This window comes from Zootoca vivipara, chromosome 3 (assembly GCF_965207765.1).
Source record: "Zootoca vivipara chromosome 3, rZooViv2.hap1.1, whole genome shotgun sequence".
NCBI classification, from domain to species: domain Eukaryota; kingdom Metazoa; phylum Chordata; class Lepidosauria; order Squamata; family Lacertidae; genus Zootoca; species Zootoca vivipara.
Window position 1 is genome coordinate 17796664 of NC_142586.1, and position 144179 is coordinate 17940842.

Genomic DNA, 144179 nt, shown 5'->3' on the forward strand with positions numbered 1-144179 from the left:
AGATCAGTAAAACGATCATGAAACAATCAATGCCTCTAAGAAACTGCCTACCTCTAAAATAATGCAAAACTCCAATTGTCCAACAGAAAAACAGCCACTGAATGCAGCATGGTTGGCTAACAAAAGGGCCCTTTAAAGGCTTAGGCAGGAATAACCAGCTGCACAAATATAAAATGGGATACACCTAGCTTGCCAGTAGTGCATGTGAAAAGGATCTGGGGGTCTTTGACCATAAGCTTAACATGAGTCAACAGTTTGATGCAACAGCAAAAAAAGCTAATGCTCTTCCAGGCTGTATCAACAGATGTATAGGATCCTGATCAAGGAAAGTGAAAGTACTGCTCTATTCTGTTTTGGTCAGACCATACCTGGAGTACTGTGTCTAGTTCTGGGCACCACATTTTCAGAATATTAACAAGCTAGAATGTGTGTAGTGACCAAGATGATCAAAGGTCTGGGAACCATGCCTTATGAGGAATGTTTGAGGGACTTGGGTGTGTTTAGCACTGAAAAGAGGAGACTGGGAGGAGAGATGATATCCATTTTCAAATATCTAAAGGGCTATCACATGGAAGATGGAGCAAGCTTTTTTTTTCTCCTGCTCTGGAGGACAGGACCTGAACCAATGGATTCAACTTACAAGAAAGGATATTCCAACTAAACATCAGGAAGAACTTTCTGACAGTGAGCTGTTTCGACAGTGGAATGGACTCCCTCGGGAGGTGATAGACTCTCCTTCCTTGGAGGTTTTTAAGCAGAGGTTGGATGGCCATCTGTATGAATGCTTTAGTTGCGATTCATGCATTGCAGGGGGTTGGACTAAATGACCCTTAGGTCCCTTCTTCTATGATTATGTATCATCTGAAGATTTAAAAAACCAATGATTATGTGAACGAATTCTGATTGCATTCGCTTGACTGACTGTCTGTGGTCAGGAATGGAAATTCCACACAAAGGGCAGCAATTTCCACTTCCGTTTCCGTTGTTGTCGAAATTCTCTCGCAGCCCTAGCTGCAGGTCCAACTTACACGTTCTAAAATAAAGACCACCTGTCAGAGAAACACCTTCAAGAAGAGAGTTCAAGAGATTCCCAAAAGAAGTGCAGATGGACCAGTGGTTTGAGTCTGCATAAGGCAGTTTCCTGATGGTCATAGCTCAGTGACAGAGAATCCGCTTTGCATGCCGGCCTGAGGTCCAGGTGGGACTGGGAATGTCCCCTCTCTGAATCTAGTGTGTCACTGCCAATCAAGACAGAGGATACAATTTGAGATGTGAGCGACTTTGTTGATGATGCCTGTTCTACACAAATGAGCTCTATAATTCTAAAAATGCTACCTGCACATCTGAAGATTTCCAGTGGAAGTCTATTGGTTGCAAAGAAACTAGGGAAACCAGGCAAGTGTCACATGATTACTGCACAGCTAATTTGTTATTGACGAATGGGAAATGTCAGAAAAGAGGCAGTTCTAGGTCATCAACTCTGTTTATAAACAGAGGGGGGAATGTAAAATGTTTAACAAGACAGATATAATGATTAACACACTGCCCTTCATTGCTGAACTTAATCTGAAATTGTATGGGGTTTTAAAAGTAAATGTTCTTATAATGGTAATAGTTTATTTAGGTATTTTGACAGAGAATAAGAGCTATTCTGTTTCAAGGCATTCCAAAATAATAAAAAATGGATTTGATAAGTGGCAATTATCAGACAATGTGTTGTTTTCAGTTCTGATATATTTTGTATTTGTGATTTCAGATCATTTCCTTGATTCATTCTTTTGTCACATTCTAGCATAACCAAGAGCTAGAACCTAGGGTGGAGCTTAGCAGATGAAGCACATGTGACTACAGCAATGCAGGAATTAGTTACTTTGGTTCTCAGTGGCTCCTCCCTTGAGTTCTGAGGGACAAAGTAAATAAAGGAGTTGCAGCCTAGGACGATGGTTTTGAATTCTGCTCTGCAGTTGGGAAAACTGGTCTGGAAACCACAACCAAAGACGGGAAAAGATAGCCTTCTTAGCAAGCAAGCATCTTTAAAAGCCGTAGCAAGTTCGAGGAGCCATGCATGTTTTTCCTAATAGCAGGTGGCAGATATATATCCAATTGATTACATTTAAAAGACTAACAAAGGTTTGGCAAGAACTGCAATACGCACGCCCAGGTGATTTGGGATTCTTTCAGAATACTGTATCTAACTCTTCAGGTGGGGGCTAAATATAAGGAATAAATAAAAAGTGGCTCCATGCTCTTCACATTTACTATCCTATTGATCCTTGTAGTTTGAATTATGATTCCTTCATCACAGATAAGCACTGAGGCTTAGAGAAATAACGTTATCTAAGGCCACCATTGAATTCATGGCTGAGCTAAAGTTTGAACCTAGGACTTCCAGGCTTGTAGCCTGTGGTTTATACTTCTGCATGCACAACCACTCTACCATATTCAATCAAACTGTCATTTTAAAATCCACAATGACAAAAGTTCAGTTGTGGTATCAGTTCACTGATAGCGCTGTCGTGTAGCTCAAGGGAGCACACAGAAATATAATGACTGTTATTAAATTGCAAATCTTCTAGTGCCACTGACTCCCAGGGATAAGTCACTTAACTTCTCTGGATTTAATGGAATGGGAATGCAAGTAATTCCTTACTTCATAGGGCTGATATAAGGTGGTAACTGACATTTACAATGTGGCACACAGTTGTAAAAGCTTTTCCTTGCTTTCATTTCACAGCAGTAGTTCTCAATGTTCTGTAATGTGAAAGCATCATGCAGATTTCTGAACGTGTTGCCGACATTCAGGCTAAACGCTTCCCAGATGAGATGCGAGAAGGCACGGCACTTCAGAAGCGCTTCATATTGGGTTGAGTAGGACTAGAATTGGCTACAACCCATTTTATCAGAATCCATTAGTGTTGGGTGGGACCTAAGGATTTATCTAGTCCAAACCCCTGCTCAGTGTAGGAATGGCAGTGTAGGAGGATGCATCCCTGACGGATGGCTGTCCACCTTCTGCTTTAACAGCTCAGGTGAAGGAGCAGCCACCACCTCTCAATAGTCTCTTACTTTTTGGAAGCTTCTCTTAGTGTTGAGTTGAAATCTGCTTCCTTATTTTCACCCATTGGCTCTGATAATGGTTGGCTGATTCTGTGTGATGATGAGTCTGGAATGTTCAATCAAAATGTAATACATGAAAAAACTGCTCTCTAATTCTCTTAGCAGAAGTTTTTTCTAAATATTTGTCTGCCATCTAGTGGCTCTAAAAAGTAGTTTTGATTAACACTTTTGTCGCTGAAGAAACACACGTTTATTTCAATGTGATTGTTCCCTCGATAACCTGTCCTAAAGGGAAAATGCTTTTAAAAAATCTTTGAAAATGTGGCAACAATCTTGGTTTCATAAAATGTCCTCCTAATAAAGGTCTGTGTGGTGAATTGCCATTAGATATGCTGAGTGTTTGCAACTAATACAGTATTCCATCTTTGTATTTTCCCTTTTATTCCTACAGCAGCTTGATTCAATGGGTAGTATCATAGCTGCCAAGTTATCCCTTTTTTAAAGGGATTTTCCCTTATGCTGAATAGGCTTCCTCGCGAGAAAAGGGAAAACTTGGCAGGTATGGGTAGTATGTCAGCTATAGGTCACATCCACTCTAGGCAATTAAAGTGCATGGCTTCAAGTATGCTGGGAGCTGTCGTTTGTTAAGGGTGCTGGGAATTGTGAGGGGCAAACTACAGTTCCAGGATTCTTTGGGGGAAAGCCATTGCTTTGCATGTATGGTGTTTGGAAGCCATGGCACATGTGCAACATGTGACAGGCAGCATGAGATTCTGGCATTCTTGGATTGAAGAGAAAATGCACCCAACACCTTATCTGCACCTTTCCTCCAAGCAGCCACATTTTGGCACTCTACCCAAATTGGCTGGTTCAGTTTTAGCATAATAAGACATTTTTAATCACAGTCATTCCGGATGAGGCTAAACTGACGCAGGATTGAAAAACACATTTAAAAAATTGCAAATTAAGTACACGAAAGAAAAACAGTGCAAGTAAGAAACAAACAGAGCCCATTTATTTTACAAGCAAGAGGCTCACTTTGTGCACAGTGCTTCTCACTTACACAAAAAGGCGCGGGAGGGCAGCGGGGGAGAAGCAAACAGCAAGGCTTTCCAGGGAACAAGCACAATCCTAAAGGCTGGCTGGCTAGGTGTGGCCATCAGCTCAGAGCATGCTCAGAACGAATATATGATTCTGATATATGGGGCTGTTCTTGAAGTGGTACATGTCTCCTCCCCAGTGTTTTTTTTCTGGGGGTATGCAGGGGTTCGCATAGCCCTAAACATTTTGTGAATCTAAGTTTGGCCTCATTGAGGGGTAGTATTTCAATATGAGTAGGAAAAAGAGTAAAGGTAAAGGGACCCCTGACCATTAGGTCCAGTCGTGACCGACTCTGGGGTTGCGGCGCTCAACTCGCTTTACTGGCTGAGGGAGCCGGCGTACAGCTTCTGGGTCATTTGGACAGCATGACTAAGCCGCTTCTGGCAAACCAGAGCAGCACACGGAAACGCCGTTTACCTTCCCGCTGGAGTGGTACCTATTCATCTACTTGCACTTGACGTGCTTTTGAACTGCTAGGTCAGCAGGAGCTGGGACAGAGCAACGGGCGCTCACCCCGTCGTGCTAACCTTCTGATCACCAAGCCCTAGGCTCTGTGGTTTGACCCACAGCGCCACTCGCATCCCGGAAAAAGAGTACTGTACCTGTACTCCTAAACATTTTTTAAAAAGTGATTGTGCTGGATAGGCTTCAGAACGTGCTATGGAGTGTAGTAGGGCTGAATTTCAGGCAGGAGAATAAGTCACATGGTTTCCAGTTTAGAGACACATGGGAAGGATCTCTTTGCCATAGCTGTACTTTTCAGTTGGAGGGTATGATATAGGTCAGCGTTTCTCAACCGGTGTTCCGCGGCACACTACTGTGCCGCGAGACGCTGGCTGGTGTGCCGCGACGAGAAGGGCGATTTGCATTGTCACGTCGCTGACCCGCCGGAAAGGAAGTTGGCTGGGTACGACGCGGCCGCCAGGCACGTGACAATGCAAATCGCCCTTCTCGTCGCCGCACGTCGCGGCAAAATTTAGAGTCGGCATCCAGCCAGAGGCCAGAGAGGGCGCCACCGCCGCCTGGGGAGGAGGAGGCAGGCGGGGAAGGCTGCGCAGGGCTTCCCTTCGCCGGGCCAGAGCGGCGATGGCTGCCTGGGGCGGCTGGGAGGGAGGCGGCGGCAGCTGCGCGCCCATGTCTGCCCGCCTGGGGTCTGTGCGTGCCGTCGTGTCCCCGCTCGCTCCGCAGGCTCTGCGCCTGGTGGGTCCGCCTGGCTACCGCGCAGCAGTTCTTCAGTGGCATGCTTTACGTCTCCCCTCCAAACTAAACTAAATATAGGGCGGCACAGAGTTGGTGTGCCGCGGGATTTTTTTTCATAGAAGTGTGCCGTGGCCCAAAAAAGGTTGAGAAACACTGATATAGGTCGTAGGATGTCCCTATTTTCACTGGGGAAATGTTGGAGGGTATGACAGGACGTCCCTATTTTCATCGGAGAAACGTTGGAAGGTACGCCCCTATCCGACCCCAGAGCCGTCTGAAGGCAACCCTGCATAGGGAAGTGTTTTGTTGTTGTTGTTTTTTGTAAAGTTTCAGGTTTTATTATGTTTTTATATATGTCGGGAGCCGCCCAGACTGACCCACCAGTCAGACGGGTGGGAATATAAATCGTGGGGGAAAACACCATGGCGGAAGGGGACGCGTCCTTCTTTCCATCGGAGAAAACGTGGCGACGTGGCTTGCTTGCTTGCTTGGAAGCCCCACCACTTCAGCACCAGGTGAAAACGTTAAAGCCGCCCCCCCCCCAAACAACCCCACCCCAAACCAAGGTGCCAACCCTGGGGAGGGGGCGCCCTCCTTAACCCGCCCTCCCCCAAAGTCAACCGTTCCGGAAAGAGCAGAGCCAACGGCTCCCTTGGGCCTAACCTCCCCTTCCTTTGCCGTTGACGCGCCTCTTAGCCTTCCTTCGGAGTCAACGCGGCGGCGGCGGCGGCGGCGGCGCTTGGTCCCACAGGCCCGCTTCCTCCGGCGCCGTTTAACGACTCCCCGCCTCGCGCCCGGCTGCCTTCGGGCGTGGGAGACGCGGCTTCCTCCTCGCGAGGCGCACGCGGCCCTTGGGCGGCACTGGCGCGCTTTCCCCTCAGGCCTCCTCGCGGGGGCCCTTCTTCCCACTCAGTGTAACTCGGCGCTTCTTGTTTCTTCTCCCCGGGGAAGCGGGCGGCCGTGGGCGTCGCGTTTCCCCCTCAGAAAACGCCGTCGAGCCGCTTCCTCCTCCTCGCTCAGGGCCGCTTTTCCCTGGGCTGCTGCCGCCCTCACCTTCCCAACCTGGCCCCGAAGCCGGCGGCTGTAGTTGGAAAGGCCGCCCCGTCTTCGTGCCTCTCCTCAAGGGGGAAGCCCCCACCCTCGGATTCAGTCCCAGGTAAACGGGATTGTGGGGTTGCACCCCGAAACCGGGGGGGGGAGAGAAACTGCGAAATTAAAAACGGGCCAAAGGAAAGGTTTCGCCCCAATTCCTATCCTGCTTTCGAAGAGCTTCGGGGAGGCGAGGTTTGAAATAAGCCTCCTCTCGCTTCTCTCCCCCCCCCCTAAAAATATACGGTATTGGCTTGTTTCCTCATCTTTTATTATGCTCCGCTTGACTTTCCAAGAAAGTCGGTATTTTAACTACCCGGAAGAGAAAGGAGCTGCCATGTTCTGCAGCCTCCACCCCCCCCCCCAACCATCCTATGTGTGTATGTATGTATGTATGTATGTATGTATGTATATGCGCATACTGATGGGTCTTTGGGGCCCCAATAAAATACTGGAGAGGGCCGGGCCTCCCCACAGTTGATGGGTGTTTTAAAGAAGGTTGGAAAACGTTTATGGAATACAGTATATGGGAAATAATTGTGTACAGCTGAAAACGCAGGCAGCATTAAGATAAATTCAACAGTGTAAATAAGTTTTGATGGATGCAATAATCATGGAATACTGAATGGTAATAGTTTTTGTAAAATATGCAGGGATTTATGATACATAAAATGAACCATGGAAAGCGAAAAGGGGACGTCATTGATATCTTAAGGATATAAAATTTGTATTTTAAATTGTTAAACAGAAAATTTAATAAAAAATCAAATATACACAGATACATATATAAAAATAAAGTTGATGGGCATTGCCATTCAAATGGTGTGTGTTGCACACCACATCATGTGACTGATTATGCGGAGTGGGAATTACCTCCCCCCCCCGTATTTTATTCCAAGTTGACATCCCTCTATCTATCTATCTATCTATCTATCATCTATCTATCTATGAAATACCAGAGTGGTAGCCCCGTTTATCTGTTGCAGCAAAATAACCTCCATGTGGCACCTTAAAGAGCAAACAAATAAGCTTTCGTTAGTCTACCCCGGTACATGCGTGCAATGTTATCTGCAGTTTAGTATTCATAAGCAGGGTAGATGGGTTTAAAATGTGGCCATTTGCATCCTGATTTATGCTCAGCTTGATCTCAGTCTGGTTTCCCAGTGGTGCTGCTTTGCACATTTCCTGGAAGCAGTCATGCAAATGTGACCCCAGAATCACAACGTAGTAGAGTTGGAAGGGACCACAAGGTTCATCTAGTCCAACAATGCAGGAATCTTTTGCCCAATGTGGTACTTGAACCCGTGATCCTGAGGTTAAGAGTCTCAGGCTCTGCCGCATGTTAGTTACCGGTAGTACGATTATTGTTTACATTTCCTCGTTTTTACAAGCAAGCTTTGTATCTCTACAAGGAAGCTTTGTATCTCTATTTTTTGCTTGCTATCCTTTTATCTATACAGTAGATGGAATGTATTTAAAGGAGCCTATAGAGAGCCTTTCTTAGGACCAGCATCTTTACTGTTTGTGAGGCTAATAGTCCAGTCCTGAACAGGTCTACTCAGAAGTAAGCTCCATTGAATTCAAGTGGGACTTTTGCAAGTGAGTGGAGGTCTTTAGCAGAAACAAGGAACATAGGAATATGCACACTAGACAGTTCTCTTCCTTCCTGTGTTGTTCATTTCTACTTCACTCTGCCTTCACCCAGCTGCACCTTCACAAAAACAAAATATGCCCATTGTCCAGGTTGGTCAGATTTAAAAAAGAAAAGAGGATAGTGTTCCTGCATCTTTAATAATGGTGCAGTAGGGGGATTTTGAGCCCTATATTGGGCAAAAGATTCCTTTATTTGCAGGGGGTTGGACTAGATGACTCTCATGGTCCCTACCAACTCTACAATTCTATGATTCTGTTAAATGTACGGAAGCACTGTCCTCTTTTTTGAAAACCTGGCTATTTTACAAGAGGTTGAAACAAGGTTTGATAGTTCCTGGGTAGACTATAGCACAGGCATAGGCAAACTTGGCCCTCCAGTGCTGGTCCTGCTAGCTAGGGATGGTGGGAGTTGTAGTCCCAAAACATCTGGAGGGCCGAGTTTGCCTATTCCTGTTATAGCAGTTTATTTTTATAAAGTGAAAGTGAAAGACCTGCTTTCAGTGCAAGTATTCATATCTGAAACATATTAAAATGTTCTTCAATTACACAGAAAAACCTTTTACTTGATGGATCTGGTAAAAGCACTGATTCAGTTGAGAGATGAACTGTAGGGCTATTTAGATTATTTAATATTTGCCTAGATGTTGTTTAGTCATTTAAAAGAAACTTTGTGTTTGAATTTTAAACTTAATAGAAACAGTACAGTTTCTATTTTTAATTGTTTTTCTCCACCCTGATAAATGAGTGCAGGGGGAGAGAGGGAAAAGATGGTTTGGTCAAGTGTTCATGGGATGGAAAAAAAATATCGATTAAAGCACAAAAACGCACACACTTAAGATTTTAAACTACATGACTTTTCCATGTTTTCTTCAATGCTTTACAGATTTTTTTGACTCCTCTTCCCCCAGCTGTTGCTGGACAGATGAAAAGCTTCTGTAAACATTTTGAGATATGGCAGGTGAGATAAGATTTTTGAAAAATGTTTTGAAGAGAAGATGAAGCAAGAACAGCCGTTTACTGGTCTTTCTGCACTTTGCATACATCTTGTCCCTTTAGTTTGTTTACATATTATTCTACTTTTGGGTGATGTTAAAAAAAAAGTCATTATACAGCACTGTCTCATGTGATTTGCATGCAGTTGAGATCTTCCTTTTTAATGCTAACTGCAACATGTAGGGATGACTTTCCAAAACATTGTGAATTCATCTCTCATGTCTTATTACTTCTTGTTAATTTCATAAATTGTAGCTCTCTGTCCATTTCCCCCCTAAATTGCTTAACTTTTTTAGTCTCCTTCCAGTTTTCTCTAGTTTCCTTACCTGTACTAGAACTGAAGAATGCATTCCCCCCATGTGATAAAAGAAATCATTTGATTATTTAGATGACTCAGAACATTGGATTGTTAGTTATGTGTAGAAATAGGCACTGTCTGAATAATCTTTTGAGGCTCAGCCATTTAGGCTTAGGGTATCACTTAAAATTACAGTATAGATTTGATTATATTTATATTTATATATTAGAAAGATTTAGAGACGGCTTAATCAAAAAACTATTTTAATTAGTCTACATAAAAATAAATAGTTACATAATTTCCAGTAATATATAAAGAGAAGCATGGTATTCAAATATGATATTTCATTTGATGTATTAGATAAATATATTATACTTGAGACTTTGAGTTGGTGTGCCCTATTGGCAGGGAAATCTGAAAACTGGAATGGTATCATCAAACTTGGCGGCAGAACTGTTAGTTAAAGTCATTTATTACCTGATTATGTTGAACTTTATTTTGGTTTTCCAGGTAGGAGAGTTTCATCTTTGTCGACAAAATTTCTAGATGTAGACCTGAAGATTACTGACGTAAACTACCATCCAAAAGAAGTTCTTGTGAAATTTCAAGGCAGATATAACACAGATTGTGAGTTTGACTACCATATATTGCAAAATGAAATACAGCAGGTATCTAAAGTGAAAGACAGTGTTGGGATTGGTGAGTTTTGTTTAGTAGAAGACTCTGCTTGTGGAGAATGGTACAGAGGAAGAGTAGTACAAAAGAAGAACTACATCTATGAAGTATTTCTTATGGATAGTGGGAAAATCCTGGCAGTTGATGAGACACATATTGCTTCTGCTATTGATGAGTTGTTTCAACTTCCTCCCAAGATGGTTTGTGGGATTTTTGGAAATATACTGCCAATTGAAGAAAAATGGACTCCAAAAGCCCTGAATTACTTTTCATCATTAATAGACTTGCAGATTAAAGGCCAAATACAAGCCATTCTACCACACCAAACATTTCTGCTTGATGTGCCAAAAATCACTAGTGATGTGGTTGAATTAAAATTAGGCAAACTTGTTGATGGAGATACATTCTGTCTTATTGTAGAAATGTTAACTGAATTGCCACAAGAGCTGCTTTGTAAACAGATGCCAGATCTCCTGCAACAAAAATATACAAGGCTGGATTCTGTATTATGTAATGATCAAATTCAATCGGAAGTTCAACCAATTATGAATAACCTTCAGCCACTTTTATCTGTTGGTGGGATAGAGAAAGTAAAAATATCAGTGGCGGTCAGTCCAAGTAAATTTTATTGTCAACTGCTGCAACACCAGGTGGAGATGGATGAGTTGACAGCAAACATGTCTTCGTGTTATGAAACTAGTACAGAAAATGTTCCATCCTGTGAGAATCTAGGAGTCCTCTGTGCAGCAAGACGGAGAAATGGCCAGTGGCATAGAGGAGTGATACAACAGCTGCTTTCTGATAACAAAGTGAATATTTGGTTTATGGATTTTGGCAGCTATGAAGCTGTGCCTTCCAGTTGTGTTTTAAAGCTTCAACCAGAATTCATGTCAGTACCTAGGTTTTCAGTTCCTTGTGCACTTTCCTGTCTTAGTTCTCAGGATGAAACTGTAAGAAACGACCAACTAAAAGAATTCAAGGAGGCCTTGTTAAGACAAAGTGTTGTTCATGCCCGCATTGATTTATTCAATGCTGATGAACATTTGTATTATGTTACACTTCTTAAACAAGAGTCTGCAATGCATTTTGAACATCTACCACAGGGGAGTGAAGTGATTCCAAAACCTGACCCATCCTTTAAGACCAAAAAACTCTGTACAGGTGAGGATATAAAAATCTCTGATACAGATCCTGTTTATGCTGACTCTGTTCATAGGAATACTGTACAATCAGGAGATTCTTCAGATGCAAAAGGCACTCATTTAATCTGTTCTCCTTTAACAATTCCTTGCAAAAGAGCAGAAATACAAATCGGTTCTGTCTGTGTTGCTTTTGTAGTATATGTCTTGAATCCATCAAATTTTTGGGTTCAAACTATTGATTGTCGAGATGAGTTTGAAGCCTTGATGAAGAAAATTGCAGCTGTGTATGATACAAGTGAAACAGTTGATAAGATTCTAGAAAATCCAGAACCTGGAAAACTATGCTGTGCCCGGTATAGTAAGGATATGCATTACTACAGAGCTGTTATCAGGGAAGTGATGGACAATAGTATTGATGTTTGTTTTTTAGATTTTGGCAATACTGAAACTGTACCACTCTTCAATGTGAGAGTTTTGCTTCCAGAGTTTCTAGAATTACCAGCTTTAGCTGTTTGTTGTTCACTTGCTAATGCATTTCCAATCGAGGACATATGGATTAAAAAAGAAACTGACTTCTTTAAAAGCATTGTGTTTGACAAACCGCTCACACTGCATGCAATTGCACAAAAAAACAATAAGTATATTGTCAGTGTGCAGTATATGAATGACTCAGAACAAACTGACGTCGTTTTGTCCATGGTTCAGGCTGGATATGCGGAATATTGGGAAGTAAAGCCAGACCCCTTCCAGAACGTCGTGGGAAATTCTAAAATGCAATGCTCAAAACAAAAGATATATAAAAAGAGTGGGCAGAAGAAGAATAAATTGCGGAGTCCTCTGACAAAAGAGCGTGCTGTTACCTTCCCGCGGTGGGAAAACACTCTTTCAGATAAATTGGGAAACACATCTGGGAAAGGTGATACGCCGAACCCTTATAAGGAGTATCGGTTTAAACCAGGAAGTGTATTTGATGTCGTATGTTGTCGTAGTACTTCACCAGGTAACTTTTTCTGTCAGATACGATCTAAACTGCCAGAGCTATTTAACTTGATGCTACAAATTCAATTTTATTACAACAATCATAAAAGCCCATATGAACTTGGACAGTATGCCTGTGTTGTGAAACATTCTAAGGATGGGAAGTGGTACAGAGCTGCTGTACAGCAACATGTGTCTGAGACAGAAGTTGATGTAGTATTTGTAGACTATGGTAACCAGGAAAGAGTTTTGTCAAAAGACCTCCAAGCTATTCTTCCAGAATATCTGGTCTTGGAATGTCAAACATTCAGATGTTGTCTTAATACGGTCACTGAATCCTTAATGTTTGACCCGTACAGTTGGACTGCAGAGGCATGTAGAGATTTTGAGCGCTTTGTTTCATCTTCTAATGATCTGCTGACCTGTACGATTTCTGCCCTAATTCTTCGGAGCTCCAACTATTTATATAATATTGTTGACTTACAGACTCCATTCACTACTTCACAGCAGTTTCTCTTAGAATGTGGTCATGCTCAGTCTCGCTCTTTTGAATTCGCAAGGTCCCTTGTGCCACCATTCTCTCTGTACACATTTTACTATTCATCTTTTAACATGAAAATTGGAAATGAAGAAGGGGTGTGTATAACACATATATACAGCCCTACAAAATTCTATTGCCAACTAAATAGAAATGCAGATGCTATAGATAAACTGTTTGAAAAGATTGCAGAGGTTAGTCAAATGACAGGCTATACAGACCAGATAAACACTTGCAATTTATACTTAGCAAAATATTTTGAAGATGGCCTCTTCTACAGAGCTTTAGCATCTCCTATGGGCTCATCCGATTACTTGCAGGTATACTTTGTAGACTTTGGGAATAAACAATCAGTAGCAAAAAGAGAAATGATTCCTATTCCAAATCATGTTTCAGAATTATTATTTACTCCTATGCAAGCTATCAAGTGTTACCTTTCAGATCTAAAAGATGTTGAAATCACAACTGAAATAAATACATGGTTTGAGAAGAACTACTTGGGGAAAGAAATGAAGGCAGTAATCGTATCTAAGGAATCTGATGGGCAGCTTGGTGTGGAGTTGTACGATGGAGATCTACAGATAAATAGGAAGATTAAAGAATTATTGAAGCACACACAAAAAAATGGCGCTGACCCAAAAATTATAAACACACCTGCAGAAAAGACTGTTGGAGACAAAAACATGTTGCATAAAGTAAAGTCAGAAGCAGTTAAAAGAAAAATTAAATATGAAGTATTTGGTTGCAAGAGAGAAGCAGAAAATGAAGCAAATCCTGGCAAACAGAGAGCTGAAAAAGGAATTGCAGTTGATCTGCAGAAACCGTGTACAAGGTTTGTAAAGCTCCCAGCAGCCTCAGATAATACAGAATTGGCCTTACAAAGCAATCTGAGACAGAGATGCAAAGATACAGATTGCGAATCTTGGAGTGACTGTGATAGCCCTCCTCAGGGTTTGAAGGAGATGCCTCCAGATAAAGAGTTGCAGATCTTTAAACAAAAATATTTTGGAGAAGAAAGGAGTAGTGGTACCAGGCAAAAGTACACAAACCTTCCACAGCATCATATTCAGGCAAATTCCAAAATGTTAGTTTATATTTCTTCTATAACTAGCATGTCAAGTTTCTATATTCATCGTGCTGAGGATGAGAATGAAATTGTGCAGCTTGCTGAGAAGCTGAATGGAGGCTCACTGGTTCTAGAGCTAGAAACACATGCTGAACTCGAAGAAGGTGACATGGTTTTAGCAGAGTACGAAGCTGATTATTGCACATATAGAGCTGTCATTAGAGGTATTAAATCAGAAAAATCTTTTGAAGTAGAGTTCATTGACTATGGTAACTCATCAACTGTGAATGCATCAAAAATATACAAGATGGAAAAGGTTTTCTTAAATTTTCCAAGACTCAGCGTACACTGTTTTCTTAGCAAAGCAAGATATGCATTTCCAGATGAAAGTTGCAGTAGTGATATGACTGCCTGGATTGCCAGTAAAGTAAATAATCAACTATTAGCGTTAGAGTTTTTACAACAGCATGGTGAACAGTGGGAGGTTGATGTATTCTGCCATGGAATGCCTATGATCAATGAGTTAGGTTTACAGAATATGAGTCTGTTAAATCTTGATGAAGTCGTAAAACATCTTCTAATAACAGATGTAGATACTGATGGTAATGACCAAAGTAAAAAATCAGAAAGCCGAAATGTGTCTGAAGTATTAAAAGCTGGACATCCTTGGGAGAGCCACCCTAAGATTCCCTGTCAAAAAATAAAGCCTGGACAGCTAGAATTGGCTGAAATAGGTCACATTTCAAGAGATGGACATTTCTATATAAAATTGAAGAAGGATTCACAAATATTTTTTGATTTAAATGTGATGACTACCCAAGAAGCTGAGAAGAACTCCTTGCTTGCGGTGGAAAATATTCAAGAAGGGTTAGAATGTTTGGCAAAATCAAAAGAGACCTTGAAATGGTATCGATCTGAAGTTATTAAAAAGTATGTGAATGAGGGTCACATGTTAGTTTTTTTCATGGACTTGGGAGAATATGAAATGGTGTCATTTCATGACGCACAGATACTTAGTCACAAGTTCAGGAGTATTCCCAGGAATGCAATGCCTTGTAAATGGGTTTGGGCTGAAAACATAGTGGACATGTCTCTTCAAAGCGTGTTGAAGATTATAAAATACCAGGAGATCAAGATCTTGTTTCTGAGATACCTAGAATCTACTTTCATGTGGGAAGTAGATATTTTAATAGATGGGAGTCTGCTTTTGGAATACTGGAATCAAAGATCTTGCCAAAGGGTGCTGGAGAAATGTAACTTACCAGAAAATATAAAAATGGGCAAAACAATGCCTAAATTGTCATTCAGACCAAATTCTGTTTCCTGGGCACCATTCCAGAATGATCAGTACTATCCTGGGTTTGTGACGTCTGTCACTGATCCTTCAAACTTCTGTATCCAGTTAGAAGACTCGTTTAAGTCTCTAAATGCTTTGTTCAAGTTACTCTCTGACCTTCCAGAAAACCTGCCTACAATTCCACAGGAGCTTGTCGTTCCTGGTACCAGTTGTTTGATAAAGATTGGATCTAATGAAAAGTGGAACAGAGTTGAAGTTTCTGAAGTCTCCAAACTTTCTAATCTCTTAATAGTTACTTTTATTGATGATGGGTTATCAGTTCCCATCCCCATTTCTGATACCCACAAGCTGAAAGTTATCCCAGAAGAGCTTGCTAAATTACCCCGATTATCGTATCCTTGCTCTTTGTTTGGAGTGTCACCTGCTGATGGGGAACACTGGAGTGATGAGGCAAAGCTTAAAATTCAAGAATTTCTTAGTAGAGAAGGTCTCACATTTAAGCTGGAACAGTGCCACAGTGGGCAGAAGCTAGAGGCTGTTGTGTTATGTGATAAGAACAATGCAGCAGATATATTGGTTGCTTCCAGATGTGCTGTGTATTCAAAAACTCCATATTCCTTTGGTTCAGTTAATAGTGCAGAGCTTCTTCCATTGAATTCACAGATATTATGTGATTCATCACAAACATGTGGTCAGAAGAATTTGGGTACACAGATAGCTTTGCTGTCAGTTGGGGAAAAGCCACAAAATTCAGGTTTGCAACTCGGTTGTGCTTGTGTTAATGTTTTGAGAGGGAACAGCTCTAAAGGACTGTGTTCAAAGAAAAAAGAGTGGCACAAAGCTTGCTTACACATTAATGGAAGAATGACTGAAACTCGGCTAAAGTATGACAAGAGATTTTGTGAGAGAGAAAGGCGACTCTATGGTACAGGCATACTGTCAGAATCAATCCACGAAATGCATGATCTTATGGGACTGAGCACCAAGATCGATGGGATGCAAATTTATGAAGAGAGCCAATCAAATGAATGCTTCACTAGAAAGGTCAGTTTCAAATATCTTTTAAAACTACCTTTGTTCTTTCCTATGTATTTAATAAGAAATATATCAAATCCAGATGTAAATGCAATGAGGCCTGGGATCCAAAGAATCATGTACTTAGTTTTCCATGCCCAAGGAGGGGGCACTGTGAACTTCCATGAACACTGGGATCAGTTGCCCTATGTAGTAGTAGTAGTAGTGGTAATGTTTATCATTTATACCCTGACCATCTGGCTGGGTTTCACCCAGCTTCTAGCTTCTGGCACATAGAAAAATATGATAAAATGTCAAACATTAAAAACTTCCCAATACAGGGCTGCCTTCAGATGTCTTCTGAAAGTTGTGTAGTTCTTTTTTTTTTTAATTTAAAAAAATACTTTATTGAAACGTTTAAAATCAAAACAGCAGAAAACAAACAAGACATTTCTCCATAATCTTAAAATCACATTTCAACAAAATGATTACATTTCATACACATAAATAATATTACCTTTATAATTTTCTCGCTTTATCTTCAAATAAAAGTAACTTCCAAACTCGCACGCACCACTTTACCATACTTTACTCCAGTTTCTTGCGTTGTTACACCATTACAATTTAAGGACCTGAAAATTTAATTCTTTCCCCTTCAATTTAATTTCTCTAGTCCTCCCCCCCTTACTTTAAGTTAAACAGATCACTAGCTCCGTCTTAATATCCTTTTTCTGGAAATAATCCTCTAAGTATTCCCATTTTTTGCTAATTATTTGCTTGGATTTATTCCTAATTATTGCCGTCATTCTATCCATACTTATAAAGTCTATTAATTTTATCTGCCATTCTTGTATCGTTGGAGCTTCGGCTTTTTTCCACTTTTGCCCTATCAGCAGCCTCGCCGCTGCACACGCATAAAGAAAAATGCTCTCCCTATCCTCGGGGAAATTTTCAGGAATCAGACTTAGCAAAAAATATTCTGGATTCTTCTTAAACGTAAACTTCAACATTTTCTTCAGTTCCTCATACACCTCTCCCCAAAATTTAAATATCTTATCACACCCCCACCAACAATGTAGATAATCTCCCACCTTATTCTTACACTTCCAACAATTCTTATCCTCATTCTTATATATTTTGCCTATTTTTTCCGGAGTCAAGTGCCACCTATATAGCATCTTCATCATATTCTCCTTTATCCCGGTGCAGGCCGTAAATTTTAATGTTCTCTTGCACAATCTGTCCCACTGGACTTTATATATTGGCCTCCCCAGGTCTTGGGCCCATTTGATCATTGTACTCTTTATCTCCTCATCCTTCAACTCCCATTCTAGAAGATATCTGTAAATTTTTGATAATAATTTAGAATCGTTTTCAATTATTAATTCTTGTACTTTCGATTTCCCTTCTGGGAAACCTATCTCCTTGTGTTTTTTAAATAGGCTCTGTAATTGAAGATATTGTAACCAGCTGGTACAGCTGGATTTGATCTGATCATAAGGTTTCGGCCTTAACTCCTCATTTTCTTTAATTACTACATCTTGGTAGGTTAACCAAGTTCCCTTCTTACACCTCCCCCCCATTGCCGTCATTTCTAGAGGGGAGGCCCACCAAGGTGTTTTCGGCTCTATTAGGTCTTTAAATTCCTGCCATGTCTTAAGAATCGTTTTTTTAATTATATGGTCTGAGAATTGTTTGTACCTTCCTCCCTCCTCCTGTAACAAATAGGTATGCCACCCGGTTACATTTCTAAATCCTTCTACCACTAAGGTCTCCTCATCTTCCAATAACAGCCATTCCCTGATCCAACATAGACATGCGGAGGCATGGTAAATTCTGAGGTCCGGGACCCCCCAACCTCCTCTTTCTTTAATGTCAGTGAGTAATCTGTACTGAATTCTTGCTTTTTTGCCTCCCCAAATAAATTGGCTCAAATCCTTTCTCCAATTTTCAAATATTTCTTTTTTCCCCACAATGGGCAACATCTGAAACAAAAATAATATTTTTGGAAGGACCACCATCTTAATTGCGGCCATTCTGCCTGAGAAAGTCAAATCTAAATCATTCCATCTTCCCATCTCCTTTTTTATTTCCCTCCATACTTTCCCATAATTATTTTCAAAAAGTTCTATATTTTTGCCACTAATTTCAATGCCTAAATATTTAATTTTCTTTACTATTTCCCATTTTATAATATTTCCCAATTTTATAATTCCTTCCTTCATTATATTTTTAACTATCACTTTAGTTTTATTCTCATTAATTTTAAGTCCAGATACTGCTTCAAATATTCCCAGTGTTTTCCTCAGATTATAAATGGATTCCTCAGGGTCCTCTATAAACACTAGCATATCGTCGGCAAAAGCGTTAATTTTATATATTTTGTCCCTTACCTTAATTCCTTTTATTTCCTCGTCTTCTTTGATTTCAATTAATAATGATTCTAATGACAAAATGAATAATAGAGGCGAGAGGGGGCACCCCTGCCTCGTTCCTTTATTTATCTCAAATTCTTCCATCACTTCCCCATTTAGAATTAGCTTTGCAAACTGTCTATTATAAATTGAATTGATCCCCTCCAAGAATTTCCCCTTAATTCCAAATTCAATTAACGACTTTTTCATAAATATCCATGAGAGCGAATCAAATGCTTTTTGTATATCCAGAAAGACGAGGGCCGCTTTTTTGCCTGGTGTCCAATCTAAATATTCTATTAGATCTAACAGGATTCTTATATTCCTCGCCATCTTCCTACCCGGGAGAAACCCCTGTTGGTTCTGACCTATAACTCCATTTAAAATCTTCTTCAACCTATTGGCTAAAATATCTGCGAATATTTTATAATCGACATTCAGGAGTGAGATTGGCCTAAAGTTTCCTGGTTGCTTCATCTCATCCTCATCCTTCGGGATTAATGTAATATAGGCTTCCTGCCAAGATCTTGGGACTGCCCCTCCCTCCATGATGCCGTTTACTAATTTCTGATATGTACCTCCTAATTCATCTTTGAAAACTTTATAATGTAAACTGGACAGACCATCTGTCCCTGGTGATTTGCCTATTTTTAACTTTCTAATGGAATCATGGATTTCCTGCATGGATACTGGTCTATTTAGAATTTCATTTTCTTTTCCACTAATCTTTTTCCTTTTTCTTTTGGCAAAGAATTTTCCTAATTCCTCTTCATCAACTTCCCCTTTTTCATATAACTTTTGATAAAAATGTGTGAGACATCTTTGAATATCCTCTCTTTTTGTTAATTTTTTGCCCTTATCCATTATCCCTGTAATCAGCCTCTCCTTCTGTATTTTTCTTAATTTCCAGGCTAAGAGTTTCCCTGCTTTCCCTCCCCATTCAAATGTTCTTTGTCTGGCCCATCTAATTTTGTTTTCTATCTCCTGACCTATTAAGACTGATATCTCTTTTTGTAAAACCTTAATTCTCATTCCCACTTTCTTATCGTTAGGGTTTCTTGCTAATTCCTTTTCTTTCTCTGTAATTTCTTTTTAAATTTTCTCCAAATTATTTTCTCTTTCTCTTTTAATTCTGCTTTTTTGTTGGATATACAGACCCCGAACAAAGGCCTTACCTGCCTCCCACGTCATCGTAAGCTCTACTCCTTCTGTGGTATTATTTCTATAAAACTCCTTCAATAACTCTTTCGTTTTCTTGACAAATACTTCATCATTTAGGATTCTCTCATCCATCCTCCATCTATTGAATCTCCTCCTTGTTCCTCTAATTTTGGTCATTATTGGGTTATGATCAGTAATAGACTTTACCATAATTTCGCTTTTGTCTACTTTCTGTAATAAACCGGGTGTTAACCAAATCATATCAATTCTTGAAGATGTCTTTCTAGCCTCTGAATAATACGTGAATTTTTTCTCCCCTAAATTATCCCTTCTCCAACCATCGGCTAATTCATAATTTCGGGTCAAATTTAAAAAATTTTCCGGTAGCCTCCCTCTTCCTTTCTTCCCCTTTTCTGATCTATCCAATTCCGGTTGTGTTACCCCATTGAAATCTCCAAGTAAAATTATTTCCTCATCACTTATGTGTTCCCCCATTTTCCTTCCTAGTTTTTTAAAAAATTCCCTCTTACACCCATTAGGGGCATATATGTTGATCACCACTACATTCCCTTCTGGCAACTGTAAACGCACCCCCACCATCCTACCCTCGTCATCTTGGAACAATTTTTCTGATTTAATACTCTGTTTAACATAAATGACTACCCCTCCCTTCTTTTTCTTATTCGATGAGATAAATTCCGTCCCTAATCTTTTGTTAACCAATATTTTCTCATGTTTTTGAGCGATATGGGTTTCTTGTAATCCAATAACATTCCATGAATTTTTCTTCAATAGGCGCTCAATCTTATTGCGTTTGCACTTATCATTTAAGCCATTAATGTTCCATGAAATAATGTTAAAATCCATAACTTTATTTAATAATTCCCAAAATTTAACTTTTTAAACCAGCTTCCAAAATAAAAATACCATCCAGGTGGTAGTCGGTAGAGGAGTGGGTAGCACTAAACAATCTGATCCACCACAATTACAGGAAATGGGGGCACCTATAACCGTTCAAATTTTTAAGACTGCTTATTTAAATTAAGAGGGGAGAAGAATCCCCAACTCTCAGAAACCAATTGATCTTAATAGTACCTACAATAATTATTCTAATTCGTCTTTCTTTTCCTCCCTATCTTTAAACAATTCTTTCTTGTTTCTAGTACAGAATTTTTCTGCCTCTTCTGCTGTTCTAAATGTCTTCTTTCTGCCTTTAAATTCAAAGGTGATCCCCTCAGGGTACTCCCAAATGAACCAAATTCCATTCTTTGTCAGGGTCTCCGTCACATTCTTATAGGCCTGCCTTTTAAGTCTAAACCTTCTCGGAATTTCTTTAAAGATTGCTATTGATTTTCCTTCAATTATCAAATTCTCGTGTTTTTTCCTTTGCAGAATCTTGTCCTTCAAAAACAACGAGTTCAAAAACAGCATACAGTCTCCAGGTCCTTTAATATTTTTAGCTCTATCTAGACGAATTCTATAAATTTTGTCCACATCCAATGCCAAGTCCTGCTCCTTAACCTGTAGCCAATCCGCCAAGCCCTTAATTATTTTTTCTTCTATCTGCTCGTTCGCTGTCTCCGGCACGCCGCGCATCCGTAGAACCAGCTCCCTCTGCTTCATTTCGAGAAGGGCTATTTGGTCAGCTAAGTCCTCTTGCATTTTTTTCATCTTTTTCCTCTCTTCATCTTCTTTCTCTTTTGCTGCTTTAATTTCCTTATTTTCTAATGTAATTTTCTTTATTGCATCATCTTGCTTTATCATTTTGGCTCCCAGATCCTTCACTGCCTTGTCCAACTCCTTATTCTTGCCAGCCAATTCTTTCATTTGGCCAGCCAAATCCACAATCATTTTCGAATTCCCTTCTATTTTAGATTCTAAATTTGATTCTACAGAGTCCAGTTTTTCATTTAGGGATTTATTCATTTCTGTAATCAATTCCTTTATGTCGGCTAGAGCGTCATTACCATTAGGAGTTGTTATTGACTGTCTTCTTTGTTGGTTCCCTGCCATTGCTGTTGAATTCCCTTGTTGTTCTCTATACTTCTTTAAAGGCATGCTCTGTTTGAAATCAGACTTTCTCTACCACGACAGAGCCCTGCTTCTTCCTTATGGGAGTCCCCTTCCCCCACCTCTAACCGATCATCTTTGATGTTTTAACCAGCTGCAAAAACCGTACTGCGATATCAAGGACTAACTCAGGAGAGCCTAGGGGGAGGTGCGCCTTTAGAATCTGCTCTGGCTTGCCTTCAGTCAGAGTCCGCTGCAGCAAGCAATTAAGCTACCCAGCAACAAGTTGCTTTGAAGACTCTCTTGCCTGCAACTCAGACGCTGTCCGCTGGTCGATAGTACAGCCTCTTAGCCTCTCAATTGTGCTTATCGTCACGTCGCCTCACTCCCCGTTCTTTACTCCCCCTCCTTTCCACCTCCCAGCCCGTACAGGCTTCAGCGTGTGTTGGCAATGATCCAATTCGCCATCTTTAGACAAAAGTTCCAGTCCCAATTAAATCTTAAAGAAGTCTTTAACGTATACTTTTACCCCTCAGCACTGAGTTCTTTTTATCCATGGTCTGTTTCACCGTGTCGCTTCACTTTCCTCTTTCCCTTTTTAAAAGACGGGGCTGCCGCTCGCAAGTTCCGTAGCGATGCGTTGCGGGTTTCTTCGACTTTGCCACCCGCCCGCGATCTTATTAAGCCCTCTTTAACGTTCCTTATTTTAACTCACGGGTCGGTGTGTCCTTTCCTTTCTCCGTCGAAGAGTTCTGGTGCTTACTAGACGAGTCTTTGGGCGTCGCGTCTGCAGACACTTTGTAGCCGACAGCTGCTACTGTTGCTGTCACCGTGGCGTAGGGCTCCTCTCTGCAGCTCCACCTCGAAGGGTGCCGCCGCCGAGTTCTGCCGTTGAAACGCCGCTTTTTTCCTTTCGGGAAGGGCTCCGTGCACTTGCCTTGTAGTTTGGGGGGGTTTTAGACGCTTATCCCCCCCTTTAATCCACTGCTGTCTGCAGATTAAGCTCCGCGGTGTCCGGAGCCTTCTCTCTCCTGACCCGATCGTTAGCGCACCATTACCGGAAGTAAGTTGTGTAGTTCTTTATATTGACATCTGATGGGAGGGCGTTCCACAGGGAGGGCACCACTTCCGAGAAGCCCTCTGCCTGATTCCCTGTAACATTTCAGTGAGGGAATCACCAAAAGACCCTCAAAGGTGGACCTCAGTGTCCAGGCTGAGCAATGAGGGTGGAGATGCTCCTTCAGGTATATTGGACTGAGGCCGTTCAGTCCAATGTGGTTTCCACCAAACCTCTTTAAGATGTATATGTGTAAATTTAAAGCAGAACATGGATTTGGGAGGGGACATGAATCCTTCCTGCACAGTTGCTTTTCTTTAAATTTCCTTTCAAAGCTGCTTTCTCCCCTACTGGGCTTACTTGCAATCTAATAGGCCCACTAGAAGGAAAAATGTTTTTTTAAGGGAAGGAAATAGGGGCAGGTTTGTTCAGGAGAAGTCTTAGTCTTTGTCATATACATAATAAATCCTTCTCTTTCACACTCACAAATTCCTCTTCATAGGAATTTAAAAGTGATCTAGTCTTGACGTCTGGTTTGGCCCCAATATGCTATCCACATGAATATGACTCTGTGCAGTTCCAGTTTGGCAACAGCCCAGTAGAAACTGCATGTATTCCTGGAAGTGATCATGCGAAGTCCCCATATATGTAAGGCATGTCTTTGAAGCCATGCACATTTCAGGTCAGTTGTTTTTGTCGTGTGTTGGTTTTTTTTTTAATGTGTTAAAAACTAGTTATTCAAAATGTTTCATTTGCTGTCTACATAGAGCATCACTTTACATTAAACCTAGGCAGTTTATTGTGTTTGTTTTGTCCCTAACCATGTATTGATAATTACTTGCTTTCTAGGTTAAAAACTGATTAGAAGAATTTCAACAGTTAGAAACAAGTAATGGATCTGGATGCCAGTCAGCGCATGAACTTTCACGAGATACAATTTAAAAGGAATTACACTTCCATAATCACAAAAATAACAATAATCCATGAACCCGAAACGTTTGTAAAAGGTCTACAAGGTTGACCTTAATTTTCTCTTGATTTAATATTTGCTCTTGTAATGTTCAAAAGGGAGTGGTATCCTTGCCAACAAGTGCACAATGGTCCTCTTACATAGTATAACTTTTCACCACCATTTTATTTTATTATTGAAATTTATACTAATACATAACAGTCATTTGTTAGTTTTTTCTGTGGTTATCAGAAATGACGAGCGTCAACCAACTAGATTCTGAGACATTGCAATAAATGTTCTACATGGTTTGATTGATGTACTCAAGTTGGAATAGCTCGTGTATTGGTTTTCATAAGGGAAAGTAACAGCTTTTTGTTCTGACGATTGCTGAGTTTTGTGGGTGTTTTCTTTAAACACACTGTTATGGGAACTGCGCCTACCAAGGACTGCCAGTCTAATGTTTACCAACCCAAAAAGCTTGATCTGACCTAAACTTCATAAGAAGTTAGTCTTTTGATTTCAGTGGAACTTATTTCCAAGTAAGTGCACACTTGGAACTACCACACATTTTGGCATTTTCAGTGTTGCTTTTTACAATCCTCTGCTTAGTTCACACATTAATTAGGACCCAACACACACACACACGTTTACATGCAAAACAGTGTGGGCAAACTCTGCAATATATTTTATTGTATGTGTGTCATGTTGTAATAGGAAAAGCTGTAATGCGTGAATATTTAGTTATTAAGACATAAGGAAAAGTAGTGCTGAATATTGATTTGTGTTTTAGCTGTCTTTCCTATTTTAATTTTCTTTGTGTATGTTATTTTATTAGTCATAACGCTGATGCTTACATCACACAGGTATAAATGTATGTGTATCAGGTGTCCAGGGAGCCTCATACATGTACCAGGACACACTGAATCTCACATTTCTACTGCTGAAAGTCATGCTGCACTGGATCCCAATTGTGAAGGTTTCCCAACTTAGTGGAGTTCCATTGAGAAGTGGAAGTTCTGCCTGTAGCTCAGTTGATTCTGAGACACATGTACACCACTCCAGTCTGTTAATATACTTGATCTGCAGCATCTCTTATAATCTGCTGATTAATTTCCACAAATGGGTGGTATATTTTAACCAATGAATCCATCTTGTTTGGCCTGTGTGATTTGTTTAACACAATTGACTTTAAAAGTGTTCCCACATTAGACTTTTGACGGGACAAACAGGAGATTGGTTGCTTCTGCATCTTCATCTACAGGAACTAGAATTGTGTGTTGATGTACTATCGTATACATCAGAAATTTCGAAGTAATCCAGTTGCTAGATTTTATTCAGCCACCAATTTAGCTTGTATGTTAGGAAATATGCATGTAGCATTAAAATTATGCACATTCTTATTGAACCTACTAGAAAAAGCAGGCCTTTAAAATTTGTATTTTAATTTTTGCAGGATATATGTAAACCCTGTACATACTTTGTTTACTGAAACGAGAGTGCTCTTTTATTTAAACTGATGGTAACAGCAATAAATCTGTGGTAAAGGTTTAGGTTGTCTATTGCTTTCTAGTAGAACACTGTCCTAGCACTTAGCTTGCTTAGTAGAAACAAATGAAGAAGTAAGTCCTGCTGCAATCAGATAAATGCTACTTTTACATAAGGTATCAGGGACAAGGGTGTTTTCATGCCAAGCAAAGCAATCATAGTATACAGTAAATCTTATAGCTGCTGCTGCTGTTCGGATCATTTGGTGCTGTTTCAGTATTAAAAGCAGGGAGCAGTTGGCATTGCTCCCCCCCCCCCCAAGGGTTTGTTGTGAAGGCATTGCTGTACCTTTTTCTGGGTGAGTATAAGTACCAGCAACCAGTGTAAATCTGCAGTAAACAAGAAACATTTCGTGTCTGCGCATCCGACGCCGCGGAACCCGGATGTAAACACTTCCGGGTTCGCGGCGGTCGCTCGCTGAAGCGGTCGCAAACAGAGGTAGACGTAAACCGAGGTTTGACTGTACTAAATTGACTGCAAAAAAGCGCATCCCCAAAAGGAGGAAATTGCTTTACAAAAAGTTGTTGGAAAGCCAAGTCAGGAGGGCCGTATTTCTCCCAAACGCTTGAGAGATGTTGAAGACCACAGCATTAGAAGCTCAACCTAAGTGTATACCAGAGATTGAGAAAGGTACCGCTAGGGCCAAGAGGATGCCAGCAAACAAAAGAGTCAAATAAGCTGTCGGCTTTCGCCTTGGGTGGCTTTAAAAGAAGGTAAGATAAATTCATGGAGGATAAGTTTATCAGTGGCTACTGAACTTGAGGATATAGTCTTTTTACATTCAGAAATGACACTGAATACCAGTTGCTGAAAACCTCAGCGGTGGAGAGTGGGCTTGCCATCGGCATCTGATTGGCCTATATCACTAACTGACCACTTAATGGGTCCTGAACATCCTTAGATTTTGAGCATAAAGCCTGATACCTCCCCAAACAGCCATTCACTAGGCTATAGTGGCCACTTGGCAGCCTGCTATTCTCCCTTTGATACAATATACCCCTCTAGCTCCAGGGAGGAAGATGAGTCCCTTTTGAGTATGTCATCTTGTTTGAAATGATAAAATGTTTTTAGAATAACCTTTGCCACATAAGGGACATGCTTTCTCTGCGAGCAGTAAGCAGTGGTCTAAATATTTTCTTTAAAAATCCACAACAACGCAGTGGGGTTGGCGAAGAGTCATTTGGTGGCCTGGCCCAAGAAACTTTGAGGACATTCCATATGTGCATCCTTTGCTCAACACCTGCTGCTGAATGAAATTCCAGAGGACCTTGATGTGGCAGTCACAGGATGTGTGCCCCACCCCTAGCATTGATGGAAATAAATTCAAACACATTTTGGGGTTTAAATGGGCCACAGCTTTCTAGGAGTACAACAAGGAAGCAGGGTTGGCATGGCAGCTGGGCAGGGATCAGGTTTCCTATTCTGACAGCCCTTGCTATTGGAATACATGTCCCAACTTGCCATCTGGGAGCTGGCCAGTGTTGGACACCAGTTTTGCACAGGCAATGCTTCGGGGAGGTGGACCTTTGCTTTGGAAACTGCTGCTGTACATTGTAGAAACCAGTCCTGAAGTCATTTGTTTTAGTCGACGGAAGCGGCTGTTGCCCATAGAAGCACACTCCACTACCTGACTTGCTTAACTCCGCTCACTGTTGAGTTGTTCTTTCACAGGAGCTTCCTCCCAGCTTGCTTTTCTAGAAATTGAGACTTTAAATGGGAAGCAAGGTAACAGCAGCCATAGAGGAACTAATTTGAACTGCCCGGTGCTAATGTAACCTTTCTTCTACTTGGCAAGTAATTTTTTTAACTTCTGTGATATTTCCCTCTCTTTACTATTGAGGGCACAGCAAGAGCTTTTGCATTTGAGGGTCTAGTGTGACTGATTCAACTTATTCCCCACAGCAGCAGCCTTTATCGTTCCGGGCTGGAGGGAGCATATCTGAAGGAAGACACGAAGGATGTTCACTCTTTGACAGAACATTTTGGTCCTTAAACAGCACAGAAAATCTCTTGCGTAGTGCTAAACTTGTTTTAAGAGATCACAGTGTGTGATAGGATAATGCTGCTTTTCAATAGGTTATTTCTATAACATGATCATTATTTATCAACCCAATTAATGTTAATATTAGTTATGCCATAGGAGGATACATATAATGAGACTATCATTTGATCATAACCAAAGCCCTGCCCAGGGATTCTTCCTACTACATGATTTCCATTGTATTTGCAGGGTGGGGGGCGTGCAGGGGTATAGCCCCTGTAAAATATACATATGTTTATACATATGTTTAATATACATATGTTTAATGTGCATTAAACACGCTGTGTATAAAATATTATATGGAGGTGTGCATTTGCAGTATGTTTGCAGAGAACTAGCAAGCACAGAAGCTACTTGTGCAGCTGTAGCTGCAAAATGAGGGTGGAGTCTTTGTTTCAGGGTTTATTGATGACATATCTCTGGGAATCTGAGTCTCTCAGAAGCTGACAGCATACTGAGGAAGCAACATGTTGATCTAAATTTGTCTGAGATCAGAGAAACAAGAAAGAGCTAGGAGAAAGCTGGACTACATTGCTAGTTGTTTAAGAGCAATGTGTTGATTTGTATTTACAATGATTTTTTTGGTAACCAGCTTAAAGACAGTTTGCTGTAAAAATTGCTAGTTATTTAAGAGCAATGTGTCGATTTGTATTTACAATGGATTTATTTTGTAACAAGTTTCGAGACAGTTTGCCGTAAAACTTTGGAACAGTTCTCTTGATGTGCAGAGCTTATTGATTCATACTCGGCACAAGGTCCAGGTCAGGGAATTCGGCACACACCACTCTAATAGCCCTTGCTCCCCACTCCACTATTTTTTGTGCCTGTAGCCCTCAGCATTGGGGCTGAGCTTATGCAGCAGGGAGCCTGCTCTGATAATTTAGACTCCCCGTACAATTAGGACCCAGCATTCCAAGTTGCATGGGGAAACTGCATGAGCAGAGCAGGCTCAGGCGGTAACTGTCCCTGGAAAATAGGGACACTTGGAGAGTCTGGGGTTGAAGAGATGGATATGATTCCTATAGCTCAGTGGGCAGAGCATGAGACTCTTAATCTCAAGGTCATGGGTTCGAGCCCCACGTTGGCCAAAAGATTCCTGCATTGCAGGGAGCTGTACTGGATAAACTTAACAATTCTGTGATTCTAGGTGAGCCTAGTTTTCTAGTCTGCGCATAAAATGCTAACAGCTGCATTACTGATGGAGTGAGAGGCCTTTAATATTTGTTCCATCCTTTACTTGTGGAGTGGACATATTTGGCAGTGGCTTCTTATTGAAACGTAGGAACATCGCCATTCTGACAATAGTGTCACTACTATATCAAGAGAAGGACCCTGCTTCTCAATGTAAGCTCCTTGTCATGCTTCTATGAGTCTGCAGATGCATCTTGGCATGTTAAAATGACAACTGTGGCATCAAAGATCAGGGTTGGCTATAGCTGTGGTAGGCTAATGTTGACCTAGTCCTACAGAACTGCCTCTATGATGTAATGGGTAGAGTGTTGGACTTGGACCTGAGAGACCAGGGTTTGAGTTCCCACTCAGCTGTAAAATCCATTGGGTGTCCTTGGGCACTGACTCCCAGCCTAACCTACCTCACAGGGTTGTTGTGAGGGTGAAGTATGGAAGGGAGAACCATGTACACCACCACAAGGTTCTTGGCGGGAAAAGTGGTATATAAACCCACTAAAATAAATGAAAACATTTACTCTGTCCTTCAGCACCCAAGACTAGATTTTGCTAGAGATGCCCGATGAATTTGATATCACCCATTTCCCACACGAAATGTCCTGATGCTCGTGTCTTGATGCCTAGGCTGAACTGTAGACATCCTCTGTATTTCATACTTTTCTGAACATTGCAGTGAAGTTCTTTGACAGTTTAAAAGTATCAAACTTTCCTTTAAAACGTTCGCAGAGGCATTCCTGGCAACCCTGGAATTATTAGGTGTCAAAGTATGTGGCTGATTTACATTTTAAGTTACCCTTTTATTTTATGTTCATAGTTTTGCTTTCTTACTATGTCTGGAATCCTTGGGAAGGATAGAAAATAAATAAATAGATGCCTATTTTAAGAGAAAATGAGGTTTTATTACGGGAGACATGAGAACAGTGGATCTGAAAAAGCCACATCACCATTCAAAAGCTGGTGAAATGTACACATGGCCACCAGGTGGAGACTTTGTATTAGTTTTCATAAACTGAGTGAAAGGGGTGAGTGTGCCATAGATTACTTATTTTGTACAGTGTTGCAGAGCAGTGAATATGTAGGATGTAAAATGAGGGTGGCAGTCATAGGACTCACCCACAACTTCCGCTTGACCCATATTTTGTTTTTGTTTTTTAATAAACATTTTTATTAGATTTTCCAATTTAAATACCTAATCCATCTTCCAATTATACAAATTATAAAAATATCAATTGCTTGACCCATATTTTGATTGTGCACCTGATGAATCAGATCTTACCAGATGCATGGAAAATCAGAAGAGAGGTTTTGCTGAACTGAGCTTCAGTTCAGCAGGTAGAATCAGGTTTTTGCAAGGCACAGGCACGGAACATCAGGAAAAGCTCTTGGACTCAGGGGAATTAATCAGTACACAGTATGGTCAAAATACAGGTGAAGTAAAAGTATGGATGAGCCCTTACTTTTGCTAGCTTCATTGAACATAGGGGTGTCTTATTTCTGAGTGAGCAAATATACAGGCTTTCACTGCCCAAAAAGTTAGAAGTGCCTGATTTGGTTTTCTCTTTCGTTTTTATTACTCTGCAAACTATGCTGTTTTCTAAAGATGCCTTTGGCGTCCTTTCCTGTCGAGTAAACTATCTGTAATTTGAGAATTCATTATTTCCTCCCTCTGTGGAAGCATTCGATTACAAACGGCAGTTTATTTTGGGCCCTCTTCTTCTCCCGCCACCTAAACAAATATAGATATGCTGCTTCTGTTAGCTTGGCTAGGTTATTCTAATGGAACTGCCCGCTCATTCATAAAATGACAGTTTCCAGAGTTTCTTGGAAACCAGCACACTTAAATCATTTTTAGTACAGAAGTGACTTTTGATCTTAGAACTGCCCACCTCATGTTGCTTCTGTGTGCCAAATAAATGACCTTCAGCATGAATCTTCATGAAAATTACAACGTTCTAAACTGTATTTAGCTGTCAGGGTAAGCCTGATGTGGCCACAATCCTCTAAAAAAGGCTACTGATACCAGTGTAAAGAAGGGGAGATAATGGATGATGCAGAGTAGTTCATATATTATTATTGTTGTTGTTGTTGTTGTTGTTGTTGTTGTTGTTGTTATTATTATTATTATTATTATTTGTAAGTAACTAGAAATGTTTCCAATAACCTTTCCTTGATCAATCAATCTAGCTGAGAAATCATTAATCGACTTGTAGAATTTACTGCTTTTGAAGTACCGTAAATAAATCTACAGCTTATAAAATGATGCTTAAATTGTGCTCCAATTTCTGCGACATATAATATCTCATCTTCTCTAAAATGTTGGTCTGTTCTAGAACAGGGGTGGCAACAGGTGGTTTATGGCCTGCCAGCCCTTGAACTGATCAAGAGATAGAACAGGCACCCCCAAACTTCGGCCCTCCAGATGTTTTGGACTACAATTCCCATCATCCCCGACCACTGGTCCTGTTAGCTAGGGATCATGGGAGTTGTAGGCCAAAACATCTGGAGGGCCACAGTTTGGGGATGCCTGAGATAGAACATCCTCCTTGCTCTTTACAGAGTGATCTTTAAAAAAGGAGATAGAGTGCTTTATCTCCTGATCAGGAGGAACCCTAAAGAGCAGGCAGATGACTTTTATCTCCAGTCTTAGCACTAAGCACCATAGTGCTAAAGTTGGAGATAAGGTCCTTTGCCTACTTTCTAAGAGTGAAAGGCAGCATTTCTTCCTCCCACCACCACTCCAGTGATAGAGGGTGTCCATAATTATCTGTTTTGGGGTATGCAGTGTTCCAGCTACCGCAACCCAGCATGGGAGTGGAGAGAGCTGGAAATGCTAGTTGCACTTGTTTGCATATGTCTCTCTGTGTTGGGAGTGTATATATGAGTGTGGGCCTGCATGTTTGTGAGAGTGAGAAAGTGCTGCTTGTGCTGTATGTGCACAACCTCAAACATCTCTTGAGATGAAAATAGGGACATTCTAGTCTACATCAGTGTCCCTCCCACCATGTCATCTGTATATGCACACTGGCGATGGAATACAGGAAGAGAGTGGGGCTGGCTGAGCTGACCCAATGGCTGTTACCAAGAGGAGTATGTAACAATAACATACCAGCAAATGCCTTGGTTATATGCAGGAACCTTAGCTGATATATGCTAAAATCACAAGGCTTCCATCAGCCCACTTCAGATAACAGAGGAGGCATCTGCAGCAACATGGTCTCAATGGTCAGTGGCTATGGCCTTACTTCAATCTTGATTGCCACACCCTCAATTGGCTAGTGGTCCCTCGACTTATGAACTTAATCCGTTCTGAATGCACATTCGTAGGTCGAAATGTTCGGAAGTCGAAATGCGGTTTCCCATAGGGAAAAAAATATTCGGGAAAATTTGTAAGTCGGACGGAAAAACCGCATGTAAAAATTCGTAAGTTGAGGAAACCGCATTAAAAGCCGCCAACGGTTTCCATTCGGATATAGAAAAATTCATAAGCGTGTGGCCATTTGTCCCGTTCGTAATTTGAAACCTACGGATGTTGAGTAATTTGTAAGTCGAGGGAGCACTGTAAATTCCAATTTCAGGGTATCTCATTGACTTAAGTTGGACCGTTCTAGAATTACTTGTGTAAATTTGGTCTGGAAGCAACGGTATCTTATATGGAAACATTTAACATACCTAAGAATAAAGTTTCCCCCTCAACAGACTTAGAGGGCATTGTAACTTTATGTAATGATTGGACAATGAAGTTAAGCCAGAAGACATTAGGTGCACAATAATAATAAGTAATCCCACTGTTGTTATTGAAAACCCAATCTGAGATGTTGAAATTGGAATCATGCATCCAGTTGTTATTTCTATGTGATGAATGTCTGGTCTGCCCTAAGCTGCTGAACTATTAATTCTGAGTGTTTCCACCATTGTTCTTTTGCCTGTAGATACTGCTGCAAAGAAGATTAGAAGCTTTATTGCTTAAACAGAAAACTCTGAAATGGTACAATAGGTGAAAGATAAGTCTGTGTACAACAAAAGGCAAATTTGCATGGACTTATTTTAACCGAACATTTGACCTACAGATTAAACAATTTTTTAAAAAACCCACCAAAAAACCCAAACCAGAACACCATTGAAAACAAGTAATCTAAAAGTTAATATATTGAAAACTACTTTCCCCCCCTGAATCTTAACTCTCAATTATATTTTTTAATTAAAAGTTGATACTTTTAAGACTGTGTTTGGCACTTGTCCACACTATTGGAATTTAATAACCTTTCCCCATCAAACCCCCCCGAAGATCTCAGGGTGTTTTTACGCTATGGTTATCACCACTTTCTTCCACAAACTATATAAATTTAACCTGTCCCATCTCTTCAAGTATTTTCAACACATCCACCTTTATTTTCACCCAGGCTTTATTTTATATAGAGTTGCTGTTGAATTTCACCTACAGCTGGAATCTGCAGGCTTTTCTAGGCCTTTCTAGGACAACCTCAACCCACCATTCTATGAGTGTCATCTTTGTACCGTGTTTCTCATAATATAAGACACGTCTTATATTAATTTTTACTCAAGAAAATAAGCCCGTGGCTTATTTTTGGGGGTGTCTTATTTTTTAAAAAATTACCTCCTCTTCCTGCTGCGGCTCAGCGCCCGGAACTGGCTGCTGCGCACTTTGTTGGCGCTTCAGCAGGGCACACTGCTGGGTCCTGCCGGGTTGGGGCTCTAAGCTGTGCGCGCTGCAGCTCTTGCTGCGTCCCGCCGCCGGCTTAGAGCTTGGCAAAGCGCGCGCTGCTGCCTTTGCTGGCTCCCGCTCCGTTGGGGCTTGGCAAAGTGCGCGCTTTGCCGAGCCCCGACTGAGCGGGAACCAGCAAAGGCAGCAGCCCGCCGCCGGCTTGGAACTCGACCGGCAAACGGTGGGCTCCCCGCCGTGTAGTGCTGCTCCCATCCAGAGGAGGCTGCCATGGGTGCTGAGGCCCCGCCTCCTCTTCCTCCTCCTTCCCCGTGTCCTTGTCTCGGCTCTGGCTGAGCTGGAAGAGACAGCGGGAGAGCAGCACAGCGCGAGCTCAGCGCGCGCCAGGGAAGGAGGAGCCAGGTCGGGCGGAGCTGCCGCGCTGCAGTACACGAGCTGGAACATGCACCGCTTCCTCCTCCTTCCCAGCTCCCACCAGCGTATCCTCTGCCCTGCCACAGCCGCCCGGCCTGCCTGTCTGCCCGCCCTCCGGCTTCCCCACGCCAGAGGCTCCTCCTCGCCCTCCGGCTCCGGCTGCGCTCCCTCTCGCGCTCCCGGCTGCCTCCTTGTCTGGGTCCCTGCTTGCAGCTGCCGCCACCGCCGCTGCCCTCTTCCTCCTCCTGTCTCTCGCCTGGGCATGTCGTCCCGTTTTCCCTCTCGGAAGGTTCTTGCTGTCGGCCGCTGCCTGCTCCTTCCTCGCTTCCCGGAACCGCCCTTTCAGACCTTTGCCGGGTCCCGCTGGGTCGGGACTTGGCGTGGCGTGCCCTGCCATACCAGCATGTCTTATTTTCGGGGTACGCCTTATATTTCGCCAGGTCTTGAAAATCCTGCCATGCCTTATTTTGTAGGGATGTCTTAAAATATGAGAAACACGGTATACATAGATAGTAAGGTATTCATGGACCCGCTTAAGAATTGGCTCTAGAAACATCACCAGCTGTATCACTAGATCTCTAAAGGGTGTTGCTGAGCTTTGTTTTCCTGAAGTAAAGAAGAAATCCAGTATATGGAACATCAAAGAAATCCACTCCTGAGAGAACACTGGACATAACACACGTCTCTAGGGTACCAGTGAAGCAGCCAGCTGCTTTTCTCTAAGTCTAGGGCCACCAACCATTTGCAAGCAGAGAAATTGTCATGGCCACCATTGGCAACCTACAGGAATTTTTGTGTATGCACCGAACCCTTGGAACCAAACACCCGTGTAAGATGCAGTTGTGCTGTACGTATTCATAGCTCAGTCGGTAGAGCATGAGACTCTTAATCTCAGGGTCATGGGTTTGAGCCCCACATTGGGCAAAATATTCCTGCATTGCAGGGGGTTGGGCTAAATGACCCTTGCGTTCCTTTCCAACTTCGCACTTCTATGATAATATCCTATTTTCCTCCCATCATTGAACTGTGTACTTCTAATCTTGGTAGACTTGAAGGTAGTGGAGTAATGCAATTTTGAGGGGGGGGGGCATGTTACCATAAGCCTGCCAAAGCAGTCAATGTAAGGCTTGATTTAAGATTATCTTAATTGTACATGACTTTTTCTCCTATAGAGGTTTGTCAGCTGCTTTCTCCCAGTTTTCCTGCTAGATCTGTGTTGTTGTTGTTGTTTAGTCGTTTAGTCGTGTCCGACTTCGTGACCCCATGGACCATAGCACGCCAGGCACTCCTGTCTTGCACTGCCTCCCGCAGTTTGGTCAAACTCATGTTGGTAGCTTTGAGAACACTGTCCAACCATCTTGTCCTCTGTCGTCCCCTTCTCCTAGTGCCCTCCATCTTTCCCAACATCAAGGTCTTTTCCAAGGATTCTTCTCTTCTCATGAGGTGGCCAAAGTATTGGAGCCTCAGCTTCACGATCTGTCCTTCCAGTGAGCACTCAGGGCTGATTTAGACAGTGAAAGATCATAGAACCTCAACGAGTAAAGCATGGGGAAATTCTTCAGACAATCTCCTAGGCCAGGTGTGGAGTAGCCCAGGGATAGCCAATATGATGTCCTCCAGCTATTTTGAACTCCCATCAGTCCCAGCCAGCATGGTAATAGTAGTAGTAGTAGTAATAATAATAATAATAATAATAATAATAATAATAATAATAATAATATATTTATTATTTATATATCCTGCCCATCTGGCTGGGTTTCCCCAGCCACTCTGGGTGGCTTCCAACAGAAGTATTAAAATACAATAATTTATTAAACATTAAAAGCTTCCCTAAACAGGGCTGCCTTTCCATCCAGGAAAGCTTTAATCCACCAGGATCTGGTAGATCCACAGACTCAGGGCCATATCTGATGAAACAATAATTCAGGTTCTGGGTGATAAATTACTCTTCTGTTTTTCCTGTTTTCAGTGCCTCTGTACTCGTTCACATTGAGGTCCAGATATAGAATTTAAAAATTCTGCTCCCCTCACCCCCCCCCCCGCCCCAAATTCTCATTAACCTCAGCAGGTCACTTGATTTCATGGCATTCGGCTCTCCAAGAAGGCATGCACTTTTGTACCGCTTGTCAGTGGATTTCTATAAAATGGCAGAGCTTTGTGTCAGAACTGTCTTGTTCTTGAACAGCAGATGCCCAGAGACAATTACATTTCCACGCTGACAGCTTGATATCTCAGATTCTTTCTCTCTTGGTCCCCGGAAGGAAATGAGAAGATTTCACAAAGTTGAAATCAGTTTCCAGGAAAGCTGTGTTGTGTGAGCTTCATATTAAATCGGCCCAATGTCACAATGTGCAGGCTTGTGGCTCCTTCGTTGATAGTCAAGGGGAATAGCTACAGGACTGACTGCACAGTGACCTCAGGCTAAGAGCTGCGGAACAATGCCTCAGGGAAGCTCCAAAGATTTATCATAATACTCTTTGTTTATGGGAACTTTCAGGTATAACGGAGACTGACAGATACCCTACCACAAAGGTGATGGAGTTAAAAAAAAATGAGGATGGTGATCTAGAGAGACAGGAAGTCCAGTATGTACACTCACACGGTATACAAAATCTCTTTTAACTGGATAATGTTTACTGCTCCCTAGAGCTATTTCTCTTGATAGGCTGGCGAAAAAGATTAACATGCTGGGCTGACTCTTCACAGCCTCTTGCGTTTGTTATTTCATCCGTATAGTCAGATACTGCGGAGGTGGCACGCTGCTTGGTTCATGTTTGTGCATCTGTTGCTACTGCCAACAAAACTCATATTATAATGTGATAAAGATGTCAGTGAGTATACGGGACATTGTCTTCCTAGAATCATAGAATCATAGAGTTGGAAGAGACCACAAGGGCCATCCAGTCCAACTCCCTGCTGAGCAGGAAACACCATCAAAGCATTCTTGACATATGCTTGTCAAGCCTCTGCTTAAAGACCTCCAAAGAAGGAGACTCCACCACACTGCTTGGTAGCAAATTCCACTGCCGAACAGCTCTTACTGTCAGGAAGTTCTTCCTAATGTTTAGGTAGAATCTTCTTTCTTGTAGTTTGAATCCATTGCTCCGTGTCCGCTTCTCTGGAGCAGCAGAAAACAACCTTTCTCCCTCCTCTATATGACATCCTTTTATATATTTGAACATGGCTATCATATCACCCCTTAACCTTCTCTTCTCCAGGCTAAACATACCCAGCTCCCTAAGCCGTTCCTCATAAGGCATCGTTTCCAGGCCTTTGACCATTTTGGTTGCCCTCTTCTGGACACGTTCCAGCTTGTCAGTATCCTTCTTCAACTGTGGTGCCCAGAACTCCAGGTGAGGTCTGACCAGAGCAGAATACAGTGGTACTATTACTTCCCTTGATCAAGATGCTGTAGGAAGTTGTTGTCATTGAATGAGTTCCTAGGAAGCATCTCTGAGGCTGTGCCATAAACTATGGACCCTCCTTTCAACGCTCCAGATTTTGCTTTGGAGGACATCCAGACGTTGCTAATTACCCTCAAACCTTTTTCACTTATCTTACCTGTTCCACTTCCCTGTTCTACTCCAAACTTCATTCTAATTAAATAAGTCTGAGTCTCCTAACTTAGACTCTAAAAGATAAAAGGTAAAGGATCCCCATGCAGTCGAAGGCGACAGAGGTTGCAGCACTCATCTCGCTTTCAGGCCAAGGGAGCCGGCGTTTGTCCACAGACAGCTTTTTGGGTCATATGTCCAGCATGACTAAACCACTTCTGGTGCAACAGGACACCGTGACGGAAGCCAGAACGGACGGAAACGCCGTTTACCTCCCTGCAGCAGCGGTACCTATTTATCTACTTGCATTGGTGTTCTTTCAAACTGTTAGGTTGGCAGGAGCTGGGACAGAGCAACGGGAGTTCAGCCCGTTGCGGGGATTTGAAGCACCGACCTTCTGATCGGCATGCCTAAGAGGCTCAGTGGCTTAGAAAAGCCTTATAATCTGAAAAAAGGTGGTAGTTCTGATAAAGAATCTGTTGGGTATATGTCCAGGTTTCATGAAAATTACCGATAAACTGATCACTTTATGATTAATTCACAGTTGAACATATTAATTTTTGCAGATGAGGTTTGAAAAAATTGAAACTAGATGCTAATGTTATCTATGTGTGGGTGTGTCCCTTCCGTATACAATTTGCAAAATTTCCTAGAAACAATTATTCTTCATTTTATTTTTATTTTTTACTCCCTCCCCTCTTTAGTTTATTGAATTATCAGATTTCCTTCAGCTGGGCTGTAATCCATAATTGCTTTTTTCATCTATTTTAGCTTGGCTTAAAATGTGTAGAGATGAAAATAAAAAGACATGAGTCAATCTAGAGTAGAATGAAAAGTCTAGCATTTGCTTCTCCCATGAGCAGAATAGTTTTGACTGTTGTGAGTCAAGAAAGGAGATTCTCAGGAAGAACTTTCTGACAGTAAACTTTCGACAGTGGAACAGTCTCCCTCAGGAGGCTGTGGACTCCCCGCCCTTGGAAGTTTTAAAGAGAGATTGGAGGGCCATCTGTCATGGATGCTTTAGCTGAGACTCCTGCATTGCAGGGGGTTGGAATAAATGAACTTTGCGGTCCTTTCCAAATCTACAATTCTATGATTCTATGAAGTGGGACTGCGGAGTAAGATACATATTTAAAAGAGAAACAAGATGATATGCAAGGGGTCAAAAAAAGAAAAGGAATGACAACAGGCAATCCTAATGATCAGCCATCCTGAAAATAACTATGGAATAACAAGACAGGAGAATGGCACTGATACGATACTTTCCCAGCTTAAAGAATAACTATAAGCGTCACACAAATTGGTGGTTACTGGAAGTCTAGACAGAAAACGGTGGTCAGTTGTAAATATCTCAATTGTTGCAAGGAGACGGACTTACGTATCTACTATGGCAGATGTTGACAGATATATATATACCCACAAGCAATAAACACAGCTAACAAGCATTGGGGGTGTTAATGTTCAGGAGTCGGCAAACTGTTATGTAGGTTCTTTTGAATGGCTGTTGCCCTGCCTGTCTGGCTGGTTTGCAAAAGAGAAAAGAATGATGCCCACTAAAGAAGTAGAAGTCTGACGCGTATTCTTCGTTGCAAAAAAATAAAATAAAAACACATGCACTTGACAGATTGCATCCTTTGGAGGAAAACACCGAAGATAATATAATACAGTGCAAAGTTCACCCAGCAACTTCTGAAAAATGAATGAGGGGTTTAAGCACTGCAGTGAAAGGTGGGGTGGGAGAAAACATAGGTGAATGTTTTGTGTGAGGCAACAAACAAAAGAACTGACTGGTGAAAGAAATGTGATGTACTTCTGCAGTCACCCAGAGGGAACATTTGCTACCTTGGTCCTAAACCATTCGAGCTTGTTTGTTGAGTACTTGGTTACTTATAAAGCGTTATGGGTGCTTTTCACCTCTGATACACTTTTAACCAAAAAGGTAAGAAATGTGCCCCTAGAGCTAATTGACTCAGTTTTTGAGCACATTATTAGCAACATAATTTTTAAAATCCCACTTTTTGCTTTTTCGGCAATGTCAGTTTTATGTTCCGATTCATATATTCCTGTCTCCTCTGTATGCCAATAAAGGTTGATTGATTGATTAATTCTTAGGCAAAGACTATCAGACATGCGACACCACAGTAAAAAGAGGCTCGCTATTCAAAATATGATTAAAGCAAGCTAATAGCGGGATCAGTAGCGATTTTTAAAAATGGACGAAGAGTATTAATTTAGAGTTTTAATAAGTGATCTTTCAGTACACCAATAACAGTAACATAAAGGTTAATGGCTGAAGGGAAACTTGTTGACAGCAATGAATGTTTAAACATTTTAATTTGAAGAGATCAATAATAATATTCAATAAAATGACTATGAAAACCCAAAATTAAGAATAAGGTTAAGATTATTGAATGATATGAGAGGAGTTAGTAGAAATAAATTTGGAAGTAGCATTTCTGTAACTGGAATACTTAAAATACAAGATTTAAATATATTGTTTTATGTTGGCCAGAACCACGGCGGGTACGATTGGATAGCCACAACACCCTATTGGTATGTCCCTTGATGCTGGGTCAATCAGGCCAATGGGACACTAGCCAAACCGATCAAAGGACCTATATATGCCCATGCATGACTCAGAGCTTCCTCTTTTGGTGTGTGCATCGGAACACCTGCCCACCTCTCCCTACTTTTAGGGTTTGCACACTTGACCTTGCTATGCTGTCGTGTCTCATCCGTCTTTGGGACAGGGACATGGCAGGATTTTCCCCCACTTGGCAGATTGGCTGGTGCCACTTGGGTTTCGCCTGCTGCATAGCAAATCATCACAATTTGTAAGATTGCGAATAGGCTCTGGTTCAGGTGATAGGGGTAGGGGAACGCTCTCGCCATCCCTATGTGAAGGGTATTCCATTAAAGGAATCCAGGGACTCATGGTTTGGTCAACCCTGCGAGGGGTTGTGCCTGTGCCTGAGTCCAGGGGGACATCTGGGTGGTGGACATAGCATGTCCCCAGCTTTCCACCATTCCAGGTGTTCACCCTTGGCTGACCTGTGCTGGTGCCCTGGGTCAGCGCTACCTGCAAGGGTGCAGGGAGCTAGTCGAACCAGAGCCTAAGCAACCACTCACCTGATGTAATCAATAAAGATGTGACATAAATTCTGCCAAAAACCAAACCAAAATTTGAATCTTGTCTGAATTTATTTATAGGGGGAGGTTTAAAAGTCTAAACACGCAACTGTCTGTCTATTCAACCCTGAATCTTCAACGCTGATTGACAGGTAGCAGCATAATTCCTCAGTCAGTTTTCAGGGAGGTCTGACAAGGTGTGCCAGTGGGAAGTTGTTTTTCCGGGGTGGGGGCAAAGGACTTTTAAAATTTTGGAACATGATCTCTTATAGTTACTCTGAGGCAAGTTGCAATCCAGGACAGAAATAGTTTCTCTCTAAAAGGGAAATGAGAATTCTTATCCTTGGAATGCCTACTAATACTGTAGCTGGGCCAAACCAACTGAATAACTAATTTAGGGCTGCCAGGCGCCTGTAATTTCCCAGACATATCTGGGATTCACCCATCAGAAATAGCGTCTGGGTAAAATTTTCAAAAATTGGTAAAAACCCAGACGTACGGCAACCCATGTCAGAAGTGTTGATTTTGGGGCAAATTACCTTTAAAAAAAGCTCAAAAACTTCATTTTTCACTGGCAACCAATGGCAACCCTATCTAATTCAAATTAGGTTTAGATGAGTTTTAGCATCAAATTTATCACGTGGTCTGCCATTGGGTTCTGGATCAAGTTGCTCACAGTGGCTGCTGTTTGCAAACTCCACTTCACCATGTTTTTATTCCCCGTGCAAATAGCAGGTGCAATGTGGCCCAATCTTATTTAAAATTAAATACTGTTTTGCCCTTCATTTCGGCATCTATGGGTGGGTGCAAGTATTGCTGCCCCCATGGGCAACTATTTTCTTACAGAAATTTCTCATCTGGGAAGTTAAATCATCAGAAATAAATATCACTGCTCTTGAAACCTATTGGAGTTGAGTTTTCATAAGCAAAAGTGACTGGTGATTAGACTTTGAGGAAGAAACTTTTTGTGCTTCCTTACAGCCAAATACCAGCTACACACACACACACACACACACACACACACACACACACACACTGCATATTTGTGTGTCTACCCAGAACTAAAGTGTTCTAAATGCGACAGTCACTGTTTATTGCTCATTTCTGTCACAAATTGCTTCTTTCAAGCTTAAAATTCTGCAATCTAAATAAATATATTAACACATGAAAGTTCCAAATGAAGCCTTGCAGTCACTCCGGAGAGATTGCAGGCTGTTACAGGGGAGGGGGAAAGAGAGAGAAGGTCTGTGCCATTTTAAAGGCAGGTGCCTCAGAGGTAATCATCATCATCATCATCATCATCATCTCCCTTGGATTATTCCAGAACTCATCAGGATGATTGCGTTCTTCCATTTGCCCAGACAGCTGGTCCTATTGATGCCAAGATGACATACAAAAATGCTAAAATGGATGCATTTCATGTGGCTGACAAAAATAAAATAAAATGCTTCCCATTGATACAGATATTTTGATCCAGGAGTTGCCTCGACTTGCATCATATAGGATGAGATGATCACATATTATTAAACCTGAAGAGCAAAACCAGTACCTGACCCATTACATTTTGATTTACACCTTCTAGGTGCTGTTATATATCATGTTGTCTGTCATCACAAAATAGGATCTATTGGATTTTACATCTGTAGACAGAGCTAAAATAGTTAATGCACACACAAGCACACACGTGTATTTTACATATGAGCATAGGAAATAGCCAGCAATACACAGTTCCCCTGAAACAGTTGCTGCAAATATTGGATGGCACCATCCACTTATTTTTGCTTATTCTGATGAACTGACCCACCTCTTAGAGGCTCCCATCAGTATCGGCATTCCACCAGCTCTTGAAGGTACATCCATTTAGCCAAGTGTTCTCCTGAACCTTATCTTATAATCTTACCAATTTAAATATTTTTATTTTATTTTATTTTACGGCTTGATTGTAGGGGGAAAAAACCCCTCCAAGCGGCTTACAAAAAAGATAAAACCATAAAATTATAAGTAACAGAATTGCAACCATAATTTAAAGCACTCTTAACCCATTAAAGCATTTAATTTAAAGTTTAACCCACAACAGAACTCACACAAATTTGTTATGGCATTTAACTTTTATTGTAAATTTCAATTAAGGATGTTATAATACTTTGATGAAACTGTTTATAATTGAGTTTATTATTGTAAACCTCTTAGAAGGCATTTTGGCACATAAGCTGTATATACATTAAAAACAGATTCAAGCTTTGGTTATTTAGGAAGCTAACTGTTTTGGTCTGTATTCTTCTTTCCCTCCAGTCTCTCCCTGCTATGTTGTTTCTGGGTATCTTAGCTACATCTGTTGCTCATGTTGCTGCTACCCTTCCTTGTAGGCCTGCTGCAATTGTGGCTCCCTACTGATGATTTAGAAGATTACTAAAAACTTTTTATTATTATTTCAGTCATCTATCAGTAGATTAGGTATATTTGTTTCTTTTAAACCATTTGTGGGATTTTTATCTGTGTTTTATTTATATTTTTATTATGTACACCCCACAGAGAGTTTAGTGAGAAAGCTACCTGTAAATCTTTCTAAATAAAGATATTACATATTTACTCTTCTCACATTTAAAAAAAGGTAAAGGGATCCCTGAACATTAGGTCCAGTTGTGACCGACTCTGAGGTTGCGGCACTCATCTCGCGTTATTGGCCGAGGGAGCCGGCGTACAGCTTCCAGGTCATGTGGCCAGCATGACAAAGCCGCTTCTGGCGAACCAGAGCAGCACATGGAAACGCCGTTTACCTTCCCGCTGAAGCGGTATCTATTTATCTACTTGCACTTTGACGTGCTTTTGAACTGCTAGGTTGACAAGAGCTGGGACCGAGCAACGGGAGCTCACCCCGCCGCGGGGATTCGTACTGCCGACCTTCTGATTGGCAAGCCCTAGGCTCTGTGGTTTAACCCACAGTGCCACCTGCGTCCTCCTCTCACATTTAGTTCCTCGTAAGAGGCAATAGTACACACTCTCTCTCTTGGTGGAGGATCAAAGTTATTAGGAGAAGCAGTTTCAAAATAGTTTGCCAAATACCAGCGTCCAGCTATCCTGATTTCTGGGTCTCATATCTGTATGTCGGTGCTTATCCAGTTGGGGTATGACGATTGCTAGCTGTAAGTAGTTCCTTGGAATGAATGTTACACATTTATTCAGGCTAAATAGGAGTCAGTTTCCCCATAGCAACCATCTCTGTGGATCAGCTGCTACAAAGGCATGCTTTTCTAGTTCTTTGCATTAAAGAGCACAGTGGTTCTGACCAATCGCTGCTATTGGAAGTTTGCTTTGGGGCTGTATGTAATTATTTGTACTTACGGAGGGAGGCCTTGGGATTCATTTTGGCTCCACTCCGTTGACAGGCCTGTAGTGAATGTAAACAACCACTTTTGGCTCCACTGCTATCCGTTTTAGAATTGTTGCAAAATGATATATAATTTCAGGCAGGGGTGTTAGTCACTAGAAAAGTTGGACGATTTCCCCCTTTCACACAAGTGCTAGCCATCAATTGTGATATACAGACATGTTCCTTTTGTGTACCTGGAAATCTCTCACGCTGTATGATGCCAAATGTGCCCGGAGGTGGATACGAGATGAATCTTTAATTCCCTGTCTTGCATGCAGCTTTGGTGCGTCCTGCTGAAGACTGGATTTGCATCTGATCAAAAGCTATTTAGGACGGTGTGTGAGAAAGCCCAAAGGTCTGTGGTGCTCCCAGTGACATTTTTAGAGAGTGGCTCCTGGAGATTGGCGAACTCACCCAGGCTTGCCTTGGATTATTTTGAAAATTATCTTTGTTCTGGGAAAAACACACACATGGTAATCCAAGAGTTGAAGAAAGGATACAACACCGGCTCTGCCAGTCTTCCCCATCCCCTGAAAACCCCACTGCTGGCAAGTGATGGTGGAAACAGAAGTGGCAGCATGGGGAGGAACCAGAGTTGGGAGAAGACCCTCTTACTTTATCCTACTAGTGTGCTGGTTAGCTAGTGTGCAGGGTGCAAAGCCTGGGGGCCCATAAGAGATACAGGTCAATATCTCCCATTAGTCTTTCCAGTAGCACCTTAGAGACCAACTAAGTTTATAATAGGTATTAGCTTTCATGTGCATGCACTCGAAAGCTCATACCCAGGCATCCCCAAAGTGCGGCCCTCCAGATGTTTTGGCCTACAACTCCCATGATCCCTAGCTAACAGGGCCATTGGTCGGGGAAGATGGGAATTGTAGTCCAAAACATCTGGAGGGCTGAAGTTTGGAGATGCCTGCTCATACCTATGACAAACTTAGTTGGTCTCTAAGGTGCTACTGGAAGGAATTTTTTTTATTTTTTGTTTTGACTACGTCAGACCAACATGGCTACCTACCTGCAACTCCCATTAGTCTGTGAGCTTTGTGTTCTGGCATGTTCATCGTTTGAATTTGTTTTAAGATTAATATCCCACTTTTCACCATGTAGGTCTCAAAGTGGCTTACAACAACAAAATATAAGGTACAGTAGTATCTTGGTTCTTGAACTTAATCCGTTCTGGGAGTCCGTTCGACTCCTGGAACCGTTCGAAAACCAAGGCGCGGCTTCCAATTGGCTGCAGGAGCTTGAAGTGGAAGCTGCATCGGACGTTCAGTTTCTGAAAAACATTCACAAACTGGAGCACTTACTTCCGGGTTTGCGGCGTTCAGGAGCCTATTTGTTTGACAACAAAGCCGTTTGAGAACCAAGGTCCCACTGTACATAAAATGAAAACACATGAAAGCTCCAAAATTTGGAAGGAAGGAAGGAAGGAAGGAAGGAAGGAAGGAAGGAAGGAAGGAAGGAAGGAAGGAAGGAAGGAATACCTCCTGGAATAAAAGCAGGGCTTTTTTTTTCAGCCAGAACTCATCGGAACTCAGTTCCGGCACCATTCAGATGGGTGCCATTGCAATTATAGAAGAACAAGGGAGGTGTTCCTGGTGCGTTGTGGCACCTCTTTTTCTAGAAAATAGCACTGAATAGAAGTGTTTACCAGGTGTCTGAAATTCAGTAGGGATGGTGCCTGTCTTAACTTCTTGTGAGACAAAGTTCCATAGAGTTGGGCCCTCAACACTGACGGCACAACACCTCGTTCTCAAGAGTCGTGCTTCTGGTCGGTACGGAACCACTAATAGTGGTTCCCTTTATGATTGCATGACAGACTTTCTGTGTATAGGCTAAGGTAGTCCTTAAGGTGTCATGGGCCTAAGCTATCCAGGGCTTTGTATGTGACTTCAAGAACCTTGAACTCTGTCCAGAAGCCAGTGCAAGTCTTTTAACATCAGTGTCATGTATTTGTGTGGGGGGGGGAGGGTAATTCGATCCCATTGCCAATCTAGCTGCACTATCTGAAGCTTCTATACTACACCAGAGTGGTGTAGTGGTTAAGGGTGGTAGACTTGTAATCTGGGGAAACGAGTTCGTATTTCCGCTCCTCCACATGCAGCTGCTGGGTGACCTTGGGCTAGTCACACTTCTCTGAAGTCTCTCAGCCTCACTCACCTCACAGAGTGTTTGTTGTGGGGGAGGAAGGAAAAGGAGAATGTTAGCCGCTGTGAGACTCCTTCGGGTAGTGATAAAGCGGGATATCAAATTAAAACTCTTCTTCTTCTTCTTTAGCACAGAGAACAAGCCTAGCCTCTGTGTCTCTTACCAGCTCAGTGTCAGATAAGACTAGCCCCGGACCTATTCTACTTTTACATTTACTGATCTGTAAAAGTAGAATAGGTCTGGGGCTAGTCATCTCCAGGGAAGTGTGGAAGGCCTGCCCACATCAGCCCTCCTTTTGAAGGCATCTCCAGGCAAATACCTTTTGTGACAACCAGTCACCCGTACTGTTCAGGCATGCAAACAGGTATTTAACAGACTTGGCTGGAGCCATTAGCTTAAAAAGAGTTTAGCAGGCCCATTTTTCTAAAGAATTGCATCTTTAAGATGTGAAAAGTACAGTCTTGGAGGAGATGCTAAAAGATAACACCCAGATACCAAAAACTATTCTGAATCTCGATGCATAGTTTACTAGAATAGCGCATCTTTCTAATAATGACTAAACATGCGTTGCTGTCACTGTTAATAATCTGGTCTAAAATGTTGTACAACAGCATGGGCATGAATTAGCTGAAGTTAGTAGTGCTTAAAATCCTGTTGATTGTAATTGAAGAGAGTTGAACATGTGATTTGCCCAACTCTTCTCATTGAAATCAATGGGGCTTACAAATGCATGCATTTGGCTGGATGGTGCCCTGTGTTTGGCAAGCTGTATAACAAAATTTAATAATAACTCTGCTTCTTCGCTCACTATCCTCAAAGCAATGATGCGGATGAGGTACCAGTTATTTAGTGTGACACTAATTGTGTGTGTTGATTTCTCCCAGCCATTTCAAAGCTAATTCTCATTATCTTCAAATAATTATTTGCTACTTAGTAAATGATGGAATGCAAACCAGGCTCTATAATGTGTTTACTAAAAATGAATCTGTTAACATTACCAAATATTAAAGGCTTTGCTCATTAATAGCTTTCATGCCGGTTAATAGATTAGTACATACATTATGTTTCAGAGAGGTTTCTCCTGTCTTGGACTATGTATACAATATTGAAATACACAAAGGAGGTGTTTGCATATTAATTTTCCTGCGGTTGCTCTGGAATCTGTGATATGCCCCCAAAGTATCTTCAAGTGGATAATTTCTTTTCCTGCAGTGTCAAAGGAATAAATTTCAAAAGAAGTCCAGTATTTTATTGTGTTCAGCCAGAGACTGGTTGAGGCACATCTCCTAGACTGCAGCATTCAGAATACAAAAAAGCAGAGGTGTGGAACCTTTCGCTCTCAAGATGTTAAACTGAACGAAACTAAAAACTAAACTAAACTAAACTAAACTTCTATCACCATTGGCAGTCCTTGCTGGGGTTTGTAGTTCAGCAACATCTGGAAGGCCAAAGGTTTCCAACATCTGGAAGGCCAAAGGTTTCCTGTGATAAGTGTTCAGATGTTCCAGTGCAACTTTTCCAGGGCCCTTTTTTTCAAGTATTGCAAACATTTATTTTGAATAGTTTCCAAAGGGTATGTGTGTTGGTCTGTTGCAGCAGAAATGATGAAGAGTCTTACAACACCTTAATAACTAGAAGATTTATGATGGCGTAAACTTTCCATCTAATCACATGTATGAACTGCTATCCCAAATTGTGAGTACACAAGGTTGGTGTTGAAGAATTGTAAACTGGGGGCTCATTGTTTATTTCAAAGCACCTTTTGATTCAAGAGTTCAATTCAAAATACTCATCATGAGCTGAAATGTTTAAAATGTTGCTGTGAGAGGTGGAAATCGTTTTCTGTGACCTGAGATAGCAAATGTCATTCTCCTTGGATTCAAAACAAAGAAAATGCTAAGATGGAGCACAGCAGGGATTGAGAATCTGTGGACACACCAGACATTGCAGAACTTCAGTTCCCATCATCCCTGCCCATTGGCCATGCTGACAGGGGCTGATGGGAACTGGAGTCCAACTTTTGAAGACCTATGATTTCCCCATCTCTGAAGCACTTGTTTATCAATTGGACAGAATGGTGGGAGTGATGCTACATTAATCTTTCCCAAACTTGGGTTTCCAGTTTTTGGACTACAGTTCCTATCATCCCTGACCACTGGTCTTGCTAGCTAGGTATGGTGGGAGTTGTAGTCCCAAAACAGCTGGAGACCCACGTTTGGGAAACATTGTGCTACACCATCTTGTCAAATCATTATGGATCTGTTCTTAGCAAGGTGACATCTAAGGATTTAACATGTACCGAGTTAGAAACAGTAAGCTTGTCTGATCACAGCACTGGCATAACCTTTTCAACCCTCGTTCAAGAAGTGAAGAGTGTCTGAGACAGTAGGGGGTCTTCCTCGCTAGGAAATAATGGCAAGTAGATGGCAAGGCATGTTCTTAAAACAAAGTACAATCAAACAGGATGTGGTGAGCGGGGCGGAATCTAAAATCAAAGCATGAGGTTTTGAGCTTGTCAGAATGTTCAATTCTTTCCCCTCAAACTGCAGATGGTTTGAGTCATCTTATGCCAAAATTAACTTGGTGACAGAGTAACCTTTCAGAAATGTGCTTGCCATATATTATTTATTATTGCACTTTAGATGAACCTTTCCTTTGCATGAATGAGGTCTTTGCAATGCAATGCTCTCTTTGTCCTGGCATGGAGAATATTGGGGTTGGAATTGTGATTCAGGGCATTGCTGTTAATCGGCACATTACAAGTGAATGATAACAAACCAAACTTTTCTATACTTCTTAAACTTCTATTATTTTATCTACACACACACACAACTCAATAAGGCTGACATAGAGCTTCTCCATGAAGTCAGGAAGTTCTTATCTTCAACACACCATGTCTTCTCAGACCATTCAACGGGCACAACGATGACTACCAAAACAGTCTTTATAGCCATGACATATTGGGAATGTATCCTTGTTTTTAACCTTTGAAGGGCACAGCTTTGTTAAATATTGATTTCACTTTGTTAGAGTGGTTTTTTTAAAAAAAAACTAGAACTTTTAATAGCAGAACTAAAGCTCTAGCGACTACAAATTACACTTCCCAAAGTCAAACCAATTTCTTGTATCTTTGAGATGTGAAACTAATAAGCTCTAACTTGTAGCTCATTATAGTGTACACACTTACTGCCACCAGGCTATTAACCTTGTTGCGTTGTAGCTGATGGCCATCGTTCGAGGCTAAGGATAAGGAAATTTGATTCAGTTCGCATTTAAAGGCAAACCTACCTAATCCTCACTTTCTGAAACTATATATATATATATATATATATATATATATATATATATATATATGTATAATATGAATATTTTATAAATGTTTAAATTTCAAAAACAATTTATCGGGGGATTATTAAAGCACCACCATTGCCTAGAGAAGGAAACACAAGGGGTTTGTTTTTATTGCTTCTTGCTAATGTTTCTGAAGGTTTGCTGAATTACAAAAAAAAAAACCAAAACAAAAAAACCACCTTGTTATTTTTTCCTTTGTTCACCACAAATCAATACGAACACAGACCAAGGTTGCTTTTGCCTGTCCGTATTTGCCCAGTTTATGGGTTGTTGAGTTGTCCTAATGTTCCAGCGATCTGGAGCCATCTGGGGGTGGGGTCACACATAGGAAACCCTTCCACTGTAGTGAGAGATTTCGTCAGTTAAAAAAACACCTGAGGAATTTTCTTTTTATGGAAGCTTATGAGTGGAGTTAAGCAATTATGACATATGAGTACAGAATCATCCAGCCTTAACAAAGAATACCTTAATGATTTCATTACTTTTCTCATCTGAGTGGTTATTGTAATTCTGATTAGGGAGGTTGAGGATGAGCAATGGTTACAACTAATAAAAGAAAAGTCTGCTCATACGCCATGAACATCATCAGACTCTCACAGTGAAATTTCATTTCTGAGCTTTTTTTTTTTAAAAAAAAACCACATGAATTGTAACAACGAAGATGGCCTATTTCCCATTTAGTCTGCAAAGTGCCTTTTTGTTCTGCTTAGCACATGGTGATAAATGTCTTAAGACATTATTAAAGGAGTAAATAGAAATGGGTCTTCTGTAAAATAGCACAGCAGATGAATGACAGGCTTTAAAAATAAAAGAATAAGTTTCAACACAATATGTTTTAAAATTTCCCTGGTGTGTTTTTAATCTGGCCACAGCAATACTCTGCTCTTACCTTTTTTTGTAGACATAGTGCAAAACTGTAAATATCTTTGTTTGAAGCACCTCAAAAATAGAGTGAAGAGCTTGGGTTTTTCTCATTTTTGCTGGATTCACCAATAGATGGGGGATATAAACACCTTTTGGAAAATGCTTTAGCTGAGGTGGTTGAATAGACTGTATAATTTCAGACTGCTGACAGGAGGAAATCATATTTGTGGAATGCTTCTTCATGTTAAAAATACTCTGCAGTCAGAAAGCCGGCCCAGCAGGGAGTGAGCTTGAATAGGACTTGTCTACATGTTTTAGCTTTGTTTTTTGTTTTTTTGTTTTAACTTGAATCATGGCAGATGGGGAAGCATTATAAAATCCCCCTGCAATTAGATGTGTCACAGTCCATCTCAACATTGTATTGTCTCATTCTGTGGCAAGTGGTCCAGGCCAGACCTGAGATCTGTTAGTTTAAGGCAAAAGTGCAGGACACAACTAGGGCTGCTGTGACTTCTAAGCAGGTGTAGGTCTTCTTGGCACTGAGCCTAGTACCACAGTCTGTGTCATCAAGAACACAGGAAGCTGCATTCTACCAAGTCAGACAATTGGTTCCTCTACAGTAGTTTAGTTTTGTCAACAGGGACTGCCAACAGCTTTCCCAAGTTACACGCAGACAGTCCCTTTTGGGTGTTGTGTATGCATCACGGAAGTTCAGTCAAGCGGATAGGTGCTTCACAAGAAACAACTATGTAGCAGAGGTGGTTTTTACTTGGCAAACACACACACTGTACACACTATACACAGTTGCTACAAGGACACTGCACTCGCTGAGCCCAGAGAGGGTTCTAGCTTACAAAGTCCCTGCTAAGATAATGTCCACACAGCAAGTGCAAATTCCAGTTGCTAACAAAGTCTGGCAACTGCAAGAGTTCTCCAAGTCCCGAAGTCTTGCAAGTTGTCCAACTTCCCTCAGACAAGCTTTTCACCAAGTTTTCCATGTGTTTGCAGGAGCACCCCAACAGTCTCCAAGCCTCCAACAATAATGGATGCTGTAACATGAGCCCTTATCTACCCAGTGCTACATGCTAATTTGCCCAGCAACTCAGATAAGAGAGTCACGAAATGTTTTCAGCGGTAGGGGGAAGAATTAACCCTTCCCCACTTTTCTTAGCAGTCCCTCCCAGCCCTACCTAGATTGAACCTGGGACCTTCTGCATGCAAGACAGATTCTCTAACTATACCCCTTTCCCAATGTTAGCTCATCATCACTTTGTTATCATTCAGAAACCTTAGTTCCTGGATTTAAAAAATGTTTTCAGGTGTTAGTTTTCAATTGCATGTTTGTAAAGGTGTTACCTCTGCAAGGTTACAGAGGAAACAAATGATTCCCACCACTCAACAAGGTCATGCTAGTTCAACAGCATAGAGGACCCTTCTGTAAATTAGGACTTGTTTTTCTGGAGCTGAAACGTATGACCCTAGGCACCTTCTGCCGCTCTCTTTCTCCCCCTCCCCTGCAACATCAAAATGATTTGTGGCCTTCTTCCATTTCAAGGGCGTAATTAAGAATGCTAATTTAAGTGGATGTAATTCTTGATGATAAAGAGCAGCGGTAGAAGTATGCAATGTGTTTTAAATAACTATTGTCTCATCTATAAATAAAAGCAATTTACAATTTTGGCAAATACTTAAAGGATGAAGTCTCTCTCTTAGCAGGATGTATAATTATACATGGATAATCCTTCAGGTTCAGTGAAGGAAAAGAACCTAAAAACACTTTTCTCCACAGAAAATATTAACAAATGGTTTTGACAAAGGATTGAACTGGACGTTTTGCCAGGGCTATTAGTTTCTCCGCCCACCACCATACATTAATATCCTCTAAAAGTAAGTCATAGTCCTCGTTAATGCCTCCTATGAACTATTAGGACTTTCATCCTTTAGTTTGGTTGCAAGGTTCTTGATTAATGGCTGGCCTGTCTTTAAACAGATAACGTATTTTATTTTGATTGCCAGCTGATAACCTAATACAATTGCTTATCCATAATCTTGCTTTTAACGACTGTGCAACCTCTGGTACTGTATAAAAGGTAATTGGCATACACAGAGTGAATTTAAAAGTTTCCAAGTGCCTCTTGCATCAACTTAAATTCACTCAAAAACCCTGGATGACCCCGTTCAGTGGTTTCATGTTAGATGTTAAACAGCATGGAGGATAAAATAAAATCCTGTGGCATCCCATACAGTGGTACCTCGGGTTAAGAACTTAATTCGTTCTGGAGGTCTGTTCTTAACCTGAAACTGTTCTTCTTAACCTGAGGTACCACTTTAGCTAATGGGGCCTCCCGCTGCCACCGCCATGCAATTTCTGTTCTCATCCTGAAGCAAAGTTCTTAACCTGAGGTACTATTTCTGCGTTAGCGGAATCTGTAACCTGAAGCGTCTGTAACCTGAGGTACCACTGTACTGAAGGCTCCACAGGGCCAAATGTAACCCTCCCCCAGCACCACCCATGGGAGACAGTCATCGAAATAGGATCAAAACCACTGCAAAGGGGTGCCACCCACCCTTAACTCAGACAGTCTCTCCAGAAGAATACCTGTACCATGGTTGGTGGCATCGAAAGTCACTGAGATATAAAGGCAAATTAACAAAGACACATTCCCCCTGTCTTCTGATAGAGGTTATTGTACAGGGCGATCAAATCAGCTTCTGTGCTCAAACTAGATCATGCTTTTAAGAGGTGTTATGGAAACAACAACCTTGTCTACATTGACTGGTAGCTTTCCATGTTTCAGGTGTTAGCATATATAGAGTTTATATGCAGCAGCAGAAATTTGGTTAAATGAATGTTTGCTTGGAACACACCTCTAGCTGAAAGGTATTTAGACTGAGAAGCTTATATACTCTCCAACATTCCTCAGGTGAAAATAGGGACATTTCTTGCTGTCCCCTCACTGAGCCTCCTTGACCCCCCCATTTTTGCTCTGCCCCCCCACAAGCGTTTCTACCACCACTACCCCAATGGGACACAGCACACCCTCCACCCTCTTGAGAAAACCCCTTAATCCCGATTTTATTTTATTTTATTTTTGGGTAGATTTGCAAAAAGAAAAAGCGCACCAGTAAATCAGTTTTAGAAAGGGGCAAGATTAGACACAGAAACACAAAGCATTTTCAAAATAAAAAAATAAAATCAGGGCTCCTTGGGCTCTGCTCTTTCTTTATTCCCTCCCATTGCATCCCTGCCCTCTGTCTGCACCTCAGAGCATCACGTGAGGCTCTCTTCCTGCTTGCCTGCTCTCCAGCCTCTCCAAGCTGCCCAAGGAAGGAGGCTGGCAACCATGGCAACCAAGAAGCCATGGAGGGGCAATGGGCTGCTCCCTTGTTGCCACTGCCCAGGACAAGTGTCGCCTCACCCACTGCCAGATTTACATATAAGCTAAACAAGCTATAGCTTAGGGCCCCACTCTCAGGGGGGGGATTAAAGGAAAAAAACCTGGTTGTACATTTCCAAAATATACGATAAAAAATAAATAAAATAACACCTACTTACAGCAACAGTGTTTTGTAGGCACCTATGATATATAAGTCATGGGCCCCGCCTGCTAGCCTGCTACCTAAAATATCACTGGTAATTATTTCACTGTTAATGTACTTCTTCTTAATTGTATTTCAGCTCAACAATTACTTTGATAAAATACATACAGTGGTCCCTCGACTTACGAAGAACTCTACTTACGAATGTTTCTACTTACGAACGGAGCTCCGTCTGCCATCTTGGATGTGGTTTAGATAGGATTTTTTTCTACTTACGAATTTTTAGATAGGGTTGCTTCGACTTACGAATTTTTTCTCCCAATGCATTCCTATGGGATTTGACTTACAAATTTTTCGTAAGTAGAGGGACCACTGTATTTTGTTATGTGCAAATGGCTTTAGATACCTACTAGGTCCATAAATTGCTATATAGCATATAGTCAGCACAAAAAGCAGCAACAATTTGTTGGTGACAAAGGACAGATGCAAATATAAAGGGCCCCATTACCTTCAGTAGTGTAGGGCACCATCAAACCTAAATCCGGCCCTGGCCTCACCCTCCCCAAGCTTGGCAACAGTGACACTGGTGGGGAATACAGGGACATTCCAGGATCACATCAGAAGTTTTCGTAACTCAGTGACTGTCCTTAGAAAATAGGGGCACTTGGAGGATGTGACTTATGTTTATTAAAGGGTGTTCATTCTTGATAGGAGAGAGTTCTAAACTCCTCACTCACTTTCTAATTGGAGAAACAAAGAAGCCATGCTGCCCCTTTGTTCTCAGAATATTTATACCCACTGGTAAACAAACCCATAGAGGATCCAGAGGCATAGCAAGCCCAGGTGGTACCCAGTGCGGATTCCCCCCTCCCCCCAAACGCGGCTCTGGCTCTGGTGAAAAGTGAAAAACAGGAATTGTAAAAAAAACTAGAGCTTTCAGAACAAAACCGACTTCCGATATGAAATCAGCATTGAAAGAACATATATATATTATTGAAAGAACATATATATATTATTTTTTTTATTTTATTTTTATTAAATTTTCCAAATAAACACATTCAACACATTCAACACATTACACAAAACAAAACATTCAAAAACAAATACAACACACACAATTTTTCTCTTTTAAACAATTATTTCCATATTTCTATTCCCAATGCTCTGCCGAGCTTGACTTCCCTCCCTCCCCTCATTTGGTTTTCTTTCCAACTCTTACCTCGCAGTTCCTTATTCCTATTTAAAGTACTTCGTAGGATTTATTTCAGTCCTGCAAGTGTCTTTAAAATTCTACAGTTCTTTTCCATATCGTCCACAAATTTACTCCAATCTTTTTGGAACCTTGTCTCTCCCTGGTTTCGGATCCTGCTAGTCAGTCTTGCTAATTCCGCATAGTCTATCATTTTTGTCTGCCACTCGCATTGAAAGAACATATAAGAACAGTTGAAAATCAGTTGAAAACAGTTGAAAAATCTCACTTCAGGCTATCACTTCAGGCTGCAGCAGTAAAAACTACAACTTGCTTATGTGTTGCTGAATGAAGAAGAATGTCCTCTTGTTCATTCTGAATGTACTATGCATGATTTTTTATTTAGAGGCCATGAATTCTAGTTTTATATGAGAAGCAGAAACTTTTCTAACACTCAACACTATTCATAATTTCATGTCCCCCTTTCCACCCCACCCCCCTTTAAGCAGAAAGCTCTAAACGGAGAATGATTATGCAAGAGGACGGAAAAATGTTGAAGTTTTCCTGAATCACTTCCATTTTTTATCACCATTATTTTCTCCGCTAAGAAAAACGTTTGAAACATGCCATATATAATCACTTCGAGATGCTTCAGCTGAAAAAGCTCATTAAGGAAGGACACATAATTCTGGTTTTAATAACCTCACAGAAGCATGAGCAGATGCAAGTTTAAATTGATTTTTAAAAATTGTTGGAAAAATTCTAAGATTTGTTGTAAAGAGAAGTACATTTGTTAGAACACCCCTGCATTGAGAGATGCGCTAGGCTAGCTGTATGAACCTTGATGTTAAGCCTGCAATGCAGACAGGTATAGAGTTGCCATGTGTCTGGAATTTTCCAGACATAGCTGGATTTGGCCCTTGTCAATAGTGTTGGTTTTGGTGAATTTCCTAAAAAAAAATAGCTCAAAACCTCTTCTTTTGAAATTTTGTACTTTGACCTTTGAAAGGTTCTCACTATGTTTTATTAATGCATATAATAATTTTAGTTACAGACAGCTCTCTATATTGGACAAACAGGCCAAACCCTATGCCAAAGGATAAATGGACCTAAATCTGACATCAGGAATCACAAGACAGAGAAACCAGTAGGAGAACACTTCAATCTCCCAGGACATTCTATACAAGATCTGAAAACAGCTGTTTTATTACTGAAAAATTTCAGAAACCTGGAAAGAGAAGTTGCTGAATTGCAATTCATTAGCAAGCTTAAAACCATGGAGCCACCTGGAATGAACAGAGACATAGGATTCTTATCTCATTATACATGATTAAGCCTTCCTTAGCACCTCAGCCCTTGCCTTCTCCCCCCCCCCCCGCAAGACCAATTGCAGTCATTAACAGTCGTTAACAGTCATCAACAGGTTTACCACTCCTATCAGCCCATCACCCATTCCCATCACTCCCACCCACACCCTCTGAATATACATAAGGGTCTGGTTACTTCTGTTTCAGTGTATCTGATGAAGTGTGCATGCACACGAAAGCTCATACCAAAATAAAAACTTAGTTGGTCTTTAAGGTGCTACTGAAGGAAATTTTTTTATTTTATAGTAATTTTATTATTTATACCCCGCCCATCTGCCTGGGTTTCCCCAGCCATTCTGGGCGGCTCAACAGCATATCTAAAAACATAATAAAATACATCAAGTGTTAAAAACCTCCTGAAAAATGGCTTGAAGTTATTCCATAGTGATTATTATTGCATCAACATTTATTTTGTTTGTTTGTTTTGAATGCTTGTATCCCACTTTATATATCTGAGAGGATCTCAAAGCCACTGGCAAAAAAAAAAATTATCACAATGAAAAGAATATCCAATAAATGTCCCTTTGGTGATGTGGTAACTCTGCTGGCATTTTCTTCCTTCAAGCTTTGGCTTCTTTGGTATCATAGAATCAGAGAATTGTAGAGTTGGGAGGGATCCGCAAGGGTCATCTAGTCCAACCCCCTGCAATGCAGGAATCTCTACTAAAGCATCCATGACAGAAGGCCACCCAACCTCTGCTAAAAAGCCTCCAAGGAAGTAGAGTCCACCACTTGCTGAGGGAGTCCATTCCACTGTTGAACAGCACTTACTGTCAGAAAGTTCTTCCTGATTTTTAGTCGTAATCTCTTTTCTTGTAAGTTAAATCCATTGGTTCGGGTCCTACCCTGCATAGCAGGAGAAAAGAAGCTTGCTCTATCTTCCATGCAACAGCCCTTTAGATATTTCAAGATGGCTATCATATCTCCTCTCAGTCTCCTCTTTCCCAGGCTAAACATACCCAACTCCCTCAACCGTCCTTCATAAGACTTGGTTTCAAGACCCTTTCGTGTTCTCTGAGGTGAATGAGGAGAGCTGAGCAGCTGGGGATCTCACTCAACCCATGATGGAAGCCACATTTCTGTTGCCAGTGGTCAAACAACAACTTACACTGAAGTCCTCTTAAGCAAGGCAGTGTAATTATTAGAACAATAGTACCGGTATATTTCATTTATACCTGACACTAAGTCAGTGGTGTAACGTTGGAAAATGTTGATCACTTTTCCTATCTAGGAAGTTACCTTTCCACGAGGGCCAACATTGATGCCGAAATCCAGCATTGCCTGAGCTCTGCGAGTGCGGCTTTCTCCCGATTGAAGTGCAGAGTGTTTAGGGACTGGGACATTCGCAGGGAAACCAAAGTGCTTGTTTACAAAGCTATTGTACTACCAACCTTACTATATGCTTGTGAAACATGGACCACTTATAAACGCCATCTCCAACTCCTCGAAAGATTCCATCAATGGTGTCTCCGAAAAATTTTACACATCACTTGGGAAGACAGGCGAACTTATATCAGTGTACTGGAAGAAGCAAAGATCACCAGTGTTGAAGCAATGATTCTTCAACATCAACTTCGTTGGACTGGTCATGTTGTGCTGATGCCTGATTATCGTCTTCCAAAACAACTACTCTATTCTGAACTTAAAAATGGGAAGCACAATGCTGGTGGTCAACAAAAGAGGTTTAAAGACTGTCTCAAGGCAAATCTTAAAAAATGTAGTATAAACACTGACAACTGGGAAACACTAGCCTGCGAGTGCTCCAGTTGGAGAACAGCCTTTACCAAAGGTGTCATAGGCTTTGAAGACACTCGATGCAAGGGAGAAATGTGCTCAGAGGAAGGCACGCTTGGCAAATCCATACCATGATCAACTCCCACCTGGAAACCAATGTCCCCACTGTGGAAGGACATGTGGATCCAGAATTGGCCTCATGTCACTTACGGACCCATTGTTAAAATCATGTTTATGAAAGACAATCTTACTCGGCTACGAGTGATCAAAGAAGAAGAAGAAGAAGAAGAAGAAGAAGAAGAAGAAGAAGAAGAAGAAGAAGAAGAAGAAGAAGAAGAAGACATCCCCACCTGCCATTTTCTCTTCACAGCTGTGTGAAGTTAGGCTGAGAGAGGATGGCTGGCACAATTAACTGCGTGGTTGAGTTGAGATTTGAATCCAGGCCTCCTCAGCTGGGTTTAATGTGACTCTTGAGATGTTTTTGGTCTCCAGGTCCCATCAACCTCTGCCAGGATGGCCAACGGTTGAGGAAAATGTGAGTTGCAGTCCAAAGATATTAGGAAGGCCACAAATTCCTCTTCCCTACTCTACATGCTATACCATACTGACCCTCAATAATGACCATATATTATTTTGGGATAATTTAGTTTTAAACTATTCCTCCTAAGAAAAATAAGAATATAGATAACCAAATCTTTGATTACTTATGAGACCACCTCGCAACCATTACCAAATCCCACCCAATCCCATCCCTTCCTAGTAACTTGGATGCTAAGATTTGTTATTCACAGTATTTCAGTTACAATTGCATAGTTCTCTGCGTATGTGGAATTCACTTATTTGCGCAAGCAGGAATGGCAACAAGCCCATTTTTTGCAATGTGTTGTTAGGCCCTTAGATAATTAGGACTATATCCAGATGCCAGCTGCATGCAGACTAAATCGGCATGTGCTCTAGAATCTTCCTGCTGAGGAAGATCCGTTTGGATAATCCAGATTTAAGGCACCAGTAGCCACCACGTCAACAACTCAAATGAATTTGCAGCAATGTTGTAGTGAGCAGGATGTAATGGTTCATGAGATAAATGAGCAAAGTCTTGCTGTTGATAATTAAGATAAGGTGGCACATTCATTACAGGAAACAGCAGTTAACAAATTTGTGCTGATGAATAACTTGCTACTGGGGAAAATAAATGTCCCAGTTTGGGGCTTATCATTTTTGTTTTGACATTTTATTAAACAAAACATGGTCCCTTTTGTGGGCGAGAACTGCTGTGTTCAGGTGTCACCAACTATTTCATTGCACCAAAATATTTTTGCTAAAACTATTAAAGTAGATCCATTTTTAAAATTTGGCCCATCTTAAAATTCAGCTTAGTTGTTTTTCATTTTCTCATTATTGTATGGTCTAGTTCCCTGGGCTGTTGGGCTCTTTTCTTTTTCACCTGCTGGATTGCAGTTTCTGTTTAATACCTTAGCTATCTCTTTTGCACTCCTCTTAACTTTTTTTTAAAGCTTTGCTGCTGGTCAGATTGAAAAACCATCTCCAATTGTAACTGAAATCAACCAGGAAATGGCTTTATTTTACTTTAAACTGCAAGTGAAACCAAGCAGGACCGCATCATTTTATAAGAAAATGGCACTTCTCTGTGGGCTTGTTTTCCACACCGATACCATGTCTCGTTGACTTTCATTTGTATTTGCCTCAAGAATATTACTTTGAGGTATAGCATATAGTTCCATAGTGGTTTCTAATGCTCCTTCAGACAGAAAAGAAGCTGATGCAAAATTATTATTAGAGTCCCGATTCTACACCTAGGGAGAGGAATTGAGAGTGAAGGCCCTTTAAACAGATCTACCTCGAGTATGGGGAACTGTATCCTCCAGATGTTGTTTGACTCAAACTCCCATAAGCTCCAACTCTTCCACATCCAAGGTGGCATTTTTCCATCTCCACCGCCTTAAGCAGTTGGTCCCCTACCTTTCTCAGCCTGACCTGGCCACAGTGACCCATGCGATGGTCACCTCTAGGCTTGATTATTGTAACTTGCTGTACGCGGGGCTGCCCTTGAAACTGACCCAGAAACTCCAGCGGGTGCAGAATGCCGCGGCGAGACTCCTTACGGGGTCCTCACCATGAGATCACATTCATCCAGTGCTTTACCAGCTGCACTGGCTCCCGGTCTTCATATCAGAAGTGAACTCACTTCAAGTGTCTGCTCATGACTACAAAATCATAACCACCTCATTGTTAATGTTATGGATAGAGCCACAGTTCCCAGATATTATTTTCTTAAACAAACAATTCCTCTTCCCAGGGAACTTTAGCTTTGCAAGAGGGAATAGGGGTTTTCTAACAACTCTCAGCCCCCTTAACAAACTACAGATCCCAGGATTCCTTGTGAGACGCCGTGACAGTTTAAAGTGGTATTAAGTATGGTTATTTTATTTGCAGGAATGACTTGTTGGTGTGTTTAAAGGATGCATGCCTCTTTCACTCTACTACCAAAGCAGGGGTCCCCAAACTACGGCCCCCGGGCCGGATGCGGCCCAATCGGCCTTCCAATCCGGCCCGCGACGACCCCCGCCGCCCGCTGCCGCCGCCCGCTCTCACGGCGCGCGGCGCAGCGACGATCTTAAAAATCGGCAAAAAATCGCCGAAAATCCTTTGTGCGCATGCGTATGGGCCTCTCCCGACCCGGAAGAGGTCATTTTTGGTGCACATCCGGGTCGGGGGAGGCCCATACGCATGCGCACAAGCGATTTTCGGCGATTTTTTCCCCGCCCGTGTGCCTGTGCGCATGCGCACGGGCGCGCACTCCCCTGCCCTCCGGCCCGCCGCGCGGTCGGCGCGGCGGGCACCGGCCCGCTGCGTGGTAAGTCTGGGGACCCCTGTACCAAAGCATTGCCTCTATTTTTGGCTCCACCTACAAAAGGATTGGACTAGCAAACCAACCACATCATCACTTTTTTTTTTTCAGGCCAGGAAAACAATGAACATGTCTTATATGAAATGCTTGAAGAATGGTTGGTCTGCTCAATCTTTCCCTGTAATGTGCTAACACCCTGTAGCTGTGTATTATGACTGCAAATCTAAAATTTAATAGAGTAGCTCTGTGCCACAAGGTTACCACAGGCTGATGGATGGTTGTGCACAAGACTGCTTGTAGCTGCTAATATTTAAAGTGAGAGGGGAAAGAGTTAGAAAAAAAGGGGCGAGGGGGAAGAGTTGGCGCCTTGTATTCTTAATATTTGATTTGATTTTCTTTAAAGCAGTAATAAGGCCAGCATGATAAATTAGTGGCTGAGTGGTTTATTCAATGATTTATAACTGAATCCATCTTTTCCTGCAGAGAAGTAAGAGCAAACTAAAGAAGATTACAGTTCTGGTTTGCATATAAATATGAAATGCCCACATTGGCTAGGTGAGATGATATGTCAACAAGTGACTGACTGAATTGAGAACTGCTCAGTAAATATCTGTTAATGTCAGCTAGGAATAATCACAGCAAGGGTCAAAGAATGAGTGAAACTTCCTAGTTTTGAGGTGTGTGTGAGAGAGATTATTTTAAAATGGAATTAGTTAGAAAGAAACAAGGTTATATCGAGAGCTGAGTAAGGAAACAGGTGTAAATATACTCCTTAGGTTCTCTCAATGGGCTGATCTGTTTTTCGTGGCAACAGCTAATCCCTTTCTTGCCTTTTTTAAACCTTTCATTCTTGTGGAAACTGTCAGATTTTCTTCCAAGTCCTAGGAGGCCTTCCTCTCCTGGTCATCACCCTGTCTCCCCCAAAAAAAATCTGCTGTGGAGGACTGAGAGATTTAGCATTTTGAATTTTGCATGGAAGATGTATCACAAATATAAATATACCTATTTTGATATACCTACATATATGCCTGACCATATCTGCTCCATAACAGGAAGACCGTTGTACCTGAATGGTCTCAACTTAATTATGATAAGGGGGGGGGATTATTTACCACATTTATATGCTGACCTACTAACAGCGTTCTCTATGTGGCCTAAGGTATCGAAAATATTAAAATACAAAAATCAACCAGAAAACAATACTAGAGTAGGGCTATACAAAGTTTTCAAATATTAAAATCTTTGATCTTTAAAAGCCTGGAAAAACAAAAATAGACACAAAAAAACAGACACCAGGTGAGTCTCTCTGAGGAGGATAATACATAGCTGGGGTTGCTGTCTGTAGAAGCCATTCACCATCTTCACAATTTCTCTTTTTCTTTCAGTCTTAAATTCAGTTTTCCATATTTCTGCAGCAATTTGCTATCTTTTTAAAAATACTGTAATAATAATTTTTTTATATACCCCGCCCTCCCCAATCAAAACCAGGCTCAGGGCGGCTAACATCAATAAAATTACAATAAAACATAAAAAGCAATTAATTAAAATACAGATTAAAATACAATATTAAAATTTAAAATGCAGCCTCATTTTAAGTAGTCCATAAATCCAAACCATGAGGGAGGAAAAACACAGGGGTCAGACTAAGTCCAGCCCAAAGGCCAGGCGGAACAGCTCTATCTTGCAGGCCCTGCGGAAAGATGACAAATCCCACAGGGCCCTGGTCTCCTGTGAAAGAGCATTCCACCAAATTGGGGCCAATACTGAAAAGGCCCTTAGTAGAGGCCAATCTAGCCACCTTATGGCTCGGGATCTCCAGAATATTGTTGTTTGTGGACCTTAAGGTCCTCCGCGGGGCATACCAGGAGAGGCGGTCCCGTAAGTAAAGAAAAATAAAATCCTCGTGAATATTCACCTGCATTTTAGTGTGAATCTCTCCTACTTTTACGCAGTTCTGACACATGCACACATCTTTTCAAGCAATTTCCCCTAACACAAGGCATCCTTGTGTGCTATTCCACGAATACATGCATGTTTATGCACACTTTACCCAAATATTTGCATTTTTATGCCTCTTGCTTGCTTGGAGAATTGCATTGCGAAATTCAGAAAACTGAGAATTTGGAAGGGCGGTTGTGGATTTTGTGTACTTTGGTGGTTTGTGTTTTGTTTCAGAAAGCGTGAATTTGGTAAAATACGACCTGAATCAAATACCGTGTTTCTCATATTTTAAGGCATCCACAAAAAATAAGCCATGACAGGATTTCAAAGGGTTGGTGAAAAATAAGACATACCCCGAAAAAAAGCACTATCACAAAGCTGGGCCCCAGGAGGTAGCGCGAGTGGTGGGAGGCCGGCGAGGTAGCGCAAGATCGGGCCCTCGCCGGCTCCGCTACCACCGCAGCTGCGAGCCCTGAATTGCGGCGCGGCGGGGACTTTTCACCGTTTGCCTTCCCCTTGGTTCGAGGAAGGCAACCGTGAAAAGCCCCGCTGCGCCACAATTCGGCTCCTTCCCGCAGGCACTTCGTCTCGGGCAAGCAGGCAGGGAGACGGCAACAGCCGGAGAAGCTGCGGGCTGTTGCCGTCTCCCTGCCTGCTTCCCCGAGCCATAGCGCATCGGGGGACAGAGCCGAAGATCGGCGGGCGCTGTTTGCTGGGCTTGACAAGCCCGGGAAACAGCGCCCGCCGATCTTCGGACCTGTGCTGTGTGACGGGCGGGGTGGGGGGGAAAGCGGAGGTCGTTCTCCGCTCTCCCCCCACCCCCACCTGTCACCGAAGATCGGCGGGTGCTGTTTGCTGGGCTTGACAAGCCCGGCAAACAGCGCCCGCGTGCACTTTATTAAAAAATAAGACATCCCTTGAAAATAAGCCATGTTGTGTTTTTTTGAGGTAAAAATTAGTATAAGACATGTCTTATAATATGAGAAACACAGTATCTTCTCCATCCTTACCCACCACACTTCTCTTGCCAAGGGAGCCCCGAAGTTTTCAAAGATTCTTAATCTCAGGGTCATGTATTCAAGACCCACATTGGGCAAAATATTCATTCAATTCTATGATCAGGCTTAATAGTTCTAATGATCTGGCACCATTTTAACTTTGGTTGGCATGTGACCTTAGATAGTGTGTGTGTGTGTGTGTGTGTGATTTAAAGGGATCAATAACTATACGACCAGAATATGGAATCTCATTTTCCCTTTCCTTCATGAAATAAGTCCCCGTACTTCATTTTGCACAGCCTTCCCAAACATTGCCATCTTTCATTACGGCTTTTAAGCTATTTGAAGGCCCTTCCCATAAAAGTTCCCTCCTGGAATGTACGGAGGTTTTATTTAATGCATTAATTCATGGGCCTTGCAATTCTAGAAATAATGAAAATAGCGCATGTTGGTTTGTTTCCTGCAGCTATGGCGCGGCCCATGGGATCCTGAGCTGCATTATGTCGAGGAAAACAAATGTGAATAGAAACTCAGGCAATAAAGCTAGGAGCTAAGCTCCGTCCAGGGTCACAAATTATTTATGAACTTAACATTTCATATTAGAATGGAGAAGCTTAGCCCCCACCCCACCCAATGTCTACCGACAATGGTTATGCAGGCTGCTACTATGTCTGTTCCTGCTAGATGGTGCTGTGGTATATAAAATTCTCCAAAACTATACGGCTCAACAAACCTGCTTCACTATGCTCCATAAACTCTGCATTTTTCTCTCTCTTATATGATGTCTCTTATACCAGATGAAGAAGTTGGTTTTTGCCCATGTTTTTGATGTCCAAGACTAAGGTCTTGCCTGCTTTCTACCAAACACTAGTTTCACTTGGGTGCGTTTGGGCGGGGAGGGGTGTATTGTTTTCTTCTTTCTGTTTCTGTTTTAACTATTTCTTTGCGCAGCCAGGCGGAGTCCCCCCCCCCCAGTCCCTGGGGCAGCCCTGAGCGGAATAATGACACAGGACAACGTATTTATGGGATTAAAATTGGCCACAACTTTATTAATATTCAGATGTAGGAAGACCTTGGCGCAGGCATTGGGCGTATATCCCTCCCAGCCCCCAGCCGGGGGTGGGGTTATCTTCAGGGTTGTCCAGCATGAATGGGGGTTGGGCTAACTCTGGAGAACATATGTTCAAGCAGATAGCCCGCCCCCCCGATCGCCGCCGCTGGAAGGGGAGGGCAATAATCAGCCAAGTGGCATCACCAAATGCCCCCCCTTGAGGCCCGTTTACGGGAACCCTGTTATCGCCGCCGCAATGGGGCGGGGGGCCACCGCCCCCACGCCCCTCCCCTTTATGTAAATGACTAAAGGATTCCGCCCAAGGCCTGCATCCGCCAAAGTTGTGACGAATTGCTACGGGAAAGGCGAAACCTGCCAATGCAGGGAAAGTCCTTTCCAGCCCTTTAACAGCGACTGGTCGTAGCAGCGCCTGCGTGCGTGTACGCCTGTGGAAGAAAAACCTGAAAAGCAAGAAGCCTGTGGGAGTAAAAAACCTGTAAAGCAAGCATAAAGTTAGGGAGTGGAGGGTGGGAAAGCTCTGAATCCGTCGGCTGCTTCCGAATAATGGCTCCTCCTCTTTGTGTGCAGGTAAGCCTACCTGATCCTACCTGGCCGATCCCCCTGGCACGCCTCCCCTCGGCTGGATTGGTCGGCTGACTGAGTGGGCGGTGACTCCAGCCTCCAGCCTCAGGTAGGCAGTGCCAGCCTCCAAACTTCCAGGTCTGCCTCAGGGATCCCAGGGGGGGGGGCTGCACGCGGCTGCACAAAATGCGCCTCCCCTTTATGTTGGGGAAGCGGTCATTGTGCTTTTATTTTGTATTTTTATCTTGCAAACCACCCTGAGATCTTTTGATGAAGGGCGGTGTTATGTACTGAGCTGAATCATAGAACAATAGGATCCAGAATCAGCAGTCTGATTGGTCCGCAGGAGCCAACCAATCCAACTCCAGGTGGAAGTGAATCCGCAACCTGACTGGCCTGCAGGAACAGCCAATCAGGCGGCTGGCAGAAGTGAATCCGCAACCTGATTGGCCTGCAGGAGCAGCCAATCAGGCTGCTGGCAGAAGTGAATCCACAAACTGATTGGCCCACAGGTGTAACCCTGAAGTAGCCAATCACGCAAAGCCCATTGTGTAAATAATGTATATAAGCAGATGGTTTTGGGAAAAGGGCATTCTTTTTCTCTTCTTCTCCTTGATGACTATGGGCTGAATAAAGAGCATGAAATTCACTCTCGACTCCAAGTATATTTCAGGCGGTATACAAATCTAATAATAATTCTCAGGGCTTTTTCCCCAGCTGGAACTCACCAGTACTCAGTTCTGTGCTGTTTGTTGGAGGAAAACTATGTGAATATGATGTATCATTGGTATCTAGCACCAAGTAAAATTGCAAAAATGTACCAAACTAGTTTAAATCTTTGTTGGAAATGTAAAGGGAAGGAGGGTACTTTTACCATATGTGGTGGACTTGTGCAGTGGTAAAAACTTTCTGGGAAATGATATTCACAAGTTAAAGAAAATGTTTAAAAATACATTTGTTAAAAAACCAGAAGCTTTCTTGTTAGGTATAATTAGGTGAAGAGATACCAAGAGAAGATTAAAGACTTTTTATGTATGCAACGGCGGTGGCAAGAATGCTACTAGCCCAGAGATGAAAGGAAGGAGAAGTACCAACAAAAGAAGAATGGCAGACTAAACCGATGGAGTATGCAGAGATGGCGAAACTGACGGGAAAGATCAGAAACCAGGAAGATCAAGTATTCCTAAAAGACTGGAGTAAATTCTTAATATATTTAAAAGACCACTGTAAACAGTTAAAATCATTGGCAGGGATATACTGACACTTGTAATGTGGAATTAATTATGGTAACTATGAGTATATAATACAGATTGATAAGAGTAAAAGATACAGGATATTTTATTTTAAATATGGAACCCATGGAGGGAGGGAAGGAGGTCCAAAGGTTTGAAGGAACCTTTTATTTCAATGTTTGAAATGGTTAAAGTTAAAAGGTATAAAACTATGTAAAACCAATAAAAAACTTGAGAGAGAGAGAGAGAGAGAGAGAGAGAGAGAACTCAGTTCCAGCACCATTGTTCCGGGTGCCATTGCCGTTATAAGAGAACAAGGGAGGCGTTCCAGGTGAGTTCCAGGACCTCTTTTTCTAGCACTGATAGTAATAGCTGCTCACCTGGTCCAAGGGTGGACGGCGGTTGCGACCTGTCATGGCATCTCCCCTTCCAAGCCATGCCATGTCTCCTGTGGCTGTTGGCTCATTGCCTCCCGCTGCCGCAGAGCATCCTGGGTCCCCACCAGTACCAGTCTGAATTTCAGCCTGTGCATGGCAGCCTGGGGAGCGGGCTTTTGGGAGTGGAGTGGCAATGACTCCAATCACCCCTGACTATTGGCCATGTTGTCACCTGGGCTTGATGGGCATTGGACTCCAACGGCATCAGGAGGTTAGTGGACTGGGGAAGGCTGAGCAAGAGGGTCAATTGGCAAATGTAGCTGAGTGTCCTACGAGCACCGGTCTGCCCCCACCTGCTTATCTTCTTACTTAAAACTAGTCCAGTGGGGTGGCAAAGCGGAAAGTTCTGCAGAACGAAAGCGGCATGCTTTGTAAAACTCAAGATGGGACTCAGCCAAAGTCAAACCCTTTAGAATCTCATTGGTTTCAAAATAAGAGACTTTTATCATATGGTTAACTCTCCCTCTGAAATCAATTAGCCTCAACAGTGCTTAACCTTGACTGAAACATGCCCCATTGCGAATTTTCTCCACTTCTTAACAGCAGACCCTCCAAATGTCCCTATTTTCCAGATTTAGAGAAGCCACCCCGGTTTCTGACTTGATCCCAGAATGTCCCACATTTCATTAGGATGTCCCTATTTTCATTAGAGAAATGTTGGTGGGTATGGAGCTATCCAACTCCCGAGCTGTCTGAAGGCAATCCTGTATAGGGATGGTTTTTTTAAAAAATGTTTAATGTTTTATTATGTTTTGATATGTGTTGGAAGCTGCCCAGCATGGCTGGGGCAACCCAGTAAGATGTGTGGGATATATATGGTAAAATTATCATTATTCAAGGAGACACCCCTATTTTCATTGGAGAAATGTTGGAGTGTATGTAACAGTGGCATTGAGTAACTCGAAAGTGGAGGAGCTCATGACTTTACATGCCTGTTCAGTGTTATCAACTATTAGAGTAATATTTGTACTTTTAGCATTAGGATCTAATCTTCTTATCTGCAAGATACACATTTATTTTTGGTTCATCTTGGTTATTAAATGGACAAATCCTTTCCAAATATCCATATAAGAACTGTATAGTTCTGGATGCAACCCTACAGTTTATCTATAAAAAGCAATTTAGATGTTTCCTTTTAATCTGGCCGTGCTGCTACCAACATCGTTAGTTTGGTACACCTTTTGACAGATTCTCCTTCGGAATGGTCATCAAAATGCCCAAGTGTTCTCGGTCATTTCTATAGAGAAAATGATTGGGTAAAAATAACAATTTGGGCATTTCCAAGGGCATGTTGTCTTGGGCTGCTAAATGCAGCAGTTTGTTCTCACTGTGTCTCTCTTCATAGCTTCTGCCTTTGTCTTTCACCTCTGAGAAAATGGCATATATGCACAATGAGATCATAATATTTGCTCTGGAATATCAAACAGGCGGTAAATGGCGGCTTCGGGGTTATATTGAGTAACACTGTTACATTGAATAGTGTCTTAAGCAAACAATTAATGTGCATGTTAGTGATATTCATGTCTGACTTTATTTATGTTGGGGATTTATGGTTCCTAGCTACACTCTCCATGGTGGAACTGTTGATAGTACAAAGCATGCTGTATCCATATTCAGAGACAGATGGTTTTCTGGCAGTTGTCCTTGTCTGACAGCCTTCCTCACCTCTGTAGCTATTGGGGAGCATTAAAGAAAAATAATGGGTGAAGGAAGCAAAAAAGGTAAAGGGCCCCTGGACGGTTAAGTCCAGTCACAGGTGACTATGGGGTGTGGCACTCATCTTGCTTTTCAGGCCGAAGGAGCTGGTGTTTATCCACAGACAGCTTTCCAGGTCATGTGGCCAGCATGACTAAACCACTTCTGGCGCAACAGAACACTGTGACGGAAACCAGAGTGCATGGAAATGCCGTTTACCTTCCTGCCGGAGTGGTACCTATTTTTCTACTTGCACTGGTGTGCTTTTGAACTGCTAGGTTGATAGGAGCTGGGACAGAGCAATGGGAGCTCACCCTGTCACAGGGATTCGAACTGCTGACCTTCTGATCACCAAGCCCAAGAAAAGAAAATTCTGTTTCATCTGTTGTGCAATGATGCTTACCGCCAGGCTGGGCACCATCACGGAATGATGACAATGTCTCCCCTGGATCCGGCCTTCGTGCTGGAGGCAAGGGGTTTCCCCAGGCTTGGGTGACCCCTTTTCAGCTTCACTCAGGCCCAGGAAGTGGCTTGCAGCTTGCCTGCCTATTTAGCCAATGGCGGGTGGGCTGTGGCACTGACCCCACCCCTGGGACGGATAATAAAATAAAGGAAATTTGCCACTGCATCATTCTGTTTGTTCACTTAAAGAAAGTAGATTTCCAGAAGGGAGTGGTAATTTATTTATTTTTCTGAAAAGGGGGCGGTGGGCCAAGTAAGTCTGGGAACTTCTCTGCCTGAGTCACGTTGACCATCATAAACGTATGTAAAAGGGCATGAAAATCCCCAGAACTGGGAATCCAACAGCGCTAGTGCAGAAATGTGTTCTAACCAAGATTTACATGAGGCATCATAAACTCCAGCAAAGCTTTATTTAGAGTAGGGGATACCTACTGTAGATGGCACAGGTTTCTTGAGCTTTTTCAGGAGGGTAAGCGACCCAATTGACAAAGCAGCAGCCAATAAAAAGCAGCCCTTGCAGCAGACACCATTCACCCACCCAATCACTAGATCCTGCTTGCGGATGCAACCAATCACCCGCCCCGCCCCCTCTGCACTACCCATGTATAAGACAAAACACCACCACCCCATTTTTAACTTTATTTCGGAGTTAAAAAAAACTTCATCTGATGCATGGAAAAGTACGATTTTGTTTTTTTTATAAAAAAAATTAGAACAATTGCTGCGGTGATACTTTGGGGCACAAATGTTTTACGTGGCTCGGCTCCAGTAAGGTCCCTGCTAAGACGCCACTTTCCTTTTCGTAACAATGACAGCTTTGTGAGGAAAGGACTCTACATGTTGCAGGATTATTCATGTTAGAAACATTGGTGAATACTCTGTGGAGAGCAGAAGAGAGAACTGTGGAGATCGTCTTTGGCAGAGGGAGGAGAAATGGGCATGCTTGGTTGGGGCTGGAGGGGTGCCTGATCTACTTCATTTCCTTTTAACACGGTTATCTCTCATATTTTGCATCACATAACATGCTAAAACTCTCGCATGACTTGATTTTTTGAGCTGCCCAAATGTTATTTTTGAACTGCTTATTCCGTCCCCAACCTGTGACTTCCCCTTTTGGATCTGGCGAGTCATATATATATATGAAGCTGTATGACTGTTTCCGGTGGCTGATGCTGATGTTGTAGTTGCAATCCAACAACCTCTGGAGGGCACCAAGTTGGGAAATTTGTTGTGGGGAATGAACTGTGGCGATGACGAAATGGCTTGGTTGACCTAATGTTGCCGTTTCATTGCTGTGCTCTGTAGTTCTCAGATACAAAATGTGCCTGACAACACAAAGTGGATAAAAGAAATAAAGCTCTTTAACTCAGTTTACTAATACAGTGGAACCTCGGTTTATGAACACCTCGGTTTACAAATTTTCGGTTTATGAACGCCGCAGACCCATCTGGAACGGATTAATCCACTTTCCATTACTTTCAATGGGAAAGTTCGCTTCAGTTTATGAATGCTTCAGTTTATGAACAGACTTCCAGAACCAATTGTGTTCATAAACCAAGGTACCACTGTATGCACAATTATTTCTACCACTGCTGGAGTGAAAAGTGCCTAGATTAATTAAATCAGTTTAAGTCCCGATTCTCAAACATGCATTGTGCTGGCTTGGAGGAGTCTTGTAATACGCAGCATCATATTATCTACCACGAGATTTTTTTAAGCAGGAAACCGCTGCTAGACCGCTGCACAATGCATCACTGCTTTTACCTGGGGAAGGAAAAATGGCCTTTAGAACTCAATCAGAGCAAACGACGATTCAGATTTTCTCTGGACTGACGTTTGCTCCGATTTAGCTATAAAGAGCAAGTTTTCGCTGGGAAAGGAGTGGGGCAAGGGGAGGAACTGCTGGCACCTGTGTTTCTAGGCACGGGACAAGTGGAAATGTGGACCAGTGGCATATCGCGGGTTGCCAGTACACAGGGCCGCACTGTGGGTGGGAGGGAAATGGATGGAATACACATGTGCATTCAACTGCCCAACAGCATCCACATCACCCAGGATATTGCAGCCACAGAGATAAGAAAAGAAGAGTCACTCCATTGTCTGGAGAGGTCACTTCCTGGTTTGCACAGAAAAATTGTTTTCAATGGAGTCCAGTGACAGAAGTGCATAGCTGTATTGAGGGGCAGCACCGGGTATCAAAATTTTGCTCCCCTTCACAATTTTGCGTCCAGGGTGTTCTTCCCAAGGAACCATCAAAGTTGTAGTTCTATATATAGACAGGCTAAAGATCGCTGTCATCTTATCAAAGTACTATTCCCTGGATTCTCTGAGAGAATCCATGACTCATTTAATGAATATGAAATTGATATAAGCTTGTAGTATAGAAAGGACTTAACCTTTCACCACAGTATTAATCAGAATTACTGCTTAAGGATTTCAACCCTGTTACGTTAAGGCTGCAATCCTACATCTGCTTTCCTGGGAGGAAGTGCCATTGAACTCGGTGGGACTTACTTCTGAGTAGACATGTGCTGCTACTCTGCCAAACAAATCAAGAATATAGATTATATTGCTATTTAGAATCTTAAAATTACTGGAACATGGGAAAAAAGGAGGTGATCTTGTATTACCTATTGCCATAATTATTAACATTCATTTGGCTACTTGAGGATTGGCACTCTATTCTATTAAAGTAATAATGCAAACACTGTGTCAGATAGAGTAGGGGGGAGGGAGGTTTTGAATATATAATTGGTTTTCATTGTCAATAAGACTTAAAATTCCATTAGCCACAAAAAAAATCTGTATTGTTTTTCTAACGATTTACATAATTGGATTATCAGATTGTTTCCTCTCTTCTCTTTTTCATGTGTGTGTGTGTGTGTGTGTGTGTGTGTGTGTGTGTGTGTATGTAAAAAACCCTGGTTTTTGGTTCTTTAAAGCAATTATTTGTATGGATCTCTCCCCTACATATTTACATTTTCCCCTTCTACATCTGTCAGTTCAAAAGGTCAAAATCCTGGAATGAAATCATATTAACATCTAGTGCTACACTTTCTCACATATTGAAAAAAGAATTTGCTTGTAAAAATGGACTGTTTTTAGAGGGGCCGGTCATCTCTCTCTCCTTTTTAAACAAACAAACAAACAAACAAACACATGCCTCTTAATTGGAAGAACCAATGACTAATGTCAGCAGCAATCCTAAATGCCCTTTCCTGGGAGTAAGGCCCATTGAATTCAATGAGGTTTACTGTTGGGTAGAAATGTACATGGTTGTGCTGATAGGGATGCAGGGATCAGGCACCTACGAGGACTAGAAATTCTGGGGCATCTCTACATCAAGAATGTCCAATGTTTCTTATTCTTGGTTATTATCTGTTAATAACCAGAAGGGAGGGGGGGGGGAAGAGACCAGTTGTCATGAACAGTCTGAATAGTTCTGACTTCTTTTGCAACATTCCTAGCAATCCTGTTTATTCTATTCATGTGTATCACTTTTCCAGCTTTATTTACCGTGTTTCTCATATTATAAGACATGTCTTATATTTATTTTTTCCTCAAAAAAACACACTATGGCTTATTTTCAAGGGATGTCTTATTTTTTTCCTCCTCCTCCTGCCGCGGCCAGCATTGCTGCTGCGCCTATCACTATGTCTTATTTTCGGGGTATGGCTTATATTCCTTGAATGCTTAAAAATCCTGCTATGTCTTATTTTATGGGTATGTCTTAAAATATGAGAAACAGGGTAGCTCCTGTCTTCTACTCGCTGACAGAATCTGAAAAGCATTTAATAAACTCTACAGTGGTACCTCGGACGCTTCAGGTTACAGACGCTTCAGGTTACAGGCTCTGCTAATCCAGAAACAGTACCTCGGGTTAAGCACTTCGCTTCAGGATGAGAAGAGAAATCGCATGACGGCGGCGCAGCAGCAGCGGGAGGCCCCATTAGCTAAAGTGGTACCTCAGGTTAAGAACGGTTTCAGGTTAAGAACGGACTTCCAGAACGAATGAAGTTCTTAACGTAAGGTACTGGGTTTTCTGAAGACCCCAAGCGACTTCAGCAAACAGCATACCTTTATGAGAGATAGGAGTCAAATTTCTCAGTGTGATTTTGAATGTGTGAGGCTGTAATGTGTCGTTCAACTATGAAAATGCCTCTTGCTCATCTGGATGGAAAGAGGGAGCACCTGCTTTGTTATCCTTAGAATGTAGAGTACTGTGCAAACGTGGGTGTGGCGACCTGTTGCCCCACCCCCTTTTTACTTCAAGCCTTGAGTGTCATAGGATGCGGGTGGTGCTGTGGTCTAAACCACTGAGCCTCTTGGGCTTGCCAGTCAGAAGGTTGACGGTTCGAATCCCCGCGACGGAGTGAGCTCCCGTTGCTCTGTCCCAACTCCTGCCAACCTAGCAGTTCGAAAGCAGGCCAAAAGTAGATGAATAGGTACTGCTCCAGTGGGAAGGTTAATGGTGTTTCCGTGCGCTGCTCTGGTTTCGGTGTTCCATTGCACCAGAAGCAGCTTAGTCATGCTGGCCACGTGACCCAGAAAAATGGTCTGCAGACAAACGCCGGCTCCCTTGGCCTGTAAAGCGAGATGAGCGCCGCAACCCCAGAGTAATCTGTGACTGGACTTAACTTTCAGGGGTCCTTTACCTTTTATGAGTGTCATGGATCCCCATAATATTGTCCATGAGGCAGTGAAAAAGGTTCCCCAGCCCTGGATTAATGGATAAGAATAGGTCTGCTCTGTCAAGGATTATAAACCTTGGAGGAAAGACTGTACTTTTCTGTCTATAAGATGCCCCCTATTTGGGGGGGGGCTCACATTTAAGAAAATGGGGGGAGATGGCACAGAGTTGTTTAACTTTTTTGGGGGGGAGAATTGACCAGAGTTGTTGAGCTTTTTTGGGGGGGGGGAATGTGCATGGTAGTTGAGCAATGCTGAATATCACTCACCCAACTGGCAAATGCTAAATCGGGTCCTCCCTAACAAGAGAGCAAGTGTTACGGTGCGGCCTGGCAACCATGTGTTGTGGGTGGGAACATTTGGATGGCTGCAACACCCTATTGGAGGTCCCTCGATCCTGGGTGTAATTGGGCCAATGGGACGTCAGTCAAATTGATCGAGGGACCTCTATTTAAGCCCATGCACGTTTCCCTGAGCTTCCTCTTTTGGGCTCACTGCATGGGAACACCCGCCCACCTCTCCCTATATTTAGGGCTTGCACGCATGACCTTGCTATGCCATCGTGTGTCGTCTGTCATTGGGACAGGGGCACGGCAGGAATTTTCCCCACTTGGCTGATTGGCTGGTGCCATTTGGGTTTCGCCTGCCATGTAGCAAATCGTCACAACTTGTAAGTTTGTGGATAGGCTCTGGTTCAGGTGATAATGGTGTCAGGATGACTAGCCACCCCTATGCATTGGGTATTCTGCTAAAGGAATCCACGGACTCATGGTTGGTCTTCCCCGTGAGGGGTTGTGCCCAGAACCTGAGTCCAGGGGACATCTGGGTGGAGGCCTAGCAGGGTTCCTGCTTGCCACTGTCCCAGGTGTTCACCCAAGGCTGACTTATGGTTGGTGCCCAGGGTCAGCGTTACCTGCAAGGGTGCAGGGAGCTAGTCGAACCAGAGCCCATGCAACCACTCACTTTCTGTAATCAATAAATATGTGGCCTAAATTCTGCCAAAAACCAAACCAAAAATTTGAGTCTTGTCTGAATTTATTTCAGGGGGTGGTTAAAAGGTCTACACACGCAAAAATCACAAGTGAAACAAGCCAAATTGACAAAGCAGCAGCCAATCCAAAGCAGCCCTTTATGCATCCACAAATAACCCACCCAACTGACAAAGCAGCAGCCAATAAAATGCAGCCCTTGCAGCAGACACCTTTCACCCACCCAATCGCTAGATCCTGCTCGCGGATGCAACCAATCTCCCCCCCCCCCGTACTACCCATGTATAAGACAACACCCCCCTTTTTTACTTTCTTTTGGAGTAAAAAACCCTCGTCTAATACATGGAAAAGTACAGTAATTATGGGCAGGAGGAGGCAAAAGGCAACACATACAAGCACACATATACACATCCACAGTCAGCTTTATAAGCTGCTTCTCAGCCTGAGGCTACCGAGGGAGGTTTCACTCTTTCTTTCCCTTTGGAGCCAACTGTGGGATATTTCTGAATTAACTAGACCGGCTAAAACACGGAGCTGCAGTTGATATGTGAACTCTTGCGATGAGGGAATTTTTGGTAGTAATACCTGCAGTAAATATAATTCCTCACTATAGTAAAATAGCAGGGCAATTTTCTTAAGAACAACTTGCTGAACAGGGCTACTACCATCAGGTAGCTCTCTTCCTTCATATTACAGTTTAAGGTTCAAAGTACTGCTGGGGATGTATCCATACCTGCCAAGTCTCCCGCTGAAAAATGCGGGATCAGCAGCGGCGCGGCACCGGAAGTTGCATAGAAGCGGAGCGGCACCGGAAGTCGATTCTACTCATGCCCGATGGCCACCAAAATGGCTGCTGGGCATGCGTAGAAACGACTTCCGGTGCCGCTCTGCCCAATTTCCAGTGCCCACACATGGGAAGAGCGGCACCCAAAATGAAGGCTCCCTGGCAGGTAGGAAATCCAGGGGATTTCTGGGATTTTTCTCCATTCGGGAGAACAGCGGGAAACGGATTAAAATTTGGGGGGTTCCAGCGAAAAACGGGATACTTGGCAGCTATCTATCTATCATCTATCTATCTATCTATCTATCTATCTATCATCTATCTATCTATCTATCTATCTATCATATCTATATATTTACAATCTGTCTGTCTAAACCCTTCATTGAGAGAATATTTAGCTTTTTTTAAAAAAAGATTCCTGTTTGTTTTCATTGTTTCCCCTGAGCCATTTCTTCTTAGGGCTGATTTCTTTTTCCTGCAGCGACCATAGCCAATCAAGTGCCATGTGAGGAATAAGAGGAGCTCACTACATGGTTTAGCTAACCATTATTGATAAGGGGAAGGACCCTAATAGCTCACTGGTAGAGCATCTGTTTGCCCATAAGAGGATCCAGATTCAGTCCCTGGCATTCTAGGTAGGACTGTGAAGGACTCCTGCCTGAAACTGTGGAGAGCCACTGCCAGGCGCTGAGGTAGATCAACCAATGGCTTGATTCACTATAAGGCAGCTTCCCACGTTCTTATTCCTAGCATCACAAGATGCAAATAATTCATGGTGAGGGAAATGCTTGACTCACACAGATGGTCCTAGTTAACCAAACATCATATAGCAGCAGCCTTTCTCAAACTTGCTGTTGTTGGACTACAACTCCCATCATTCTTAGCTACCAGGACCAGTGATGATGGGAATTGTAGTCCAACAACAGCTAGGGACCTAACTTTGAGAATGGCTGTTATATAGCAGAAGGTAAAAGGTAAAGATAAAGGACCCCTGAACGGTTAAGTCCAGTCAAAGGCGACTATGGTGACAGCTTTCCGGGTCATGTGGCCAGCATGACTAAACCACTTCTGGTGCAACAGGACACCATGACAGAAGCCAGAGCACATGGAAATGCCATTTACCTTCCCACCACAGCGGAACCTATTTATCTACTTGCTTTTGAACTGCTAGGTTGGCAGGAGCTGGGACAGAGCAACGGGAGCTCACCCCGTCACGGGGATTCATAGAATCATAGAGTTGGAAGAGACCACAAGGGCCATCCAGTCCAACCCCCTGCCAATCAGGAAACTCCATCAAAGCATTCCTGACAGATGGCTGTCAAGCCTCCGCTTAAAGACCTCCAAAGAAGGAGACTCCACCACACTCCTTGGTAGCAAATTCCACTGTCGAACAGCTCTTACTGTCAGGAAGTTCTTCCTAATGTTTAGGTGGAATCTTCTTTCTTGTAGCTTGAATCCATTGCTCCATGCCCGCTTCTCTGGAGCAGCAGAAAACAACCTTTCATCCTCTTCTATATGACATCCTTTTATATATTTGAACATGGCTATCATATCACCCCTTAACCTTCTCTTCTCCAGGCTAAACATACCCAACTCCCTAAGCTGTTCCTCATAAGGCATTGTTTCCAGGCCTTTGACCATTTTGGTTGCCCTCCTCTGGACATGTTCCAACTTGTCAGTATCTTTCTTGAACTGTAGTGCCCAGAACTGGACACAGTAGTCCAGGTGAGGTCTGACCAGAGCGGAATACAGTGGCACTATTACTTCCCTTGATCTAGATGCTATACTCCTATTGATGCAGCCCAGATTTGCATTGGCTTTTTTAGCTGCTGATTCAAACCACCGACCTTCCGATCGGCAAGTCCAAGAGGCTCAGTGGTCACTACACCTTGTACACATAGGTGTGGCTACATTCTAATGTCTCCAAGGACCTCCCGGAGTGATAACATTGCTTCCTGAACAGGCAATGCATTTTGGCTCCCTTTGAACCAAGAACGCAAAAACATGCTGAGGAAAGGGGTGTGGTTCTGTGCTGACAAAAATAATTGTGAAAACGGGTGTCCGCTTAGGTGAGCTGGGGAGAAAGGTTGTCCCAAGTAGGCTTATTAAAAAGCTTATAATTGCCCGCGATAAAGAGTTTCCTCAAAACGTGTTGGGTACGAAATTCTATTTGCACCGTTCTCCTTGTTGTTGCCTCTGGAAATTGTTCCCTCTTTCGGCTCAGCTGAATCACGTTAATTTAGAATCTAAAATGCAATGCTGAGCTCTGAACTCTATTAAGTTAATAGGAGTTCTGTCATTTACTACAGCGCTTTCAGAATTTCACCACAGGCATCCACAATCACAGCTTTAAGAGTTTATTTCCCCAAAAATTATCTGGCATAATCACGATTATATAACACAGGTCATGTTAATTAGCAAAGCAATTTTTTCTTTTGTTTACATTTGGAATTATCAGGATTTGATCAGAAGGCCAGAAGGATATGGTTTGATATTGCAAATCTTAGCCTTGAAAGTAATCAGGTAAGAAGAATTAATGCCAAGAGAGATTATGGAGTTTCCAGCATTGTTAGCAGAGTTTTCTTTTCTATCTTTTTTAAAGGATTAAATAAATATGTGTTGGTTATATGGCATAAGACCAGATAAAGAAGATAGCTTTAGTGTCGAATTTGTCAACGCGAAAGTTGAAAATGTTAATTTGCGGTAATTAACAAACTAAAACAAACAACAAAAATCCCATGGGACTGTGTGATGGACTGCTTTCCTGCTTGTTGTAGTTTTGCTGTGACACCAGATATTTGTCAGTAATTTGCATGTTGCCAACACTCCATAGCTGCCAAGTTTTCCCTTTTCTCGCGAGGAAGCCTATTCAGCATAAGGGAAAATCCCTTAAAAAAGGGATAACTTGGCAGCTATGCAACACTCTGACCATGGGCGTACCCAGGATCAAAACTAGGGGGGGGGCAAGGGGAGGGGCCAAGGCACGGAAGGGGAGGGGCCACAAAGTGGGCGGGAACAGCGAACTCGCGCTCCGCCGGGTTGTGCCCCTCCCTAGCAGCAGGGCTGGTGGGCGGAGGCGGAGCCCAGCCCAGCGGAGCGCGAGTTCAGCGTTCCTGCCCGCCGCGCCGCGCTCTCTGGTTCCCCGCCGCGCTTGGCCTTGCCAGAGGGCGCGACGGGGAGCTGGAGGGAGGGCGCAGCGCGGCGGGCGGGAACGGCGAACTCGCGCTCCGCCGGGCTGTGCCCCTCCCTAGCAGCAGGGCTGGTGGGCGGAGGCGGAGCCCAGCCCAGCGGAGCGCGAGTTCGGCGTTCCCGCCCACCGCGCCGCGCTCCCTGGGTCCCCGCCGCGCTTGGCCTTGCCTGAGGGTGCGCCGGGGAGCTGGAGGGAGGGTGCGGCGCGGTGCGGCGGGAATGGCGAACTCGCGCTCCGCCGGGCTGTGCTCCGCCTCTGCCCACCAGCCCTGCTTCTAGAGTAGGGCAGCTGCCCTAACTTGCCACATGGTGGGTACGCCCTTGACTCTGACGCAATAGCAGCAGGGATAATTTAGATGACAATTCCCTTTCTACCCTTGCTGAAAGAGGCTCAAAATCGATTCTCATTTACTGTGGGAAGTCCTTGTGATACTATCTGAAAACAAAAAGTTACATTTGGCGGCGGGTGGCCAATCCTACCTCTGTTCCTAACAATCTGTTCTGGGACACCGGCTTCTAAGGACGAAGCATGATTGACTGCCTTCTGTCATGGCTGATCCATTATAGAACAGGCATTCCCCAAACTTCGGCCCTCCAGATGTTTTGGACTACAATTCCCATCGTCCCCAACCACTGGTCCTGTTAGCTAGGTGTCATGGGAGTTGTAGGCCAGAACATCTGGAGGGCCGCAGTTTGGGGATGCCTGATTATAGAACAACTGTCACCCAGCTTTCTTTCCTTATATATCAAGTAGACACACACACAGTAAAATGTTGCAGTGTGCCTTCACCTCCTAGCAGAGATGTCTGCCTATGGTCAGAGTTCCAGCCAGTCAACCATCTCACATTTCTCAGTTGCCCCATCTTGGTTCCATTTCTGCCAACACCCCCGGTTTTGCTATTAGAGGGAGTGATTAAATTGTTACATTTTGGGTTGCCTGTCTAGCTGTCATCTAGAAGTCAAACCGCAGCTATCACTTCAGTATTTAAAGCTCTACATGCCTATTCTAGCATAATCTGTCACGCTGGGAACATCTAAAATTATTGATTGCGAAACGTTCACGCTCTTGAAATATTAAAGTTTAATATTTCAAGGAAAAGACTGTTGGGCAAACAATAGGATTCAAACCTTCATGCTGGCTGGCACTGATGGGAGTTGTAGTCCGGAAACATCCGGATGGCACCCCATTGACTATATCTGTTTAGAGGGTAACAATGTTGGATGTTTGATATTTTGTTGTGTTTTATATATGCTGTAAGATGCCCAGAGTGGCTGGGGAAACCCAGCCAGATGGGTGGGGTACAAATACTAAAATAATTTTAAAAATTACTATTATTAACAACTTAACTCCCAAGGCTTGCACAGCATTTCTCCCTCTTGGGGCCATACTATACAGTACATTAAAAATGTGCTGAGTGGATTTTTAAATACCAGGAAGCAAATAGTGATTATTTATTTTATTATCATTTATTGAATCTGTATACTGCCCTTCGTCCGTAGACCTCAGGGCGGTTCGCAAGATAAAAACCACAAAATACATAATAAACATAAGAACAAAAACACATCAATAATTCCCCTTACCACAGCACATTTATTTTTATTCCCCCCCCAAAATTATTCATTTTATACATACAAATAAAACAAACAACAAACAACACAAAAATACTTCTTATTAATCATAACTTTCCTTAACATCGTTAGGTGACTTCCCTCAGTCCCCTCCATCTGAATTTCATTTCTTTTCATCTTTGGCAATTTCATACAATTTACAAATAAGCCATTTTTGCACTAAAACATTCTATACTTAACCTACATTCTACATTTACACCGAAAGTCTATATTTACACCCCTAAGGGATCTTAAAAATCACAATATTTTTTCGAATATAATTCAAATTTCTTCCAATCTTCTTCCACCGTCTCCTCTTCCTGGTCGCAGAGTCTCCCAGTCAATTCGGCAAGTTCCATAAAGTCTATCATCTTCATCTGCCAATCGTCTATAGTTGGTATATCTTTCACAGCACATTTAAAGGGGCATTGGATGTTAGTTGAAGAAGAACGTTTTCACCTGGTGTCAAAAGGTGTATGATGAAGGCGACAGCCGGACTTCCCTGGGGAGAGCATTCCACAAATGGGGAGCCACTGCAGAGAAGGCCTGTTCTTGTCTTGCTACCCTCCAGGCCATGGGTAGGCAAAATAAGGCCTGGGGCCCGGATCCGGCCCAATTGCCTTCTGAATCCGGCCCGCAGACAGTCCGGGAATCAGCGTATTTTTACATAAGTAGAATGTGTCCTTTTATTTAAAATGCATCTCTGGGTTATTTGTGCGGCATAGGAATTCGTTCATCCCCCCCCCCCCAAAAAAATGGTCCGGCCCCCTTCTGAAAAAGTTTGCTGACCCCTGCTCCAGACCTCTCTGTGGTGATCAGCACCACAGCATGGGCAGGGGGATCTGCAATCTTGGTTATTTAAAAAAAAAACAACCACAAAACACCCCCCCCCATATGGCTAGTGGCTCCCCGCCAATGCTGATTGCTGAGTGGGGAGAGGTCTAACTAAATCAAGTCTAACTAAATCACAACTGGGGAATAAATTCATCTGGTGCTGTGCCAAGCACATCCCCCCTTCATCCATTATGCCTCATACCTTTTATATATATATATATATATATATATATATATATATATATATATATATATATATATATGAGAGACTTACAACCATTGCAGATCCTTTTCTTCACATAATGTAGATATGCCCTGGATTAATGGGAGAAGAAAAACTGGAAGATTGGTAATAAATATCTGGAAAGTTTAGGGGGCGAATGAAATAGCTGCATCTTTGGCAACAGAGTCCAGAATGTTGATAATGAGGTGATAATGATTTTTTTGACACAATTATAGCTGTACTGCTTCATAGATGGCCGATGGATTTAGGAACATGGCTCCCAACTTGAGTTTCTGGTGAAAGCCGTTCCATACTGATTGATTACCGCAATAATAAAATCTCAAATCCTCTGTCCTTGTTTGAACCCAGCCCGTTGGTCTCCACAACGCGGAATTTATGTCTGCTGATAACACTTGAGAGAATAAGGCATTTGAGGGCTTTCAGAAAGACAGATTGCAGTAAATTAATCTCTTATAGGGCTTTCTCCTTGTATTGGCAAAGTAATAACTTAGGACAGAGACCAACATTTGGGAGCTTGTCTTTTCCTTAGAAATCTAACTTTGAAACTGCGCATCTTAAAAATAGGCATAAGAACCAAATTGTTTCAATAACTTTACGTCTGAACAGTGTCTGCTGTATTGCCTGTATCCAGAACACTGATAGCCAAGGTGTCCTCTAAAACCTTAAGGCTAAGGTGGCAGGGAATCTAAATTATGAGCAAAGATTGAGGATAAGGCAAGAATTATGTCAAATATTAAAATTATTCTGAGAAAATTGGCCTCTGTTACTCAACTGACTATCACGCTAGTTAAATTTAGCCAGTATATCTAGTAGAAGACCAAAACAAAAATCAGGTGGGGTTGGGTTTTGTTGTTGTTGCCATTAACACAAGATTGTGTTATAGAGCATCAATCTTCACTCTGTTCCTTTATTGGCCTGATGAACAGATGAGCCAGGCAGGCTGGATTCAAGATGGCAGAACAATGCAGGTGTATTTGTGGAGCTTCCATAAGTTCCTGTCAGCAGCAGCTTTTGTTTTCCTCTCCTGCGGGGAGCATCTTGAGAATCATCCCGCAACATACTGCTCCACCTCTCTGCTTCCAGTCCACCTGGCTCACCTGCTGGTTGGGCTAATTAAGGGGGCAGAGTGGACCCAGGCAGCGTGCGCTGCAATCTCCCAAAGCATTTTTGAAAATAATTATCATATCACAGGCGTTGCAGTGACATTTCAACCTCCTGAACCTCGTGCACGGTCTGTTTCTATTTGGTATTCCACAGATCCTTGAATTTCCAGGGAAGGCTTGGAAAAATGAAACACACAACTTGTTTTTATGCATATCAGACCAAAACGTGATACACTCTCTGCGCTTAGAGCTAAAAGAGGCTCCTGGGAGGTTGGAGGAACATTGCTGGAACAACTCTTGGGATTTGGGCAACTGGCTTCTAAATAATAACAATTATTTTATTATTTATAACCTGCCCATCTGGCTGGGTTTCCCCAGCCACTCTGGGCAGCACACAGCATATATCAGAACATATGAATACATCAAACATTAAAAACTTACCAATACACGGCTGCCTTCAGATGTATTCTGAATACAGTGAAAGTAAATCGTCAAATGCCAGCTAAAACGTTTTAAAATGTTTTAAACCGTTTTAATTTTGGTTCCTCTGTTTTGTTTTTGTTAGTTTGGGGTTGGTTAAATGTTTAGTTGGGGGTGGCAATTATTTTAATTTGGGTATAACTGTAAACTGGTTGTTGTTATTGTTGTTGTTGTTGTTGTTGTTGTTGTTGTTGTTGTTGTTTTCCATTGATTTATTATCTGTATAAGATAACATACAAATGTTAACATACTAGCTGCAGGGGCGGAGGAAGGGGTGTGTGCTGGGGGCAGTCTGCCCCAGGTGTCACCAATGAGGGGGGTGACAAAATGCTGAGCGGCACTCACCGTGGGGACTGCAACGCGCCCGAGCCACGTGTCTTTCTAGGGAGTGACGCGGTGGCTTGGGCGCCCACAGGCTCCACACTGCTCCGAACAGTCTACCCACCACCTCCCCCTCAGCTATAGGGCAGCTGAGTGGGAGGAGGTAGGCAGACTCCTCGGAGGCCCCGCAGAGCATCCTGCCCCTGCTGGCCCCGCCCCAGGGTGCAGGGCACGCGCATCGCCCCAGTTGCCCGATAGGCTTGCTCCGCCGCTGATCCCATGGCCTCTCTATGGCCCACACTACTGGCCTCCTTCCTTAGGCAGCTCATAGTGACTGGAGAATGGATGAGGAGGAAGAGAGCATGATGCGCTAGGTCCGAGGTTCAGAGGGCAGGGCCACCATGGGTGGGGGGGGGGGAAAGGCAGAGTGGAGCACAAGCAGTCTTGGTTTTTATTGAATGCTTTGTGCGTCCATGTTTAATCTTGCTCCTTTCCAAAAATTATTTACTGGCCTGAGTCTTTCCTTTTTTCTTTGCAAAATCTACGAACAAATAAAATAATTTATCTTAAAAACCATTGTAAACAGTTAAAATCATTAGTAGGATTGGAATAACACTTGTCGTTTAATGGTGAATTTTGGACACAATGGAGAGGTAAAAGATTTGGATTATTATAAAAGATGCAGGAGGAAATGATGGAGAAATAGGACCCACAAAGGGGAGGAGGGAAGTCCAGGAAATTCTTTGGAACCTATTTTCTATGTTGTATGTTGGATGGGTGACTGTGAAATTTAATCTGAAAAACCAAATACACACACACACACACACACACACACAAATAAAATCAGGATTAGGGGTTCTGCTGTGCTCCCTTGATTTACTGATGATGGAAATGTTCTGCAGGCGGGGTGGTATGCTGGGAAATGCGGGCTGAGGAGGGTCAGTTGAAGGGGAGTGAGAACTGTCCCACTTTTCATCTGTGGAATTTTGGAGGCTACGTTTCATGTGCCATCATATTTTATTAGTCCTAGATTGGAGCTGAAAAAATGAGAAGTGGCCCAGATCTCCCCAGGCCATTGAGAGAGCCTGTTTGTCAACATGGAAGGCTGCCTTCAAAGTAGAAGTGATTTTTTGCTGCCTTGCAACACAACATAGTTTTGCTCCTTTATTCTTTTCTTTGCTTTTTTCTTCCTCTGTTTCCCCGGAAAACTGGAGTGGGGTGGGGGTAGGGAGCCAGAAACTCCCTTTTATCTTTGCCTGCTCAAATTCTGCCACCCCCTGCTGCCGACGGATCCATAACGTGCATTTGTGTTTGTTGTTTTTCTAATGGCAGCTGACAATAGGACATTTTGGGTGGACATTGTACAGACAGGCCTTGAAGCGATGAAGACACTTTGAGAAAGAAGAAGGAAGGCGCTCGGTCTACCGCTGAGCCTTGAGACCTAAGGGATTTCCTTGAAAGGAAGGGTCAGAATGGATATGTGTGTTGGTGCGGGCGAGGGTAAAATAAGATGAGTCTTATAAAGTCATCAGATAAGGCTGGGGGGAGAGTCGCAGCTATAAATCAGTATATAGCCCAGAGTGAGACTGTGGCATTCTCTTTGCAGGAAAGTTAAAACTCCTTTTATTCACAAGTGTTCAAAGGTAATAAGCAGTGCCTTCGAGTCCTTCAGCTTCCCACACCTTCCCCTTTTGACTCTTAACGTTCTAGTACATTTCAAATTATAGTCGACAGGGAAATCTTTTGACTTTCCCCCAAGTTGAAATAACAATTAAGCAGAGCAAGAATCTCCTGCCACGATGCCCTCCTGCCACAAATCACGTACTCCTACCTCATGTCAAACAAAAACGCAGAGACACGAAGAATCTCATCCTTTGGTCTTTGATTTCTTATGCAAGGGCTGTGGAAATTAATGCGGTTGCTTAAAGGCACAGGATGATGTCCTCATTGAAAGTCAATGAGACGCTTGCATCAGTTCCTAAAGAGTATTTTTGTCATGTCCCCCCTCAAACCCTACTTTCTTATTCCCCGGCTTTCTTATTTTGGTCGCCGCATCCTGCCTTCCTCTTTTTCCATTATTAGCATTTCTCATTCTCTCTTTTAGTGTGCATCCGTTTCATGAAGCAAACAGCTGTTCATTTGTTTTGTCAGTAATGGGGAAAAGACTCGAACAGCTGATGACAGGTAATTTGGGCTGATGTCGAAATTCTTATAATAGAAACAGCGTTGAAAGCTATTACTTCATCTTATGCTGACTGTATATGTGTGATGAGACTTTCTAAATAGGAAACCACAACATTGGACCTGCGCTTTGCAAGGCAAAATAAGAAGAACTGGAGACCTAGAAAGTAGGAAAGTTAAAAAACAAAAACACAAGTTGTCTGGTCGCATCTGCTTTTTAAACGGTGTATGAGTGTACACCCAGTTTTGTCAAAGTGAATTGGCATTCACTCTATCCTCTGAAGGCCTATGATGATTTTGCAAAGGACAACACATAGTCCTCATCTTTGGGTTGACGGTTTTCATCAACTTCTGCACCATTGTAATGCTCATTAACATTCTAGAACACTTCAGCCAAGAAGAGAGGGCTAAATATAAATGACCGAAGCCAAAGAACCCACACAGCCAATAGCTACAGAGATCTGAAAGAACGTGAGCTGTATTTGCCTCAGAGGTTTCCCCCCACTGTCAAGTGCACCTGATTTTTGGAGTCAGTTTGTGCATATGTTCATCCACCCCCACTTTAATTCTCTACATGCCCAGTGCTTTCAAAGTAAGCTTCCGGCAAGATTATTCAAAGCTGCCTTTGACTTTGCACATAGATTTGATCGGTCAGCTGTGCAAGGATTAGTTGTCTCAATTCCAGTTATATTAATGAGAGTCATTTAGGTAAATTGCTCCCGTCCAGTCATTTGAAAAGTGACCCCTTGTTCTTCCGAGCCAGGTATAAAAATATAATTGAAATCCCCCCCCTCTCTCTCATCAATCCACAGAAAAACTGGCTGATGTATGCTCTGATTCAATGGTAAACACTGGGTTTTCCAGGGGGGAAGTAGCATTACAAGTGGCCGTGCGCGAGAGCTCTTTTACAAGCATTCCTGGAAGAGTTAATACTGGGGCGAGGAACAGGGTTTGTCACAGAGGAGTGAAACTGAAGCAAGGTTATTTGGGTGTGTTTTTGTTTGTTTGTTTGTTTTTACTGTTTTTATTTATGAAGCAAGGTTATTTGTTGAGCATTGCAGAGCATCTTAGGCACAGACACTGATCCTGGCCTGGACAGATAGAGATGAAGAGCTATGCAGTTTGGAGAAGGATCAAAAGCGTGCAGCTACTTCCTTGATGCAAGAAGAAAGCATGCAAGGCAGCGTAGTTTCACGTGGTCAGGTCAGTCAGCAGAGCTTAGATATGGAGCTGAGCAGAATGAAATAAAACGGGGCTGACAGCTGAAAACACACACACACACACACACACACACACGGATGTGTTGGGAAATTAGCAACCAGCTGCTTGAAATGTGCTTCTATATTTTACAGAATCCATTAAGCAGCCTTTTGTTAGTTATTCAATCCGCAGATTGGGCTGAGGAGCATTCTTCCGGAGGCTGTCCTGTCGCCTCACAGCGTGGGATTGTCGAATCCTGTGTTTGTCAAAGGGGACAAGCCAGGCGACGTGGAAAACGATGTTCTTTGATCAGCACCTGCAAAGTGGCAGACCAGGAAGGGAAAGTTTCTTTCAAAGGTTATGTCTAGATGATGACGACATCAGCCCAAGCTTCTGCTGGCGAGATGATTAGCTTTTTAAAACAAATAATTACATTTGGTTTTGTGTGTAACAAACAAACAAAAGTATATATAGTGCCTACACTTCGAATTCATGGTGTCTTTTTCACAATTTGTTTACATTCGGTATTAGCTTGATACAGTACATTTGCAGTATGGGAGAAGGTGGCAAGCAGAATTTTTGAACGTGGGTTAAAAGACTCCTTAGACTGCTCTGCCTCCTTCCTTTTAGCAAATGTTTTGTGCCACTTGGGGAGTGGTAATTCTGTATTGACTTGTTTTGGATGTTTGTATGTGATGCCAATAAAAGGTTTGATGATGATGATGATGATGATAAGGCTGTCGTGAGTCAGCAATTAACCTTTTTCCTGCCCGAACCTCTTTCTGGTCAGGCAAAAACAAGAATACCCCCCCAAAAAACCCATTCATGTGCCAACTTTGTGAAGGGGGGCCCAGAAAGTGGGTCTATAAGTTAGCCTCATTTCCTGATTAATGTAGTTCTTTATCTCCTTGACTTCTGACTGCTGAGAAGGCCCTCTGCCTGGTTAATTCACAAAGAAGGCTAAATTCTCTCCATACCTCTTCTTTAACACTGAGGTAGCTTGCTACCTCCACAATATTTAACTTTGTAACTCAAGTATGTAGTCCACCTTGTAAAGGGGTATGACTTATCACAGAAATAAATATGGGGCAGGTTTTCCCAAACTGATGATAGTTGAAGGAACGCCTTTTAAAATTAAAAATTAGGAACTAAAATTAAAAAAATTGATTGGTGGTACAATTAGAATCAGAGCTGCACATGTTTAATTCTTCTGCTGTGCTGTTTTCACTGGTGAGCTCCAATATTTATTTAGAAAAATTATAGAACATTATAGCTCATATCGTTCCAACAACGCTTATTACCCCTTGATGCTAGCTGTATCCAGGGTTTGCAGTCCCTCGTGTGGTATTCTCTGCCCACCACCCTCACCCTGTTGAATTGCATGTAGCCAGGGGCGGCAGGGAGGCACTGTCTGTCTCCTGCTGCTTCGGAAATCATAGATCCAAAGACTTCTAGAGTTGGAAGAGTCAGCTAGTCAGCAAGTCCAACCCCCTGCAATGCAGGAATATGCAGCTGTCCACAGGGATCTAACCTCCAGCCTTGCCATCATCAGCACCATGCTTTAACCAGCTTTAAGCAACGGAGAAGAGGAAGCATAATGGTGTTTGCAGGATAATGGCTTTCTGCTTCTCCTCGCCTTGTGGTCCCTTGCTAAAATAACCCCCCCCCCAAGCACATGTATCACACCTTAGGTACACCTTCATTTTAACACCATATTCTTCCTCCTCTCCCAGGAATCACTTGCTGAGATTTGATAAGCCACCTCTCCCACAACCTTCCATTTGCCCTGTCATGTGTTTTCTTTTCTCTTTTATTTATTTATTTTCGACTCCCTGGAGTTTGACTTGCATATATATGTATTTGAAGGCAAAATTATAGGCTCTTTGATAGCCACGGATTTTTCTGTACAGGAAAACCTGCTCTTTCTTTTGTCAGTGCCTTCTTTCCAATGACTCACAGGTTCTCCCGGTAAAAATAATAATTATCCCCCAAATAATTAAAATGAGAAAGAATTTGCATTGGTTCTTCCTGCTGTATACGAGTGCTGGATAACAGGTTAAGTGCAAATGAGCATTTTTAGCCTCCTTCTGTCTTTCTAATTTAGAACAAAAATTACATTTCTCCGGATTTCTGCTTCCTCGGCTTAGAAAATCTTGACATTTGTGTCTGCCTTCTGTGCTATCACCCACCCTTCTCTCCTGTGCCTAGCCATGTAAAGCCTCCATGCCGAAATGAATATAATTAGAATATAAATGAGCAGAAATATGGAAGGGGAAGGCGCTTGGAGTTCCTTGAATTGTGCCTGCAATGTGGAGAAAGGGTGAAGATGGTTACTTGGAAGGAAGTCTGGTGTCCCAGTGACACGGCTGCTCAATATGCACAGGGACAGTATATGCAAAGAAGAAGCCTGGTTTCATATGATGTTCCATGAATGTAATGGAGGAAAAGAAAATTAATAGCAAGGACTGCCTCTAGACAACTTTCCAGGGCTCGCCTTTCTGTGGTGGGCAGAGCCAGAGGCAAAAATGGCTGAGAATGGAAATGGCAAGTGGCTTAGGGTGGATCTACACACAAGTGGGGGGGGCACTAAAAATAAGTCAGAAATTAGATTGTAATAACAAAAGGGGGGAAACCCTATGGAAAATGGCGTATAAAAATATCCTGCTCTCTGGCGCCATCTGGTGTTGCATGTTTATAGAGCATTCAAATGGTTGTTTCTTTACTAATGTAGCTGAGTCCTAATTACTCCTAATATTCAATATACTTCTCTATCCTCCATCCAGGCAAATGAAATGTTCAAAAACACTCCAGCCATGGGACTATGCAAAGATGGCAAAGCTGACAGCAAAAATAAAGAGATCAGAAGGATGAAAACTTTGTCGAAGAGTGGGTGTTCTTTCCGGACAATTTGAGAAAAAACTGTAGTCGGATGAAATCGTGAGTAGGATTTGAATAAGAGGCAAGGGAAGGAGATTGTAATATAAGTTAGAATGTAATAGAAACTAAATGGTACAGTAGTTATGGCAGCAGAGAAAGGAATACAACATCATGGATGTAAGGATGGGAAGTCAAAATGTAAGAAACTATTCAAAAGTGAACTGAAAAATGTTAAATTTTGTGGGGGGGGGAAACTGATAATAAATTATTATTATTTTAAAAACCACTCCAGCCATGTAAAAATACTTGAGGAGGCTGCAGAGGCATGTGGCCTGGGGAGATTTCCAAGGGCCAGACAGAAAGGTTTAGAGGGCCATATCTGAATATTTATGTTTTATTGGAAATTTTCCAGTGAGGAAATAATGTGAAAGAAAGGAAACAAGACAGAAAAGAAAAAGAAAAAATACGTGAAATACAAAAACGAAATATGGGTATATAAGAAATACAATTATTTTCTGACTGATGGTCGAATAAAGGATGATGCTGATGATGGTAATACAATTATTCCAAGAAATGTAAGATTAGACACAGATTGTGTATTGATAAATATAAGGATATTTGGAATGCATTTATAAAATATATATATAATGATTTAATAGACAACCTCTGAGCCTGAAGTGCCACTACCCTGCTGCAGATTTTGGAATTATTATTAGAGGCTACAGAGAATTGTTTTCAAAAAAAGTGATGGCATTGCATTCCTATTGATTATGCCACTTATTCAACGCTAGCAAAATTATTCCGATATTTAGTTACAGAAAATTATTTCCGTCAATTTATTAAAATGTTTGCACCCAAGGTTACCTAACAGCCATTAAAACAAACAGCAGTAGAATATGCTTGGCATAAACCAGAATAACAGCAGCCACAAAGCCGTGAAGCTGAGATCAGAAGGGGAAAAGGAACCCAGCTGAGAAGCAGAGCCTAACTGAGCCCAACAACAACAACACCAGAACAATCGGCGAACACCATAGTCAAAGGGCCTCAAAGTTCTCTAAAGCACTTTGGTCTTTGCTGGGTGTATAAAAATCATGTGGCGTAGCTACGTGGATTTAGACCGTGGGCTTAATGACCAGATGGGGACCCCCATTTGGGCAGCCATCTGTATTATTTCAACCCAGAAGCACACAATTAGCATTTCTCTTTTCTTCCCCACCTCCATGCTTTGCAACTTTTTCTACATTCTTGCTGTGCTAGAGCAAAAAGAAAAATCTAACCAAACAACAACAACAATTTGCCAGCCCTGATTTTTTTTAAGACAAAAAGAAGCAAGAAAAAGCCTGTGCAGTTTTCTCACTTTTTTAAAATAAAAAAAAACCACTAAAATCCTAGTATCATCAAGGCTAGTAGAATATAATGAAGTCTGCTTCTGCTGCCTTGATGTGGAACAGATCTACCCAGGTACTGATATAGAGTCCGCTTGCTGCTGCAAAGTTAGGGATACATACTCTCCAACATTTCTCCTATTCCTATTCTTCTTCGGCATCATCATCAACATCATCATCATCTAATTATACCTTGCCCATCTGACTGGGTTGCCCCAGCCACTCTGGGTGGCTTCCAACATTTATAAAAACATAATAAAACATTAAACATTAAAAAAAACCCTTCCCTATACAGTTGTACCTTCGTTTTCGAACAGCTTAGTTCTTGAACGTTTTGGCTTCCGAACGTTGCAAACCTAGAAGTGAGTGTTCCGGTTTGCGAGCTATTTTTGGAAGCCAAACGTCCAATGCAGCCAATCAGAAGCCACGCTTTGGTTTCCGAATGTTTTGGAAGTCGAATGGACTTCTGGAATGGATTCCATTCGACTGTATGGGGCTGCTTTCAGATGTTTGTGTAGTAACTTGTCTCCTTGGCTCAGGGGTTGTGTAACTCCATATCCTCCTACCATACTCTCCAATAAAAATAAGGAAGAGACATTCCAGGATCAAACCAGAAACCAGGGCAGTTTCTGTAAATCTGGTTCTGTCCCTGGAAAATAGGGTCTGGGAATAGCCTAACATCTGTGACTTACGCTCTGGTAACTTCTAGACTAGATTACTGCAACACATTGTCCCTAGGGTTCAGAAACTTCAGCTGATGCAAAATTTGATGACCAGGTTGCTCAGTGGGGCAAGGCAAGTTGAGCATATAACACCAATCCTGGCCCAAGTGCACTGGCTGCCAGCTAGTTTCTGGGCCCAATTCAAAGTGCTGGTGCTGACCTATAAAGCCTTACATGGCTCAGGATCTCAATACCTTAAGTACTTCCTCTCTAGATACAAACCAACCCAGGCCCTGCGCTTGCCATCCAAGACCCTTCCTTGTGTCCTCCCTCCCCAAGAGTTTTGGAGGGAGGCAACACAAAGATGGGCCTTTTCTGAAGTGGCTCCACGATTGTGGAATGCTCTCCCCAGAGAGGCTCGCCTGGCACCATCATTACATGTCTCTAGGAGCCAGGCAGGAACATTTCTCTTTACCCAGGCCTTTGGCCATTAAACACTCTATGGCCGTGGTTCCCAGCACGGGGCACACGCCCCACAGGGGGGCAATTTGATATTTAAGGGGGGCAATTCGCGAATGAGTTATTAACAGTGAATGGCCTTTTAGGCTTCCTCAACGTGAAAAGGAGTTCACTTCTTGAATAATAAGAATTATATGCATGGGGAGGGCACCAGGATTTTAGAGATTCTTAGCTGGGGCATGGCCAAAACTAGGTTGGGAACCACTGCTCTATGGCCTTTGAAATGGGGGGGGGGTATTATTAAGTTTTTTCTATTATTGTTTTATTGTTTTATGTTGTTATGCTAAGTAAATTACATTTTTAATGTTGAACACTGCCCTGGGATCTTCAGATAAAGAGCAGTATTTAAACTGAATAAATAATAATGTTTAAAACACTCTTGCTGCACAATTCAGCCCATATCAGGGTCTGAATGCCAACATTGCGTTGTCCTGGTGAGGACTATTCTGGTGTGTAGACACTACAGGATATGGGCTGGTGCATAGGTGAAGAGAATGGTGAACGATGGCGTGGAGAATCTGCATGAGTAAGAGATTTGTCATGTTTTCTTGTAGCCACCGTCACATGTAAATCGTCCCCTGGTTGTATCAGAATAAGACAACCCTGACGAATGCAGGAATTTTGCGACAGCGCTAGATACCTTGACAAACAGCACAATCGTGTTGCCGAATGAAACATTGAGTAGGAAACATTTCCTAAACGCTGGCATCTTAATTAAATTTAAATCATCCCAATGATGTGCTGTGACCCTTTCTGAACGGCATGCACCACAACCCTTGAAACCTGACACTGGAATAGTTCGAAAATAACCCCCCCCCCTTCTTCAAAAACAAAATCTTGAGTGACTTTGGATGTTCGAAATCAATTATGAAATTGTTGGCTTTGAGAGAGAAAAGCTATTCTGCTGATGGGTGGATTTAGGCATGATATTTGAGACAACCTTTCATCTCCCGATGTACTAAACATTGTCGCAAGTGACATGTTAGCGGGAGGGCATCCAATTGCTTAATAGGCAAATGACTAAGTAATAGCCAGATGGTTTCTTTGAATTTTTAATTGTCCCTGGAGGATCAGAACAGGGATTTATTTATTACACTAGGAAGTTATTTGCATTAAACGTTGCTGTCATTTGGTAATGGTTTGACGTGTAATGTGAATCCTCTTTTGGCTGTCAGTCTTGGCCGTATTCCACCCCCACCCCCCCAATTTAAATTATTTATAACCTGCTCTCCATTGTTCGCACAATCCCAGAGCAAGAGACAAAATTAAAATAGAATAAAACTTAGGGTTGAATCCAACAAAGTCATTGCCTGAGGGGAACAATTTCCATTTGTGTGACAGAACTAGTCCTCCCTCTCCCCCCACCACATGCTCCCTGGACCCCCTGCTTCAGAGGGTTGGGGGGGGGAAACTGAGACAGATCTGAGAGGGGCAGGAACATGTGGGGTAAGGAGAGAAAGGAGAGGTTGTGTTGCAGGAGTGAAAGTCCTTCCCCTCACACAATGGCTTTGGTCAGGGTTTCCCAAACTTGGGTCTCTCTCCAGCTGTTTTTGGACTGCAACTCCCATCATCCCTAGCTAGCAGGACCAGTGGTCAGGGATGGTGGGAATTGTAATCCAAAAACAGCTGGAGATCCAAGTTTGGGAAACCCTGGCTTTGTTGGTTAGAACCCATTATTTCATTGAAATATAAACTGAATAAAAACAACAATATATGAACCTCTCGGGGAAGGGATAGGATCACATTGCACCAATTCTCCTGTGTTTTCTCTGGCTCCCTGTACTCTTTCAGGCACTATTCAAGCTACTGCTTGTGGGCTATGAATGGGTTACCCAACAGGTTGGCCTCCAGGTAATTGCCATCATTCCTGACCACTGGCCATGATGGCTGGAGCTGATGGGACTTGGATTTCAGCAACATCTTTAGAGCATCATCAGGGCTACCCTACTTTAGAGATCTCCTCTCTTCCCATTCTACAATGAACTCCCACGTCTTCCAAGAATGCCCTCTGCAAAAGCTCCCATCAACGCAAAACCATGACAAGAAGTAGTTCTTTTACATTTAGTTGAAGGCTTCCGAAGTACTTCTGCTATCAAGCATTATCCTCTCCCACAGTACTAGACTGAGTGCTAGCGTGCAAACCTTTCATTGCATCTTAACAGTTGCAGTCTTGGATGTATGCTTACCTTCCAAGTCCCGGACTGCAGAATCCGGGACCGGCAGCCGTGTGACACCGGAAGTTGCGTCAACGTAACTTCCGGTGTCGCTTTGCCCTTCTATGGGCACCAAAAATGGCTGGCGGCGGCTTCAAAAGTAGCTTCTAAGCATGACCGAAAGTTGTGTGAACGCACTTCCGGTCATGCGTAGAAGCTACTTTTGAAGCCGCCGCCAGCCATTTTTGGTGACCATAGAAGGGCAAATAAGAAAAAAAGGCCGCTGGCAGGAGAAAATAATGGAGAAAAACGGGAGACGAAGTGATACGGGGGACCACCAGGGAAAGCTAAGTAAAAACGGGGGTTTCCCGGGGAAAACGGGGTACTTGGCAGCTATGGATGTATGGTGGGTGCAAGCCATGGTAAGTCACAACTCAAGGCATTGAATCTGTTCCAGAAAGTAGTGGGAAGCCCATTCCGACCCTGGAACACTGGCCTAATGTGTCTTCCACCGCCACATGCCTCTGCTCTTATCGCACAAGGGTAGCTTTAAAGATTAGCCAATCTTTGCAAATGGCCTTGAAATTATCTGAGATTACTCAGGCTGATGTGTTTGAAGAGATCAATCAGAAACACATAGAAGAGCTCTTTGTGGCTCTTTGAAATATAGCAAAACAGCTGGGTTCAGTCAGTTTTAAAAAGTCAAATTAAAAGGACTATGCTCGCCAGGTACAGAGAGTACCGATAAAGCTTTGTGGGCTGTATATATAGGGAGCTTAAAGGATAAACAGCTTTAAATAAAATAAAGTAAATCCAGAGCTATTCCTTTCGATTAAGATTTTGTTTTCTCAAACATAAACCTAAAACTAGTATCCAGAGATGTAGACAACCGCTTGGAGGGGAGGGGAAAAAATATATATAATGTAATAATAACAAACCATTTATCAGCAGTGAAGTTTGCCCAAGGATTGCCTGCTGTGAATAAAAACCAAGTTCCCTTTTGAAAGCACAGGCACCAAACTCTGAGCATATACTATTTTGGGAATGTGACTCTTTTTCATGAATAAATGACACAGTGACATTTACAGATAAAACAAGATTTAACCGCTATGAAAGACGGTGACAAATGTCAGGGTGTCAATAATGATCTGTGAACAGAATAGTCTCACCGGGGCTCTGAACAGATACGTTGCCTCCTCATGTTGCTAGTACATTTTTGGGGAGGGGGGAAACGGGGGACAGAAAGACCCACACAACACAAAATGGCGTGAGGAAGATAATAAAATGCTCCCAAATTCTACGTTCCCTGTACCTGGTGAATGTAAGTACAGTATAATGGGTTACACTTAGCCCATCAAGAGTAGATTTATATACGTTGGTTTGTTCAAATTTAATGTTTGTTAAAAAATTGTTAAAAAATTATTGGGACAGGTTACCCACCCTGGAAGCAACCTGAGAGGAATCTAAAGATTTGGGTGCATGTGAGGCCTTCTCTTATCCTGTTACTATTTTGGCCTCAGGTGGAGAGTTCCAGGGACACACCAGGGAGGTTTATATGATGCACTACATTAGCAGGAGTCATGGGGGCATGCAGACTAATCTGCCTAAGGCCACCTGGTAACTAACTTCTCGCTGGCTGCCATGTTTGGTGAGCCTGAGAAGAGGCATATGTGCTTAGAGCTTCTCCATTCAAATTGATTGGCCCAAGCATCTTGAGATTTAAGTTATGGGAAGAGGGAGAGAGATAGGGGAAACGAGGAGAAAATGTAGAGGTTTTCCAACATCTTTCCACAGCACTCGGTGATTTGTTTAATTTTGCTTAATTTACAAAGTTCGCCAACCTTTCCTCCAAATAGGTTAGCATGCTACAGGGTTTCTTGATATTCAGAATGTCCTTTCGCTTTGCAAAAGAGAGCACTCTGAGCTTCATGCTCTGCCACTGGGGGCGTAGAGCAGGCGGGGGCAGGCTGTGCGTTTTGGGGGCCGGGCACCCAGCACGGGGGGGGGGGGCACAGCCGCCATGGCACCCTCAGGATCGTGCGCTGCCCGGGGCGGAGCACCCCCGCCCCTCCCTTGCTACGCCCCTGTGCAGAGTGTCTGGGTGGTAAGAACTTACATCACTATTCACACACACACCCTTACTCTGGGCTGTGTGGGGTTTGGATTGAGTGGGGGGGGGGCCATTGACTGACCATCACTGACTAAGTGATTCATCACCCTATTGAAGCCAACCTGGACAGGCAGGTGGGAGGCCTGCTGGTGGTACACAGTCAACGGAGACCAGCAAAAAGCCTGAAATGGGGCATTCCGGCACCTCACTACAGTACTGTTGTGGGAAGGCTTCTATTTTGATCCAATGGTTATTGGATGCACAAAGCCACACCAACTGCTGGGTGGATAAAGGTAGACCCATTGAAAAAAATGAACTCAAGTCATGACTGATTTGTCCATTGATTTCCCTTGGTCCACTTTGAGGCTGTATTAAACCTGGATTTAATTGAGTATATTATGGTTGTTTGTTTGTTTTTAAAGAAGAAGCAGCCTGGTGAAATTCTGTTAGTTTAAAAATAAATCAATGTTGTTGTTGTTTAGTCATTTAGTCATGTCCGACTCTTCGTGACCTCATGGACCAGAGCACGCCAGGCACTCCTGTCTTGCACTGCCTCCCACAGTTTGGTTAAACTCATGTTGGTAGCTTTGAGAACACTGTCCAACCATCTTGTCCTCTGTCGTCCCCTTCTCCTAGTGCCCTCAATCTTTCCCAGCATCAGGGTCTTTTCCAGGGAGTCTTCTCTTCTCATGAGGTGGCCAAAGTATTGGAGCCTCAGCTTCAGGATCTGTCCTTCCAGTGAGCACTCAGGGCTGATTTCCTTAAGAATGGATAGGTTTGATCTTCTTGCAGTCCATGGGACTCTCAAGAGTCTCCTCCAGCACCTGGAGAAGGAACTAGCAACCCACTCCAGTATTTTGCCAAGAAAACTCCATGGACAAAGACAACAGGCATATAAAAAATAAATCAATAGATTTCTTTAATTCTTTCCCAAGCTTTCGGTGACATTGGATTCAGACTTACTTAGTTGCACCAAATTCCCAAGGAAATCACTGGGACTTACATTTGTCGTGGCTAACTTTCCACATTGATCTGAAATGGAGCTAAGCTTTAGTCTGGGTCCACCTAAATGCCTACAAATAACTTTGCCAATGAGAGCGTAGCATTTTCTGAACATCTATAAACAAAGGCATTCATTGAGTCGCATTGTCGGTTTCCTCTGATGGAAGAAGCTTGCTTTAGAACAGGGGTGGCCAACTCTGAAGAGTTGCGATCTACTCACAGAGTTAAAAACTGGCAGTGATCTACCTCCTTTTGGGGGGTTCAGGTCAAAGTTGTTAAGCTTTCTAGGGAGGAGGAAAGCCCCATTTTTAGGGGTTCAGGTCAAGTTGTTGAGCTTTTCTGAGGTGGGAGGAAAGCCATTTGGGGGGGGGGGTGAAGGCTAAAACGTTGAGCATTTTTAGGGGAACCAAAGTTGTTGAGCTTCTTTGGGGGGAGCCAGTGATCTACCAGTGATCTACCACAGACGTCCAGTGATCTACCGGTAGATCATGATCTACCTGTTGGACGTGCCTGCTTTAGAAGAAGGCACCTTAGAGGTGGTGGGTGGAAGGAATCAGAGTGAAAGGCAGGGAAGGGAAGATCTCTGAGGGTGAGAGACTGGGAGAAGAGAGGAAAGGTCCCAGGTGAGAGCTGGGAGGGTCCACCACTTTCTGTGCATGACAAGGGTTAAGGGCAGAGCTAAGACCATCAGAACTCAGTTCTGGCACCTCTCAGGTGGGTACCATTGCATTATAAGAGAACAAGGGAGGCACTCATGGTGAGCTAGAAAAATAGCACTGGTTAAGAGCTACCTTTAAGAGTGGAGTCTGAGTTTTCATTTCTCTCTCTCTCTCTCTCTCTCTCTCTCTCTCTCTCTCTCTCTCTCTCTCTCTGTGTGTGTGTGTGTGTGTGTTTGTCTTTATTTAGATAAGTTTCTTTTTTTCTTATTGTATTATGAAAAAGCTTTAATAACATCTAATGAAAAGAAGAGGAAGGCAGCTTAGGATGCAAGCAACCTATTCTCTATTCTCATTCTTCAAGTTTGCTTCATTATGATTTTCTTTTCATAAACTTCGCAGTAGAATTGAGAGAGGAAACTAAAGATTGAGTGTGCGTATCTTATTTACTTACTAACAAAGTGTCAGTTGTTGTCTATGGTCGGGAGTGGGATGCCTCATTCATTTATTTCAGGAGCTGAATAGCACAATGGAAGTGCTGAACTAAAAAAAAAGCATATAATTTCAGGAGAGCATGTTTCTTATAAAACCACATCATTTCAAATGTTCTTCTGTAACAATCAGTGGATTCTATTGCAGACACTAATAGGAATATAAGCCAGCAGGAAATCTCTCGCATGCCTTATCTAGTTCATTGGTGAGTTCGAAATTATCATTTAATTTTTACCCCGAATCATGTGCATCAACAGCTATTATCATTAAGACTGCATGTAGGAAATGTATTCTTACTGATAAGGTAAAGGGACCCCTGACCATTAGGTCCAGTCGTGACCGACTCTGGGGTTGCGCGCTCATCTCGCATTATTGGCCGAGGGAGCCGGCGTATAGCTTCCGGTCATGTGGCCAGCATGACAAAGCCGCTTCTGGCAAACCAGAGCAGCACATGGAAACACCGTTTACCTTCCCGCTGTAGCGGTTCCTATTTATCTACTTGCATTTTGACGTGCTTTCGAACTGCTAGGTTGGCAGGAGCTGGGACCAAGCAACGGGAGCTCACCCCGTCACAGGGATTCGAACCGCCGACCTTCTGATCAGCAAGCCCTAGGCTCAGTGATTTAACCACAGCGCCACCTGGGTCCCATTCTTACTGATACCTTCAGGTAATAATTTTTGCCTACCTGTGCCTCCAACCCCCCCTTCATCTATAAAAGGTGACTAGATCAGATGTAATTCCACAATTTGAAAGCCCTACTGTAGCATCAATTCTTCATGATGATACAATACAACACCTTGCAAGTCAAAAATGATTTGAGCTTAAATTGTCAGTTAAAGATGTTCTTCAAATTTTATTGTCCTAACCTCGCTGGCGGTCTATTGGATGAAGTGAATTACTGAAGTTGCCAAAAAAAATGTGTGTAATTTAGGAGAAAGACACAACCGGAATGTACAATTCCCTGCTTTTCTCCTTTGTATTCCCTAAACGGCTCCATTTCCTTAGCACCCAGGCATTCTGCGAAATTGGCTGACATCTGAGCTGATCAATGACATTCAAAACCTTTCCGGCTCTGCAAATAATCAGACTTAAGTGACCTCCGGGCCTGCTGTTTGGGAAATGCACACTGTGGCAACCAAAAAACATCAAGCACTGATATCAGAAGAAGGGGGGGAAAGTCATCTCTGTCTGATATTATGTGGTCTTCCTATTAGGTATGTCAGAAGCTTTCTAAGAGTGAGTGAAGGGGAGACATAAGAATTTACAACCCACAACTGTTTGATCGTGAATGCAGGGATCAAACCTCCCTAAGGAAATGAGTACTGAAAACACATTGCACTGTTCTTAGGGAGCTTGTGCAAGAGACCCTTTTAAGGCTTGGGACACAGTCTGCATGGTTTAGGCTGCCCTCCTTTTGCTTTTTACTTGGAAGCAGGACTGACTCTGCCCTTAGGCAGAGAGTTCAGGGGAGTAGTGGAGGGGGGCATGGCCCCAGGCACACAATTTTAAGGGCATGAAAATCAGGTGCCCCCATGCAGGCGTTGGCTTCTGTGGGCATCCTTATACTGCCCTGGCTCCCCATCCTTCCCTGTGTGCTACCGGGGATCTATGGGGACCAGAGTCTGGCCTGGCCTCGCTGCCGCCTCCCCAGCCCCCTTGCTGAATGGTGGCCCCACTTTGCTCTGATGCAGGAGGAGGGTTGCTCCAGCGGCATTGGTGGTGAGGACTAGGCTGGCTCCTTTCAACCTCCCCCCTCCCCTGGTGTGCATGTGCGCATTCCCCGAGCACTGGCAAACCACGCTATGCCACCGAGAGAGTGGCACCAGCAGCCCTTACCAGCATTTCCTCCTGCTGGCGATCAGAGTTATGACAACCACGAGTCTCTCATACACCCTGTAACTCTCTAGCATCCTGCCATAAGTTGCACTGGCGGATGCTATGCTATAGCCAGCGCTAAGCATGATTAATTCATGCATCAGTCCAGTCAGTTCTTAAAACCTAGAACTTTCAGCTGAAAGCCTGTATGCCTAGCAAGCCATGATATGTCCTCAAAAGCACACCCTTGATTCCCTACCAATGCCCTTTGCAGGATTTAGAACAATTGTACGTAGATAGCCATCCTCAGTGCTGTCAAATGCACAGTGTTCACTGTGCAGCTCTTTTTATGTATCTTTTAATGTGATCCAGCGGTTTCCTAGGAGATGCCCTAAATGGCCACACTTCACTACTTTGGTGCTGCCTTTCGATAATATCTGTGTGCTCTAAACATCTATTTTTGCTCATTCAGGGCAGCTCTGCCCTTTTCCTGCTGGTCATTATGTCCCCCCTGTGGGCTTCTAATGGCTACTAATGAGATGAAGGTGGGGAGGAGGGAATAAAAACTTTGCGTCCCCATTTCCATCTCGCTCTGCAGTCAGGAGCTGTGCAACCTGCTAGAAGGAACGGTTCAGAAATGATGCTTTAGTATTTCTTTGCATTGCACTTTGAATGCAAATGGTTACACTTAAGGATGAAAGTGCCTTTTAAAAATATCTGCAAAAAGCAATTAAAAAAGAGGAAGATCGCTGCATTAGAGCCGAAACTCCCATTTGTGGAAAGGAGGGCCTGCTCTTGATTCATGCCGTTCAGATGGCATCATACAGGTTGCATCATTAATAGAAGATTAAGATGCCAAATGGGAAATTTTAACCTTCTGTTTCGTAGGCTCTCGCTGTCGGAAATGCACCAGCTTTGTTAGAAGTTGATTTTACAAAACACGGCGAGCAGACAGAATGATCCTTAAGTTTAACAGAGCCTGCTGTTACTGCAGAAAGAGAGGCTGACAACTTGGGTGGTATCCATACAAAGCTATAATTTCTAATCTGTCAAAATCACTTCCCTTTAGAAACCCTGATTACATTAGCATGTGCTCTTCCTGATATGATTTTCTCTCTTTGCAGCAACTTTCTCGTTTCAGCTGCCACAAGAGCCAATCAGATTATACCGAGGGCAGGGAAATAAATACATCTTTTCTTTTTCTCCTCCATGCTGCAAATGAATTTAGGCACAAATAAATCACACATGGCTTGATTTAGTTTCTGCTTTATGGTCTTTGAAATTCTGGTGCGGCGGCAGATGAGGCCTCAAATAAATTAGAGAATTGGCATAGCAGGGAGAACAGGTCTCTGCATGATGAGGTCATGCTTTGGGAACCCCATTACTGACCTAATTGTAAAACAGAACTCTAGCAGCCCCTCCAAGTGTCCCTATTTTCCAGGGGCAGCTCCAGATTTACGGAAGACATCCCAGTTTCTGATTTATAGCTCAAAGAATTAAAGAGTTGGAAGGGACCCTACGGATCATCTGCAGGAATATGCAACTATCCCATGCAGGGATCGAACCTGCAACCTTGGTGTTATCAGCACCATGATTCTTTGTTTGTTTGCTCTCATGCAATGCGATGTTAGGTTGCCTTCCCTTTTACCCATCAGCCTGGCTTTCATTTTTGCTCCTGGATGAAGTAGATAGCAGTGAAGAAATCAAACACAATGGGAGTAATTATGTTCAGAAAGGAGCTTCAAAGACAATACACCTATTGGAAAGGCATGATATGGGCATTCTTCCATTTAGATTGAATGACGAGTAAGCATTGATTGCCACATTTTAACTAAATAATATGATATGAGGTGCAGAGATGGGCAATTGACATGATCAAGGTAATGGTCCACCATTCATGGAATATGGGCAGAGGAGGACAACCAAGGTGATCAAGGGTCTGGAAACCAAGCCTTATGAGGAACAGCTGAAGGAGCTGGGTATGTTTAGCCTGGGAAAGAGGAGACTGAGAGGAGATATGATAGTCATCTTCAAATATCTCAAGAGCACTGTGAGCTCCTCAGCGGCTGCAGCGAACAAGCAAGCAAGAGGCGGCGGCAGCAGCAGTGCCCATAGCTAAAGGCTTCAGCTACAGGCGCTGCTGCCGCTCACTTGCTGCAGCCGCTGAGGAGCTCACAGCGTCCCCTCCATAGGCGGGAGGAGCACGAGCCAAAAGGAGAGCTCAGTGCCCTCCCACCTGTGGAGGGGGCGCTGTGAGTTCCTCAGTGGCTGCAGCAAGCGAGCAGCGGCGGCGGCAGCGCCCATAGCTGAAGGCTTCAGCTACTGCCACCGCCACCGCCACTGCTTGCTCGCTCGCTGCAGCCGCTGAGGAGCTCACAGCGTCCCCTCCATAGGCGGGAGGAGCGTGAGCGCATGCCGTGGGAGGGCGGCGGTGGTGCTGGGGTTTTGCGGGTCAGGCTGGCCAGCGCCCCCTCCATTTACATGCCCTAGGCAACTGCCTAGTTCGCCTAAATGGACGCACCGGCCCTGGTTGGATGGTCATCTGTCAGGGATGCTTTAACTGAGATTCCTGCATCACAGCAGGTTGGACTATATCCTTGAGGTCCCTTCCAACTCTCCAACTCTGATTTTATGTTTCTATTCAAAATAAAACCGAAGAGGTTGAGAGTTTGTAGCCTAATTTGTTAAGAAGAGGGAGAGAGTCATGAAGCCTGGATGTCATGGAGACGGTGAAAAGACAGAGAAAATTGTTTCTCTCACACACTCTGCCTTCAAGTAGTGGTCAAGCATTTAATGTTGCCTGTGCCATGCTGCAGAAAACTCTTCCCGTAGAGATTCAGCAGCCACCCTGTTAACTTTCAGGTTTCTCATAAAGGCCTTTTATCCCGACAGGCCTAATCAGTTCTGTTTGTTTGCTTGCTCAAGCTTAGCCAATCATTTCTATTTTCATAGTATTTTATATTCTGTTGCCTGCATTGCTGTGCACCGCTTTGATATGTCATATAAGTGGCTTATAAACATTTGTATAAATAATCCTACAACTTGGGTCCATACATTGGATAGGTTGAAACAAAGCATACCATACCACTATCAGATACTGGTGATACTATAAGCTTATCTGGCTTTGAAAGGGATTAGAGAAATTCATCAATGTCTATTAAGACGTGACAGTTAAATTGGTCTTTTTCCGTTTTCTTCTCTAATCGGTATTGCCTCTGATTACTGAACGCTGAGAAGACACAATGTGTGATGAGGCCTGCATCCTGTTTGAGATGCCTGGCTGTCTCTTGGTGGGGACCAAAGCTGTGTGCACACTATTTTTTGTTGGAAGCTACCCAGGGTGGAAAGCATATAAATGAATTATTATTATTATTATTGAAGTAGATCCTCTAAGTGTCCTTATTTCCTAGGGACATCCCTGATTTAGAGAATCTGTCCCTGTTTCTGATTTGATCCAGGAATGTCCCGCCTTTCCTTAGGACATTCCTATTTTCATTGGAGAAATGTTGGAGGGTATGAAGTCCATGTGGGTTCAAGCAATACACAAGGTAGTGATTCAGCTTAAAGGCTTTATTGAAGCACCAGGAACAGAGCAGCAGGGGAAAAGCAGCTGCTTTTATGTATTTCTGAAGGCCTGGGCCACTCCCACTCTCAACGTGATTGGCTGCCTAAACCCCCAAGCTGCGAATGGTAACACAGAGCTTAAGAGCCAATGCCAGTAGCCCAAACCATGACAATTCTACGTGATTGGATACCATGTATCGAATCAGAACACAGGGCTCAGAATCCTAGCCCAGACTCAAGATAAGAGCAGGGGACACTTAAGGAACATACATAACTATCATCATCATAGTTGGCGGGATTCAGCCAATGAGCTCCTTCAGTGGAAACTCTGCAAAAGGACTTCTGCTTGCACAATGGGTCTTCCCCCCCTCTCGTCCCCACCCACCCACCCACCCCCAAAATTGGCTTGTGGTAGGTGGGACAACCTCCAGAACAGCATGTAACGAAGGAGAGAAGGGATTGTTCCATCAGGCAAGCCAAAATGCATGCCCTAACTCAGGCATAGGCAACCTTGGCTCTCCAGATGTTTTGGAACTACAACTCCCATGATCCCTAGCTAACAGGGCCAGTGGTCAGAGATCATGGGAGTTGTAGTTCCAAAATATCTGGAGAGCCAAGGTTGCCTATGCCTGCCCTAACTGAATGATCACCTTAGTGTGACATTGAATTCCTCCCTGTAGCTTTAACGCATGCTCAAAGGCATATTTTCCCCTCAAATAATTATGGGTACTGTAGTTTACTCCTCAGAGAGTTGCAGTTCCCAGCAACCCTTAACAAACTACTATGCCCAGAATTATTTAGGTGGTGTTGGTGGTGGTGGTGGGGAATGCCCTTTGAATATGATTTGAAGGTATGGTAGATATTGCAGTGTTTATAGTGAGCAGTCGAGGCTGCTCCAGCAACACGCTATCTGTTATTGGCAATATAAAGTTCTGGAAATAGTAAAACATCCGCGGGAATGAACTTTATGGGTGGGAAACGAACGCAGAGGAAGCAGAGGGCATGGGAGAGAATGATGTCTTCCATTCTTTTCCTAGTATTTTCTCCTTTTACTCTCCAAATCAATAGTATAAATCAGGGCAGATTTGTGAGGGTTGGGGAAGGCAGAAGCAGCTGCCAGAAATGTAAAGTCAGCTGTAATTCTGCTCCAACATTCTCAGAGTGATTTCTCATGCGGCATCCATCCTCATTGGCACTCAGAAGAAATAATTACGTCTTCTTCCTGTTTTGTTTTTTGTTTTGTAAGAAATATCAAATCTATCCCACTTTTACCACACCAAGAACCTTGGTACTGGCTGTGAGGGATTCCCTGTTTCCCACCCCTCACTGCTTTAACAACAAACGGGAGTAAACCTCCAGTGTCCAAATTGGACTTGTCTCCAGGGTACCTCAGGGCTCTGCGTTCGAAACCTATTGCCACCAGTGGGGTCTCCCTCCCATGGATCCCTACTGCTACAATTTGCCTCTCCCTTAGGCAACTATGTGGCTCCCTTGGCTTCACTAACCAGCCCTTTGTATGACAGGAGAAAAAGCAAACAGTTTCCTCTTCCACAGGAAAGCTTTGTTGTCGCCTCTTAGTCACACCTCTGAAGGTGCTGAGACATTGCCCGAGTCCACGAACGGTTAGGCACATTTAACTTTATTATTTAACTTGAAAACATGGATTTCTCTGGTTCTTAAAAGAACCAGAATTAAAGAATTAAATTTCATATAATACAGACTTATTAATTAATACATCTCCTGCATCTCGATAATAACAGTTATAACCTTTCTTCCCATACACCCAAACCTAACCTCCTAAAAGGTAAAGGGGCCCCTGACCATCAGGTCCAGTCGTGTCCAACTCTGGGGTTGCGGCGCTCATTTCGCTCTATAGGCTGAGGGAGCCAGCGTTTGTCCGCAGACAGCTTCTGGGTCATGTGGCCAGCATGACAAAGCTGCTTCTGGCGAACAAGAGCAGCGCACGGAAACGCCGTTTACCTTCCCGCCAGAGCGGTCCCTATTTATCTACTTGCACTTTGATGTGCTTTCGAACTGCTAGGTGGGCAGGAGCTGGGACCGAGAAACGGGAGCTCACCCCATTGCAGCGATTCGACCCGCCGACCTTCTGATCAGCAAGCCCTAGACTCTGTGGTTTAACCCACAGCACCACCTGGGTCCCAGGTTATAACCTTTCTTCCCATCCACCCAAACCTAACCTCCTACTCCCTCTCTAACCCTCCACTCCCCAACTGCCAACCCCCAACTGCCTTTCAACAGTTGTTCCCCCTCCATTTAGAACACCGTCTAGCTCCGCCTCCCAGGGAACACCTGCCTATCCTGGGAGTGATAGGTTAACCCATGATGAACCAGAATCATCATCAGGCACTATTCCGCCACACTGGCAAGGATGCAGACCATGGTAAGGTTTCTTCTTGTGCCTCTTTGCTGACACATTATTAGCACTTACCATTGTTATTCCTTTATGTAGGTGAGAGGTGGAAGCATGCATGTCCAGAGGCCAGCAGGTAACATAAATAAGTGATGGAAAGGGGCTAATGGCAAGCAATATTTCTAGCTCACATAGGAACACATCAATATGCTATTGATACAGTGGTTGCATTTATGCACGGGTGTGCCTTGAATACTCAAATTGCAAACACTTTAAGGACTGTGGGCAAAGTCAGTGGTCATGCAGCAACCTTCCACAGGCTGGGCGGGAAAAAGAATGGGGTGTTAGTGTCACTACAAAAACAGCAGAAAGGAAAGAAATGGGGAGAGAATAGGAAGGGGGCTGTGATAGGAGAAGCGGAATTCTGGGGCATTAGATGACGAAAGCATACCCTTCAACATTTCTCTGATGAAAACAGAGATGTCCCCTCCAACCAGGGCCGTCTTAAACGCCCCTGCCGCTGTGGTGCGCCGGATCTCTCCGGCGCCCTCCCGCCCCGTTTCCCAGCGCGGTGGGCGGGTGGGCGCAGCGGCGGGCGGGCGGGCAGGCACAGCGCGATCTCTCTGGCGCCCTCCCGCCCCGTTTCCCAGCGCGGTGGGCGGGTGGGCGCCGCGCGCCGCGCGCCGCGTGGCTCCCACAGGCGCAGCTGCGCGGCAGACCGGCAGATCGGCCGGCCAGCGGGCGGGCGCAGCTCGCGGCGCCTTTCTGGTGGGCCGGCGCCATGGTGCCCTGCGCCACCGGGGGTCTACCTAGAGCCGGGCCTGCCTCCAACAGTTCTCCAATGAAAATAGGGATGTCCTAAGGAAAAGTGGGACATTCTGGGATCAAATCAGATACTGAGACGGCTTCTGTAAATCCGGGACAGCCCCTGGAAAATAGGGGCACATGGAGAAAGTGGTTGGCTCCCATAAGCACCCGAAGTTGAGCTAACCATTTGTCTTCTACAAGCATCCATCTCTCTCTAACCCCTCCTTCCTTCCTTGAATGAAAAGAAGGAGTAGAAGTGAAAAGGGCTTTGTTTTGAAGCTGCTGAAGTAGCCTTAACTCCAGGATTGTTTTTTTTCTTTATCCCTAGCTCAAGTATTTCTCCGTTGCCTTGAGTTCTCTCTCTCTCCCCACCCCCATTTCTTCTCACTTACAAAGAGCCAGTTGGGCACAGCTTTCAGCTACTCTTCTGTTGCATGACTAATCTCTTGCTTGGAAAAATGCTTAAATTGTTTTTAAACCCACTGGCTCAGTCAAGTTCCTTCAAACTGTACTTACATACATTTCAGATATATTTATCCTTTCAACGTCTGGGGGTTCTTCTCCCTGTGTTAATAGAAAGAAGGGCCTTTGTGATGCTTGTCTTTGTAGAAGCTCCTTTGACTGCTTTTAATTCCATTTGGACTATGGAACCAGCCCATATTCCAGGCAGCAGTTTCATCTTTCTATCAGCAAATATTGTTCTAGCTATTAGAAGTACATATATTTTACCAATAAGTGAACAATCCACACTTCTCTAGAAAATGTGTGTATTAATTGCCACAAGTTCCAGCCAATCAGGGAATTCTGCAAGTTTTTAATCTGGTGACAGCTTGTGAACCCTACTCAACGGGTTTTGTAGGATTACTGCTGGATTTAGGACCATGGAGACGTTTGTTTGTTTGTTAATGGCCCTAATTTGTTTGCATTCTTTGAGGCCTCCTGCTCTGCAAATATCTTGCTGTGATACCCATGGAATAAACTGTAAGGAGATGGGATGCTGGTCTGAAAGATCTCTCCATGATTCGCAGTAGCACCACCTTGGATGTACATAATGACTGACAGAGTGGATCAAGGCAGTTGGACTGACAGATTCCCTGTTGGTGAGAGAACAGGCACTGATGAGTCCGGCACCACCAGACAGACATCTTAATTTCCCACCATGCCCTAAACCTACCATTACTCTGGAGCATTCTGGGAAACTGAAATGGGCTCTTCTGCTGCCACCATTAAGAAAGCTTTGTAATGTAGTGGTTAAGAGCGGTAGACTCGTAATCTGGGGAACCGGGTTCGCGTCCCCGCTCCTCCACATGCAGCTGCTGGGTGACCTTGGGCTAGTCACACTTCTCTGAAGTCTCTCAGCCCCACCCACCTCACAGGGTGTCTGTTGTGGGAGAGGAGGGAAAAGGAGATTGTTAGCTGCTTTTAGACTCCTTCGGGTAGTGATAAAGCGAGATATCAAATCCAAACTCTTCTTCTCTTCTTCTTCTTCTGCAGCCAGAGCCTGGGACAGGAATCAGTGCTGTGGTTCTAACACTAGGCCTTGGACCAAATGAAAGCAGGGCAGGTCGAATCCCTCAAGTCGCCTTATTGGGACACACAGTATCCTGAACCCTATACACTTACGATGTATCTTTCAGCACTACTCGATGCCTTAGGAGGAGAAGCCATGAAGCCAAATGGTCACTGAGGCAGTTGAGGTGGGATGAGCTCCTCTGTGGCTCTGGCCTTGCCTATCCTATGCCACTCCCTTCAGTCACTGCTAAGCAGCAGCTGAGGAAAGGAAGTGAGAAGGAAGGAAAGACCCTCCCTCATCTCCACCCTTTTGCAGAAGCTTTCAGGACCCTGCTGTCTGCAAACAGAGAGGAGGACAGCATTTGGCCCCGCCACAGGTTTTGTCCCTCTCTCCCTTTTCCCCAGTGCCAGCCGTGTTTCGTTACGTTTGTGGACTGAATTAAAAAGTTTTGTGAACCCATTTTTTAAACCTTCCAAGACAATAATGCCCACCCACACCACAAAGAACTCATAACCCACTTACTCTCAGCAGCCAGAAACACCATAACCAGACACTGGAGAGACCTGTCAGGAGTAAGCATGGACCAATGGTACCAAATAATATGGGAAACAGCCTTACTAGAAAAATTAACCAATACAGTGGTACCTCGGTTTAAGTAAACAATTGGTTCTGGAAGTCTGTACTTCACCTGAAGCGTAATTAACCTGAAGCAAACTTTCCCATTGAAAGTAATGGAAAGTGGATTAATCCATTCCAGACGGTCTGCGGAGTACTCAACCTGAAGCGTACTTAACCCAAAGTATGAGTGTAATTGGTTCTGGAAATCCGTACTTAAGCTGAAGCGTACTTAACCCGAAGTGAACTTTCCCACTGAAAGTAGTGGAAAGTGGATTAATCCGTTCCAGGCGGGTCCGCGGAGTACTTAAACTGAAAGTACTCAAACCGAGGCGTACTTAAACCGAGGTATGACTGTAAGCTGAATATGACACAGGGACATGGCTTCACCCCGGTATGGCTGCCCTTTATCACATCACAGCCCAACAAGACAATGACAAAAATCCACCAACAGCATACAAATCAATACGGCTAACCTGATCCAAAACACCCACCCACCCCACTCACACATGAAACAAAGACCACCACAGCCAATCACAAATGAAAAAAACATACCCTAGGCCAGGCATAGGCAACCTTGGCTCTCCAGATGTTTTGGAACTACAACTCCCATGATCCCACAGCATGAAAGAGAATGTAATGAAAATGATATACCGCTGGTATATGACGCCGGTAAAACTGACGAGAATGTATAGAAATGCAAGGTGTCACATGGTGATTTTTACCACATGTGGTGGTCATGTGACAAAGTTAAAAGTTTTTGGGAACTAGTTTATAATGAATTTAAAAAAAACTATTTAAGTATACGTTCCCAAAAAAAACCCCTGAGGCCTTTTTGCTAGGGCTGATGGGAAATGAAATCCGAAAAGCAGACCAAAGACTGTTCATGTACGCCACAGTGGCAGCAAGAGTATTAATAGCCCAGAGATGGAAAGTGATGGAACTACCTACAATTGCGGAATGGCGAGTGAAGATATTGGAATATCTAGAGCTGGCAAATCTGACATGCAGAATTCGAGACCAGGAGGACATGAAATTCAGAGAAGAGGGGAGTAAATTTTTGGACTATGCAAAGGAGAACTATAAGAATTTAAAGACTCTGGCGGGTATAAACTAGATCCTATAATGTTGATATAATACGGGTATAATCACTGATACTGAGTTAGCACTTACTATGGGAAAATTGTAAAATTCTAAAATGCGCAAGTAATGTGAACTATGGTACCTACTTAAGGGAGGAGGGAAGTCAAAGCTTGTTAGAGCTGTGTAATGTACAAATGTAAACTGTATCTGTTGATGTAAAGAAACTTGAGAAAAATATCAAACAAATATTATTATTTTTTAAAAACCACCCTCATATTTTTGTCATTTTGTCACACCCTCCTCAGTGATGACACCTGGGGAGGCCTGCACCCCTTGCACCCCATTTCCTCCGCCACTGATTCCTATGAACCTTTTGTCTTACCTTCCAAGTTCCGGACTGCAGAATCCGGGACCGGCAGCCATTTGACACCGGAAGTTGCGTCAATGTAACTTCCGGTGTCGCTTTGCCCTTCTATGGGCACCAAAAATGGCCGCCGCCAACACCGGAAGTCATGTCTATGCACTTCCAGACATGCGTAGATGCGACTTTTGAAGCTGGCGGCGACCATTTTTGGTGCCCATAGAAGGGCAAATCGGAAAGAAAAAAATGGCCGCCGGCAGGAGAAAATAACGGAGAAAAACAGGAGATGAAGTGATACGGGGACCACCGGGAAAAGGTAAGTAAAAAAGGGGTTTTCCCGGGGAAAATGGGAGACTTGGCAGCTATGCCTTTTGTTCCACTTAATAGTTCAGAAACATTACTCACAGAAGCTGGCTATTTTTGTTACTCTTTCACAGCTTCTGTCTATAGGAGGGATATGTGTGTGTGTGTGTGCGTGTGTCTTTTACCAGTTTTGCATTATTCCATATTGAAATGGGATGATAGTTAAGTTAGCAAAGCAAATGTGAACTCCATCTGCCATTGGCTTTTTGTTATGGGCGTTCAATGGAATGAGTAAGTTCTTTATAAGGCTTTGCCTTCCAAAGCTTCAGACGTGACACTTCATTCAGGTGCTACAAATGTGCTGAAGCCTGATAGGGCCAAGAAGCAAACACTGGGACTAAACATTTGCATAGGCTACACAGAATATGACCTCTTCAAAGCAAACTCTTGATTCAAAAGATATAATGTGGTATATTGAACTCTAAATATAGCATCACTGCTTGAAAGAGCAGTTGTATACTCGTATTTTGCAGGGACAAGGGGCACACTGCTATTGCTACTCCAGTGGAACATCTGCTATACCAGATGCACGTTCAGTTCGGGAAGGAGGAAAGCACACAACTAATAAATGCAAATGTGGTAGGAAAATGACAGACGTGCCAATTGTGTCTCTGGAAACACATCCAGCAAGTGGAGTAGCATGGGAGAGCCACATAAACAATATCACACACACACACACACACACAAGTACAACAGACTAAAATACATGTCATCTTCAAGGGTTTTCTTGCCCAGATAACTCAGGCTCTAATTTCTTGAGGGTACTTTAACTGATATATTTTTTTATGATTATGGGAAGGCGTTCAAAAATTGGCTTATTTCACCTAATTAATTATAATTTTTGACTTATAACAGTTTTACATTTAGAAAGATGGCTGGTTGCCTGATGCAACGCGGCACCTTCCTATGAAGTAAAATAATTTATTTCAGGGCCAAACTAGATTTTCACTTCATTTTCTACCATGCAGCCAAGTATCTTGCTCCCCCCCTTTTTTTTAGTCCAGGGGACTTTGGTTCTTACTGGGAAGGAAGTACATTAGAATAAGAGGCTATTCTATTATCTCCCCCACCCTGACTGTGACAGAGATTGCTTCCTGCTCCAGTGCAGCTAAGGGCCTCTGATCTTTATCTGAAGCCCTTTTCCAGGTCTCTCCTCTCAGGTAATCTTGGAGGATGATAACAAGAGAGACGGACTTTTTGGTTGTGGCTCCCTGTTTGCAGAATGCTCTACCTTGGGAGGTCCACCTGGTGCTTTCACTGACATTTGTCTAACGCCTACCTTCCCCCCCCCCCAAGCTTTTGGTGGATCATGCTGCTGCTGTTTGTGAATGGTTTTGGCTGCAGTTATTGGGGGTTGCTTTGTAGATTTTTTCTTAATTGTATGTGTTCTGATTATCATGTACTTTTTATTGCCTGTGCTTATTCCCTTAAATACATTGCAAGTAATTTGAAGATCTTTTATGTGTAACAGGGGTCAAGTAGCAGTAGCAGTGGTAGTAGTAGTAATAATAATAATGCAAGTCCCTTTAATTCGAGAGAATACAACACATTGCATCCCCACTCTGAAGGACCAGGGGAAGATCTGTCTGGCCTCAGACAATGGCCAGAAAATGAGCAGCTGCAAGGAGTATACTGCCCATCCCACCAGCAAGAATATTGTTGCAACTATCAATTTATTTGTGAATGAAGAGTGGGGGAAAGGTAGGGATGGGCAGACCTGACCATTTTAGTTTGCGCCATTTCTCAGTTTTCCAATCTTAAATTGAATCCTCCACATCAGCTTGCATTTTTTAAAAAGGTCTTCCTGAAGATTTATTAACATTTTTGTGCCAAATTCTCCCAAAGTTCACATTTCTTGCGCACGTGGTTTTGCCCAATATGCACGTTTTTGCAAAGAAATGTCCCTTAATACCATGCATTTTCGTGTCTAACATGCACTTATCTGCCATTTTACCCAAGTATATGCCCCTCCCCTCTCCATTGCTTGGCTGGAGATCTGCATTGTAAAATTTGGAGTCAATTTCGAAGGATTACTTTGTTTCCTTTAGTTCTCGTGCTGTTATAGAAAATGTGAATTATTTGTAAGGTCACAAACTGAATGGAATTTTCCCCCATATCTAAGGGAAGGTCACTGTGGCTTCTGTCTCCAGCTAGGGGACTAAGGGCTTTCAGTAGACGCATTGCCACCACCCTCTGAGCAAGAAGGCTAAAGAGGCAAGTTGGATGCATCTGTATATAACAATCTGTTAACAACTCGCCTCTTTGTTCCGGCACTGACAAATTGTTCTCCCTCTTCTTCCTTCTCCCTCCACTCGACTTCCTTTATGTGTCTTATTTTGATTTCTCTACAATGCTTAGTTAATGTGGGTGCTCTAGAAATAGATAAGTGACTCACTTTTCATCTCCTTAAGAGTAGCACGCTCTGGCAGGCTGAAACTCTCAAAGAGGGAGATAAAATCATCCAGTGAATGGTCCACTAACATGTTGTCTGACTCTACCCCTTCTCATTCATCATCATTAGTGATAGGTAAGTTCTCCTCTACTTGATCCTGAATATAATTAGTAATTACCAGCTTTTTCTGTGCGTGCTCAGAAACAAGCTCGTGTCTTTCCAAGAGCTTTCTCCTAGGTCTTAATGTTGGCGCATTCGTGCTGCTGTCACTACACACATCAATCATTCAATAATTTTATTTGTATGCCGCCTTTCCAAAGTGAAAACAATACTCAAAGCAGCTTACAGCATACAAAACAACAACTCAGGATTTTGAAACATAATAATAATAATAGAATTTTATTTAACGTTTTGGACACACAGCTGTCCATGGAGGCGCAGGTCAATTCTGTGTCCAGGGCGGCTGTCTACCAGCTCCATCTGGTATGCAGGCTGAGACCCTACCTGCCCGCAGACTGTCTCACCAGAGTGGTGCATGCTCTAGTTATCTCCTGCTTGGACTACTGCAATGCGCTCTACGTGGGGCTACCTTTGAAGGTGACCTGGAAACTGCAATTAATACAGAATGCAGCAGCTAGACTGGTGACTGGGAGCGGCCGCCGAGACCACATAACACCGGTCCTAAGAGATCTACATTGGCTCCCAGTACGTTTCCGAGCACAATTCAAAGTGTTGGTGCTGACCTTTAAAGCCCTAAATGGCCTCGGTCCTGTATACTGGAAGGAGTGTCTCCACCCCCATTTCTCAGCCCGGACACTGAGATCCAGCGCCGAGGGCCTTCTGGCGGTTTCCTCAGTGCGAGAAGCAAAGCTACAGGGAACCAGGCAGAGGGCCTTCTCAGAAGTGGTGCCCGCCCTGTGGAACGCCCTTCCATCGGAGGTCAAGGAGATACTCAACTACCTGACATTTAGAAAACACCTAAAGGCAGCCCTGTTTAGGGAAGTTTTTAATCTGCGATATTTTAATGTATTTTGGTATTTGTTGGAAGCCACCCAGAGTGGCAGGGGAAACCCAGGCAGATGGGTGGGGTATAAATAAATAAATAAATAAATAAATAAATAAATAAATAATTTATACCCTGTCCATCTGGCTGGGTTTCCCCAGCCACTCTGGGCGGCTTCCAACAGAAAAATGAAATAAAATAATTTATTAAGCATTAAAAGCCTCCCTAAACATGGCTGCCTTCAGATGTCTTCTAAAATTCTGGTAGCTGTTTTTCTCTTTGACATCTGATGGCAGGGCGTTCCACAGGGCGGGCGCCACCACCGAGAAGGCCCTCTGCCTGCTTCCCTGCAACTTGGCTTCTCGCAACGAGGGAACTGCCAGAAGGCCCTCGGTACTGGACCTCAGTGTCCGGGCAGAACAGAAAGAATTCATGAACAAATAAAACAGCAAAAAGTACACAACCAAACTGAACGACCTCCACACAAATCACAAGATCCAAAATTAAGACACAAAAAATCAACAGCACCAAACCCCTGCAAACCAGAACCCAGCCCAAGAGTGTATTCAGCAGCCTCAGCTTTTGTAGTTGGAGTCAGTCAGGGCCTGGCCCTCCCTGGGAAGGCAGGAAGCAGAACTTCCAGAACTCACAGCCAAGATGGTCCACACTTTACCACATTCACACCTGGGAACTGTAGTTCCCAACACTGGTCATTGCGCAAAGCATCTTGGGAAATTCACCCCCCCACACACACACACCAATGGAAACATACCCTGGGACAAGAGAAGGGTCAGATCACAATGCAGGATCTCAAGCAACCATGTGCAATGTCTGCAAGAAACAGAGGCCTGTTACGGATTGTGAAAATGCACGGACTGGGTGTGTGACCTGCATCTGCTGGCCCTGATGTTGTATGCCCACCCCCCTTCGCCTGGATGGCCACACATTGATGGAAATGAAAGCAAAGCCTACCATCAGCGCCAGCCCGAGACATTTTGGCACCTGAGGAGAACTGGAGGTGATGGTCTGGAAGAAACTTCACTTTATCTGGAAGAAAGCACAAAACCAGACTTCTACGCTGTCAGGAGTGGTTGTCAGGAGCAGGCCAGGAACGAATCACTCTTTATTCAAAGAAACAAGTCAGCTCAGAAGGCCAGGTCTAGTGAGCACAACAACTCTTACTGGTGGATTTTTGCCCCTATGAGGCAGTTGTGGGGGCTGAGGGTCCCTGCTTTCCCACAGTTCTCTAATTTCCCTCCTCCCCGTGGTCTCTCCCAAGCAGTCTCTCCCAATGAGACTTCATTGGCTTATCTGTCTCAGTCCCACCTCTTCATACCACTTCTGGTCCTGGGAGACCAGGGGTGAGGGGAGCTGGTTGCAGCAGGAGGAGGGGGAGACCCCCTGACATCTTCAGCAGTCAGCCTCCTCTTCTGCCGTCTCTCGGGAACTCCTCTCTGCCACAGACGATCCCTGCTCACCAAACCCTGTTACTCCTTCACCTTCCAACACTTCCTCCTCCCTGTCTTCCTCCTCTTCTCCCTCATTGCAACCCCACCGCCAACTCCCTGGCTCTGAGCCTCCTTCCCTTAGGGTTTCCCCAGCTGTTGCCTTCCACCCCTCTTCTGCAGCCAGCCAGTCTATGACATGAGTATAACTCCAATACATGCCGCCCTGTAGCCCCCCTCTCCCCGCCCACATGAAGCACATGCCGCAGGGATGGGAGAGGGCTCGTTCATTTACAATACCAGTAAAGAATGTGTATTCCATGTAAACAAAGGAGCTGCGGCTCCTTTGATGCTTGCTGGGCTGCTGTTCATATAAGACAGGGGTCCCCAAACTAAGGCCCGGGGGCCGGATGCGGCCCCAATCGCCTTCTAAATCCAGCCCACAGACGGTCCGGGAATCAGCATGATTTTACATGAGTAGAATGTGTCCTTTTATTTAAAATGCATCTCTGGGTTATTTGTGGGGCATAGGAATTCGTTCATATTTTTTTCCAAAATATAGTCCGGCCCCCCACAAGGTCTGAGGGACAGTGGACCGGCCCCCTGCTGAAAAAGTTTGCTGACCCCTGATATAAGACAAGGTGACAAGTCAGCAGGGGCACAACAGGGGCGGAGGAGGAAGCAGTGGCAGCAAAGACCGCAGGGTCCAGATGTGCCGCCAGAGGAATTTGCTTCACTCTGCATCATGCAAGGGCTGCACTGGCTACCATGCTGGATTTACATAGCTTATTAATAAAACCAGAAAGGGCTCTTCAAGGCGTGGAAGCACACATAGGATTTGCCAATATCTGCAATCACCGTATGGGTTTTTAGGGCCGTGTGGTGTGAGAGGTCAAAGGTGAGGCTAGGAAGTGAAGCTGTACCACTTTCAAAGGATTACCCACTAGAGTGTTGACCTAAATAGGTAGGATGCACACCAAACAAAAGCCTCCGTGGTCTTAAGGGTCTGGTCAAGTAGTTCACAAAAATCAAAGAGAGCTTCGGCGGGAGTAAGAAGTTGGCATGAAACACACCTGTCATTTGATGTCTTTGTAGCTGACGCCGTTTCAAAGAAACCAATGAAAATTGCAATACAGGTATGAAGTTTAATCTTCTTCTTTCTGTACATGCACCTTCAAGGCTTTGCCTTTGTGCATCTGGACTGCTTTACACTGACTACACAAGAAGTTGCCTAACATCTCGCTTTTATGTTCTGAACTTTTGTAAGGAATGTCACTTGCTAAGTAGCTAGGAATGCTCGAGGAATTCAATCACTCCGTATTTTGGAGTGAACTGACTTGTTCTGCATTTTCTGGACTAATGTGCAGATATAAATTTGATTTTTTTAAAAGAAGTATTATTATTATTAATTATTATTATTATTATTATTATTATTATTATTATTATTATTATTTCTATGCCACTCACCTGACTGGGTTGCCCCAGCCACTCTGGGTGGCTCTCAACAAAATATTAAAACACAATAAAACATCAACCATCAAAAAGTTCCCTGAACAGGGCTGCCTTCAGATGCCTTCTAAAAGTCAAATAGTTGCTTATCTCTTTGACATCTGATGGGAGGGTTTTCCACAGGGTGGGCACCACTACTGAGAAGGCCTTCTGCCTGATTTCCTGTAGCTTCACGTCTCACAGTGAGGACACTGCCAGAAGGCTCTCGGAGCTGGACCTCAGTATCTGGGCTGAATGGTGGAGGTGGAGATGCTCCTTCAATTAAACAGGGTTGAGGCCCTTTAAGGCTTTAAAGATCAGCACCAACACTTTGAATTGTACTTGAAAACATACTAGGAACCAGTGTAGATCCTTTAGGAATTATGTTATATGGTCCTGGCGGCTGCTCCCAGCCACCAGTCTATCTACCGCGTTTTGGATTAGTTGTAGTTTCTTGGTCACCTTCAAACATAGCTCCATATAGAGCACATTGCAGTAGTCCAAGCGGGAGATAACCAGAGGATGTACCACTCTGTTGAGACAGGGTAGGTAGGGTTTCAGCCAGAGTACCAGATGGAGCTGGTAGATAGTCGCCCAGGTTGCAAAATTAACCTGCGACTCCATGGACATTTCCTTGAATACTTATAGTGTTCATTCTGGGTGCTCCAAGGGCTGCATTTAAGGTCTCTATAGGCAAATAATAGGTCTTGCAAGCTTCTGGAAAGCTTGGCTGCTGCTGAGATCTACTAAGGGTACATAGAGAATGGAGTCTCAAATGCCCATACAATACATATAGATATGCTATTATAAAAAAGAGGGCTACCCCATAGGACAAAATTTTAAAACTGTAAGCAGTGTATTTAGTGTTTTTTTTTTTAAAAAAAATAAGATTAAAAAGGCAATTTAAATTGGAAACGAGATGGACAGACTTGTCAATTAACAAATTCAAAAGTGACAGGGACAAGAAGGGCACCCAGCCATTCATCCCTGTTTGTAACTCATCAGTGAAGGTGGGATAAATTTGCATTTCAGACAGTTAATTGGGAGCTCCGGCAACATCACTTAATCACTGTGCAGATCAGTGTATGACCGGAATGACAGATAAGAGCCTAGAAACAAGTTGTAGGGTGTATGTACTTGTGTAGGGCCCAAAACTCTGAAATCTTCACTATCTATATTCAAAGGCTATCTATTGAACTATTCATAAAACAGCATATTTTCGAATCATGCTAGGAGTGGATTTCTTTTATTATTATTATTTTGCTATGGAGACATAATTAAATCAGATAATATTGTTACACATGGAGAGGAGCTGCTAAGATGCGGTCTAAATTATTTATCAATAAATTGTCCAACTGCAGAAGGTAAGCATTTTTAAAGACTTAATAATAATAAAAAGAGAGAGATAATCTCAGAATGGTATATTCAACAAAGTCCTCCCTCGCTCCATCTCCCACGAGAAAAAAGGAGACTTCATTTAACAAGCATGTGTTATTTTGCTTATCTGTTTATTACCATATTACTTTGATTTGTATGGCAGATTGTAAACACTTGTAAGATTATGAAAATATTTTCTCTCTCTCCTCGTCACGCTGAAGCACTGGGATGTTTTGCATCGTGAAGGCAGGGAAATAATGCATGAACAGAAGCATTATTATGTCCTTATCCGTATTCCACCTACCGCTTGGTCACAATTTTTATCATTGCAAAAGTCAGCAGGAACGCTATCAAACCTAATGCACCTCCAAAACATTGTTGAACCACCAGGTTTTACATTTTTTAAATGCCCCTTCCCAAAAAGTTAATTGGGTTTAGCAACATTAGGATGATTGTAAAAATATAGCTAGAAGGGTTGGACTCACTAGGCGTCTGTAGGCTTTTTATTACTGAATCTTCATTTAATTATAAGAATGTAATATTGAAGGAAGTGTTGATGTGTAAACATTATGGGTCAAACCCAGAATCAATCATGCTTGGTGTACACTCATTGAAATCAATGGGACTTAAGTTAGGGTCCTCTAGATGACTTGTTCATTGAGTGTTCTTCCTGATTTGCTTGCACAAAGGTTATACAGAATTAGATGACATCTGGTCTACGTATAATGACCATCCTTTCTGATTTGTTTATAGGAAAGTTATGTGACGAGTATTTCTCCTGTAGCGGCAAAGACAGAGAACTGGCAACTCTTCACTCGTTGCACTGCTACAGGAGTTTGAGGACGGGGCTAACAAGTTCCCAGGAGCAACAACAAAACGAAATATTTTATCATTTACCTATTCAACCAGATCAGACCCTTTATTTAACATTTCTCATTTGATCTCCGCCTTCAGAAAACCCATTCATATTTCAAGACCTTTTCATAAACTTTCCAAAGAATGAACTGTAGCAGATGTATTCCAGCTGCGGCTGAATGTGCTGTGTTTGCTCAACCCTGAAATGATCTTTTTTAGATGTGAAAATAAAATGCTTCAACAGAGCTGAGGCATAAATACACAAATGACCAAGTATGGGAAAGTGCCTGCGAAACAAAATGTTTCCATTATCCATTAGAGTGTTTTCAGGGTTTCCTGAATGAGACCCAGATATTGACTCAAATAGATGGCGCACTTCAGCCAGATGAATAATATGTGCTCTTTTTAGATGACAGACAGGCCCACGGATGTAATTCGGGTGCACATTTCATTTGCAATTCTGCTTCCTGCTCTAATGAGGCATCTTCATGATGTACAGCAGCGACGGAGGGATGGCCCTTCACATGCTGCAGGAATACAACTCCCATCAGCCCCAGAAAGCATGGCCAGTTGTCAGGGGTGGTGGGAATTGTAGTCTAACAGTACCAAGAACACTGCCGTTAACCACCTTGAGCAGCAAAAGTGGGATGCACAAAAATAACTAATAAACATAATCAGATAGTGACATTACATCCTACTGCCTTTTTTTCTAGAATTACACACACACACACACACACACACACACACACACACACACACTTGTGTATTTGGTTTGCTTTGGCCTTGTGTCCCACTCTGTAATAGAATCATAGCTGCCAAGTCTCCTGTTTTTCGTGGGAATCCCCCGTATTTTAAACCGTTTCCCGCTGGCAGCCCGGATTGGAAAAAATCCCGTAAATTCCCTGGATTTCAGTACCTGCCAGGGAGGCTCCTTCCGCGCATGTCTGGACATGCGCAGAACCGATTTCGGGTGCTTTGCCCATGTCTGAAATCGGGCAGAGCGGCACCGGAAGTAGCTTCTGAGCATGCGTAGAAGCAACTTCCGGTGCCGCTCTGCCCATGTCTGGGCACCAGAAATCGGGCAGCGCCGGCACCGGAAGTCGCTTCTATGCATGCTCAGAAGCTACTTCCGGTGCCAGCTGCTGATCCTGGATTTTTCTAACCAGGAGTTGGAAGGTATGAATAGAATACAGCGAGGCCACAACAAATCAAATGCATAACAACTATGTAAACTACATAGTCTAAAGTCTAAGCTGAAAAAACCTGCCACCCTATTTGAAATAACTCTGTCACATTTGAGTCAATACTTCTATTCAAACCCGACACCTTGTAGCTGAGCTTGAGAACTCACAAAAAGAGCTAAGAACAATTTTAAACTAAGAAGCTGAAAGGGACATGGCAGGAAACTGAAGAAACAAAACAAGAATTCTGAACTGACAGGACCCAAGGAAACAATTTCCACTGCAGCGCTGATATGGAATGTGAAGTACATAAACATTAACAACATTCAGCACATGGTCTGTGGCTTTTCCCAATCAGCTGACTTCAGATAAATGCACCAGGTCCCACTGGTTTGATTACTAGGGGCTGGGAATGTGGCTTTCAGTTCTGATGATCACCAAGTCAAGATGTTCTTTTTATTTGTTCATCACCTGATTTGCTCAGTCCAGGGCTACCAACACAAGAAGAAAAACAACCCCACAACTTCCACCAATTTCTTATTTTCACCACACAAAGACTTAGTCCTATATTGAGCAGCCACATAAAGGCCAAGTAACCTTTAGCATGTTGAGCAAGGGAACTGCTCACTTTCTATTTTAGGCTTGCTCAATGGCCCAGGGTGCACTCACACCCCTGCCCTGAGCTATGCAGAAACTCTCCTGACCTTAGCTGCCAAGTATCCCGTTTTTCGCGGGAAACCCCCGGATTTTAATCTGTTTCCTGCTGTTCTCCCGAATGGAGAAAAATCCCAGAAATCCCCCAGATTTCCTACCTGCCAGGGAGCCTCCATTTTGGGTGCTGCTCTTCCCATGTGTGGGCACCGGAAATAGGGCAGAGCGGCACCGGAAGTCGCTTCTACGCATGCCCGGCAGCCATCTTGGTGGTGGCCGCATGGCGGCGGCCGTCACCAAGATGGCCGCCGGACATGCGTAGAAGCGACTTCCGGTGCCACTCTGCCCTATTTCCGGTGCCCACACATGGGAAGAGCGGCTCCGGAAGTTGCTTCTACGCAACTTCCAGTGCCGTGCCACTGCTGATCCCGCATTTTTCAGCGGGAGACTTGGCAGGTATGCGCCTGACTTCTCCAGATGTTTTGCTTGCGGGGAGGGATCATCACCTTTGTTTTGAAGTCGAGTATATGTGGCAGCTTCAATTAATATAATCCAAAGCGCTGTAACAGACAAACCCTATACTCGACTGCGCTAGATTCTAGAGCAGCAGATTGCTTTATGGATACAAATTCCAACCTAAGCATCAGGTGACCGTTTACTGTCTTCCTCCAAGCTCTTTAGCTCTGCTGCTTTATGTTCCCTTAAGAACCCATATAAAGGCATTTGGGAATATTTTGGTGCACCCCACAGTTTTTATGGCTGGTCTTGGACAGCGACATGCCTGATGCTACGTGAATCTGAGTGTAGCAGACCCCCCAGGTGTCCCTATCTTCCAGGGACAGTCATCCCGGTTTCTGCTCTGATCCTGGATTGTATCTTGCTTTTCCTTAGTATGACTCTATTTTCAGCAGAGAAATGTTGGCAGGTATGGAGTTATCTGACTCCCAAGCCCTGTATGGGGAAGGTGTTGCGTCTAAAGTTTTATTTATATATATATTGGAAGCTGCCCAGAGTGACTGGGGCAACCCAGATGGGCGGGAAATAAATAGCACAATAGCATAATAATAATAATAATAATAATAATAATAATAATGGAATAGGGCATCCCTATTTTCATCAGAGAAATGTTGGAGGGCATGCTGTAATGTAAAGATTACATTCAAGCTTAGTCAAGCAAGGGTGCGTGGGGTGTGTGTGCCTCTTTCCACTGGTAAATAGACCACTTTCCCCACAGGAACAGCAAACAGGGGGAGAATGGGCTTTCTCCTGCTCTTCCTGTACATTTTTCTTTCGGCAGTGGTGGCATCATGACAACCAGGACAGGGTATGTAAAGAGCAAAACAATGGGTGAGGTGGAAAGCCCAGAATCGCTCCCAACCTCACTATCTGCCTAGCCCTACAAGCATTCCATTTTTTAAAGTCCTATATTCCATCTATCTCATCTGTGGTTTTTGTGCGAATGCATGAATAACGTCAGCTGTGCTTTAAAATTCCAACACACCAGCAGACAGAGAAAACCCATTGACTTTATAAAGCTCTTCGCTTTATGTCCCTGGTTCACAAACACTCCTACTACATCAAAATGGCACCTCTGCTTAGGAATCTTGATTGAGGGAGTAGAAGGGTATTTAAGAGCTTTCAGAGGGATGCTTGACAAATATCTCACTGGGCTTGTGGGGCATGTGGCTGGTTCTTCAATTTCTTTCTCCTTTATTGATTGATGTCTTCAGCTTGGACACTGCGCCCTTGATGGGAGTAGAGAGAAGGAAAATCCCTTCAGATTTAAGTCCTGATTGTCTACCTGTTTGGAAGAAATCCCTTGACTTTGGAATTTAAACTCTTGAAATCCTACTGAGAGCTTGGAAATCCACTAACAGGGCTTCCACTACAATAGGTGGTTCGGGGATTTTACTTCCTGTTGATGTAGGGGCCAGAAAGAAAGAAAGAAAGAAAGAAAGAAAGAAAGAAAGAAAGAAAGAAAAAGTCTGAAGCTTCCATTATTGTCAATAAAGCATTATTCTTACCTAGGCCAGCAGATACAAACAGAGAAATATATCTACTGAAAAGTTTTTATGATTCTGCTGTGTTTGCAGTCATGATTAACATAAGCCACTCTGGACACAGTGTTAATTATGTGTTTTCTCTCAAAGATACTGATTAAAATACATTTACATATTTTAATGCTTTCTTCAAATAATTAAACTTTTAAAAAATCCAAACAGAGAATAAAACTCATCACACATTTCATTTAAGACTTGGCAGAGATATTCGAGGGTTTTCTTTTTTCTTTTTGGTGTTTTTTTTTTAAAAAAAGAATACTAGCCAGCTGAAGTCTCAGGGCACAATATGAAAAGAATAGCTCAGCTATAAATGTGAGCTAAGAGAAATAGGGAGGAAGATGGAAGAGAATGAACCCTGTAAATAAAGCAAGCTATTGAAGTCTGTGTATTTCTTTGCATTTAAAAGTTATCTTCAGAATCACTTGGCATATTGAGAGGGCTGATACTAATGTTTTTGATAATTTGATTTCTCCAGAATCTTATTTACTACCTGTATTTATTATGCAAATCAGCACACGCATACAAGAAATCCAGAAATGCAAGGGAAACACTTCTCATTGAAATAAGTGGGTTTCTTGCTGATGAGCAAGACAGCCGCTTGCATTTCATTCATTGATACATTAGGGCCTTTACAGCATTTAGGAATGAGGTTCTTTTGTTTATTTTACAACTCATTGGAATGGAAAGCAATTTGTCTCAAACATTACTCGGAGCCATCAGACAACGAAAACAACGCTGCCATATTTCAGGATCTATAAAGTATTTTGGGGGGAAGCAATGTCATTCAAGTGAGGGCTCATCTATTGGCCGGGAAAGCCCACAGTTTAGTGAAGAACTGGAAGAAATGGCATTTGGGTTTCCCACGGATTGCTGTTTGTTCCCATTTAGCACTAAAGAATGGATTTTTGGGGGCGGGGAGCGGAGTGAAGGCAAAACTGTTCAGACCCATGCTTTCTTGGCAGGGGCGCAGCGTGGGGAAGAGTAGGGGATATGGCCCTGGGCACAGATTTTTGAGATGGCACAAGGTGCAACCAAGCGCCCCCGCTACAGGCTCCCACACTTGGCAAGCCATGGCCGGGATGGGCCTTCAGGGCTGGGGCAGTGGTGGAGCCTCCTTCCCCTCATGGCCCCTGCGCACATCCTGTCCCTGGGCCAGTCAAGAGGGAGGGAGGGGGAGGGCACCACTGCCACCACCGCACACCAAGGAGAGGCAAAAGAGTCTGGTAGCTGCCTCCTTATTTGTGAATGGGGCCCCACAGCCCTCAAGTCTGCCCTCGTTGCATGGCTGCTTTGAGCCACTTTCTCCCTTCCCTTGACATCAGCTCAAACCACTGCAGCTTGGCTGGCAGTGAGGGCTTGTGCTGGTGTGGCCATGCTCCACACCCCAGCATGCGCATGCGCCTTGGTGTCAGGGACTAGGCAGAGGAGGAATGGTGGAGACCTCCTTCCCAGCCTGACCCTTCTAGAGAAGAAGAAGACAGTTCAGAATTATAACAGGGGTTTGAGGGAGGTCACAGTTCAGAAGAAGATGAGGGGGGGAGTTGGGAAATAATGGGAGAGGAGGATGAGGTAGAGCTGGAGCAGCTGGCTGACACGTTGTTACTAGAAAGCATTCCGGACCCACCATCTCCCAGAACCTGGCGGGCCTTGAAAGTAGGAGAGCAAAGAGCTCAGAGACAGATGGCCCTAAGTGGCAACCGTAAAGGGGTAGTGCTGTTGATGAATGAGGATGTGGGAGAAAAGTAGGGTGGAGATTTACGTGGGACAATTCTGAGAGGCTGCATTCCCAAGCCTCTTTCTGTGAATAGCGAATAAAAGCAGATGGTAAGGACTTTTCCTTGTCATGTCCATTCCTGGCAACCTGCCGTGGGAGTTGGCTTTTCTGCTGCCTGACACTCGGTCACTGAAAGCATGCACTACACCACTGTTTCTAGGTACGGGAGAAGCAGAAGTGTTGATGACCCCTGAATCGCAGTCTGAAGCTTTGGCTCTGATGTTTAGGTGAAAAGCCATAGCTCAGTGGCAGAGCACATGCTTTTGATCAAAAAAAACCCCATATATTTAACCAGGAATTGAAGTCATTTTATAAGCTCCACCTGGATTCATCTTTTGCTTGTTTCCAGAGCGATAGGGCTCACAGACTTCTGACCCAATCTCTAGGGCAGGCACCCCCAAACCCCGGCCCTCCAGATGTTTTGGACTACAATTCCCATCTCCCCTGACCACTGGTCCTGTTAGCTAGGGATCATGGGAGTTGTAGGCCAAAACATCTGGAGGGCCGCAGTTTGGGGATGCCTGCTCTAGGGTATGAGGTTAAATCTCAAGAGATGCTTTATTGATTCACTTGCTTCAGAAGCTGATGATAGTTGAGCGAGCAGGACTGGTTAGGTATGTATATGGTTTTGTGTATGGTTGATGTTTTTAAGATTTAAGGCTTTAAATCTTACAAGCTATGACATCTCTTCATGCTTCTGATGTTTTTTTTTATTGCTGGAAGCATACAGCTTGATCCCTCCCGATGTCAAGTTTCTTCTGTTTTTAATCCTTCTGAAAGGTGTGAATTGCTGTTGAGTCCTATTGGGAGAGAAATCAGAGAAAAATCTTGCTAGCGGTACCCTGGGTTCATCTACTTCTAGAGCATTTCTAGCTAGACAGGGGAGGGGTGAAGTAAAGTATGAACTGCCGAAGGTTCAGATTGCATTTTATTGTCAATGTACCAAATTCACACTTCCCAAAGCAATACACAAATGGAAATATACGGTAGCTATCTGTTGGAATTCACACTTCTCTGAATTTTGCGATGCAATTCTCAATTAAAAACACATTAAAAGGCACATATTAGGGGAATTAATGTACAAAAATGTATAACAGCGGAAATCACTTGCAAAGATGCTTACTGTATATCATATAACTGCATACAAACCTGTCTATAATTTGAGACATGCAGACAAAAATGCGTAACATTTTCAATGTTTTTTGAAAACGAAATCTCAAATTGTTGCACCAGTAGAGCAAATTAACTTAATACTGGTAAAATGAAAGAACTGAAAGAAATGAAAATGGACAGATTTATCTACTCTTAGCTACATTTAATTCTGTAACAAAACCTAAGCAAATGTAACAGAGACCATTTCAGATTCTTTCTTCATTTATCCCTGCCACTCCTTCCTTCCTTGCTTTCTCTGAATTGGTATCCAAAGTAGTTCAAAGGGGGATGTTCCAGAAGCACAAGGATTTCTGCTTTTGCGCAATGGAACATTAATTCTCCCCCTCTCCTTTCCACATGGATCCACTAAATATGTTGTAGGGGTTACGCCAACCTGCTGGACAAGATTTCTAGCTAGACAGGGGAGGAGAGGGGGAAAGTCCCATTGCGCAATCAGAAATCCTTACAGTGGTGTTTTAGATTGCAAACTCCTTGTGGGTAGGGTCCAGACCTCTTGTGCTCTGTAAAGCACAACACGCAATTGTAGATGGTTGCTGTGGTAGTTAGTAGTTGTTGCTGCTGCCGTTGTTGTAACCATCACAAATCAAAACTTTCCTCTGAGTTAACATGAATATAGAGTTTTTCTGTAATTCCAGCAATAATGTACAACACTTTGGCTTAGCTATAATATGATAACATTATTTCCTTTTGAAGACACGACAGGTGCACATGTTTTTTCTAGATTTTGGGTTAACTATTTCTCTGTTACTGATTCTTCGATTCAAACATGGTTTTTATCAGTGCGATTTTATATTTTTGTCATTTGGCCGGTGCATTGAATGACACAATAACAAAGTTACTGATCTGGCAATTCAAAAATTATATTAACATTGCAATGATGCACCTTTTTGTTTCAATTGTATGTAGGCAATGGAACTGGAGAGCATTACTTTTTAATATATATATATATATATATATATATATCTATTTTTAAAAGAACATTTAAACTCATTAGAATTCACAGCTACCACGTGGAGCAGAAAGTAAGGCTTGAATGGTACTGCAAATTCCATTTCAAGCGAAAAACATTATCAAAGCCATCAATTTTTAGGAGGCAGCCAAGAGCTGCACAATATTACTTCAGTTTTTCTATTAATAACACATCTTGCTCCCATTACCACTATTCCTGTTTTGCTCAGAAGGGGGTTATAAATAGGGAGAGCCTGTAATCTAGTAATGTGAATAAATTCAATCAAGCACCTACTAGGCCTGATCCTGTGAGCTTTAAATGGCGAAAAGGCTTTCTGATTTATATAGTTTTCTAGCATCCAGCACCTCAGAGTGATATACATGATGAGAGACATAACACAAAAAGCTTATGCAATTCCAAAAAAAAGAGAGAGATTTAAATAATCATCTTATAAAACTTTCCCATTTAACATGCACTTCACGGGGTGAAATAGCATAAAGAAACTGCAGATAGAATCCTAAGGTCTATCTCAAAAACAAAAACAAAAAAATCAGCTGGAGAAATGAAAATGAAAGTACTGTGATGATTCATCTGAGATTAACTTTAATCAGACAATATCCGCCCTCACCCCTCCCCTCAGGTGGGCGAGGTTTGCGACACCGTGCGGGGCTTACCTGGCTGGTGACGCCTACCTGGCTGCGTTGGGCCTATGACCTGCCACCCGGCCAGCGAAGACAAAGGGCACCTGGCCGGTGGGGGCGGGAGTAAGGCCAAAGAAAAGGGACTGGAGCACCGTGGCGAAGCCTCTTTGTCCTTCTTCCTGCTCCAGTCAAGGTTCTCTCCTGGATTGTCGCTGGATTCCACAGGGCTTGAGGTAGGCCTCCTTGTCCTTATGAGGGTTTTGGCTGGTTACTTTTAATTGTCCTGAGGGGGCTGTGCTGCCCCCCCCAGCCGAACTGAGGGCCTTGCAGCCCTGGGATTGGGAGGGTTACGATGGGGAGCCCTGGATCAGGATCGGCGGCGTCTGCGGCCTCGGCTTGGGGCCGGGGCTGCTTGGGGGGGTTGTGCCGCTTCGTGCCCCCCCCATGGTTGGTTTTTGCAGAGGGTCTTTTCGCCGGGAGGCCTCGGTTTCGCGGGGCCTCCCGGCCGCCGAAATGCGGCCACGGCTTGGGGCTGGGCCGCATGGGGGGGGGTGCCTGCCGCTTCGCGCGGCCTTCCTCTCCCCCCCCCCCGAGCGTCATTTTTGCCGGGAGGCCTCCCTTTCGCGGGGCCTCCTGGCTGCCGAAATGCGGCCGCGAATTGGGGCCGGGCCGCATGGGGGGGTGCTGGCCGCTTGCGCGGCCTCCCCCCCCCGGAGCGTCTTTTCGTCGGGAGGCCTCGGCTTTCGCGGGGCCTCCCGGCTGCCGAAATGCGGCCGCGGCTTGGGGCCGGGCCGCATGGGGGGGGTGCCTGCTGCTTCGCGCGGCCTCCTCTCCCCTCCCAGAGCGTCCTTTCGCCGGGAGGCCTCGGTTTTCACGGGGCCTCCCAGCTGCAGAAATGCGGCCGCGGCTTGGGGCCGGGCCGCATGGGGGGGGGTGCCTGCCGCTTCGCGCGGCCTCCTCTCCCCCCCCCCCGGAGCGTCTTTTCGTCGGGAGGCCTCGGCTTTCGCGGGGCCTCCCGGCTGCCGAAATGCGGCCGCGGCTTGGGGCCGGGCCGCATGGGGGGGGGGTGCCTGCCGCTTCGCGCGGCCTCCTCTCCCCTCCCAGAGCGTCCTTTCGCCGGGAGGCCTCGGTTTTCACACGCTCCGGTTTTCCCGGAGCGTTTTTTCGTCGGGAGGCCTCGGCTCTCGCGGGGCCTCCTGGCGGCCGAAATGCGGCCGCGGCGTGGGGCCGGGCCGCATGGGGGGGGTGCCTGCCGCTTCGCGCGGCCTCCTCTCCCCCCCCGAGCATCGTTTCGCCGGGAGGCCTCCCTTTCGTGGGGCCTCCTGGCTGCCGAATTGCGGCCACGGCTTTGGGCCGGGCCGCATGGGGGGGTGCCGTCCTCTCTGCTTCGCGCGGCCTCCCCCCCCCCACGGGAGCGTCCTTTTCGCCGGGAGGCTTTGGCCTTCCCCGGGGCCTCCCGGCCGCCAAAATGCAGCCGCGGCGTGGGGCCGGGCTGCATGGGGGGTGCCTGCCGCGTCGCGCGGCCTTCCCTCCCCCAGGAGCGCTGTTTCCTTCGTCGGGAGGCCCCTGGCCGCAAACAATCAGTTGCACCAGTTTCATCAGTTTCATCAGTATTCATCAGTTTCATCAGTATTCAATCAGTTTCATCAGTATTCATCAGTTTATGCATATGTGGAACTGTCACTAATAGACAGAGGCACAGGGCATCAGTACAATGGGCGATAAAACAGAGGTTGGTTGTTCATGCCCACCCAGGGGCAGATGTGGGCAGGATTCATGAATTGCAGGGGGTTGAGCTAGATGACCCCCAGGGTTCCTTCCAACCCCGCAATTTTCATTAGCAAGGAGTGCAGCCAATGAGAATACAGGCAAATCCGAAGAGCCCAGTGACCTTTTCTGAGAAGCAACCTTTCCAACGTTGCACCATGGCGGTGCTAGGGCCGGTTGGGATGTCCTTCCCGGGTCCAAAAAGGGCATGTGGTGTGTATTGTGATTCAGTTGGCATGATTTTAACCTTTTTTATTCTTTTCACACAGTTTAGCGTGCGTGTGCGCAGTTAGGTTGGCTGGTTCTGTCCTGAGTTTAGGTGATCGGTCAGACAAATAGCAAATCATATCTCATACCATTTAAAAAATAAATAAATAAAATAAAATAAAACAAAATAGATAAGAGAGAGCGAGAGAGAGAGGTTTATAAATTAACAAATAAACAAACAAACAAATAAATCCAAGTTTGTCTAGAGCAGCATAGACGCCCTTTATCCTCTAGGTTGCAGGTCATGGCCAACGGAAGAGAGGAGAGTTCCCCCCCTCGTCCAGCTGAGCGTGCCTCCAGGGCCTCAGCAAAGGGCACTCCTAGCAACGCGGTTAAAGCAGCCAAGAAGATTAAAAAAAGGGCGTTATCGTCGGGTAGGAAAGTCCCTCCCATGAAATTAGTACTCCCTAAGAGAAAGGTTAGGGTGGATCAATTGGACGGTCCCTCCACCTCTGAGGCTGGGCTCTACCGGGCCTCCCCTAAGGTGATAAGATGTGTTTCACCACCTGAGTTGGTTTCTGAGAGCGATGCTTCATGGGCCAGTGTCGACGAGTTGCAGGAATTAAGGCGAAAAAACCGTATCCTGCAGCGTCGTCTGGCTAAGGCCAGGGATAGGTCAGGATCCCCTCATAGACGCTCGCGCGTAGGGAGGCGTAAGCACAGGCGCAGGTCACCGGTTTCCAGCTCGACAGACAGCTCCTCCAGCCCCGATTTGCGCAGGACACGACGCGGGAAGAAGAGGTCGCGCAGTTCTAGAAAACATGGGCGCAGGCGCCAGAGGGATTCTTTGATGAGGAGCGATGAGTCCGATGAGGAGCGTTGCAAGGGCTTCTGGGTCACAAATAGCAAGGCTCCCGGATTGCCGAGCTGGATCTGGGAACGGCGCACTCGGCGTCACCGCCGCGCCTTTGGGGCCAAGGAGCCGTGTGGCGAAGATGGATTGGATGCTAAAGGGAAGGTACGGGCATCCAACTTTAAGAGGGCAGATCAGCCACCCGGTATTAGGCTAAAAAAGAAGCTGCGCAACAGCATATTGAATGGGGAATTCGTGGATATGTTTTCTCTCCTTTCTCCAGCATATGTCTGTAGCTCAAAATACAAACCAAAATTGCAAAAAAAGAGGGAGAAAGTCGAGGTAGACAGGACCTTTGATAATTGGCTAGTCGCCTATGCTTCTTATATGGGGTTAGTGGCTGCCGCTTACCCCGACCGGGCTTGGCATCTGGCTAATTACTTAGGGATCATCCTGAAGGCCAGGAAGATGGCGGGGGACAGTGCTGCCTTGGAGTATGATGAGGAATTTCGGGGACGGGCGGCCGCGGATCCCAAGGCACGCTGGGACATAAAGGACAACGACATTTGGTCGGAAGTAGTGGCTCCCCATTTCCGTAAACAGCCGCATGGGGACAAATCGGGAAAACCCCCCTCGAAAATGCGGAGGGTGGTTACATCTGCGTGCTGGGAGTACAACAATGGGCAGTGTAGCAGGGATAGTTGCCGCTTTGACCATGCGTGCGAGCGTTGTGGCGGTTCACACCCACGTGCTAAGTGTTTTCGTGCCAGGCTGCCTTTTCGTGGCTATCGGAAGACGGGTTCAGGGAGCACGTTCAGTGACGCTAAAAGAGATTCAGGAGCCTCCACCTCAGGAACCCAACAGGCTAAGGCCAGCTCTAAGAAGTGAGGTTTTCTCCACCCTGGCCCCGACCCCGGTTTCCTTGGCAGCAATGTTACCTTTCCTGCAAGCTTATCCCAACAGGACGGCGGCCACCTACCTGGAGGCCGGTTTTCGCCACGGTTTCCGCATACCAGTTTCCAGTCCACCGGTATCCAGAACCCCTCCCAATCAGAAGGCAGTAAGGGAAATGCCCTTGGTTGCGGCCAACAAAATCGAGAAGGAGCTGCGTCTCGGCAGGATAGCGGGTCCTTTTCCTGCCCCCCCGTTTAAAAAATTTATAGTTTCCCCGCTGGGCATAGTGCCCAAGAAAACCCCGGGTGAGTTCCGCATGATTCACAATTTGTCTTATCCTAGGGGTGGGTCTGTAAATGCTGCCATACCACGGGAATATTGCTCGGTAAAATATGCGTCTTTGGATGTGGCTATTAAAATGATTAGAGAACTGGGCCCAGGGGCTTTATTAGCAAAATGTGATATTGAGTCAGCCTTCCGGCTGCTACCAGTTCACCCGGAGGATTTTTGGCTCTTGGGTTTTAAATTCAATGACAGCTGGTTCTTTGATAAGGCCATGCCTATGGGATGTTCTGTGGCCTGTGCGGCCTTCGAGGCCTTTAGCACATTCATTGAGTGGGCCATCAAAACAAGCTCTGGCTCCCCTTATGTGTCACATTACTTAGATGACTTTCTGATAATGGGGGCCCCTAATACCCCCACCTGCACCCGGGTTTTAGATGGTTTCATGCGCCTGGCGGCGGACTTTGGCATACCGTTGGCCGCCGATAAGACGGAAGGCCCTTCTACGGTTCTCACCTACTTGGGTATTGAACTCGACACTCAGCAGCAGTCATCACGTCTCCCCCAGGCAAAACTTGATTCCTTGAGAGTGCTATTGGAATCAATGTTACAGGCCAGAAAGACCACCCTTCGCCAGGTCCAATCGCTAATGGGCCATCTCAATTTCGCTTGTAGGGTGGTCGCACCGGGCCGAGCATTCTGTGCTCGTCTGGCACGTCTAACAGCCGGGGGGGTTGCCCCTCACCATCACATAAGGGTGACAAGGCAGGTAAAGGAAGATATAAAGATTTGGCTCGCATTTCTGCGGGACTATAATGGGGTCTCATTCTGGCAAGAGGTCGTCGACCCAGGCATTGAACTCCAGGTCCATTCGGATGCCTCTGGCCGCCATGGGTTTGGCGTATTCTTCAGGGGCCGCTGGTGCGCACACCCGTGGCCGCCCGCCTGGCATACAGCGGGCATCACTCGCGATCTAACCTTTCTTGAGTTCTTCCCTATTCTAGTTGCCATACGCCTCTGGGGAACCTGTTTCGCAAATTCCAGGGTATGTTTCTGGTCTGACAATCAAGCAGTGGTAAGAATCATTTCCAGATTGTCCCCTAAGTCCGCCCGGGTTATCAGGGTGATGCGCCTGTTTGTACTGGAGTGCCTGAAGTACAATATTTCCTTCACAGCCCGTTTCATACCTGGTCTCAATAACAATATTGCTGACGCATTATCTCGTTTCCAGATGGAGCGTTTCCGCCAGCTAGCACCGGATGCAGCCCAGACCCCGGACGTTTTTCCAGACGAACTGTGGGAGATTGGAAGCGAGAAGTGAATCAGGGAGTATTGTCAGCCTTAGCCCCCTCCACCAGGCGTTCCTATTCCAGGGCCTGGGACGCCTTTGGGCGTTTTCGTGGCTCCACAACACGGCGCGCAACCGAAGGGGAAGTTCTTCAATTCCTCGTTCTTCTGAAGCACAGGGGCCTGGCCATAAAAACTCTGTTGCTTTACAGGGCAGCTATATCCTTCCTTTGCAAATTCTTTCGTTGGCCGGATCCATGTGACACATTTCACGTCAAAAAGTTGTTGGCGGGCTGGCGTCGCATTATCCCTCCGCGTCAGGATGGCAGAAAGCCCATTACCGTTGACATCTTAAATCTAATTTGGAAAAAGTTGCCAGAAATTTGCTGGTCTAATTTTGAGACACGTCTCTTCCGAGCGGCATTCTCTCTGGCCTTCTTTGGGGCTCTGCGTATCGGAGAGTGTCTGGCAGCTGGGGCATCTCAAGCAGGCTTGAGTGATTCAGATGTCAAGTTCTCCGGGGACGCCGTCAACGTCAAAATTCGGTCATCCAAAACAGATCAGCTGCAGAGGGGCGTCACATTGACGCTTGCCCCAACAGGGCGAGAGGGCGCCTGCCCCTATAGGGACTCACGCAGTTTTTTCAGGGTCCGGCCAAAATGCAGGGGGCCTTTTCTTATTCATGCTAACATGCGGCCTCTATCGCGGTTTCAGTTTACAGCAGTCTTGCGAAAAGTCTTAGCAGCTTGTGGAGCGGATCCCCAAGGATACTCAGGGCATTCCTTCCGAATCGGGGCCGCCACCTCAGCAGCAATCCAGGGTTGGGACCCAGCGCGCATCAAGACATTAGGGCGTTGGCGCTCAGCGGCATACAAAAGCTACATTCGCCCCGGCTCCTCTTCCTTAACGCTTGCAATTTAATTTTCTTGCAGGTTTGCCCGTCACGAAGATCTGGGTGGTAGGGCACAGCTTTGTACATTGGGCAGCAGAGCATGCTCGGCAAAAAACAGGGGGTCATCACCTCAACATTCACCCCAAGGTACGTGTTTATTGGATGGGCCACCGGGGCATGCGGTGGTCCGCCATGATGCCCACGCTTAGTAAGGCTGCAGCGATGTATGGCCCCCCGGGAGTTCTGGTGGTACACCTGGGAGAAAACGATTTGGTCGAGCAAAAAGGCATTGCCCTTACCCTTGCGGCAAGGGCCGATATGGAGAGGCTCCGCACCTTGTACCCATCAATGGCAATAGGCTGGTCCTATCTAATCCCCCGCCTGTCTTGGAGTGGGGTTTCCAATCCTTCTCGCATTAATTATGCGGTCCAGAAAATTAACAGAGCAATGCGCAACACCATGCAAAAAATTGGGGGGTTCTCTATCCCACACCCCGCCATTAGGGTGGACGCGATGGACATTTTCAGGGCCGATGGGGTGCATCTGACCCCGCGTGGGAATGACCTCTGGCTAGATGACTTGCGGCAGGCCCTCTTGGACCGGGTGGGCGTTAGGCTCGGATGTCAGAGTACGGGTTATGGTCACTCGGTCGTGGGACTTGGCGGCGAGGCCCCTTAAGGGCCTCGGGTGGCGGTTTTTAGGCCTTGGCAAGGTTTCCTTTGTCTATCTTCATGCGGCGGCGTTGCAGGGGCCCAACAAAAAGGGCAAAAATCGGGAGTCCCTGGCCCTGGAGCAGCGGCTTGTAGGTCAAACTCCCGGATGGGGTCAGAGGAGGGCATGCTGTGTAAGTTTGCGCTTTACAGTCCCCTCTCTCGGGCCCCATCAACCTGCATATCCTCAGCCACAGGGGCTGAGAGGGTTACCTGCCAAGGCCTGAGCCAAGTTTCCCACTTTTTCAATTCAATAAAGTTGTGGCCAATTTTAATCCATATTCCTGACTCCTGCCTCTTTACTGGGGATGAGGGCAGGCACCACAGACAGGATTTAGCACGTGTGTACGCAATATCCGCCCTCACCCCTCCCCTCAGGTGGGCGAGGTTTGCGACACCGTGCGGGGCTTACCTGGCTGGTGACGCCTACCTGGCTGCGTTGGGCCTATGACCTGCCACCCGGCCAGCGAAGACAAAGGGCACCTGGCCGGTGGGGGCGGGAGTAAGGCCAAAGAAAAGGGACTGGAGCACCGTGGCGAAGCCTCTTTGTCCTTCTTCCTGCTCCAGTCACCCACCCTCCCTCCCTCATTTTAATTGCCTTTTTTTTTGTAATTTCCTTCCTAGGTCAGCGATCACCGGGTTAACAGTGTTTCCGTTAACTTTCTTCTCTCCAAATAATAATAACAATAATAATTAAAAATTCCTTCCTAAGGCAGCGATCATCAGGCTAACAGTGTTTTCTTACAGCATAACGTTTGTTTTACAGGCGAGCGGGCGCTGCTGCGGCATAGTTGGTTGCTGTATTCAGGACCGGGAAGGAATTTCCCTGCATTGGCAGGTTTCGCCTTCCCCGCAGCAATTCGTCACAACTTTGGCGGTTTTTAGGCCTTGGCAAGGTTTCCTTTGTCTATCTTCATGCGGCGGCGTTGCAGGGGCCCAACAAAAAGGGCAAAAATCGGGAGTCCCTGGCCCTGGAGCAGCGGCTTGTAGGTCAAACTCCCGGATGGGGTCAGAGGAGGGCATGCTGTGTAAGTTTGCGCTTTACAGTCCCCTCTCTCGGGCCCCATCAACCTGCATATCCTCAGCCACAGGGGCTGAGAGGGTTACCTGCCAAGGCCTGAGCCAAGTTTCCCACTTTTTCAATTCAATAAAGTTGTGGCCAATTTTAATCCATATTCCTGACTCCTGCCTCTTTACTGGGGATGAGGGCAGGCACCACAGACAGGATTTAGCACGTGTGTACGCAAAAGGGCTTACGCCAATGAAAGAACATTTTACTATATGAGTGAAGGAAAGAGAATTTGCTCTGGAGAAGTCCTAGAGTATTTTTTATGCACATAGGCTATTTCTAAACTACTGTTTCCTTCTCTGGCACACTGGATTTTCACAATGTGGTATGCAGAGGAGGGTTCAAAGGAAGACAGTGAAGATGATCAGTGGTGTGGAAAAGAAGTCTTAGATGGAAAGCTTGAAGGAACCAAGTATGCTTAACTCAGAGGTTTTCAACCTTTTTGAGTCCAGGGTTCCCTTAACCAACTACAGTACATTCTTTCTGCAGCACCCCTGTGGGGCTCAGGAGCCCTAGTCTCTGAGCTGAAGAAGAGAGGTGCCTCCCAGAGGCACCATATGCCTGTGGAGCTTGTACCCAGGGCTGCTGCAATAAGCAGATGTGCAGTTCTTTGAGAAGCAGAGACACAAGCGGGCATCAGAGGAGAGAAGGAAGGAAAGAGGGAAAGAGTCTAGGGTTGCCCATGGCAGCCCTGACCATCATTCAAGACACCCCGGGGTACCACAGCACACTGGTTGAAAACCACTGGTTTATCCCATAGAAGAGAAGATTCAAATACCCAAATGTCTGCCCCAGAGAAGAGGACAAGGACTTTCCTCCTGCTTGATCCAGGGGACTTTAGTTACAGGAGTGTAGATTTTGGGTTGAACATTCGGAGAACCTTATTGTTGGTAAAAGCAAGCTGGCAATGCCACCCAATTACCTAGATGGGTGGTGGGCTCACAAGTGTTCTTCAACCAGATACTGAAGAGCCATCCCTTGTGATTCTCTAGCCCCAGACTTTCTAGAATGAGCAGTGGGAGTGGTCTAAATGACGCACAATGATGCCTCTATCCAACTATGATTCTATTATCGACCTACTTCAGTATATGTATGGCACTGGTACATAGCGTTGTGAATTTGCTGTCTAATGGCTGTTGGTGACTGTGGCGTTTCACCTCTAGGGGACCAGCAAGAGTTAAGTTGCATGGGAGCTCTCCAGGCAGAAGCAGGGGGATATATAGGGAGAAGCAGGCAGTCAGAAGAGGGAGTTGATGAGTGAGGTGGAGAGGATTTGAGATAGAGAAAGGGTTAGAGAAGCTAGTGAGGTGAGCTGTGGTGTTGAATCTGAGAGAGTAATAAGAAGGGAACTTCAGTCAGGGAGGAAAAAGGGGAAAACTTAGTACTATAGAATAAGTTTAAGCAAAAGTACCTGAGAAACCATGAATAATTTATATGATTGTAAGATCATCACCTAAATAAACTTAATTGTTTGGTTTACCTTTCACCTGACTAGAATCCAATATATGTGTACCAGTACACAGACTTACTGGTTGGTGGCAGCAAGGGAAGAATATAGGCGAGGGAGGTACTGGGTAAATAGACCGTGAAACGTCTGGGGGCCTTTACCGGGTAACCTCGCCACAGTGACTATCATCATGGTTTTCTCAGGTATATGATGAATGTGCACGATCTTTAATGCCTATGGGTGCTGACTAGTGCTTGGCTGATTCTGTGAATAAAAGGAATAAAAAGGTTTGCATTGGAGGGGGACCAAGAGAGCTGGGGAGCTGTTTCACAAAGCTGTACTATGCCTGAAAGCCAGTAATGGTTGAATGAATTGGCTCCAAGAGATGACCAAATAAATTACAACCAGGGTACCATTAATACCTGGTGTATGGGTCCTTGTTCTCTATATGATGGGAGCTGGGATGGGGCCAACAGGAAACAACAGGGCCAACCACCACTCCATTCCTGTTATGAAAAAACTTTCCCCTTCAGGGAGAGAGCAAGGCAGGACCGGTGTGACTTATTTGGAGCCATTGTGGGGGAAGGAAGCACCACTCCTGCCTTGCAAAGAATCATGTCCATGATGGCTATCAGCACTGGGCAGTCCATTTTGCAGCAACTTCCCTCCCTACCATGAAGGAACCAGCTGCCTTAAGCTCTTCACAGGCCCATTTTTTTTCATTTCTCTGACCCCAGTGGAATAATTGGGCAGACCTGCTTATATTAGCTTATATTAGTTCTCAAACGTGATCCGTTCCAGAAGTCCATTCCAAAACCAAAGTGTTCCAAAGCCAAGGCATGCTTTCCCATAGAAAGTAATGCAAAATGGATTAATCCCTTCCAGACTTTTAAAAACAACCCCTAAAACAGCAATTTAACATGAAATTTACTATCTAACGAGACCACTGATCCATAAAATGAAAGCAATAAACAATGTACTGCAGTCACACAATCAATCAATCAGTAGCTGAACTGGGTTCCACACAGTCACAAAACCAAAAAAAAAAAAAAGCCCACAAAATTAGTAGCAGAAACAGACAGACCTCAGCGTAACACTCAAATCGGAAGCGTAGCACTCAAATCGGAAGCATAACACTCAAAACGGAAGTGTACCACTCAAAACAGAGCACGTTCGGCTTCCAAAACACTTACTTCTGGGTTTGCAGTGTTTGGGTTCCAAGTTGTTTGAGTACCAAGGTTTTGAGAAACAAGATACCACTGTGTTGAGTTGTATCTACACCAGTGCCAGGGAGTTCCACTGGAACAGCAGCACTTCCACTCCTCTCCCACAGCTACATCTTCTCTGGAGGATCCCTCAAACCCCACAGGTTGAATTTGAGGATGCATTTTTTTTTGGGGAGGGGATACTGCAGGGGAGAGGAGAGGAGGGGAACCTTCTGTTCCACCAGGACATTTGCTGGCAGAATGGGAGCATCGGATAGAGGCCATTGTATATTGAAATGGAGGCTGTCAAACTCAGAAGGAAGTCTCCCGCATTGCAATTCCCAGGTCCCTTCTTAAAGTGAAAGAGAAAGTTTGGGAACGTGGTTCCACAGGAAAATGTATCACATGGAGTAATTGTACATGTGGTGAGCCCAAAACAGAGCTGCTAGATTGTATCATTTTAATTAGTAGATTAATCTAGGGAAAACCTTATCTGAAAAAAATAAGAGTAGGCCAATTTTAATCAGAGAAGTGATGGCACTTGTTCATTGTTGTGGTGACTATTTTGCTTCTGGTCTGCTATCAGAATAAAGAATGAAATAGAAAGAATGTCCATCTTTAATCATTGCATCTGATCACCTATATATTTATTCTTCCTTCAGTGTCTGGAAACTGTAGAATACTTAAATCCTTTAAATGTTTAAATAATTTTAGTTATTTTCCCCGCCCCATTAATTTTGATTGACTGCTCTGGAGCCACTTGGTGAGCCAACATTTTCATAAAAGAATATCAATATTGATGAGGCAAGCTGTGTTTTGTTCTTATGAATTCATTTCTAGCTTTGCTAGCAATGGCCTGAATCCAGCGCAAAAATCTCCTTCACTGAAAAATACTGCTATTGATGATTTCATGGGATATGTTTGCCATGTGTGACTAGCTTAAAAACCAATGTGAATTCTATAATCAACCAAGGATGGGCAAATCTGTCAATTTTTGGTTTTCTCATTTCCCCACTCTTCAGTTCTCCAAATCAGTTTTTATTTTTGTATTTTTTTAAAAAAAGGCCTCGTGGAAATTTGGCAGCATCATGGTGCAAATTTCTCCTGATAGATCCATCTTTATATGCAATTTTGCTTAATATATAGATTTTTTCCAAAGGAATTTCCTATTTTCACTATTTTCATTTTTATGCCTGCTTTAAAAATGCGTGGGCACTTTTGCACACATTACTTGGTTGGGAATTCTAGATTGCCTTGTTTCAGTTCACATATTGTTTTGGAAACTACAAATTAGATAGGTTTGCCTTTAAATGTGAACTGAATCTAATCTCTCTCCTATTCCAACTCTGAATCGCTATAACCATGAATTCTGACTGCTGTAGTTTCCCTGCTCTTACAGCCTTCATTAAATTTTGGATGGCACTCTGGATGCCTCTCTGTTCAAATTCTTCAGCTTTTTTCTTCTCCTCGAGTTGCAGCTAGCCTGTCCTTGCTCTCGCCAACAGGATATAATTTGCTTGGGATGCTTTAGGTGCAAGTACTGCCTGGGGCATTCCTTTATGACTTCCCTTTTGATGTGCCATTTCGTTGTGCGTCTCATCAAAATCAAACAAACAAACGTGTCTGGAATAGGTGCCTCTGTGTCATGCTTGGAAAAGCAGAACGGGGGTAGTTGCTTTCTGAGAACTCCACTTGTGGCACCACACTAATCAGAGCACGATCTCAGAGCATCTCAGTCATTCCTTCTCCTCTGATTCCTCAAAGTTCAGAAGGGGATAAAACACTCTCCTGCTGCTAAAGCTCATCAGTGGCTTCCTGCATAACAGCGGGGGGGGGGGGGGGGAGAGGAAGCCAAGGGAGGGAGCAGAATGCCAAAGCAGGATTTTGATAAAGCATAATCAGAAGCGAGATCCAGGTAGGGGTTTGATAAGGTGTGATTAAATCGGAATCTGTATTCATTAATATTCATCAGCAGTGATGGTCGTTGCACTCCAGAAAATGTGCAATGTCTAGAGCAGGGGTGTCAAACTCAAATTCATCGGGGGCCGCATCAGCAGTTTGGTCACCCTCAAAGGGCCGGTTGTGTCTGTAGGACTATGTGTCCACTCTTTATTATCATAAATTATTGTCACTGCATTCAATTATTACTGTTTTTTGTAACAATGTAAGCTCATTCCCGCCCCCATGTGGATCACATTCCTGCGTCGTGGCACGTGTGTGGGAGGGGATGTAAACGAGGGAAATTTGAACAAAAGGTAGGGATCGACGGCTTCGGGGTGGGGGGCTCAACTAAACCTTCTGCAGATGGAAAGAGGGCTTCTCTCTCCCGCCCTGCGCACACCCAAACCCCGCAAAAGCCAGGCACCCTCCTGAGTGTCTATGAGGAGAAAACGGGGGAAGAGGGAAGAGAAACCTGGCTCCATCAAGAGAGCGGCTGTTGCGCTTCGCCTACTTCCCCCTCAGGCTCACTCCGCATCCCTTTTGCCCGCTCGCTCGCCCACCTCCTGGATGCAGCCGAGGAGAGGAAGGGAAGCGGCGGGCGGCGGCTCCCCAGTGCCGCCTCACTCGCTCTCGGAGACAACAGCAAAGCCCGCCAAAAAAAACCCCAGCGCTGCTCCGTCCCGGCACCAACTTTGCCGGCGGCGCCTGTAGGGCTTTCCTACCTCCTCGGCGGGCTTCCTCCTCCTCCTCCTGCATCTCACTTCCCCGTCTGGCCGCTGTGCCACCGCCTCCCTCAGCCTCATTCGAAATTGAAATTCCCTGGCCAAGGCCGTCAGCGCGGCTCCAGCGCCCTGGCCTCCGCCTGCAGCCCCGCCCCTGGTTTTGACCCTCGGCCAATCGCAGGCTCCAGAACTACTGTCAGTGGCTATTGTCGGTGGCGGCTATGCGGGCCACATGACGAGGTCTGGAGGGCCGGATTAGGCCCCCGGGCCTTGTGTTTGACACCCGTGGTCTAGAGGAACGTTTCTCAGTTCTTGAAGCTCTGTGGAAGAACTTATTTCTCTCTCTGTGTGTATGGCATGTCTGCTATGTGCTACTATGATTGCCAACAGTCCAAAGCGTCTTACCCTAAATTAAATATTGTTTCATGCCACCCTAAACTCTGAGTGGTGTGAAATTCCAGGGTTCGTGTTTCCTTCGGAATGAGGCACAGCGGAGACTGTGGTGTCTTTATTAAAGGGACCCCTGACCATTCGGTCCAGTCGTGACCGACTCTGGGGTTGCGGCGCTCATCTTGCGTTACTGGCTGAGGGAGCTGGCGTACAGCTTCCGGGTCATGTGGCCAGCATGACAAAGCCGCTTCTGGCGAAACAGAGCAGCACACGGAAATGCTGTTTACCTTCCCACCAGAGCGGTACCTATTTATCTACTTGTACTTTGACATGCTTTCTAACTGCTAGGTTGGCAGGAGCTGGGACCGAACAATGGGAGCTCACCCCATTGTGGGGATTCGAACTGCCGACCTTCTGATCGGCAAGCCCTGGGCTCTGTGGTTTAGACCACAGCACCACCCGCGTCCCAAGCTTGTCTTTATTATATATGGTTTATTATATATGGTTTATTTATACCTGAGCCTATGATGGATATGATTGGCCACCTCATGAGAAGAGAAGACTCCCTGGAAAAGACCCTGATGTTGGGAAAGATGGGGGGCACAAGGAGAAGGCGATGACAGAGGATGAGATGGTTGGACAGTGTTCTCGAAGCCACCAACATGAGTCTGAGCAAACTGCGGGAGGCAGTGGAAGACAGGAGTGCCTGGTGTCCATGGGGTCAAGAAGAGTCGGACACGACTAAACAACTAAACAACAACAACAACAACAACAATGATGGAAAGGTTCGCAGCATTAACACAGTCTCTTGGTTTCTCCCATAGCTACAGCCTTGGATTCAAAGAGAAATCAAACATTGCTCAGATTGCTCCAGCTTGCCGCTTTGCTTCTGATGCACATCATTGCAACTCAGCTCTAAACTCTGACTTAGTCAACCATGAGCTGGGGGAGGAACCTCACCCATTGAAGATCTGGTCAGATAAATGAGCTAATATTTCCCCCCCCTCTCTCCCCACATCTATTCCACCAGCAGGACCAGCCCAATACATTTAGTTGCTTGAGCAGCAGCAGCAAATTACACCGGCAGCTGCATAATATCCAGGGCCAAGTTTTTATGGCACCCAAGGCGCAAAATCTCACAAGCACCTTCCCTCATTCTTGGCAGTAAAAAAAAAATGCAACAGTAAATTAAGTAGCAATGTGCTACCTGATGATGAACCCGCCTCACTCTGTTGAATGGTAAAGCTGGTCCAGTCTGCCATTCTTTTTCTAATAGTAGCCAAATATCTCCATAATCTCATGAGCAGAGTATGGTAGTGAGGGCTCTGCGTTGTTTGCCTCCTTCAACTGGTCCTCTGACATATACTCGCTTCTGAAAAATTGAATAAATATCCACTTCATTTAGCTATTATGGTGAACATCCACTGATAGACCTATCATTCATGAATTTGCCCAGTCTTTTAAAAAGACCTCAGAGTGAGTGGCCATCACATATTTTTTTTGTTTGACAATGACTTCCATAATTATACACTGAGGGAAGAAGTGAGGGTGTTGTCTTCTGTTGTCTGAAACTACTGTCAATCAATATTACTGAACGTATTGTGCCCACCAAAAAAACAAACAAAAACCATTTACTCCACACATGCATAATTTTGCAAACTTCCAAAATGGGCTCCCATTCCCTAGCTGTCATTTTCCTAAATGAAAAAGCCCAGACCTCATTAGTGTACCATTGGAGGTGCGGGGGGGGGGGAATGCACCAATGCCTCAATAATTACAGCCAACTTTTTCTGTAAATTTCAAACGCAGAAACTTACACAAATCCAGACTGCAGTCCTGTACCTACTAACTTGGGAGTGAGCCCTATTGAACGCCATGGGATATACTTCTGAGAAGATGCATATAAGATTGCACCGTCAGATATTTCCCATCTACTTTCCTCTCTGGTGTGTAATTCGTTCAGCGCCACTGAATGAAATATATTCAGGTGTACCCCCAGCTCCCCGCTGAAGCAGAATAGCCATCGAACAATTGTACCTTTCCTGCATCTTTTTGTAACTTTTATTTGCTTCCCCCCACCCCTGGCATGCAGTATTCCAAGGGGATCTCTACTCTTCCTCCTAATATACATTCTAACTTATTATTCTCCCTACCTTCCCCTGGCACTTGTAGCTCATTTTGTGCCTGTGTTGTTGTTCTTCTTTCAGCTGGCTTGAACTATTCTTTTATGCATCTTTTTACCATGTCCTTCCTTCTATTTTTCTTCATGTTTCCCTCTTAATATTCAGCTTGTTAAAATGGGCCCAGTAAACTATAATCACATTGCTCTCTTGTGGCTCTCATTGTCTTTTCTTTAGTTGCACATGCCTCAGCATCCGGAATAGTTTCTTTATAGAAATTGCTAACTCTCCTAGATGCCTCACCCCATCCCCACCCCTCTTTCTCTCCCACTGCCCCCAGTTGCTGGGTCCCAGCT

At 44.0% G+C, this 144179-nt stretch overlaps 1 protein-coding gene and 1 long non-coding RNA gene across 2 annotated transcripts; both read left to right on the plus strand.

Moving 5' to 3' along the window:
• The first annotated feature begins 8983 nt into the window (after positions 1-8983).
• On the plus strand, positions 8984-16097 carry TDRD15 (tudor domain containing 15). Its single transcript, XM_060273289.2, is given in 3 exon segments — positions 8984-9058; positions 9902-16054; positions 16057-16097. Coding segments are annotated over 3 exon segments (6201 nt in total). The 5' UTR covers positions 8984-9051.
• A 10798-nt stretch (positions 16098-26895) lies between these two features.
• LOC148686172 (uncharacterized) lies at positions 26896-119633 on the plus strand. The gene is made up of 3 exons (XR_015948857.1): positions 26896-27030; positions 89483-89636; positions 119507-119633. It is a non-coding gene; the product is annotated as an uncharacterized LOC148686172 (long non-coding RNA).
• Positions 119634-144179: the final 24546 nt, after the last annotated feature.